The sequence below is a fragment of the Lolium perenne genome, chromosome 7, assembly GCF_019359855.2.
Source record: "Lolium perenne isolate Kyuss_39 chromosome 7, Kyuss_2.0, whole genome shotgun sequence".
Taxonomy (NCBI): Eukaryota; Viridiplantae; Streptophyta; class Magnoliopsida; order Poales; family Poaceae; genus Lolium; species Lolium perenne.
The window spans coordinates 320,505,727-320,647,795 of NC_067250.2; the positions used below are offsets into that span (position 1 = coordinate 320,505,727).

The window sequence follows — 142,069 nt, forward strand, 5'->3', positions numbered from 1 at the left end:
GCCTCGGACTAATCGGCCTAGCCCAAGCTGATTTCCCTTTTCGGGTTACGCCGAGCTGACCAGCTCTGTCACCAGGTAGGCCGACTAGGCATCACCCACTTTTCGGGTTTCCCTAGGCTGACGTGGGCCGGTAGGTTTCAGCCAGGCTGACTAGCTCCGTCGGTTGGCGGGGGCAGTCCGACCACTTTTCGGCTTTAACTAGGCCGATGATGGGAATGTCGGCTTCGCCCAACTCAACGCCGTATTATTTGTGTCATTTTTGAAAATGGGCATTATTTTTTGAATTAAAGAAAAATATATTTTGGAACATTTAGCACGTCGGAGATCTCATCCTCTTATTGAGAGGCTTCCATGGGGTGCAGAGTTTTTCTAGGATATATGATGTTTCCGAACGTACAAGATGTCCATATTCTGAATGATGATATTTGCTGCCATGAACCCTGGATGATACACTGCAAATTACTATTTCAATTATCATTAGGAGAACATGATTGGTAGCCCTCCCAGCAGCTGTACGCCTGTACATAAGCACATTGCCTGAACTAGAGTTCACATATTTTGTTTGACTTTACATCAGTTGCAGCGCTGTGTATATCTCCGTGTTTCAGCGCATCAGATGCAAAAACGAGGATTTCTTCAGCTTCAAATCACGCACGCCGCGCCCTTGCTGTATATGGTGCGGTGTATATGGTGCGGTAGATGTAGTTTACCATGCAGGGAGGCATGTATTTTGGTCTTGTCACACAGAAACTAAACCTCAAGGTTCATCTTTAACCGATAACTGCAGGAAGAAAGAGGTAGAAAGCAACTTTTTCTTTAGGTTAGGAAACCCAACGTGCTTGCTCTTGTGACCCAAACCTAATGCGACAAACTAATAAGAAACTGACAGAAGTTGTGCTCGGTTTTCTTTCTTTTATCACCAAGTGGCCATATACATAATATATAGTATTTATGGAGGTAAAATGAAGAAAATTTGAAAAAAGATACACCGCAAAATGATCTAGAAAAGGAAGATCCAGCTGCGCTGCACATAATGGAAATAAGTTAGTCAGTCAAATAAATTACTTTAGTCCTTACAGATCAATCGAGAAATCTGAAAACACACTGATTTGGTTCTTATAGGCATAACAACAAAGGCTCGTTGAGCACCAAAATCACAATCAGAGTACCTAAGATTTGTGAAGTTTTTGCGCCAATCTTTCAGAACCAGCAATGATGTCTTCCATCTACTGAACAATAGAGATTTTAAAACGTAGAAATTTATTGGTGAAGAGGAAATTGACTTGCAGCTTGAGGTTGTCTGGCCGAAGCGCGCGAGTTAGCAGCCCAGAAGGGTGAACTGTATGGCCGGACACGGGATGAAATAGCCGCACTTCACCTGTGTTGTCGTGTGGTCGACGGCGAGGTGACTTCAAGGCGATGAACGATAAAACTACACCCTGTTAAAAAAACTACACATAATTTTGATGACCATAGGTCAATAGGAGATTACCAAAACTACCTTAGGTAGTCATTAGTTGTCACATTGTCTGATGGCTACCTGAAGAAAATTCCAACTGGCCTTTGCCTCTCAACAATGAAGATTCGACCGTAAGCAACCGAAAAACATCTACACACTTTTTAACAAACCATGCTAATATTTGATTTGATATCGAGTTATTAAAATATTGCAGAATTTTGTTAGTTTATCACCATCTTCGTAAGTCTTGATATTTCATTCCTAGCAAAGTCTAGTTAGTAGCACTCTCCATATGCACAACTAAATAGTTCCCTTAACGACAACTAAAAAATATTCCCAGTGACATTGAAACTCAGTTTTAGATCAAGCAAGACCATTGTGATTAAAGAGAAGAGTTGCTGTACTCCCTTCAACAGTAGCAACACCTTGATTTCATTTGCATGAACTAAATTATAGATCCAAGTTCTTTTATACAAATTTCATATACTAAAACCATGTCCTGCTTGTCAAACATAAAACAATGGAAGTGGAAGGTTCTCAGATTAATTTTTCAACTCATTAAACATTTCTTGCATATGACAACATCAGCCAGTAAGAAACACATTGCCACTGTGTGGAGTAAAGAATGAATTTCTCAGAATTCAGAATAAGAAAATGGAGCGGTTATGTATCATTTATCTATGTCTATGACAACATTAGCCAGTAAGAAAAATATCACCATGGCGTGAAGTAAAAGAATGAATTTATCAGAAGTCAGAATAACGAATAGAGCAATTATTTATCCCTTATCTAAGAACAAAGAATACATAATGTGGAGTAGACCTGACTACATTTGTACTCCAGTTCATGCTCCCAAGCTAATATAACAAATTTCAGATATTGGAATAAAAAAATAACCACTCAATGGTGTTTTAACTTTCTTTCATCCGAAAAGAGGGGAAATATTTCCACCACTAACAGGTAATCGGAAAAATAGTCGCTTATCTAGCTAACTGAAGCAAACAAAAATGTCACTTCTTTGACTGAAGAAAGCAAGAAAAGATACAAATCACTTACCGGTTAAGTAGCTGATGAAGAAAATGGTGTGAAAGGAAAAAAATATTTGGCGATCCAAAATGTTTTGGAGCAATTTACATACATGTACTATTCACTGAAAACCTGACAGAACGGTAGTGTCCCCCTACGCGTGACTGCAGAGCATCAAATGAAATTGCTTTACATGCGAACAGAAGAAAGTTTTCGGGCTCAGGAATCGAATCATTAACCTCTGCTTTGGGTAATTTCAGTTCTACATGTATGATCTGTTGCCCTGTATTTGCTCCACACGGCGGCAACAATAAACGACTCGAACCTGTATATCAGACCTTCCTTTTCTTTATGTCTGAACTGGTCAATTCGATTGGCTGGGGTGCAGCCTTCCATTTTGTTGCCCTGAAACATCAGTTAATGTTTGATGTATTATCACCTAAAGAAATTAAATTTCGATACTAAATGATCATACAACAGATGAAAAAATAGTATCCCTTTACTATACTGCAGAAAGCCATTCACCTGAAATATAATGCCAGTAGGTGTATGTACAGGGCATGCTTGACGGAAAAAATACAAAAGTGTCTACTGACTCAAACATAGTGGCTGAATATTTAGAAGGTACCTCTTGGTCAATAACAATGAAGTCTAGCTCAAACAAATTTTGTCAGTTCGCTTAATCCCTATGTTTCCCGATTCAAGCGACACACACAATGACCTTCCATTGAAATCCTGGAGGTCACAGATCCTTCACCAAGGTTGTCTGCATGGCTGCTCCTCTAGTGTCCCTGTAAGAAAATGCATTCAGTAACGGTGGACATGAACAGTGGTACAAATCGCAGCTCCAATAATGCAAAAACTAAATGTAAATTGGCCAAGTAAAATGGATGCTAGCATAAGGGACAATCTAAGCCAACGAATAAAAAAAAACATTAACTGATGCCAAATGATTTTGAATATAAATACTATTATCCATGATTTTGAAAATCAGATAATTTGTGAGCAGACCTTGTGATTCAGAAAGACCAAAGTAATACGAACTAAAATATACAAATATGTCGTAATGTGTTTTTTCTCAGACATGTATTGCTCATTGGTATGCTTATGTATCATTAATGCAGAACACACTCGCATTGCTCGTCACTATATGCTTATGTCAAATACTGAATATCCAGCAATATACTATAAAAGCCAAATGAACCGAAGGGCAGTTGCACTAATTAGAGATTGGGTGGGGCTCATCGAGATGAGACACAAATTGAGAGCCAATTAATGCACCGGTGTTGAGAATCCTGGTGGCTTGGAAGAAAAAATCATGAATTCTTCTTTACATCTAACATAGAGCTAGCTTAATTATTCATCTAGAGCATGCTTGTCCTATTAAAGTGAAAACCATGCTTGTCCTATTAAAGTGAAAACCATGCACACATGAGCACATGACTAGGTTTTGCTGCCGCCCGCTACAGGAGAGAGGGGAAGAAGGCGGGCGTCAAGGGTGGAGGGGCACCGGCCAGCGGCGACGGTGTCGGGAGGGTTGACACCCACGCTAGCCAAATCGTCTTTCTCTTCTCACCCTTTCATGCATTTTTTTCTCGGATATGTTCGCTCGGTCGGTGTAGAAAGGTTTTAGTGGTGGGTTTGAAAGCCTAGCTAACCACACTAGGACAATTTGATCTTCAGTATTGGAACTCTTGTATATCTACCAGCCAAAATAGCCATGGAACGGATCGGACGACCGGAACTGCTTAGGTCTTTATAAGTCTATAAGTCTACTGTTTGGCTCGGATAGAATGTTCCTCATGTACACATGTTATAATGGCATATACAACTGATCCTTTTGGCCGTGCACTCACTTTCTTTTGTTCTTTTGTTACATTGCAGATGAGTAAATTTTTAGAAAGCCCATTGCCATTAAGTATAACAATGTTGTTGCTTTGCAGGATCCTTTTTTGCACTTGATTGGCCCATCCCGTGCAATTCTAGCTACGGACCGTGTTGACTTCGAAGTTAAACTCGAAATCAACACAGTAGACACATTGATCAGTTTTAGCAACCGTTACGATGGTGCAGATAATACTAGCTCTCTTTTGTTTCGCGGCCACTGTTGTACAGCAGAATTAAGCCTTGGGCGCCTTTCTACACCGCTCCAGGCCACTATCGTTGGTGTTCACATCGTCGAAGGACGTTGGCCCTTTAAAAATGGATGTCGAGTTGTTTGCTCCTCGTCCACTGCAGGAGAGATCATGCCTAGGGAAGTTGTGCTGCTTGATTATCGGGGTAAAAGAATGCGTGTAGGATGGGATGGTTACCTTCATCTATCGAGAAATGTTGTTTCGGTGGAATTACAAGGAACACTGACAGTTGTCATACAAGCCTACTCTGAATCAGTTGGTCATCGAGCTAAAGAGGGTCATGTTGTCTTCCATGCCCAACAATGCCAAACAACAAAGGGCCAGTGTTTTGTTGGCAGCACCAAGTTGGAGATCGTAGTCGCTTGGTCCCTCCTTGTAAAAGAGAAGCTAGATCTCTTGGTGGAGTGTCCAGCTATAGAGCGCTCTGCTGCTTAGGGGTGATATATGTTTTGTTATGTTCTTCATAAATGATAATATATTAATATCACAACAAAAGAATATGGTTTATAAATATGCTGAAGATTTTTGTTTGTATCGACCAGCTAAGATTTTGAAATGTCCCCTAATATCGACTACTTTGTTTTTTGCACCATGGTGCACAGAATACTGAACAAACTCCTGGTATTCCACGACTCCTCACTTTTTCAGAAAAAAGGTCAGGCTCCTAGCACAAACTAATGGCTTAACCAAGTTTTTCGGAAGTAGGGGGGAGGCTGGTAAGTGGAAGGCACCTGATGTGAAGCAATGTTAGACATTACAACAACCTGAAAGCATCGTGCAGGTTATTGGACTCCTTCGCGATCTCCGCTTCAACGACAGCTCTGATGGGGCTGCCTTGGTAGCACCAAGCATGTAAGAGTGTAGAAACCACGAGGAAAAGCCACAAGCGCCATTATGCCACAACACCACACCCGAAGGTTTCCACCGCAAGGTAACCGTGTTAGAAGCATCACTTTTCGTAGGTTGGGTGCCAACACGCAAGCACTTGAAAGGCAACTCCGTTTGCTGCGCCGGAAACAATGTTTCCCTTCGGCACAAACCAAATGAAACGAAGTCGCGTCTTCCTCCGATCTCGAAGGACTCAAATGTGTATCTTTGGTTTCAAGACGGTGAACTTCAGAGATGCTCTCGTCTGGCAAATGACGATGTTATATCACACTTAAGCATAACTTAACAAACGTTCTTGAGGACACATGGGAATTTATTCTAGTGCTTTCGCTTCATATAGTTGACTAATCTTCAATGTTTTGATAAGTGTTGTGTGGGTGAACCTATGCTAATGCACCGCCCTTCCTAGGACTAATACATACTTGTGATTAAACCCCTTGCAAGCATCCGCAAATACAAGAAAGTAATTAAGATAAATCTAACCACAGCCTTAAACTCTGAGATCCTGCTATCCCTCATGCATCGATATACCAACGGGGGTTTAGGTTGCTGTCACTCCGGCAACCCCATAATTAGCAAACGAATACAAGATGCATTCCCCTAGGCCCATAAAGGTGAAGTATCATGTAGTCGACGTTCACATGACACCACTAGAAGAATAACACCACAACTTAAGTATCAAACCATTAAATATGACTCAACATAGTTCACTACTAACATTTAGACTTCACCCATGTCCTCAAGAACTAAACGAACTACTCACAAGACATCATATGGAACATGATCAGAGGTGATATGATGATGGATAACAATCTGAACATAAATCTTGATTCAACAGTTTCACTCAATAGCATCAATAACAAGGAGTAATTAACACCGGGAGAGTTTCCCCTATGAAATACTCAAGATTCAACCCTAGATGTTACAGCGGAGACGAGGTGCAGCGGTGGAGATGACGGTGTCGGTGGTGGAGATGATGATGATGATGATCCCAATGAAGTCCAGCTCGATGACGGTGACGATGGCGACGATTCCCCCCCCCCCCCCCCCGGGAGGGAATTTCCCCGGCAGATTTCTGCCTGCCGGAGAGCTCTTTTCTCTCTGGTGTTTTCCGCCTCGAGGAGGCGGCGCCGACTATCCTCGATGTCCCCCAGCACCTTAGGGTTTCTGGGAGATGAAGCACGCGGAAGGGCGATGGCCGAGGGGGTCGTGGGCCCCCTCCCCACGTGGCGGCGCGCCGGCCTATGGGGAGGGCCCATGGCGGCCCTCCTCGGCCTCCCCTTTTGGCTGGCTCCGTCATTTGGAAAAATAGGAGCTTCGGTATATTTTCCGTCAATTGTTGGTCTTCAGAAATATTGTATCCTGACGGCGCTTTTTCCAGCAGAATCCTGACTCCGGTGAGTAATTCTCCAATAATCATGAAACATGCAAAATAGGTGAAATAACATAAGTATCATCTCTAAATATGAAATATATCAATGAATAACAGTAAATTATGATATAAAATAGTGATGCAAAATGGACGTATCAACTCCCCCCAAGCTTAGACCTCGCTTGTCCCCAAGCGAAACTGAACTCAGTAAACAAGACCACATGTTTATGGAGTGAAGAGTCGATAAATAAAATACGGACAAGAAGCATCACATTTATTAATTCACACAAGACATTCTAGTAAACAACTTCCTCATATAACTCAACTTGAAACAAGTAAAGGGAGATCACAAATAAAGTTGCATAGGAAATCATAATTGGTGATGGCAAACTTCGTTCTTGGTCAAAGAACAATTAACAGATTGTACTTATCTTTCGAGCAGTGTCTTTATATTAGAGCTTATATGGCAGAACTTGCATGCTCAATCATAACAATCTTCTCATAATCATTGATAACCTTCAAAATTATATTCATTCAGATAAAATTTGTACCAAACCGAGAGGCACTTATCGGCATGTCCAAGTTGAAGAGCCCTAATATCAGCGTGGCCCAAAGCAGCCTTCACACCACCGGCTTTGGCCACGCCAGTTCAGGCCTTTTGGCTTGGACCATGCCATATTATTTTTGCAAATTTCTGAAATCACGTTCTCTCTTCGATCCAGGGCGGAGCCAGGATGAGAATTAAGAGGGGGCAAGAATGTGCTTATTGAAGAAAAAATATTTTTTAAGTGGGGGCAAAGCTCTATTTAAGCTAGAATTTACAAAGAGATTACAAATTTAAGTGGGGGCAGCTGCCCCCCTTGCCAATAGGCTAGATCCGTCCATGCGTCGATCCATGAAAAGTATCAGGTTTTTACAAAGGTAATAATATAAATTTGAATTAAGACTCTCACACTTATTACGGATAGTAGGGAGTATTATTTCTAAAATTTAATACTAAGAATAACATTTTTTTTATTTTAAAAAAGCCATTTCCAGGCACTAGATTTTGGGTGATTTTACACCGCTTGCATCACATGCGGCATTATATGCAAAAAAAAAGAGGAGTTTTTCTCTTCAGATCTAGCGGGTACATCTGCTACTTGCAATAAAAAGAACAAATATGACATGACTGAACTTCAACTTGGAGATTCAACCCGGCCATGTTTCTTTCCATTTCATTCCTGTATGTACATACTGAAGCAAAGCGTCAGCTTAGCCTAACTTTGCATACCCAGTAGTTTGTTTTTCTTTCACACAATGCTAATTTCAGATTTTCAGTTCAGATCCTAAACATTGAAGCAAAATGCCACTCTGAGTGAGCAGATTGGTCACTGCATCCTGGCGACTCCGCCGGCGCGCTGCACCGCCGCGCGCATCACTCCCTCCACCACCTGCGGCATCGACAGATCAGCGCCGCACCCGACGCCCGCCATGTACCGGCGCACCTCGTCGCGGATCATCTCCTGCATCGCCGCCGCGAACGCGGGGCTGAAGTTGTAGGGCGACGTCGCCGGCGCGGCGGTTGGCGGCGGCGACGGGGAGGAAGAAGGAGGTTGGTGGAAGTGGCTGTAGGAGTTGTCATGGTGGAATCCGCCCTGGATGGCGGCGTCCATGCCGGGGAGGGAGAGGGAGAGCGACGTGAGTGGGTCCTCTGGTTCTTCGTCCTCCACCACCTCGTGCCGCCGGCTCATGGCGCAGTCGGCAGGCTCGAACCCGCCGGCACGCGCCACGGGGCGGTACACCTGCTGCCCGTGGAACACGCCGCCGTGGCTGAGGTCGCTGCGGTCCGACCCGGATCCCGACGGGCTGCTCTCCGGGGAGACGCTCGCCCGCTTGCAAGGCCGCTCATGCTCGGCGCTCGCGAGCCTGCGCTTGAGGGAGCAGTTCCAGTGGTTCTTGACGGCGTTGTCGGTGCGGCCGTGGAGGAGGCGCGCGATGGCGGCCCAGCGGTTGCCGATCCTGGCGTGCGCGGCGGCGATGGCGGCGTCCTCGTCGGGCGTGAAGGGGCGGCGCTCCACCTGCGGCGAGAGCTGGTTGCACCACCGGAGGCGGCACGACTTGCCCGACCGGCCGGGCACCCCGCGCCCGATCGCCGTCCAGTTGCGCGCGCCGTGGCGCTCCACGAGCCGACGCAGCGCCTCGTCCTCCTCCGGGCTCCACGGCCCCCTGATCCGGTCGCACTCGACGTCCGCTCCTGCTGCTCCCATCGCGCGTGCTCCGGCTGGGCTGCTGCGGCTGGAATGGGACGGTGATCGGTCTGCGCTGTGGCCTGTGGGTGGCGGCGAACGGCAGCGGTGGTCGAGGTGGAGTACGGAGGTAGGGGAGAGGAGGAGCTGATTTATAGGGCGGGGCGGCCGGTGATCTAACCGGCAACAACAGCTGGCGCACGACTCCCGAGCTCCACCGGAACGAACCCTCCTGTAGACACTTCCCAGGTTGCTTGTCGTTTTCTGGGTGAGGATGGCATGTGGGGTCAGGTAAGGTGGGACCCATGGAGCAGTCAGGTCGTGGGGGTGGTTTTTGCCTACGTCGGTTCGAAATTTAAACGGTGCCATTCCGTTTCGTTCCGTAAATTCGTTTGGGGCAACACCCAAACATTTTATTTAGAGGTCGTTTGGTATCCATCATTTGAGCCTGGAATCCTGGAATTCATTTTAAAATTCCAAAGGTGGGCTGTTTGGTTGCCACATAATTGGGCCATCATTTCATTTAAGAAATCCAGCAAAATGATGACATGTGTAATCACAATTCCAAGCTGAAACCTGTCATTCACAATTCCTATGGCAACCAAACAAATTCAATATTGAATTCTACTGTCATTTACAATTCCTGTGGCAACCAAACAAGTGTCCATTTCTGGAATTACAATGTAAATGAAATGAATACATGTATTCATTTCAAAATGCTACAAATGAAATGAAAACCTGGCTTCCAAACGACTTCTTAGTGGAAATGAAGAGGGAGTAATAATTTCTCCATTGTCCCAAAACAAAACCTCTCCATCATATCCTCACAAAAAACACTCCATCCACAAGATTAATGGAACATTGTACATCACACAAAAGTGGGTTTTAAGATGAATCTGGTGTTATCAATCTTATTTAACGTCCGATCGAGTCGGACTGGACTTCATGTACTATCACATTATATTTTGTCCATGGTGGCTTCGACGGCACGTGCTTGACATAATTGTTGTCGCATGGTGTATGTTGTGCTTTGGTGGCTTGCTATGTCGAAGCCAAAGTCGCGGGATGCAATTGCGATGACGATATGCGTATAACATAATTAAATTGTAAGTAAACATGCGTAATAGAATCCGTGCCATTTTTGAGTGAGCATATCAAATAATAAATTGTAAGTAAACATGCATAATAGAATCCACGCCCTTTTTGTTCTGTTGGTGATTATTATATGCAATGACATTTATATACCAATTAGAGAGCATCCACACAGATTATTAACTTACAACTAATCCATCCTAACATGTACGGCAAACTTGATATGAAAAAACTGGAAAATAATCATGTCAAGATTTAATTTATAGTCTAGAAGTTTCACTAAAATGGTTGCCTAGTCATACAGTAGAAACAACTAAAATATTAAATATTTGTTATGAGAACGGTACACTTTAGAGATCCATACCATAAATAAGTGCACAATATAATGTTTATGTAATTATTGTCTCAAAATAGTTTAAAGTAATTTATGTCAAAAATTAAGTAAAATTTAGATACCGCGGTTACAACTTTATAGCAAATAACACTACAGTTATCATTTAATAGCATTGCATTGCGAGACAGAAGCATCTAATTAATAGAAAATTATATTTGTAGAAGCATACCAAAGATAACTATAAAAAGGTATAAAAGTTCATTATAAAATGTAACTAGGAAGTTATGTGTGGGGTCACGCCGCGTCTGTGGCTAAAAATACTGCTAAAAATAGCTTGTATGGATTATTTGTTAATGCATATTTTTTAAGAATAAGGTGCTACTATTTTCCCTAGCTAAAACAGGTAGAGGGCAGTAGAGTATTTTATTTTCTCGGTGAAAATGAATATTATTTAGTATTTCCCTAGTTAAAAAGAGCAAAGAAATGATTTTTTAGGAACTTGAGCATGACGGTCGCGCCATTGGATGGTTGCGATGCGATCAAAAAAGAAGGTAGTAGTATTTTTGCTGAATAAAACTAGGTAGGATGCTAGAGAAATCAATGAAGAATAGACGTAGCTTATGGGGTGATCACCAAGCAACACATAGCATCAGCATCCTCACCGGCACCCTCTTCGTCCTCTTCGTCGCCGCCCTCTTCATCCTCGTCGTCCTCCACCCCCTCCCCCCTCCTCCTCCACCTCCTCCTCCTCCTCCTCAGCACCGGCGCCGTCGAATTCGAGCGGGCCCCTGCGGCCAGTCAACAGGGCGCCGTCCGGACCGGGTCCTGGCTCATATGTCGGGGAGTAGAAGAGGGCGTTTGGGTTGAAGCTGCCATGCGGCAGCGTATCCTGGTAGTGCGGCGACAAGTTTGGCGTCACGCACCCGGGAGTGGCGGAGGGGCCGTCGTTGTAGAACCCGGATGTCGATGGGGACACCACTCCCGGAATGTACGCCGGCACCGACGTACTCCATGGGCTTGCGTTGGTGGCAGCGATACACCCGGCCAACGCGTGCTGGTGTGCGCGGGCCGCCAACGCCTTCTTCTCCAGCTGCGCCTCCCTCCGTACTTTCCGCTCCGACGTCGACATCTTCCGGCGCAGACAGTCTTGATGCCACTGATCATCGGTCCAGCCTTCCGTCTTCTTCTTCGGAGCCGGCGCCTTTCGCGGCTTCGCGAAGGGCGCTTTCGCCCCTTTCGTCTCATTGCCCTGCGGCTTCTTAGCCGCTTTCTTGGCCATTTTTTTAGGGGTAGTCGACGGCACCATGGATGAGGAGAGGGTAGCGGCGGCGGGAGGAATAGCGTAGCGATGGCGGGAGGGAGAAATGAATCGGCGGGATAGGTCAAATGTGTTGAGATGGCAGAAATGCGCGGCGGGAGAGGCGTGATTTGGCGGGAGAGGGGGGCCGTGCATACAGCTCCTCCCGAGCCATGCCAAACACTGGTGCGGCCGTGCGGCGCAATTCTCCTTCAGCCCCTGGGAAAACAACGCCGGCCGGCACAGCTCCGCCTAAGCCTTCCGGCCACCGGGGCCGCAAGGCTCCCTGCGTCTGCCTCAGTGCCTCCTTCTGGGTCTCTTCTTCTCTCTACGTGGGGATCTTCTTTTCTCAGTGTGTCGCCTCGCGGCTATTTATATAGCAGTAACACTACATCTACGGACTCTTTTTTTACAAAAACTGGCTTACCGACAGACGTGGAATCACGTCAGGTATCTACACCCCTACATTCACAGGAGGGAAAGCAAATTAGGCCAACCAATTGTTTACACGTATGTCCGTAGGTTTAGTCCGTAGCAATTCTTCCGTCGGTCTAGCATTTTTGTTTATATAGGAAGAGGGTCTGGCCTTTAGGTGGTAAGTCGAGTATACATGGAAAGTACATACGTGACCACCTTTGACTCCTCCAATTTCCTTCGTGAGCTGCACGCGTTAGATTTCGCGAGAAGGCTCTAGAGTATTCCCGCGAAGCACGTAATCTGGCCGGGTATTGATCTGTTTCCAAAACTACCTTGTACAAAGTGTTCACCCCAATCACGTTCACATTCGTACATGTTGTATCCAAATCACCTAAATCTCTGGGCAGTTGATTAAATAAATACGGCCAGGCTTCATCAATTAAGCTCTAGCCCATAATAAAGATTATTTTATGCATTTATTTTGCACACGCGTGTATATACGTTGTATTTTGAATAATAATTTCGCGGGCGCTTGTCGCTCCGTTCGCGAATATTAGTACCAAATATGACGATGACATTTGCACAAAATATCATCAAACAATGTCCATATTCTGAATGATGAGATTTGCTGCCATGAACCCTGGATGATACACTGCAAATTACTATTTCAATTATCATTAGGAGAACATGATTGTTAGCCCTCCCAGCAGCTGTACGCCTGTACATAAGCACATTGCCTGAACTAGAGTTCACATATTTTGTTTGACTTTACATCAGTTGCAGCGCTCTGTATATCTCCGGTCGAGTTTCAGCGCATCAGATGCAAAAGCGAGGATTTCTTCAGCTTCAGATCACGCGCGTGCTTTGCTACTTGCAGGAAAATAAACAAACATGACATGACTGAAATGTGAACTTGGAATTTCGACACAAGTTACTTCTCATTGCATTGCATTCATGTATGTACAAAGACTGAAGCAAAGCCTCGGCTTAGCCTTGCTTTCTCCGGTTCTTCCTCTGTTTTTCAGTTCAGATCCTAAAGAATGAAGCAAAATGCCACTCGCGTGAGCAGATTGCGGCTGGTTACTGCATCCTGGCGACACCGCCAGCACGCATCACTCCCTCCACCACCTGTGGCATCGACAGCTCCGCGCTGCACCCTACGCCGGCCATGTACCGGCGCACCTCGTCGCGGATCATCTCCTGCATCGCAGCAGCGAACGCGGGGCTGAAGTTGTAGGGCGACGTCGCCGGCGCGGCGGTTGGTGGCGGAGGAGGCGACGGAGAGGAGGAAGGTGGTTGATGGAAGTGGCTGTGGGAGCAGTCGTGGCGGAACCCGCTGTGCACGGCGGCGTCCATGCCGGGGAGGGAGAGGGAGAGCGACGTGAGGGGGTCCTCTGGTTCTTCGTCCTCCGCCACCTCGTGCCGCCGGCTCATGGCGCAGTCCGCCGGCTCGAACCCGCCGGCACGCGCCACGGGGCGGTACACCTGCTGCCCGTGGAACACGCCATGGCTGAGGTCGCTTCGGTCCGACCCGGATCCGGACCCGGACGGGCTGCTCTCCGGCGAGATGCTCGCCCGCTTGCAGGGCCGGTCCAGCTCAACGGCGCCCGCGAGCCTGCGCTTGAGGGAGCAGTTCCAGTGGTTCTTGACGGCGTTGTCGGTGCGGCCGTGGAGGAGGCGCGCGATGGCGGCCCAGCGGTTGCCGATCCTGGCGTGCGCGGCGGCGATGGCGGCGTCCTCGTCGGCCGTGAAGGGGCGGCGCTCCACCTGCGGCGAGAGCTGGTTGCACCACCGGAGGCGGCACGACTTGCCCGACCGGCCGGGCACCCCGCGCCCGATCGCCGTCCAGTTGCGCGCGCCGTGGCGGTCGACGAGCCGCCGCAGCGCCTCGTCCTCCTCCGGGCTCCAGGGGCCCCTGATCCGGTCGCACTCGGCGTCCGCTCCCGCTGCTCCCATGTATGTTCTCAGGCTGGGATGCTGCGACGTGGAACTGGCGATTGGAACGGGATGAAGCTGGTCTGCGCTCTGTGGTCGAGGTTGAGTACGGAGGAAGGGGAGAGAAGGAGCGAATTTATAGTGCGGGGCGGCCGGTGATCTGAGCGGCAACAACAGCTGGCGCACAAGTACCGAGCTCAACCGGAACGAACCCTCCTTTAGACGCTACCCGGGCTGCTTGTCGTTTTCCTTCTGAGGCTGGCATGTAGGGTCAGGAGCAGGCGGGACCCATTGATCAGTCGAGAGTGGAGGTTGGTTTTGCCTACGTGGGTTTGAAATTTGAACGGTATCGTTTCCGTTTCGTTTCGTAGTACGTGCCACCCGATATCTGCTCCACACTTTGTTGGTCTGTTCGACAACTAACCGTTTTTTTTCTCGAAAAACATATGTTTCAAATTCTACCCAAAAATATAAATTGGTTTATAAATCCAACGGTAATTAATTACTTTCTTTGTTCGCAAATATAACGTTTTGGTAAGCTAATTTAAGTTGCCTATAAATGTCTAGCGTACTCTCTCTGATTCATATTACTTATCGCTAGTACAGATCTATTTAGAACTAAAATATGTCTAGCTACATCCATATTAGAGACAATTATTATGAATCCGAGAAAGTATTTTTTTTAGCAACACCCACACATCTTATAGATTCATATTACTTGACTCTAGTATGGATGTATCTAGAACTAAATATGTCTAGATCCATTCATATTAGAGTCAATTAATATAAATCGGAGAAAATAATCATGTCAAGATTTAATTTATAGTCTAGAAGTTTCACTAAAATGGTTGCCTAGTCATATAGTAGAAACCGCTAAAATATTAAATATTTGTTAGGATAACGGTACACTTTAGAGATCCATACCATAAATAAGTGTACAATATAACGTTTATGTAATTATTGTCTCAAAATAGTTTAAAGTAATTTATGTCAAAAATTAAATAAAATTTAGATACCGCGGTTACAACTTTATAGCAAATAACACTACAGTTATCATTTAATAGCATTGCAATGCGAGACGCGGAAGCATCTAAATAATAGAAAATTATATTTGTAGAAGCATACAAAAGATAACTATAAAAAGGTATAAAAGTTCATTATAAAATATGTAACTAGGAAGTTATGTGTGGGGGCACGCCGCGGCTGTGGCGGCTAAGAATACTGCTAAAAATAGCTTGTATGGATTATTTGTTGGAGTTGCACTTGATGTTGCTCGTAAAATAAGTTGGTAAATCTATTCTCGTCAATATTATGCCACTTGTAATATAATTATTTTTGTGAAAACTTACTATAGTTGTAGCAGTAATAGATGTCAATGATATTTTTCTAGGCCAAAATAGGCGGAGGGCAATGGAGTATTTTGTTTTTTAACGTTGAGTATTTCTCTTGGATAAATCCAATATACCTCTGACCAAAATCATGCATATTTTTTCTAGAATAAGGTGCTAGTATTTTCCCTAGCTAAAACAGGTAGAGGGCAGTAGATTATTTTATTTTCTCGGTGAAAATGAATATTATTTAGTATTTCCCTAGTTAAAAAGAGCAAAGAAATGATTTTTTAGGAATTTGAGCACGACGGTCGCACCATTGGATGATCGCGATGCGATAAAAAAAAAAGGTAGTAGTATTTTTGCTGAATAAAACTAGGTAGGATGCTAGAGAATATACGTTGCTTATGGGGTGATCACCAAGCAACACATAGCTTTCTTGAATATAAAATAGACGATGAATAACAAAGTTTTTTCCCAAAAATGACTGCAACAGAGGTAGCCTGTGGGGCGTTGAAGACTAATCAATATGCAGAATTGTTATTAAGAATTATTGTTCTTGCAGTATTACTTATTCCGAATAATACTGCTGTTATTGCACGATACTATCGGTGAAGAATTACTGCCCGGTAACTATAGGTGATATGTGCACCCTTTGAGATGGTATTCCGGTAGTACTCCTAGTTACAATCATGGCCATCGTTCAGGGTCATTGCGGTCAAGATGTCCTGATTCCATCTAGAAGGAATCGAGACCTCCTCGTCGTTGTCTTCTTCATCCTAATCATCGGAATCAAGATAACCCACAATCCATCCACAACCTCCTCTTCCATCAGGTTATGCATGTTCCCTTCTTCGTCATCCCCATCAACATCTTCTCCTGCTGCGTGACCACTCTGCCCTAATTCGTAACCAATCCCTCTAGTGTGTGACTGATGACCCACAAGTATAGGGGATCGCAACAGTCTTCGAGGGTAGTATAACCCAAATTTATTGATTCGACACAAGGGGAGGTAAAGAATACTGATAAGCCTTAACAACTGAGTTGTCAATTCAGCTGCACCTGGAAAAGCACTAGCAACAGGGGTGATGTGAAAGTAGCAGTAATATGAGAGCAATAGTAACAGTAACACGCCAGTAAAGAATAGCAATATGAGAGCAATGGCACCGGAAAATAGTTGATACTACTTCCAATGACATGTAGAACAAGTATATAATGATGAGAGATGGACCGGGGTTCCCAGCGATCTACACTAGTGGTAACTCTCCAATAAGTGGCAAGTGTTGGGTGAACAAATTACAGTTGGGCAATTGATAGGAATCAAAGCATTAAGATAGAACATCAGGCTTATTAATTATGTAGGCATGTTTTCCGTATATAGTCGTACGTGCTCGTAATGAGAAACTTGCACAACATCTTTTGTCCTACCAGCCGGTGGCAGCCGGGCCTCAAGGGAATCTACTGGATATTAAGGTACTCCTTTTAATAGAGCACCGGAGCAAAGCATTAACACTCCGTGAAAACATGTGTCCCTCACATCACCGCCATCCCCTCCGGTTGTCCCGATTCTTGTCACTTCGGGGCCTTTGGTTCCGGACAGCGACATGTGCATACAACTTGTAGATACAATCTAAACAATAATATAGAGCTTAAATCTAAGATCATGCCACTCGGGCCCTAGTGACAAGCATTAAGCATAACAAGATTGCAGCAACAATAACTTCACAAACTTTATAGATAGACTAATCATAATGTATCATCCATCGGATCCCAACAAACACAATACCGATTACATCAGATGAATCTCAATCATGTAAGGCAGCTCATGAGACCATTGTATTGAAGTACATGGGGGAGAGTATACCGACATAGCTACTGCTAGAACCCGTAGTCCATGGGGGAACTACTCACGGAGCATGGTGGAGGCGGTGGCGTTGATGGAGATGGCTTCCGGGGGCACTTCCCCGTCCCGGCAGGGTGCCGGAACAGAGAGTTCTGTCCCCCGAATTGGAGTTTCGCGACGGTGGCGGCGCCCCTGGAGTCTTTCTGGAGTTCCGTCAATTGGTACTGCGTTTTTAGGTCGAAAAGGATTTTATAGGCGAAGAGGCGGCGCAGGGGGGCACCTGGGGGCGCCACACCCTAGGACGGCGCGGCCAGGGTCTGGCCCGCGCCGCCATGTGGTGTGGTGGCCCCCTGGCCCCTCTCCGACTCTTCTTCGGTGTTCTGGAGCCTTCCGGGAAAAATAGGAGGTTTGGCGTTGATTTCGTCCAATTCCGAGAATATTGCCCGAACAGCCTTTCTGGAACCAAAAACAGCAGAAAACAGGAACTGGCACTGTGGCATCTCGTTAATAGGTTAGTTCCGGAAAATGCATGAAATCATCATAAAGTGCAAGCAAAACATGTAAGTATTGTCATAAAACAAGCATGGACCCACAGAAATTATGGATACGTCGGGGACAGATATTATTTAGTATTTCCCTAGTTAAAAAGAATAATTTCTGTAGTGACATGCTACTTACATAACCTTGATCATACTATTACAAAGCATATGAAATGAATGAAGTGACTCAAGGCAATGATCTATAGTTGCTAACAAGTAGATAACATATAGCAAAACTTTTCATAAAGAGTACTTTCAAGACAAGCATCAAAAGATTGCACAAGAGTTAACTCATAAAGCAATAGATTCAAAGTAAAGGCATCGAAGCAACACAAAGGAAGATATAAGTTTCAGCGGTTGCTTTCAACTTCCAACATGCATATCTCATGGATATTGTCAACATAAAGTAATATGATGAATGCAAATATGCAAGTATGTAAGAATCAATGCACAGTTGACACAAGTGTTTGCTTCTAAGGTGGGAGGAATTAGGTACGTAACTGACTCAACATAAAAGTAGAAGAATGGCCCTTCGCAGAGGGAAGCATTGATTGCTATATTTGTGCTAGAGCTTTGGTTTTGAAAACATAAAGAGAGCACAAAAGTAAAGTTTTGAGAGGTGTTTGTTGTTGTCAACGAATGGTAGTGGGCACTCTAACTACCTCGCCAACCGGACTTTCAAGAGCGGCTCCCATGAATTATTTGCATATTTATGTGGCACTCCTTCCAACCTTTCTTACACAAACCATGGCTAACCGAATCCTCGGGTGCCTGCCAACAATCTCATACCATGAAGGAGTGCCTTTTTATTTTAGTTTTATTATGATGATGACACTCCCCCCAACCTTTGCTTACACAAGCCATGGCTAACCGAATCCTTCGGGTGCCGTCCAACAATCACAAACCATGGAGGAGTGTCTATTTAGGTTAATTAATTTGGGACTGGGAATCCCGTTGCCAGCTCTTTTTGCAAAATTATTGGATAAGCGGATGTGCCACTAGTCCATATGAGATTCCGTCAAAAGTAAATGACAAGGTTGAAAGCTAAACACCACATACTTCCTCATGAGCTATAAAACATTGACACAAATTGAGAAGCATTTTGAATTGTTTAAAGGTAGCATTCAAGCAATTTACTTTGGAATGGCAGGAAATACCACATAGTAGGTAGGTATGGTGGACACAATTGGCATAGTGGTTGGCTCAAGGATTTTGGATGCATGAGAAGTATTCCCTCTCGATACAAGGCTTAGGCTAGCAAGGTTATTTGAAGCAAACACAAGTATGAACTGGTACAGCAAAACTTACATAAGAACATAACGCAAGCATTATAATACTCTACACTGTCTTCCTTGTTGCTCAAACACTTTACCAGAAAATATCTAGACCTTAAGAGAGATCAATTATGCAAACCAATTTCAACAAGCTTTACGGTAGTTCTCCACTAATAGGTTTAAACCACATGCAAAAACTTAATCATGATCTACTTGAGAGCTCAAAACAATTGCCAAGTGTCAAATTATCCAAGACATATGAGGCATTTTCTTTTCCCAACCAAATAATAATAAGTGCTATAGCTTCCAACTTTTATCATTGAACATTAAAAGTAAAACGAAGAACAAGTGTTCATATGAAAAAGCGGAGCGTGTCTCTCTCCCAAACAAGGATTGCTAGGATCCGAATTTATTCAAACACAAACAAAAATAAAAGCACACAGACGCTCCAAGTAAAGCACATATGATGTGACCGAATAAAAATATAGTTTCAGGGGAGGAACCTGATAAGTTGATGAAGAAAGGGATGCCTTGGGCATCCCCAAGCTTAGACGCTTGAGTCTTCTTGAAATATGCAGGGATGAACCACGGGGGCATCTCCAAGCTTAGACTTTTCACTCTTCTTGATCATATATCATCCTCCTCTCTTGACCCTTGAAAACTTCCTTCACACCAAACTTCTCATAAACTTCATTAGAGGGGTTAGTACTCAAAAAAATTGAATCCACCTTGGTCCTGTAGTGGCACATTGCAAGAACTCAATAAAACATCAGCTACAGCTCTCTACGTCTAGAAAACCTCGCTTAAAGTCCACAAGAGACAATGCAAAAAAACAGAGACAGAATCTGCCAAAACAGAACAGCCAGTAAAGACGAATTTTAATAAAATACTTCCGTTGCTCAAATCAGAAAACTCAAAACTAATAAAAGTTGCGTACATATCTGAGGAACACGCACGTAAATTGGCATAATTTTCTGAGTTCCTACAGAGAATTAGACCTAGATTCGTGACAGATAGAAATCTGTTTCTGCGCAGAAATCCAAATCTAGCATCAACCTTCGATTAGAGGCTTCACTTGGCACAACAAAACACAAAACTAAGATAAGGAGAGGTTGCTACAGTAGTAAACAACTTCCAAGACACAAATATAAAATAAAGTACTGTAGCAAAATAACACATGGGTTATCTCCCAAGAAGTTGCTTTCTTTATAGCCATTAAGATGGGCTCAGCAATTTTAATGATGCACTCGCAAGAAATAGTATTTGAAGAAAAAGAGAGCATCAAGAGGCAAATCCAAAACACATTTAAGTCTAACATGCTTCCTATGCAAAGGAATCTTGTAAATAAACAAGTTCATGAAAAGCAAAGTAACAAGCATAGGAAGATAAAACAAGTGTAATTTCAACAATTTCAGCATATAGAGAGGTGTATTAGTACCATGAAAATTTCTACTACCATATTTTCCTCTCTCATAATAATTTTCAGTAGCTTCATGAACAAACTCAACAATATAACTATCACATGCAGCATGCTTCTCATGATTTCCAAACATATAATTTTTATCAAGTTCAAGAATAGTGGAATTAAAACTTTCAAACTTACTTTTATTAATAATATAACAAGGTAGTTGATCAATCTCAAGAGATATGGGACACATAGATAAAGTCAATAACTCTCCAATCCCATTTTCATTAGTAGTACAATTAATAGTATCAAGTAACATAGGACCATCATCTAGAGCTTTATCATAAACATTTGCTAAGCAAAATTCTTTAGTACCATGCATTTCGACATCAGGCACAAACAAAGCATTATCATAAGATTTATCAAAGTAGCATGGATTATCATATATAACAGTAGCATAATTATTCTCACAAGTTTTACTCGTAGGTACTATTTCAAGAGAATCCACAGGAACATAACATTCAACCTCTTCCGGTAAGCATGGAGGACAATCAAATAGTGTAAGAGATAAAGAGTTACTCTCATTAGAAGGTTGGCATGGGTAGCTAATCCATTCGTCCTCCTTTTGTTCGTCGCTCTCCTCTTCTTTTTCATCCAATGAGCTTTCAGGTTCATCAATTTCCTCCTCTTTTTCATCCAATGAGCTTTCAGGTTCATCAGTTTCTTCTTCCACCGGTTCCTGCAAATTGTGAGTGCATTCTTGTGCATTAATGTGTCTCTCTTTATAATCAAGGATATAAGGATTCCTACTGTAGCATTCTATGCAAGAATTAAGGATAGTAGAGACATAATCTTTAAGGTCCTTACAAATAGCACAAGTTTCATAATTCTCAACCATGAAGGATTCTATCTCGGAGGCTCCCATAAATAAGATAAATTGTTCTACCTCTTCGAACCCATAATGAATATAGCAATTCCGATTATAGCTCTTAATAAAATATTCCTCACTAAAGCCACATTGAAATTTAAGATGTTTAGTATCCTGTTGAGAGCAACAGTTTATATCATGGCGTCTAAGCAAGATTCTAGCAATTGTATTTAATTTTTCTATCATAGCACTCATTATTTTACCAGTTCTTGATTCTCTATAACAATTATAACATTCCATAAGCTCCAAGTAGGTTGTTGGTTCTCCCATAACAGCAGTTTTTAATTTTTTGGTTTTTCAAATTTTTATGGATTTTTGGGTATATGAGAAAAATAAAACAAGACTGAAATAAACTAGACAAAAGTAAACTAAGCAAAGTAATACTAGACAGAAATAAACTAAGCACAAGTAAACTAGGAAAAAGTAAACTAAGCAAAACAAAATAAAACAAAATAAAAAACAGAGAGAGAGGTAGAGTGTACTCCCCAGGTGAACTTATGAGTAGAGCTATGCCTCCCCGGCAACGGCGCCAGAAAATAGTCTTGATGACCCACAAGTATAGGGGATCGCAACAGTCTTCGATGGTAGTATAACCCAAATTTATTGATTCGACACAAGGGGGGGGTAAAGAATACTGATAAGCCTTAACAAGAGTTGTCAATTCAGCTGCACCTGGAAAAGCACTAGCAACAGGGGTGATGTGAAAGTAGCAGTAATATGAGAGCAATAGTAACAGTAACACAGCAGTAGTAATAGCAATATGAGAGCAATGGCACCGGAAAATAGTTGATACTACTTCCAATGACATGTAGAACAAGTATATAATGATGAGAGATGGACCGGGGTTCCCAGCGATCTACACTAGTGGTAACTCTCCAATAAGTGACAAGTGTTGGGTGAACAAATTACAGTTGGGCAATTGATAGGAATCAAAGCATTAAGATAGAACATCAGGCTTATTAATTATGTAGGCATGTTTTCTGTATATAGTCGTACGTGCTCGTAATGAGAAACTTGCACAACATCTTTTGTCCTACCAGCCGGTGGCAGCCGGGCCTCAAGGGAATCTACTGGATATTAAGGTACTCCTTTTAATAGAGCACCGGAGCAAAGCATTAACACTCCGTGAAAACATGTGTCCCTCACATCACCGCCATCCCCTCCGGTTGTCCCGATTCTTGTCACTTCGGGGCCTTTGGTTCCGGACAGCGACATGTGCATACAACTTGTAGATACAATCTAAACAATAATATAGAGCTTAAATCTAAGATCATGCCACTCGGGCCCTAGTGACAAGTGATGTCTACGGGAGCTTCTATTCTTGTAGACAGTGTTGGGCCTCCAAGAGCAGAGGTTTGTAGAACAGCAGCAAGTTTTCCCTTAAGTGGATCACCCAAGGTTTATCGAACTCAGGGAGGAAGAGGTCAAAGATATCCCTCTCATGCAACCCTGCAACCACAAAGCAAGAAGTCTCTTGTGTCCCCAACACACCTAATAGGTGCACTAGTTCGGCGAAGAGATAGTGAAATACAGGTGGTATGAATATATAGGAGCAGTAGCAACGGTGCCAGAAAATAGCTTGCCGGCGTGTAGATGATGGTGGTAGTATTGCAGCAGTAGTAACACAGTAAAACAGTAAACAAGCAGTAGTAACTCAGCAGTATTTAGGAACAAGGCCTAGGGATTACACTTTCACTAGTGGACACTCTCAACATTGATCACATAACAGAATAGATAAATGCATACTCTACACTCTTGTTGGATGATGAACGCATTGCGTAGGATTACACGAACCCTCAATGCCGGAGTTAACAAGCTCCACAATTTGTTCATATTTAAGTAACCTTATAGTGCAAGATAGATCAACATAACCAAATAGATCACATCAATACCATCATAATGATAATTAACTCCACAATCTACAAGAGATCATGATCATAGCCTACGACAAGAACCACACGGTGCACACACTAGTCACCTTTACACACGTGCAGGAGGAATAGAACTACTTTAATAACATCACTAGAGTAGCACATAGATGAATTGTGATACAAAACTCATATGAATCTCAATCATGTAAAGCAGCTCATGAGATCATTGTATTGAAGTACATGGAGAGAGATTAACCACATAGCTACCGGTACAGCCCCGAGCCTCGATGGAGAACTACTCCCTCCTCATGGGAGCAAAGAGCGGTGATGAAGATGGCGGTGGAGATGGCAGCGGTGTCGATGGAGAAGCCTTCCGGGGCACTTCCCCGCTCCGGCGGGTGCCGGAACGAGAGACTCTGTCCCCCGGATCTTGGCCTCGCGACGGCGGCGGCTCTGGAAGGTTTCGGTGGTTGTCGCCGAACGCATCAGGGTTTTCGAGCCAGGGGCTTTAGATAGGCGAAGAGGCGGCGCAGAGGGGGCGACGGGGGCCGGGACTATAGGGCGGCGCGGCCCCCTACGGCCGCGCCAGCCTATAGTTTGGTGGGCTGTGGCCCCCTCGACCTCTCTGGTGTGTTCTGGATGCTTCCGGGGATTCTAAGATCTTTGGCGTTGATTTCGTCCGATTCCGAGAATATTTCGTTACTAGGATTTCTGAAACCAAAAACAGCAGAAAACGAGGCGGCACTTCGGCATCTTGTTAATAGGTTAGTTCCGAGAAAATGCACGAATATGACATAAAGTGTGCATAAAACATGTAGATAACATCAATAATGTGGCATGGAACATAAGAAATTATCGATACGTCGGAGACGTATCAGCATCCCCAAGCTTAGTTACGCTCGTCCCGAGCGAGGTAAAACGATAACACGAGATAATTTCGGAGTGACATGCCATCATAATCTTGATCATACTATTTGTAAAGCATATGTAGTGAATGCAGCGATCAAAACAATGTATATGACATGAGTAAACAACTGAATCATAAAGCAAAGACTTTTCATGAATAGCACTTCAAGACAAGCATCAATAAGTCTTGCATAAGAGTTAACTCATAAAGCAATAATTCAAAGTAAAGGTATTGAAGCAACACAAAAGAAGATTAAGTTTCAGCGGTTGCTTTCAACTTGTAACATGTATATCTCATGGATATTGTCAACATAGAGTAATATAATAAGTGCAATAAGCAAGTATGTAGGAATCAATGCATAGTTCACACAAGTGTTTGCTTCTTGAGGTGGAGAGAAATAGGTGAACTGACTCAACATTGAAAGTAAAAGAATGGTCCTCATAGAGGAAAAGCATCGATTGCTATATTTGTGCTAGAGTTTTGATTTTGAAAACATGAAACAATTTTGTCAACGGTAGTAATAAAGCATATGTATCATGTAAATTATATCTTACAAGTTGCAAGCCTCATGCATAGTATACTAATAGTGCCCGCACCTTGTCCTAATTAGCTTGGACTACCGGATCATCACAATGCATTGTTTTTACCAAGTGTCACAAAGGGGTACCTCTATGCCGCTTTGTACAAAGGTCTAAGGAGAAAGCTCGCATTGGATTTCTCGCTATTGATTATTCTTCAACTTAGACATCCATACCGGGACAACATAGACAACAGATAATGGACTCCTCTTTTATGCATAAGCATATAACAACAATTAATAATTTTCTCATTTGAGATTGAGGATATATGTCCAAAACTGAAACTTCCACCATGGATCATGGCTTTAGTTAGCGGCCCAATGTTCTTCTCTAACATATGCATGCTTAACCATAAGGTGGTAGATCGCTCTTACTTCAGACAAGACGAACATGCATAGCAACTCACATGATATTCAACAAAGAGTGGTTGATGGCGTCCCCAGTAAACATGGTTATCGCACAACAAGCAACTTAATAAGAGATAAAGTGCATAATTACATATTCAATACCACAATAGTTTTTAAGCTATTTGTCCCATGAGCTATATATTGCAAAGGTGAATGATGGAATTTTAAAGGTAGCACTCAAGCAATTTACTTTGGAATGGCGGAAAAATACCATGTAGTATAGGTAGGTATGGTGGACACAAATGGCATAGTGGTTGGCTCAAGTATTTTGGATGCATGAGAAGTATTCCCTCTCGATACAAGGTTTAGGCTAGCAAGGCTTATTTGAAACAAACACAAGGATGAACCGGTGCAGCAAAACTCACATAAAAGACATATTGAAAACATTATAAGACTCTACACCGTCTTCCTTGTTGTTCAAACTCAATACTAGAAATTATCTAGACCTTAGAGAAACCAAATATGCAAACCAAATTTTAGCATGCTCTATGTATTTCTTCATTAATGGGTGCAAAGCATATGATGCAAGAGCTTAATCATGAGCACAACAATTGCCAAGTATCACATTACCCAAGACATTAATAGCAATTACTACATGTATCATTTTCCAATTCCAACCATATAACAATTAACGAAGCAGTTTCAACCTTCGCCATGAAAATTAAAAGCTAAGAACACATGTGTTCATACGAACCAGCGGAGCGTGTCTCTCTCCCACACAAGAATTTATTCAACAAAAACAAAAACAAGAAACATACTGACGCTCCAAGAAAAGCACATAAGATGTGATGGAATAAAAATATAGTTTGGGGGAGGAACACGATAATGTTGTCGATGAAGAAGGGGATGCCTTGGGCATCCCCAAGCTTAGACAGCTTGAGTCTTCTTGATATATGCAGGGGTGAACCACCGGGTGCATCCCCAAGCTTAGAGCTTTCACTCTCCTTGATCATGTTGCATCATACTCCTCTCTTGATCCTTGAAAACTTTCTCCACACCAAACTCGAAACAACTCATTAGAGGGTTAGTGCACAATATAAATTGACATATTCAGAGGTGACACAATCATTCTTAACACTTCTGGACATTGCATAATGCTACTGGACATTAATGGATCAAAGAAATTTATCCAACATAGCGAAAGAGGCAATGCGAAATAAAAGGCAGAATCTGTCAAAACAGAACAGTTCGTATTGACGAATTTTAAAATGGCACCAGACTTGCTCAAATGAAAATGCTCAAATTGAATGAAAGTTGCGTACATATCTGAGGATCATGCACGTAAATTGGCTTAATTTTCTGAGCTACCTACAGGGAGGTGGACCCAGATTCGTGACAGCAAAGAAATCTGGAACTGTGCAGTAATCCAAATCTAGTACTTACTTTTCTATCAACGGCTTTACTTGGCACAACAAAACACAAAACTAAGATAAGGAGAGGTTGTTACAGTAGTAAACAACTTCTAAGACACAAATATAAAACAAATTACTGTAGCAAAATAACACATGGGTTATCTCCCAAGAAGTTCTTTCTTTTTAGCCATTAAGATGGGCTCAGCAGTTTTAATGACGCACTCGCAAGAAATAATATTTGAAGCAAAAGAGAGCATCAAGAGGCAAATTCAAAACACATTTAAGTCTAACATGCTTCCTATGCAAAGGAATCTTGTAAATAAACAAGTTCATGAAGAACAAAGTAACAAGCATAGGAAGATAAAACAAGTATAGCTTGAAAAATTTCAGCACATAGAGAGGCATTTTAGTAACATGAAAATTTCTACAACCATATTTTCCTCTCTCATAATAACTTTCAGTAGCAACATGAACAAACTCAACAATATAACTATCACATAAAGCATTCTTATCATGAGTCTCATGCATAAAATTATTACTACCCACATAAGCATAATCAATTTTATTAGTTGTAGTGGGAGCAAATTCAACAAAGTAGCTATCATTATTATTCTCATCAAGTGTAGGAGGCATAGTATAATCACAACAAAATTTACTCTCCATAGTAGGTGGCACCAAAAGACCACTATCATTATAATCATCATAAATAGGAGGCAAAGTATCATCAAAGAAAATTTTCTCCTCAATTCTTGGGGGACTAAAAATATCATGCTCATCAAAGCCAGCTTCCCCAAGCTTAGAATTTTCCATATCATTAGCAACAATGGTGTTCAAAGTATTCATGCTAACATGTTCCATGGTTTTTTTAATTTTCGCATTAAACCATTCATGTCTTGACTCAGGAAATAGTACAAAGAGCTCACAGATGTTTTCCATTATGCCTAACTAGTGTAAACAAGAAACAAAAAGTTGCAATTGCAGGATCTAAAGGAAATAGCTTCGAGCACAAACACAATGGCGCCAGAAAAGTACTTTACCTGGAACCGAAGTATGAGTGCCTTTTTACCTTTCCTCCCCGGCAACGGCGCCAGAAAAGTGCTTGATGTCTACGGGAGCTTCTATTCTTGTAGACAGTGTTGGGCCTCCAAGAGCAGAGGTTTGTAGAACAGCAGCAAGTTTTCCCTTAAGTGGATCACCCAAGGTTTATCGAACTCAGGGAGGAAGAGGTCAAAGATATCCCTCTCATGCAACCCTGCAACCACAAAGCAAGAAGTCTCTTGTGTCCCCAACACACCTAATAGGTGCACTAGTTCGGCGAAGAGATAGTGAAATACAGGTGGTATGAATATATAGGAGCAGTAGCAACGGTGCCAGAAAATAGCTTGCCGGCGTGTAGATGATGGTGGTAGTATTGCAGCAGTAGTAACACAGTAAAACAGTAAACAAGCAGTAGTAACTCAGCAGTATTTAGGAACAAGGCCTAGGGATTACACTTTCACTAGTGGACACTCTCAACATTGATCACATAACAGAATAGATAAATGCATACTCTACACTCTTGTTGGATGATGAACGCATTGCGTAGGATTACACGAACCCTCAATGCCGGAGTTAACAAGCTCCACAATTTGTTCATATTTAAGTAACCTTATAGTGCAAGATAGATCAACATAACCAAATAGATCACATCAATACCATCATAATGATAATTAACTCCACAATCTACAAGAGATCATGATCATAGCCTACGACAAGAACCACACGGTGCACACACTAGTCACCTTTACACACGTGCAGGAGGAATAGAACTACTTTAATAACATCACTAGAGTAGCACATAGATGAATTGTGATACAAAACTCATATGAATCTCAATCATGTAAAGCAGCTCATGAGATCATTGTATTGAAGTACATGGAGAGAGATTAACCACATAGCTACCGGTACAGCCCCGAGCCTCGATGGAGAACTACTCCCTCCTCATGGGAGCAGCAGCGGTGATGAAGATGGCGGTGGAGATGGCAGCGGTGTCGATGGAGAAGCCTTCCGGGGGCACTTCCCCGCTCCGGCAGGGTGCCGGAACGAGACTCTGTCCCCCGGATCTTGGCCTCGCGATGGCGGCGGCTACGGAAGGTTTCTGTGGTTTTCGTCGAACGCATCGGGGTTTTCGATCCAGGGGGCTTTATATAGGCGAAGAGGCGGCGCGGGAGGGCGACAGGGGGCCGGACTATAGGGCGGCGCGGCCCCCTCTGCCGCGCCGACCTATAGTTTGGTGGGCTGTGGCCCCCTCGACCTCTCTGGTGTGTTACGGATGCTTCCGGGATTCTAAGATCTTTGGCGTTGATTTCGTCCGATTCGAGAATATTTCGTTACTAGGATTTACGAAACCAAAAACAAGAAAACGAAGCGGCACTTCGGCATCTTGTTAATAGGTTAGTTCCAGAAAATGCACGAATATGACATAAAGTGTGCATAAAACATGTAGATAACATCAATAATGTGGCATGGAACATAAGAAATTATCGATACGTCGGAGACGTATCAACAAGCATTAAGCATAACAAGATTGCAGCAACAATAAATTCACAAACTTTATAGATAGACTAATCATAATGTATCATCCATCGGATCCCAACAAACACAATACCGATTACATCAGATGAATCTCAATCATGTAAGGCAGCTCATGAGACCATTGTATTGAAGTACATGGGGGAGAGTATACCGACATAGCTACTGCTAGAACCCGTAGTCCATGGGGGAACTACTCACGGAGCATGGTGGAGGCGGTGGCGTTGATGGAGATGGCTTCCGGGGGCACTTCCCCATCCCGGCAGGGTGCCGGAACAGAGAGTTCTGTCCCCCGAATTGGAGTTTCGCGACGGTGGCGGCGCCCCTGGAGTCTTTCTGGAGTTTCGTCAATTGGTACTGCGTTTTTAGGTCGAAAGGGATTTTATAGGCGAAGAGGCGGCGCGAGGGGGCACACAGGGCGCCACACCCTAGGCCGGCGCGGCCGGTGCAGCCGCGCCGCCATGTGGTGTGGTGGCCCCCTGGCCCCTCTCCGACTCTTCTTCGATGTTCTGGAGCCTTCCGGGAAAAATAGGAGGTTTGGCGTTGATTTCGTCCAATTCCGAGAATATTGCCCGAACAGCCTTTCTGGAACCAAAAACAGCAGAAAACAGGAACTGGCACTGTGGCATCTCGTTAATAGGTTAGTTCCGGAAAATGCATGAAATCATCATAAAGTGCAAGCAAAACATGTAAGTATTGTCATAAAACAAGCATGGAACGACAGAAATTATGGATACGTCGGGGACGTATCAGTGACATGGATTCTGACATGGATACATCCATCTCATTTGTTGGTTCATTGTTTTGGCGAGGATCGAACTCACCCTAGCTCGCCTTCATGAGAAGCAACCTACTTCACCCCGGGAAGCATTAACACGATGGGGTGAGTTTTCCTGCCTTTGCGCACTTATAACCAGGGTATAGTCTATTGGCTTCAAATGCCAGAAAAATATTTGAACTAGAGTTGGTCCACCGCGCACACACACTAGACACTACGGTGTACGTTTCACGATCAACCCAAATTTACTGTCAACCACCCTTTCAACTGACAAATGCGTCATGTTTGAAGACCCACAATTCCAACTCCACACACTAAAACTAACTAAGAGTAGCTCCCACCAAAGTTTTTTTTTTTTTTTTTTTTTTTGATGCCTCTCGATCAGTGGTACAGCTGTAGTATCTGAACTCGTGTACCAACTCACACCACACGCACACCACACACACGCACACCCCTAGTACACAAGCTAGACCTACAACTACACACACAGAGCACGTATATTTTGTGATTTGACAGTTGTGGCACGAATATACGTGGGAGGCGCTGAAGATTATTACGCAGGGTGAGACACCCGAAATTCGTCCCCAGAGGGGATCGAACCCGGGCGGGCTGGCAGGCCACTGCCGTGCCTAGCCACCGCGCTACGAGCGCGTTCTCAGCTCCCACCAAAGTTATTCAGACAATACCGGGATCATAGTAATCAACAAATTTCACTAAATTAGACATGTATCCTCACCTAAAAAAAGTTACTTTTTGTCAAATACAACACACCACGACATTATATTGTCTAATAATACAACCTAAATAATAAATATGACTACACCGATATTGGATATAGCATACCAACTAAACAAATATTATTGCAAGACCGAAATATAACTGAATTTTTTTGAATCCACTAGACCAATATTCGCACAGCTGAGTAACCATACCCGCTATCCCGTATACGCAATCCATGCTAAACTGTAATTAGCGGGGGATTAGAATTTACCGTTGAGCGTACAAAACCCCTCCGTCTAGCGGCCTTATGTCACCCCACCAACATCACCACCCTAACATCAAGCACCACCATTGCTCAAAGAGAAAAAAAACCACCACCAAAACGCCCTGCACGAGCTAATCCTCCCTTTGGTAGATCTGAGTTCCCTTTGTTTCCTAATTGGTCTAACAAGTGATTTTGATGGAAAGATGACACAAATTGGCTGAAAATCAAGTTTACGAAAAGAGAACAAAAGATACGAGGAGGAAGAAGGAGCCGCCGATACGATTTATCCTGGGACTAGGGGCATCTCCAGCGGGGCTACCCAAACAGTCAGTGACGGTCCATTTTGATCCACGCGGATCGCCGTGGTGCTTTTAAATCCTGTCCCTCAAATCTGAGTTGACGGTTCAGATGGGCCTGGAATCACGTAGCACGATATCTTGTATGTAGGAGAAGATATGTATCCGCGAGGTACGTGTGCCTACAACTGAGCTGAGATCAGTGGAAAGAAAAGCTTTCCTGGCCGTTAAAAGAAAAAAAGAAACCTTTCCTGGCTGACAGGTATGCAGCCACGGATCCATGCATCCACCGTTACGATGACGTCACCGTAACGCCCGGCGTCCTCGTGCCCCGTGCGGGCGGAATATCATAGTGCACGGCGGCGACTGGTGCGATCGATTTGGGCTGGCTGGCTGACCGACTGACATGCCAGCGCGATCGCGGCTGGCTGGATCAGCTTCAGTTGGCAAAGGATCCAATCAGCAGTTGGAGCAAAGATCTGGTACAGTACGTCGGGGTCTAAACAAAACAAATTGATGGTCCGAGGAAGCTGCCGCGAAGCTGCGTGCTCGCCGCGGATCCAGGGGCGGTTGGGGCACGTACGCGCGCGCCTGTCGGTGGGACCGGGGGCCGCCCCAACGCCCGCCCAGCCTGGCCTCGGTACTTGCGTCCGCGCCGCCGCCACCGGCCCGGCGACCTCGCCGGCGTGGGCTGGACATACACAGGTTTCTACGTACGTGGCGTGGCGCATCTGTGCCCGGGCCTACTTGCATCCATGCACGCACGAGGAAGGAACGTCGCGCGAAGCTGCCTGCGCGCGGCGCTCGTCCAGAGGCCCAGCCTGGCCGCGTGGACCGAGGACCTACCCAACTGCCACGCTCGTGCGCATGGGTAACGGACCCACCCGTCATGGGCACAAGGGAGGGCTTGTCGGCAGGGTCTGTTTGAGTGGATGCGACGGCGAGATTCGATTCGGGGGAGGACGTACCGGCTGTACGGTGGTGGTGGAGCTGGGGCTGGACGCTTGCGGTTAAACTGTGCACGATGGGGTGGGATGCGGTGGGGCTCAAGGTCAAGCTCGCGGTGGCTGGCACGGATGGATCGCACCACCGGCACTACCGAGCTCCGAGCTCGAGTCACCCCTCCCACGGTTGTCGGTTGATTTGTTATCGTCCACAGTTGCTCTACTCTATCGTCACCGCCCGTGTGTACTGCGCAAAACGACGATAACCGACGACCTAGCTGTTCATTCAATGTTTCATCCACGCCATGAGATAAATCCCAGCACAGTCTAGATTCAAATTATTAAGCCTCCGTTTTTGGCATCAAATTTGTTTTTGAAGTAATTCAAAAATACTTTAACGTGTCTAGATTCAACAATTAATGTGCTTATAAAAATGTTTTTTTTACTTATTGGAAAGTTGATTCCCCCCCCCCCCCCCCCAAACACACACAAATTTTTCCCTAAACTGAAACATTCTCCAAAAACAACAATATTTCTTGACTATGCACTAAACAAGTTTGTTTTTTTATAATACAATTTAGAAAAAAATGACAAGAGTTCCCAAACGGAGCATAAGCAACATCTGAATTAAATGAAGGAAAATTCCACAAAAGAGCCTAAGAACTATTAGTTTATTTGGAGATGAATAAATTTTCATATGTTAATTAGAGGATAATCTTAGAGCAAACACAACTCAAACTCATGCCAGCAAAGAACACCTTGGAGCCATTGCACATCGTCATCATCTCGCGGCTCTGGCTTTGCCATAGCAAGCCACTAAAGAACAACATGCACCACGCCACGACAACTGCGTCGAGCACAGTGATGTCGAAGCCACCACCGTGAATAAAGTATATTGTGACAACACAAGAAGTCCATTCCGACTCGATCGAACGTTACGCAAGATTGATACGATCGAATTCATCCTGATACCCACTTTTGTGTGATGTACCAATGTATCATTAATCTTGTAGATGGTGTCCTTCTTGGCGAGTATATTCTCGAGAGTTGTTATTCTAGAACAAGTTAGAAATTATTACTCCATCTGTTCATTACTGTAAAATGTTTTGGTAACCTAAATTAGCTCTAATACATTTGTGAATATAGGAAAAACTTTGTTGTGGTTAGGTTTATAAAACCCACTATTGTGAGCTCTGTAACAGACGAACAGGCGTGGAGGAGATATCGGGTGGCCATGGTTTCACTCCCAACGGTTCCCACTCCTCCCACGTACGAAACGGAAACGGAACGGTTCAAATTTCGAACCCACCTGGACAAAATCGAACCGCACGACCTGACTGCTCGACGGGTCCCACCTGCACCTGACCCCACATGCCGTGGCGGTCAGCGGCCGTGGTGGGACCCGCAAGTAGGAAGCTTGGCTCCGTCCCGGATGGCGCCGTGCTATGTAGCTTGGCTCCGCCCGCAATGGAGCCATGCCCGTTTGGCGGAAATAACCCTCGGGCCCTTGGCGCCGTCAGTCGCCGCATGGCGCCATCGGTTTCTGCTCGGGCTGGTGTGTTCCCGGCTGAAAAAAGTTCTAAGGACCTTGGCTCCATCTAGGGCGGAGCCATGCTGCTAAGATTGGCTCCACGACCCACGGCGCCATGCTATTGTGCATAGCTCCGTCTCCGACGGAGCCATGCGCTGTCCATGTATAAAATGTTACAGAACCTTGTTCAAACGATGATGTTGACAGGACAAATTTACAGAGCATAGCTAATCAAGTTTTACACATAGTTCGAGCACAAAGTTTACACGTAGGTTTCATGCATAAGTTTTACAACAAAGTTCAAAGCACAAAAGTTCACACAAATGATGGGGAGGAAGTCATAAGGTTCACAACATCATCGACACGAAGGCAAATGATAGATAGTCTACTGAGTACAACGCCCATATTTTCCCTTCCGCTTCTTCGCATCTTCTTCCGCTGCCTTCTCCTTTGCAAGCCTATCCATCTCTCGTTTTAATTCCCACTCTTTTGCCTTCTTGTCATCTTCTATCATTTTCTTTCTTTTCAAATGGTAATCATCCATCATCTTCTTGAAAACCTTGTGAGCCTCCTCCCTACTCCTTCTCTCGCGCTCCCTTTTCCACTCAGCCTTCTCCTCCTCGATCTTCCTTGTTGCTTCCGCATACCGCTTTCTGTACTGCAGTTGCTCCCACGATGGTATCTCCGGTACTTCCCACTTGTTCTTCGGCTTCTCTACAACTGGAGCTTTTTTCCCGTAGTTCCTCCAACCTCCGGATGCCATACCTGTAGAAGATTTACATTAGTACAAGAATGTAACAATGTTTAATCAATGATGACATAATTTTCATACCTATAATCTATGATCCCGGCGCGGGGCCTCTTAGGTAACCAAACATGCCCCTACCCCTACCACTACCACTACCACTACCACTAGCACAATGTCGCCCGCCACGTTGCCCACGACCATCACCACCATGCCCACGACCATCACCACCATGCCCATCACCATCACCACCATGCCCACCACCGTCCCCACCATGCCCACCACCATGCCCACCATCATCACCTTTATTATTGTGTTCCTTCGATCTCTTCCTTTGGCTACAACCTCTATTGTTATGTCCTTCCTTGTTACATTGTCCACAACGGGTCGTGTCACGAGGCTCCGCAAAATGTTGGTTGCCCCATTGCCTTCGGTACCCACCTGCCCAATCATCCATGTCGCCCCGGAAACGCTTTGTTTGAGTTCTACCCCGTTTGACAACCTTCAAAGCCGGATCGGGCCAAAGATCAAGTCCATGATACTCTGGCCATTGACTTTGGTCCAAATACGGTTGAAATCTCCCCGCCCAGGTAGCCTTCATCGCTTCAATTGAGTGCTCCTTCATCCGTACTGTATCCGGATGATTAAGACCCACCTTACGGACGCATGCCGCCGTTATCAAGTGCGAACAAGGGAGATGGTACAATGTAGGCCTCTGGCACGAGCATGTTCCTTTGCGCAGCCAAACCTCGAATGACAGTCCACCGTGTTGCACACCTCCTCTTGCGGGTTATTTCCGCCAAACGGGCATGGCTCCATTGCGGGCGGAGCCAAGCTACATAGCACGGCGCCATCCCGGACGGAGCCAAGCTTCCTACTTGCGGGTCCCACCACGGCCGCTGACCGCCACGTCAGCGTGGCCATAGCGCCACAGACCATGGCGTCGTGGTAGCACAACGCCGTCCCCGATGGCGTTATGGTATGGACCTTGGCTCCGTCTGGTGCGGAGCCAAGCAAAAGGGTCAATTCGTGACATCTTTTCTGGAACAGGTTATTTTGTGTGTTGTTACCAGAAATAGGTTAGTTTTGTCAAAATCGACACAGGAGGGTTCGTTCCGGTTGAGCTCGGGACTGGTGCGCCAGCTGTTGTTGCCGGTCAGATCACCGGCCGCCGCGTGCTATAAATTAGCTCTTCCTCTCCCCCTTCCTCCGTACTCCACCTCGACCACCGTTGCCGTTCGCCGCCACCCACAGCTCAGACCAACCACCATCCCATTCCACGCCGCAGCAGCCCAGCCGGAGCCCGGAGCACGCGCGATGGGAGGAGTCGTAGCGGAAGTCGAGTGCGACCGGATCAGGGGGCCCTGGAGCCCGGAGGAGGACGAGGCGCTGCGGCGGCTCGTGGACCGCCACGGCGCGCGAAACTGGACGGCGATCGGGCGCGGGGTGCCCGGCCGGTCGGGCAAGTCGTGCCGCCTGCGGTGGTGCAACCAGCTCTCGCCGCAGGTGGAGCGCCGCCCCTTCACGCCCGACGAGGACGCCGCCATCGCCGCCGCGCACGCCAGGCTCGGCAACCGCTGGGCCGCCATCGCGCGCCTGCTCCACGGACGCACCGACAACGCCGTCAAGAACCACTGGAACTGCTCACTCAAGCGCAGGCTCGCCGTCGCCGTTGAGCTGGACCGGCCCTGCAAGCGGGCGAGCGTCTCGCCGGAGAGCAGCCCGTCGGGATCCGGGTCCGACCGCAGCGACCTCAGCCATGGCGGCGGCGGCGTGTTCCACGGGCAGGTGTACCGCCCGGTGCCGCGTGCCGGCGGGTTCGAGCCGGCCGACTGCGCCATGAGCCGGCGGCACGAGGTGGTGGAGGAAGATGGGTCGGAGGACCCGCTCACGTCGCTCACTCTCTCCCTCCCCGGCACGGACGCCGTTCACCATGTGTTCCTCAACGACAGCTCAAACAGCAACTTCCACCAACCGCCTTCGCCCTCCCCGTCGCTGCCACCCGCTCCAGCGCCCTACCATTTCACCCCTGCGTTCGCGGCGGCGATGCAGGACATGATCCGCGACGAGGTGCGCCGGTACATGGCGGGTGTAGGGTGCGGCGCTGACCTGTCCATGCCGCAGGTGGTGGAGGGAGTGATGCGCGCGGCGGTGCAGCGCGCTGCCGGAGTAGGCAGGATGCAGTGATCAATCTAGGACAGCCGCAATCTGCTCAGTGTAGCATTTCGCTTCATTCTTTAGGATCTGAACTGAAATTAGCAATGGGAGAAACGAAAACAGAGTAAGAATCGGGCAAAGCTAGGCTAAGCCGAAGCTTTGCTTCAGTCTGTACATACATGAATGGAAAGAAAGATGTGCTGAAGTTCCAAGTTCAGATTTCAGCCATGCCATATTTGCTTATTTTACTGCAAGTAGCGAGGCACGCGCGTGATGTGAAGCGGAAAAACTCCTCGCTTTTGCATCTGAAGCGCTGAAACACGGAGATAAATACAGAGTGCTGCAAGTGGTGTAAAATCAAACAAAATATGTGAACTCTAGATCAGGGCTACCAATCATGTACTGAAATTAGCAATTGGAGAAAAAGAAAAGAAAACAGAGGAAGAACTGCGCGAAGCTAGGCTAAGCCGAGGCTTTGCTTCAGTCTGTACATACAGGAATCAAAAATGAAAGAAAACATATGTTGAATTTCCAAGTTCAGATTTCAGCAAAATGTCATACTTATTTACTTTCATGCAAGTAGCACATGTACCCGTGTGGATCTGAAGGTCCTCCCAGTGATAAGTGCTAATTTGCAGTGTGCCCTTCATGGTTCATGGCTGCAAGTATCATCGTTCAGAATATCCACATCATACACAGAAACCTCCTACTATCTTAGAAAAAGCTTCACAGGAGGCGTTGAGCTGTATCGATCGTCACAACCTCTATTGCAGGAGCATTCTCCGCAACATATGTATTCGACTTGGCCTCGTCCTGCTCTGAACCTTGAAACATACATGCTCTTCAGATGTTTATATTTGCACGGCGGAGCTTATTGTCTGAAAGATTCGCTGTTTGCAAACCAAACTCCAACCAAGTCTTCAAATGGCAAATGTATTATGAGCATAAATGTTACATACGATTCAGCCAAGCTGACATGTACACTGCTGGTGTTATAACTAGTACTACAAAGCTTTGAAAACTAAGGAGTAATAATCATGTATCCATGTCCCAAAGAGGTCAACGCCAACACTGGCGCATCCGGATAAACTCAAATTTAGTAGATTCCCCGAGAAACAAGGCTGGTATGAAACATCTACAATATACTCACTATGTTCCTAAATATAAGATATCTTCGGAACTCCCAAAACGTCTTATATTTAGGAACAGTTGTAGCTATCTATTCCCAAGGAGAAACTAAGAAGATAACTCACATGTACTTCGAGCTTTTCAATAACGCCTGTGCTCCGGTGTCCCCCCCCTCGTTCGAGAAATGGTGGTGTGAAACACATTGACGGTCCGGATTGCGCGATACCGGTTGGTTCAGATACGGTGGTAAGTTTGTACTTTGTATTATACGCATTGTACGGGATGGCGTGGCAAAGTAGAGGTGATGACGTGTGATCTTGCGTGTCCGTTCCGTGAGCCTCCGTGTCCCTTGCGTGTCCCCTCCCAGTATAGAAAGGTCCCCCGCCGCATCGCCTTCTCCGTCCCCTTCCATTTCCCCCCAACCGCCCCCAAATTTGGCAAAGAGCAGAGGAGAGGAGAGAGACAGAAAACCCTAGCCCCATTCGACCACATCCATCGCCGGCGATGGAGAGGAAGGGTAGCAAGGCGGCGATGGAGAAGGAGGGGAGCAAGGCGGCATCGGCGTCGTCGGCCGCGTTTGCGGTGCTGCATGCGGAGAATGCGGAAGCCGAGGCGTCGGCGACGGCCTCGGAGGCTGAGCTGCTGGTGAAGGAGCCAGAGGTGGAGGATCTGAAGGAGGGCGGCGCGCAGGGTTCGGTCGCGGCGGCAGATCTGAAGAAGCCCGAGGCGGAAGCGGCGGTTGTCGTGGAAGGAGGGGTGGGAGCGGCGGCGCCGGCTTGGGTAAGCGCATGTTCATACACTTTTAATTTCATTTGCATGCTAGTACGCAGGCGCCTGAACATCAGACTGAGTAAGCAAGTCCCCCAAATTGAGATGCGCGTTAGAGCCCAGCACAATTGCATGGACAGCAGGATTAATTGGCCGCTTATTTCTCTGCTCAAGCGCCTAGATATGCGTCCCGCGGTGTACATGCCCTTAGGGTTTTAGAAATTTGTAGATTGTTGGTTTCACTGCATCCGTGGAGCGAACGAGCAAGTATGTTGACAATGGTGATTTGCATTCGTTGATTTGTAGAGATATCTTGCTATGCCGGTTAATCTGCCTAGAAGCATGGTCTGTGAAATTGTTGATGTGTTAAATTTATGGTGTGGCAGAGATTGTTTCTGGATGATTTGAAAAACTGCTGGCTTTGGATCAAAGCATGACCACCATCACCTGTAAAAGAATCTTGCTTTTGAAGGTTGCTGATTAGAGAAGTTGAAAAAACCTTGTTGCTCTTACTATAATCTGCCATCACATGTAGCTTGCAATTTGCTTGGAATGATTTTTTGAGTAATCTGTAGCCTTTGCTTTGCTGACTTTACTGGAAATGTGTAGTCGGTGTAGATTATATGGTGTTCTGGTCAGTGCATTTGGTCTTTTGTCAAGTTTGCTATTTTGCCAGGAAATTGTATGCAATTGTCCTACCTAGGATGAGATATCTGAAACTTTTGTGCTATTGTGCGGCATGTTGTGTTTCCTGGAGTGTTGTTAGACCTATGTGGTCTGAATTAGGGTGTGTGTGTGTAGTATAGTCATATAATAACTTGTTAGTAAACGGATTCATAGTGCACCTGGTTAGCATGATTCGTATGGTTGTCTTGCGTTGTATTGTTGGGGAAGCTTCTAGCTCCTCTCTATGAGTTCAGAGTCTTTTTCTAGTTGTAGACCTCAAATATGCGTGGAGTTTGAATTGCATTGTTGGATATAGTGGTGGATGTTCTTGCTTCTGTCAAATAAGGGTGATCTTATGGCAGATTTCCTTGATGTCAAATGGGTTGGTCTTGTGTGACTTGCTCACTGTATTTGCTGCTGTGTTATGAATGTGGTTGTCCTAGAATTTAGAAGGTGTCCATGCTGATTATTTTTCATATCCTGATGTAGCTAATCCATTAGCTGAAGGCAACTATGTCTTTGTTGTCTGCTGTTACAAATTGTACAGCTTGTGGAAGCATGTATGCTCAGCTTGTTTGTCAGTATACATGCAGAGTATGGATTGCAGTTTGTTGGAAATGCGCAGACTTGGTCTGCTGTTGTTTGTTTCAGTTAGCCTAGGTCCCTAGCTGTTTGTTTTATATATGGTGTGCACCAGTTTGAAAGATGCTGTGTTGTTTCATTTGAGGTGAAGAAGAAGTGGATGAAGAATAAGAATAAGAATAAGAATTCACTTATACTTGGTAGTTTGGAGTATACATAAGATATAATTAAAGACTAATTAAGATGATCTGTTTGGTATGCATAGTATTTGGATGACATTTTCCTATTGTGGATTAATGTGGGGACTTATGTTATTTGTATGAAGGGTGGTGAAGGGTCCAGGAAGCGGAAGCGCAAGGAGGATGAGGCTGTGCTGCTCCGGCGAGTGCTGCTCCAGTGCTCTGCTCCCGTGCTCGCTCTGTGCTGCTCTGTGCTCCTGTGCCTGCTCCAGAAGTGCCTGCTCCAGCTTTCCCTGGTCAATATGAGCAGTTGGAGGATTCAGATGGCTCCCTGGAGGTGAGCTATACAATTTGTTCTGTAGCAATGCATGTATTTCAGTATGTTTGCTATGTATCTGTAATCTTAACTTGTACAATTTGTTGTTGTGCAGTATGACTCCCAGGATTCATGCGAGTCCGTGGACAGCAGGAACATTGCATCCTTCTGGACCAAGCTGCTGAAGAAGCTGGATGCTGGGGACCTCCCTTTCAAGAAGAGGGGGAGGTACTTCTGTCCATGGCACAAGGTGAAGCCCAGGGATGGCATGCTTGGTAGCCTCAGGCAGCACTGCGAGGAGCTAGCCCATACTGGCAGCTCCAAGCAGATAAGGGCAGAGCATCAAGGGCTTCTCATGGTGCTTGCTAATGAGGATGCATGATGCCTAGTTCCTGTGGATGGTGGTTGATCTGTACATTTGCTTTTGGTTTATGATGTTGGAACTACTGGTGTGAGTTGTGTTGAACAATGTTTGGTTTGCTTTTGAACTGAGTAGTCAGACCATCTATTATAGTGATGGTCTTAATTACTGAATCTGTGTGGATCTATGTTCTGTGTTGAATTATTATGTAGCTGATGATGCTTAGCTCTGTGTTTCATTTGGAATGATGGTGGTTTCATGTTTCATTAATTTGTCAATGAAAGCACAGCTCAAGTTTAGCAGAAGTTTGAAACATAAACAAAAAAATTGTAATCCATCATTGCAAACAAAAATGTGCATGTCTTTCATTAACATGATGAGGGCCTTTGCTGAATCCTACTGTAATAGTAGTGACAAATTTGCATATAGATGGTTAGGTAACATGGCTATGATTTTAATTATATGCTAGCACATTAGGACTAATGCAAATTTAAATATAAAGCAAGTTAAATATTAAAACAAAACATCGAAATATTAGAGCACATCAGCAACAAATCATGCAAATATTAGAGCAGATCAGCAACAGTCCTTGCCTGTAAATATACTAGAGCAAAGGGAAGTGTTTCGACGGAGGGGTTTTCGGATGAGAAGAGGGGGAATGTCGAAAAAATGACAAAACCACCATGGATTGGGCCAAGATTTGGCACAATTGTGAACCTTGTGATGTGAAACCTTGGTTGCTAAGTGTTTTCCCATTTTTGAGTTGGCACCATGGTGGGCCCATGGTGTAGATGTGTCGATAGAGGGGTTTTCGGAGGAAAAGAGGGGGTAATTAATGAAAAATGACCAAACCACCATGGAATTGGGCAAGATTTGGCACAATTGTGAACCTTGTGATGTGAAACCTTGGTTGCTAAGTGTTTTCCCATTTTGGAGTTGGCACCATGGTGGGCCCATGGTGTAGATGTGTCGAGACAGGGGTTTTCGGACGAGAAGAGGGTGAAATTCATGAAAAATGACCAAACCACCATGGATTGGGCCAAGATTTGGCACAATTGTGAAGCTTGTGATGTGAAACCTTGGTTGGTAAGTGTTTTCCCATTTTGGAGTTGGCAGCATGGTGGGCCCATGGTGTAGATGTGTCGATAGAGGGGTTTTCGGAGGAAAAGAGGGGGTAATTCATGAAAAATGACCAAACCACCATGGAATTGGGCAAGATTTGGCACAATTGTGAACCTTGTGATGTGAAACCTTGGTTGCTAAGTGTTTTCCCATTTTGGAGTTGGCACCATGGTGGGCCCATGGTGTAGATGTGTCGAGACAGGGGTTTTCGGACGAGAAGAGTGGGAAATTCATGAAAAATGACCAAACCACCATGGATTGGGCCAAGATTTGGCACAATTGTGAAGCTTGTGATGTGAAACCTTGGTTGGTAAGTGTTTTCCCATTTTGGAGTTGGCAGCATGGTGGCCCCATGGTGTAGATGTGTCGATAGAGGGGTTTTCGGAGGAAAAGAGGGGGTAATTCATGAAAAATGACCAAACCACCATGGAATTGGGCAAGATTTGGCACAATTGTGAACCTTGTGATGTGAAACCTTGGTTGCTAAGTGTTTTCCCATTTTGGAGTTGGCACCATGGTGGCCCCATGGTGTAGATGTGTCGAGACAGGGGGTTTTCGGAGGAAAACGGGGGAAATTCATGAAAAATGACCAAACCACCATGGATTTGGCCAAGATTTGGCACACTTGTGAAGCTTGTGATGTGAAACCTTGGTTGGTAAGTGTTTTCCCATTTTGGAGTTGGCAGCATGGTGGCCCCATGGTGTAGATGTGTCGATAGAGGGGTTTTCGGAGGAAAAGAGGGGGTAATTCATGAAAAATGACCAAACCACCATGGAATTGGGCAAGATTTGGCACAATTGTGAACCTTGTGATGTGAAACCTTGGTTGCTAAGTGTTTTCCCATTTTGGAGTTGGCACCATGGTGGCCCCATGGTGTAGATGTGTCGAGACAGGGGTTTTCGGAGGAAAAGAGGGGGAAATTCATGAAAAATGACCAAACCACCATGGATTTGGCCAAGATTTGGCACACTTGTGAAGCTTGTGATGTGAAACCTTGGTTGGTAAGTGTTTTCCCATTTTGGAGTTGGCACCATGGTGGCCCCATGGTGTAGATGTGTCGATAGAGGGGTTTTCGGAGGAAAAGAGGGGGTAATTCATGAAAAATGACCAAACCACCATGGAATTGGGCAAGATTTGGCACAATTGTGAACCTTGTGATGTGAAACCTTGGTTGCTAAGTGTTTTCCCATTTTGGAGTTGGCACCATGGTGGGCCCATGGTGTAGATGTGTCGAGACAGGGGTTTTCAGACGAGAAGAGGGGGAAATTCATGAAAAATGACCAAACCAGCATGGATTGGGCCAAGATTTGGCACAATTGTGAAGCTTGTGATGTGAAACCTTGGTTGGTAAGTGTTTTCCCATTTTGGAGTTGGCAGCATGGTGGCCCCATGGTGTAGATGTGTCGATAGAGGGGTTTTCGGAGGAAAAGAGGGGGTAATTCATGAAAAATGACCAAACCACCATGGAATTGGGCAAGATTTGGCACAATTGTGAACCTTGTGATGTGAAACCTTGGTTGCTAAGTGTTTTCCCATTTTGGAGTTGGCACCATGGTGGGCCCATGGTGTAGATGTGTCGAGACAGGGGTTTTCGGACGAGAAGAGGGGGAAATTCATGAAAAATGACCAAACCAGCATGGATTGGGCCAAGATTTGGCACAATTGTGAAGCTTGTGATGTGAAACCTTGGTTGGTAAGTGTTTTCCCATTTTGGAGTTGGCACCATGGTGGCCCCATGGTGTAGATGTGTCGATAGAGGGGTTTTCGGAGGAAAAGAGGGGGTAATTCATGAAAAATGACCAAACCACCATGGAATTGGGCAAGATTTGGCACAATTGTGAACCTTGTGATGTGAAACCTTGGTTGCTAAGTGTTTTCCCATTTTGGAGTTGGCACCATGGTGGCCCCATGGTGTAGATGTGTCGAGACAGGGGTTTTCGGAGGAAAACAGGGGGAAATTCATGAAAAATGACCAAACCACCATGGATTTGGCCAAGATTTGGCACACTTGTGAAGCTTGTGATGTGAAACCTTGGTTGGTAAGTGTTTTCCCATTTTGGAGTTGGCACCATGGTGGCCCCATGGTGTAGATGTGTCGAGACAGGGGTTTCCGGAGGAAAAGAGGGGGAAATTCATGAAAAATGACCAAACCACCATGGAATTGGGCAAGATTTGGCACAATTGTGAACCTTGTGATGTGAATCCTTGTGCTGTCAGAAATGACCAAACCACCATTTTGGAGTTGGCATCATTTAAGGCTGGGTAAAAAAAAAATCATAATATTTTTCATAATTTGTATGAAACAATAAAATTGTAACTTTATTCATATTTGATAGATCTTAGTTTACAGACATAGATGTAATGTGCATGAAGTAAAATTTGGAAATTATTATTTGTAAAAACCAGAATGCAATTTGAAACTTTGCATTGAAAATAATAATTACAAATATGGGACTTAAATTGCATTATTATGAGTTGGGACAACTTAATGGGCTTTCGGCCCATTTAATGATTAATGAATGCGTTAACTGGTACATTACGTGCGAGTAGTGCGGGGTGATTGGGTTGAAATAGTGCAGGTCGTGGACTCGTTGACCTAACCTCCATCTTCCCACGTCCGCCGCCGCCCCCCACCTGAACCACCGTCCGCCGCCCCCGAGCTGAACCACCGTCCCGCACCCCGCACATCACCGACCCTCGGACGCACATCTCTGTGGCGGCCACCGTCGTCTGTGCATCGACATCAAGATCTCTCCCGCGGCCACCGTGGGTGTCTGCTGCGGCCATCATCGTCTCTGCCGCGGACATCCTCGTATCTAGGGCGGCCACCGTCTCTGCCTCGACAAACGCAGGTATGCCGCGGCCACCATCATCTGTGACGCGACCATACTCTCTCTCACGGTCGCATCCTCCTCCCTCAACCCTAATTTCCTCACCACATGCGGTATAGATAGTCGTCATCACATGCAACACAAATGAACGATCCCCATAGTCATGTATCTCCACGAAATCATGCATGTTTGTCTATGTAACTGAGTCGTTAATTTATTTGTATTTAGCCAGCCTCAGGTACTTACGACTTGATTCATATTGCTAGCTTGCACTTCATATATGTTAGCACACGGAATACTTCATTGTTATCACATGAAGTTCATACATGTTAGCAGACGAAGTACAGATGTGTTTTCACAGGAAGTTCATATATGATATGACATGAAGTTCAAATCTGTTATCACGTGAAGTTCGAATCTGCTGTTGCATGATGTTGAAATCTGTTATGACGTAATTAAACCCGAGGGTATAGTGTATTAGTTTCATGTGATGCAGTTGTACAATTTTATTTCCTACCTCCTATTAATTTGATGTTGTTCAATTGGTCTGCAGGATGCAAGACCCGGATGGGGAGATTTTCTGTGACATAATTAGGTGGCAGAAAGTCGTAGCAGCAATGACAGACGAGCAACGAGACAAATTACGCACTTGTGCTGTTGGCCGATGCATGATGCAAATTCCATCCAGAAAGATACGGCCACTATTGGTCAAATACATGATGCAGGTTTATGACGAGGAAAAGGGTAGGTTCATCATTGAACCTAGGGTGGGTGAAATATCGGCAACAAATGAGGATGTGGAATGCTTGCTAGGATTACAGGATGAAGGCTTGTCGTCTGCTGATATTTTGGAAGAGGAAGGAGAAGAATGGAAAACAAACATACCTACTAGATTTCTTAGTAAAAAAACTGGCAATTTAGTCATGAAAGATATGATTGATGAAATCATTACATCAAAAGCCACAAATGACGACTTCCTTCGAAGAGCTGTCTTAATTCTTATAGGGCTTGTTCTAGCTCCTACTTCGACAGCTACGGTTTACAAGCCGTTCTATGCATTTGTGGAAACAATGTACAAGTTACACAACTTGAATTGGAACCAATTCACACTTGCATATGTCATGGACCAGATCAGCCCTTGTCGGAGAGGAATATATGTTAGGCAGTGGCCGAAAGGCAATGTTGCAATTTTAGAGGTACATGTCCTTTAATGTTTTTTTTTTTAATTATGTTGCAACATATACTAACTATCCTTTATATTTTTTTTACATGTAGTACTTGTATTGGGAGAAAGTGCAACCTCTTGATGAGATAGCACTATATGCTCGCATCTCTTCACGCCCACTTATGATCAAGCTGACGAAAAGCTGCTTGTAGCCTTGAGAGATAGCTATGATCAAGATAATGGCCGGGGCAAAGGTATCCTTAAGGTAAGCATACATATACCGGCCATTTCATTTATTATAGTTGTTTTGCATATAACTATGTACTGTCAAATATCGTACTGACATATTAAATTTGTTAATTTTAGATTGAAGATAACATCACAGAGGCATATAGGCGACAGTATGGGAAGAAAACAGATGGAAAAAACATGGGTGCAGAAATTAAAAAACCGGGTACTGGAAGGAGCAATGGAAAGGGCAATGGAAGGAGCACTGGGAAGGCTAGTAGCTCGAGAAAACCCGGCCCGTCGTGGGAAATAAAGATGGAAACCACCATGAAGAGGATGATGCAGGATTTTAAGAGGGATATGATGGAAGAACTACCAGAGAGATGCGCGAAGGTGATTAGGCCTAAATAATTATGAACAACAAAGTTCACCACGTATTTAATTATTATTGACATCCTAAAATTTGTTTCCTTGTTGCAGGATGTTGTCAAATTATTAAACAAATCAGGTGTTAGGTACAAGCCATCCGCGGAAACACTTTCAGATCAGTACTGTTATGACGAAGGCTGCGGATCTTACCTCAACGGAGTACTTGAACGGAAAGAATTTGTTTACGACAAAAAAAGTGACACCCGGAGTGTGTCATTACCTAAAGAAGATGTTCACAAGGTTAGTTTCACAACAAATAATGCAGATTAACATGCTTCCACTATTGTGAATAATGTAGATTAACATGCTTTCACCTGCGTCACGTGCTTGTATGTTTCCTTTCCGTAGGTGTCGAAAGAGGACAATAAAGAAGAGGATTACATAACACCTGCAAGGACCAAGTGTGACTTCATAGGGGATGGCACGCCAGACAATCCATGGCAAGTTGCTGAAGATTTTAAGGAGGCCTCTTCATCGGAGGTGCCATCAAATATTTTTGAACCTGCCCTCAAAAATATGAACAAAGAAGACGAACACAAAGAGGCTGCCTCAGAAGGATCAAAAAGCGTCAACAGTGCAACCGGCAAGAATGAAGATGTAAATGGAAAGAGGAAGCGAAAGCTCCCTCTTAAACTGCAGTATCCTTATATCATTGAGAATCGAACGAAACGACAACCTCGAAAAAAGCCAACTCCCGCAATAGGTACGCAACGGAAGATATGTACTTAAATATTTGATTAGTAATGTGATACTAAACACAATGCATTTTTTGTGTACAGCTACTCCGTCCACCAATGATGTTGAAATTCCGCAAGACTCTACTGCCTTAACAGCGGAACACATTGCAGCAGCAGAGCTTTTTGTTCAACTATGTTGCAAGAGTGAGGTAAATGGGAAAAAAATTATCTACAAAAATGATATTGGCGTCACGTTGACATCACAACGGCTTAAAGTGGTTCTAGACCATAAATGGTGTACAGATGATGTAAGTATATTGCTGACGCTTCAACTGTGCACATACTTTTAATGTATGAATTATGCACATGTATGTTTGTGTGTTAACTACACGAAACCTTTGTTTTTCAGGTTATCGATGCTTACATTGGAGATTTGTCTCATCGTGTTGGGGATGATCGGTACTTATGTGCAGCGTGGAGGTCATCATTCCTGCTAGAAGCACATCGCAAGGGCCACAAAACAAAAAATAATAATAAGAACAATGATCTCCTAGCTGTAAGAACTGGAACCATTCAACGAGTTATCGACGAATATTTTAGGCGGGAGAAGGTAAAGTATTCCATCAATATGACAAAATTTAGTAGTAATACTAATTTACATTGCATGTACTCACAATTTTTCCTATCACACAGGCATATTTTCCAGTTAACATATCGAACAATCACTGGACTACCGTGATCATGCACACACCCAAGCAAGAATTCCAAGTTCTTGACTCATTATTTCCATTAAGTGTGACCATAGACAACATCAGACTCAAATCTTGTTTCTTCTACTACATACTGTCTTCAAATTGCATGCGTATAGAAACATCTAATTATCTATATTTGTATAGAGACAACAAATTTCTGCTGACATCCAAGAGTACAACAAATCTACATCTGGATTTTTCCCTGATGTGATAGCTTGGGATATAAAATCATACGATATGCCGCAGCAAAAAGATGGGTCAGTACATGCAAACTACAACTAAATACATATTACGCTACTATTGCATGTACTAACTCAATGAACCGAATTAATTGTGCAGCAATTCATGTGGCTTATTTGTTCTTCAATGCATGGAACATTGGGATGGAGATAAATGGAATAAAGAAATATCACAGGTACTGATATTCTACATGGTGACCAAACACCTTTGTTCCGTGGTACATAAAATGAATAACCGATGCCTATTGTTTGCAGGAGATGATAAACGGATCAAGGAACCTCATTAACGCACAGATAGTTCTAGCAACTTCAAATCTGTTAGAGACGGTGAAAACGAAGGTTGTCCGGATCTCCAAGAGATTTACTAAGTAGATAAAGCTGCAGTGATCATATGTTGGGTTTTAGTCCCGTAGAAGGTTTCCCAGCTTGTGTCAATCTCGGCTTCTGTGAATCTATATGTATGACTTTTAAATACGGTTGGCAAGTACTGTGATTGTGTGATTTTAAGTATTCATCTATATATTAAGCTACTAGTGTGATTGATCTACTAGTGTGATTGATCTATATATTAAGCTAGTAGTGTGACAGAAAAATGTATGTTACCAAAATTTCAACAGCACTTATATGAACAACACTTAGTACTTGGTCCACACAGTACATCTCTCCACACAGTGATAGAACATACATAGTACTTGGTTCAGTTACACAAATATCAGACATAGAGCATCTACTACATTTATTACATCAACATAGTGAAATGCTTCACTCCCAACTTGCACAAATCTCTTGTATGGCCTTCACCTTCTTCAGGTTTCTATCTCTAATATTGAAGAGATCTGCAACGTAATACTCCAGCTTCTTCTTCTCCTCCTTTAGAGTGGCAATCTGCAGCTCTGCCTTCTCCTTCATAACCTTCTCAAGTTCAGCAGCAGATTTCGGAACCATTGCTTCTTGCTCACTACTCAGGTTACCAAGTTGTTTATGCAGTTCAAGGTTTTTCTTTTCCAACTCCCTCTTCTCAAGCACTAGCTGGTAATTGGCAGTAGCATACTCTACATTACCAGAGATTCTGGTTTCCTTTTCCTCCTCAAATGAATGCCACAACTGGAGCAATGCATGTTTCAGAGATTGTGGCCACTCCTGATCCACCCAAAATACCGTCTCACAAATATTTTCCTGAAAAGTATTTTTATTCCAAAATTTAGTACAAGTTTTCATAAACCAATGTAGCTCAAAAATATGGTGCTAAATATGACACAAGGTTTTCTTTTGCTACATTTTCTAAATGCACTAGAACTGTCACAACATTTTCTAAATGCACAAGGATTTCTAAATGCACAAGATATTGAAGAGATGTTCGTACCTTGCATCCACATCCCAAGAACCTCCGGCCCGTGTTCGTCCCCTCGAATGCCACATACTTGTGGCACGGCAAGTGATGGTGGCAGCGCTCCGGCCCAACATGAACACCAGCGTAATCCGGGTCATACATGCTCTCTGGGACCTAAATCACAAGATAAAATGCAACCAATTCGAATAGAACAGAGTAAATCAACTAATTCCCAAATTTTACCAAACCCTAACCCTAGCTCAACACGTACCCGAGACGTTGGGCTCAGATCGGCCTCATGTGCGAACTCAGAGAGCAGACTGTCTTGGCTGCTGCTCTCATCGTCGTTCCACGACGGCATGGCAGGGGCGGCGTTCCTGCGGCGGCGGACGTGCGATGGCGGCGGACGGGAGAAGGGGAGAAAAGAACAGAATGACCCCAACGCACGGGCCTGGCCGGGTCGTTTTGACCTGTCTCCGTTGCCACGTCAGCTTGACTATGGACCCCACCTGTCAGTTTGATGCTTAACCCGCTTAACCGAGCTCATTTCGCGAAGTGGTGGGTATCTGTCACGCTGTTAGATCAAACTGTTGGTTTTCTGTCAAAAATATGAAAGGCGGTGCTTTTTTTAAACCATAGCCGCAATTGTGGTGGGTTTTTGTAATTTCCTCAGCACATGCGGTATAGATAGTCGTCATCACATGCAACACAAATGAACGATCCCCATAGTCATGTATCTCCACGAAATCATGCATGTTTGTCTATGTAACTGAGTCGTTAATTTATTTGTATTTAGCCAGCCTCAGGTACTTACGACTTGATTCATGTTGCTAGCTTGCACTTCATATATGTTACCACACGGAATACTTCATTGTTATCACATGAAGTTCATACATGTTAGCAGACGAAGTACAGATGTGTTTTCACAGGAAGTTCATATATGATATGACATGAAGTTCAAATCTGTTATCACGTGAAGTTCGAATCTCCTGTCGCATGATGTTGAAAACTGTTATGACGTAATTAAACCCGAGGGTATAGTGACGTAATACAACACATAATGAGCAATGACTACAGCTTCATATAGCCAATGACTACATAAAACATATCGGCATGCCAACTCAAGCTTCATAATGTCGTGCCAAGTTCGTCCTTCAAAATAAGTCATTCATCATCCTGACCTCCTATAATATGCGCAACATGCCTGCAATTAACAAAACAGATGATAAAGTAAATAACTAAAGTTTAAAAGGATTCATAAATAATTGATCGCCAGGAAAAATTTATACTCTCACCTAGGATTCAGGTCACACTTCAAGCTACGTTTGGTGTGTCCAGCCTTTTTGCATCTGGTACATCGAATCCCCCTACCCCGCTCGTCATACGATAATGGCCTTCCATTCATTGTCACGGGTCCTTGTCCATCATCTCTACGCTTTCGTTTCTTAGGCGCACCTCGAGCAGCAACTTGAGCAGGGTCACCCAATTCATTTACATTAGTATTCACCGAGTTTGTGAGACGGTTGGGTACATTATCATACTCCATCTTGTTTGAAATAATGTCAGCATAAAATGCCTTGGTCCGCTCGAACAACAGTGGATCTTTGTATGCAACTTGCAATGCTTCAGCTTGTAACACATTCAACTCCGTAAATCTTTGTCGCTCCTCCGCTACGGGAAAACCCCAATCATGTAGATCGCTCGTGCGCCTCATTGTAAGCCACCCCTAGCTTGTTTAGAGAATCGCAGAAGAACTAAACAACCCGGTATTTCATCCAAATCCAGCACATCAAGTACATGCGAGAATATGCTTGCAAGGAAGTCCCCTCCGGATCATCCTTCGACAGCTGCACTCTACTAATTTATCCGAGTTGGCCGGTTTATAGTCAACATAAAACTTTGCATGCTTTCTCTTTTTCCAAGCAACAACAAACTGCATCTCACCTTCTGTTCCCTTATACTGATCTATAACCTCAATGCCTTCTATTTTGTATATCTCTTGCTGCAATATATAAAAGTTTGCCGGAGTGAATACCTTTGCGGCAGCTCTCTCAATTCTCCTCAAATTGGTTCTTGATGCAGGTGATGTCACGTGAACCGATGCGGTCATCTTTTGCCTCCGTCTCTCTAATGCGCACTATAGCATTCTCGTAGTGCAAAATCAAATCCACTAGTGTCATACCGTAGTCTAGGTGTAGGTGAAGACATGAGTTAAGACTTTCACTTCGCTGATTGCTTTTCATACCAAGCCGTAACCCTCGGATAGGTACGCCGCTGCCCATAATCTCCTCTTCTTGTACATTCTTTTCAGCCACGTCTGTTTTCTCCGTCTGCCATTTACGGATAAAGCGTGCCATCTTTCCTCGAATATATCCGGTGTGGTCGTGTAATACAACAGAGCCGAAACTCACTCAACGACTTGAAACTTAGGTGCCGAGCCATGTTCTTTTCAATGTGCCATGAACAAATACGGTGCGACTGCTCCGGAAACACACTTCGAACAGCTCTAATCATCGCACTATCGGCATCGGTGATTATTGACTTGGGTTTCTGCTGCAACATAGCTTTCAAAAAAGTCTTCAGTAACCATACATACGTGCTTTCCTTCTCATCTGATAAGATGGCACACGCAAAAACTGTCGTCCTCCGGTGATTGTTAATTCCAACAAACGGAACAAATGGCATACCATATCGGTTCATCTTATATGTACTATCAAACACAAGTACGTCTCCATAATCATTGTAATCCTGCCGGACTGAGCATCACACGAACAAGCTTTTCAAACGACCTTTACTATCAACGTCGTACTCAAAAAAAAATCAGCAAACTTCTTCCTCCGGTTCTCCATCATGGCAATGGCTGAGCTAGCATCACCACCTGCAAGTAACTTTCTCTTCTCCACTGCAGCACATGTTGTACAAGTCCTTCCTCGTAAACCCAACAGGTGGTGTACCGACCATACTTGCCGAGGAAGGTATCCATGATCACATGCTTCCTAACCCCAGTTTGCCAATGCTAATATCTCCGCTTCGGAAATCTTTTATCCTCCTATGTGACCATAAAAATGGGCTCTCGCTCGGATTCTGCACACTTATGACTGTGCTTGTAAACAAATTTTGCAACTCGCCAAACCCCGAACCTCTATCAAGCTTCACATCCAACTCCGCTTTACAATTGCAACGTGACAAAGGTCTCAACCTACGAGTGCGGTTGTCCATAGTCAGAAACTTGCTGTTACGTTTTCCTTCCCGAGAACACACAAACCGCCTTCTGCGAACTATTTTGTTAGCACCCTTAGTCTCTTTGAACTTGAACTTTCTTACACTGAATCCCTCTTGTCGAGCATATCCATTATAAAAAGTATAGGCAGCTGCCTCAGACACAAAGGTCTTCTCCATTACTTCCCAGTAAAACTTCCTCTTATCTTACGTATCACTCTCATCTTCATCCTACTGATCCATTCTTTTTCTTACCAACTGATTTCACCCGCATGCACAATTGGATAACATTTAAAACAATTTTTTTAACGCCATGGCCGCGAGTCATACAACGAATGAATTCATAAATCTTACATGTCTTCTTCTAACAGGTTCTTCTATAGTCTCCAAGTCTGAATCACCGTAATAGTCGTAAGAAGAATTATCGCCAACTAAGACCTGACCAAACAAGAAATATTAACGGCCATGTCACGACTATATAAAATGCATTGTTGACTTATTAAATATAAATTAAACATACATATCACCTAATAATATTTAAATGCATACCTCATCAACAAAACCACAGTCCAATCTCTCGTCATCAGTTGCCTCCTCCACAACATCACTCTGAATCTAATTCATTTTAAAACATGTCAACATCAATTCACATTATCACACATTCCATATTTTTATGCAATCACACAATTATTACTACAAAACTCACATTATCAGTGTCAACATCTTCTTCTTGCTCTACATTATCATCTTCTACATCAACACCATCTGCATCCATCTATTAGCAAAAATAAGCACAATCAGTATTTAACAACTTACATGGAACTACTAAATAAAACTAGTACTTCCGTTTCACTCACACTTTCGTCGACATCATCGTCTCCCCAACTTTGTTCATCTTCACGAGGTGCATTATAGTTGGCAGACGAAATATTGAATTCCTCTTCATCTGTATTTCCGCTTTCGTACTCCATTGAACTTGCACTCAAATCTGAAACGTCCATCGCCTGTTCAAAGTAACAACCAAAATAAGTACATCTCAAAAAAGGAGCTCCAAACCCAAACCCTAACATCTACCAAATCATGAACATGCAATTACTTTGTACAATCAATTACCTACCACGAACGAACAATGATCCGCCAAACCCTAACGCCGCCTCTAGCAGCAGGAACAACCCGCGTGCGATCCTTGCCCAGCCTCCTCGTCGCCGGATCCACCTCCCGCCTCCACGTCCGACCTTGCACAGCCTCCTCGTCGCAGGATCCGCTTCCCGCTCCACGTCCGACCTTGCCCCAGACTCCTCGTCGCCGGATCCGCCTCCCGCCTCCACGTCCGACCTTGCCCAGACTCCTCGTCGCCGTGCGCTACGCCTTGCCGCCCCAACGTCGTCCTCCCTGCCGTCTCCCTCCCGATGGACAGAACCTTCCAAACCCAAACGAGGACGAGCTATGGCGCACACGAAGGAAACCGCTACGCCTTGCCGTTCCCAACGTCGTCGTCCCTGCCGTCTCACTCCCGATACAACCTCTCAAACCCTAAGGAGAACCAGCAATGGCGCACACGCAAGGATTCGAATCTTTCCCCGTAACCACCGCCTATCGCCGGCATCAACTCCACCTGATCGACGTAATTATCGGGTCCAACTCCAATTCTAATGACGTGGGGCCGGCGGAAACCGTCTTCACCTAAGATACGTACAATATCTACGTGGCATCCGATCATCTATGTGGAAAATGACGTGGAGTATAATTATACGCGACTAATACGGCCCCACCGTCTCCAACGGGTATCCCACCTGAACGTCGTTCACCAGGGGGGGGACACCGGAGCACACCCCTTTCAATAACCGGAGTAACCCTCGGAAAAGAAAGAAAATATAGAACATCTACAACATACTCCCCCAATTCCTAGAACCTTGTCATTATCTTGACAAAATAATGTCACTAGTAACTGTACATGCCTGAGCCGATAAAACATGTGAGGGCTACCTAGCATCCACTGGATATGAAACATAAAAGAGCAAAGGTTGTCACAAAATCAAGCCACACAAAAAAAAAAACCGAGTCGCTCCTCTTGCGTCGCTCCTCCAGGCGACCGAGAGGCGCAAACCCTAGCCGCCGCCCCGTCCGTCCTCCCTCCCCTCTCCCCCTCCTCGTCGCCCGTAGAGGTGCTGCCGGCCGAAGACCGCGGCGCCGGTGAAAGGGCGGCGGGGATCTGGCCCTCGGCTGCGGCCCCTGACTCCTAGCACGGCCGCATGGTAGGAAGGCTGTTGTGCTGGGCTGGCCGGGGCAGAGGCCGCTGCCAGGCGGCGCTCTCCGTCCCCGACGCGACTCCCCTTGGTCGGTGACTCCGGCAGCCGTTCCTCCATCCGTGGTGGCGGGTGGCTCTCGGGATCTGGCGGCGGCAGCCTTCGGTGCTACGGGTGGTGTTCTCGGTGGCGGCCCTATACGCCGGAACGGCGGCTCCGGATGGTGGCAGCGGCATCGTCTTCTTCGCGGCGAGCGGTGGCCGTGAGTGCTAGCCCGCGGCCCTGGCCGTGTGGGCGGCAGGGTAGCGGCGAGTGTCGGTGCGGCGTGCGAGGTTCTTCGTCCACCCTGATCTAGGGAGATCTACATCGTTGACCGGTGAAACTCTTGTCCTCCGGCTTGATATGCGATCTCGCTGGCTGGATGGTGGTGGGGTTTTCAGAACCGGGGGAAACCCTTGGCCGGTGGTGGCCACGATGTCGTCGATGCCCTGGCTCCGGTTCCCTCCTTGCAGGCTTCATTGAGGTTCCCCTTCCCCCACCCACCCCCTGCCCTGGGTGAAAACCCCAACCCCTACGTGGGCGTTGGCGGCGGCTCGACGTCGTTCCCTTTCTTGAAGGCATCGCCTGGGGCTGCAGGGATGGTTGTCGAGTTTCTGGCTATTGGTGGTGGTGCTTGGCAATGCTTCTTGTGTGGCGACGACCCTGGTTTGGAGACTACAAGCTCCTGTCCGGTGGTAGTGGTTGTCTCTTGTATGCCGGTCTTCCTGTTGAGCCTGCGCTCTGCAGCTTGCGTGTTCTCGGAGACGATGCCTCGGGTTGGCAATGGCCGTGGCGAGGCAACAGGCCTTGGTCTCTTCTATGAACATTGGTTTGATTTTGCTCTGGAGTGTTCTTGGGGGAATCTTTCTGCCTGCCAACGGTGCGGCGCCCTTCGATCCGGGGCGAGAGGGAAAGGTCCTTCTTTAGAGTCAGAGACCGCGAGTGTGTCTCCATGTGTTCATTTGAAAGCGATGCAAGCCGTTCTTCCGCTGTTGATGCCTCCCTCTGTCCCTGCTCCTCTTGGTGGCGGAAGACGATGGTCTTGGCGCCTAAAGCGAAGCTTTCTTTTTTATCCTTTGTTTGCTTTTGTCGCTGTGTGGCCTATTAGCTGTGTATGCGTTGTAAGCACTCTGTATCAGCCGGTTTCGTGGCTTTATTAATTTAAAGCTGGGTTAAGGACTTCTGCTTTAAAAAAAATCAAGCCACGCAACGCAACGCAAACTAAGACGAAATTTGAAGCAAAGTTGTGGCGACATCATACATACCTTTCCTTGTTCAACTTCAAACTGCAATGTGAGGCGTCGCACCTCCGGGATCCCATTGAGAAGTACAGTAGTATCAGACTGCTGAAAACATGTACCGGACGGAGAACAGCACTTGTGCGTTCTCTAGTTTTGATGCATGGTGTAGAGCAATAGGTATGCACGGCCCTGTCGTACACAAAGCTGGAGAGCATTGCAGCATGGAGCTCTATCTTGGTTATGGTGCAGTCGGAGCGCGATCCGCAAGTACTACAGGTGAGATAGTGGCCGAACCAGTGTCAGTTCATCCTGGAGATAGCATCTGATCATGCTCAGCCACTCAAGGTTGCAGCAACTACATAACATATCCTGGAGATCCTTCCTGGTGGTGTTGAACACATAGAGTTCAAGCTCCCTCAGGTTTGAGAAACCTGAGAATTGGGAAGGAGGTTCCAAGCATACGAAACTAAGTTGAAGACACTGCAGACAAGATGCACTTTCCTTTTCGAAGAGTCAGAAGGCAATAGGTACAGATCATCAAATCCCATGAATTCTGACGGTGCCAAATCACTAGACTCTTTGTACGGGAGAACATAGCGAAACTGATCCAATTATTAAGGTGATCAATTAGCTTATTTTCGAATAGAGATTTAACCTCAAGCCCCACGACACCCTTGCCGCGGTGCTGTCGCAGAACTGCGTTAACACAGTGGATGAACATCTGGGTATCTTGTTTCCCGGCACCCGCACACATGGTGCGGCCATTGAAACTGAGTTTTGGGTAACCTGTCCACAAACATCTCCACTCGCTCGATAATAAAACACTAGTCCGAACAACCTCTTCCGCTGGTAATTTTGATAAAATCCCACATAGCACATCCTTCATAGACAAATTAAAAAAAAATTGTTCAGAAATCTATGCACCTTGAAAATTGACTGGAAAGAGAAATTTGGGCAATATCATAGGAAGGTCTTCAAGCTTAATTTTTCGCCTACCCTTTTCAACCCTGGGTTCCTTTTCCGTTCTAGTACTCGTCAGATAGTTCCCCATTTAAATGCTGAAATGAACATGGCAAAGTTCCTCACATTTTTTCCTAGGTAACATTGTGATGGTTCTTAAACCAGAGTAGCATAGCTTGACAGATCAAGAGCACTCAATATTTTTGCTCCCGATATCTTTCATAAAACATTACAATATCAATATGAAAAGGACTAGTGCATCGAGATTTGCAGCTTAGTCGACAAAACCATCATCGACCTCTGAAGACAACTTACGAAGCGTTATTATATTTGTCAAAAGTGACAAATACATTGCCTACGAACACAAAATCCGTTTTTACAAAAATTCTTCGGTAGCTCTAAGAGACGAATAAAATTTTCAGGCACAACATCCGAATATTCTGATGAAAGAGTAACTTGTTACAGAAGAAAGTAGCATTATTTAAGTGGAATTATATGCCTCTGAACTAATTTCTATCCTAGCAGCAATCATGGAGGTAGGATCCTTCACAAGAGGAATAAACTGGCCAATGTCACCATCGATTCTTGCAATCGCTTCTAAATCCAGCGAGGGATGCTTGGACAACACAAAAGCAAGTGCCGACTCGACTCCTGCGAGAAGTTGGCATCGAACCAACTTACGGACCTTTTTGGCATTGCTGAACTTTGACATCAAAGTTAGCAGCGTTGGAGGGAGTGGGTTCAAAGGAAACATTGTCTTTCATATCATCTTTAAGCTAGTATAGCATTTGGTAAAAAAATCGATGTATTTGATGCACCCGATCCTGAAACTTTGCAACAGCGATAGCCTTTCGCTTATCTGACCAGAAAACTTCTTCATATTTTGAGAAATTGGTTAAAGCAGTTACACGATCATGCACTCGGTTGTTTTCTTCAGATAGATTCAAAGCAATGACCGGTGAAAGACAAAGATGCAAAGCTCGGAAACAAGAGAGAGAATCTCTCAAAGCTCTTGAAAAGAATTTAAGAAGTGGTGAAATACTTACAATTCAAACTGTCAGTGGCTAAGGAAACATGACGCCCGATATTAGCTCCCGTCAGGCTGCGACTTCGGCAGGCGACAATACATTCAACAGGATATTTGCTAACTTAGTTTACAACTTTTACATCTATGATCAATAAAACATTATTGATTTGATGTTTATCCAAAATTATTGATATATGCGATTCTTGGTAGACCAAAGTGAAGTCTTTTAGTTTGCACTTTGCAGTGTGCCCAGGCTCCAAAAAAAACTCTAGGTCCGAGACCTAGCCCAGATTGATCGAGAGATCCCTAGCCCATCGACCAACTGTCTCCAGCTGGCTAACCGAATCGATCAAGTGCGTGTGCGTACACGTCACAACTTGCGGGAGCGGATGTGAGGCGAGCTCAAATCCTGTATGGCCTTGACTTGGCGAGCGATCGACCAACTGGCCCAGGCGCAAGCCAGCCCCTTCACGGCCCAAGCGAGCGACGCAACTGGCCTTCTTCTCTACAAGCTGGGCAAAGTCCGCACAACCTCTTTCGCTGGTAATTTTGATAAAATCCCACATAGCACATCTTTCAGAGACAAATTAAAAAAAAATGGTTCTTACCGAAGGACGTGGTGAGAAGTGGTTCGCTGCGATTTCCTAGAAAAGCAACCAACCCAAATCTAGACCCAACCAAATCAGGCCCCGACTAGTCCGTAGGTGTAGTCCATAAGTTCATCCCGTAGGTCTAGGATTATTGTTACCATAGTGTATGGGACTCCTCCCACTTGTTTCTGAAAAAAAAGTCGAATACAAAACTAACCATGCAAATCTAGTTTGCATCAATGTATCAAAAGTACTTTTTCACGGTTCACAAATCTTGCCCAATGACAACTGAGGCTTAATTCACCAAGAATTCGCACCCGCATGCTACATTTTTTGTAATAAATATAACTCGTCAAAAAATTTGATCATATTTTTGTGAAATTTATCACAAGTTTTTCTTTCGCTTCGGAAACCTTACAATAGAATGGCTTAGGTATCTTCTACAGGATATACGTTAGAGTCAAAGCCCTGCTGCATACCGGGCCGATGGCCAGCTTCCTCATCATGATGATCCTTGTACTTATGCGATTTAGATGAACTTTACCCTGATCATCCAAATATATGTTGCCATTTCAATCCATACCATTAAAAACAAACAAGGCATGCAGAAGAGGTTCAAAAGTTGGCACAAACCAGGCAATCGGAAAAAATAAACAAATTAATCATCATGATGTACTTGCACATGTTCATACCGGCCTAGAATTTGCACCTCATAAAAGGCACTGACAAGAATGGGTTTAGGCGTTTAGGGTTTTGAAGAATCTAATTAAAGATTCTTATCGCATCAAGCTAGAAAGGATCATCCACGTACACGGAATCAGAACATAGAACATAGCATTCCACGGAAGGATGCGCCTTGAAGATGTCTAGAATTTTAGCATCACTTGGTGCGACCTCATTCGACCACTTCACGGTCATTCTTCTAAGCACGGATGCACATCTGAATACCAGTCCAAGAAATCAAACTCATGGTCGTCTCCTAGGAAGCCGACGATGTCCACTTCTTCAAGTGTCATCAAGGAGATGGTTTGGCTCCTCCACTTGGTGGGCTCGCAATAACATTCTTCGTGGCATCCCTCTCGATCTTCCGTGAGAAATCAAACGTAAGTGAATTATTGCGAGCCCGGGCAGCTAAGAAAGTGTATCTATTGATGGAAAGAGATCCATAGCTACACTTTCTTTGCACAATTGATGGAAAACATTAGTTTATATGAATGAATATTCTATAGGTTATTCCTTTAGTCCATTTGTTGGATTGAAGTGTGAATGTCATGAAGATAAAGATATATATCTTAAACTCAAGATCATTGATTTCAAGAGAAAAATATTATATGATCAAGATATTGAGAGTTTGATTTAAAGAGAAGAAAACATTACTAGTTTATATGAAGGAATATTCCATACATTATTCGTTTAGTCTATTTGTTGGATTCAAGTGTTGATGTCATGAAGATAAAGATATATATGGTGTCTTTTTATATATAAATAGAAAATCTACACCGTAGGGGCTTCCCCTACGGTAAAGTTGTCAAAAAAAAGATAAAGATATATATCTTGGGTATTGAAATCAAGATCATTGATTTCGAGAGAAGGATATTATATGATCAAGATCTTGAGAGTTTGATTTAAAGAGAAGAATTCAATTCATGCCTCTAAGCCAGTGTCATGATAGTCTCATGAGTTGACGATGGTTGAGTACGGCTTGGAGTATGCAATCAAATGAAGAGTTCTCTATGTACCTCAAGATATTATGAAGAGCATGAAGTGATACAAGGTTGGCCAAGACAAAGAGAGAATATTAAATTCAAATAGGTCAATGTCACGCCCCGAAACCGGGCCTAGTCGTGAGAACGTCACATATTAATAACCTTGTGATTATAAACATGTAAGGCTCAAAATAAAATCTAATTACAAGCTAAAACAACACTTTATTCATTATCTTTTACAGTACACAATTCAACTGTGAATAAACTTATATTTATTTCCCAATCCCGCCGCACTACTCCTACGCTTCTCCATTAAGTCCAAACTTACTTCTGCAAAAAGAAGAAGATGGCAAGGGTGAGTATGACGTACAAAGAACAGATGATCAAAGGATTAGCCAGAGTCAAAGGAATATTAACAAAGTAATGTTCAAAGGGTAGCTCTCCATTGTAATTTTATATCTCAACAACACATTCTGTAGTGATTCACACATTTGGTTGCAGGAGAAATCCGCATATGCCAAAAATATTGTCCTTGAGCATACAAACTGGAGAACCTAAATTATCTCTTTGACGGCTCTTGAAGAAGTGGAAATCATTGGCCTCGAAGGAGAGGACCATGAGTTTGATTCCTTGAAACTGATTTTCCTCGAATGTGCGCCAATGTTAAAAACAGTAATTGTCAAGTTGTCACATGAGATCTCATCAAGAAAAGATCGATGCACAAAAGTGTGCACCATCTTTTGGACGTACTCTTTTGTTGAATGCTATGTTTTACCTTAGCTCTGGTGAGTATATGTTCAGTCCTTTAAAATAGCTATATGTTCAACACATTACACTATTGGCATGCTTCTAGATGCAACAATATAAATCAAGTTTTGTAAGTCTCATTGAAATCTTAAGTGAAGATGCCAATGATTTTCATCTTGCCCAAAATGTGTATGGTTGCTAATGTGTGTTTCGCTTACCCAATCATATACTTCCTCCATCAACTAACCTAAAACCTTTTAGATATTTTAAAACGTAAATTGCCTCCACGCGCGTCGAAGCAAGGATGGCGCCAATTGGGTGTGTGGGGGAGTTGTGGGGGGGGGGGGGGGGGGGGTGCAAAAGGATCACCGGAGTTGCCGTTTTTGGCAAGCGTAGACCACTTGTCATATACTTCCCCTCCTGTAACTTGTGTCCTGCCACTTTGTGTGGCGCGCAAGTGCCACCCAACCGTGTCCTTTCATATACCAGCCTATAAAATCAGTCGAGCAAACCATTATGAACACGCACCCTTTCCATGGTAACTAAGGATACATTACACTGTTTTCCATCACGCCATCATGTAGCACTGTCTACCATGACCACCACAATGCACATCGACATGGGTTGTTTTTCAGAATTGATCTCGGCTTCGAACCGTGAAACCTAGATATTCAGATTAGCACGTACCAAAACTCGTTGGGCGCGCGGGTCCGCACCAAATCAGGAAAGCCGCACCAGGCTACGGTTCACACCGACTTCCACCATTTCACGTGGATGTAATTGAGATCCACGCAATAAAAGTATCCATTGTTTTTACCCTTTTGCCCTTGTGAAGATCGGCGCGCGTGGTGCCTGCGCCGCGCTTTCCTTATTCAAGTAGCACCGAGAAAGGAAGGCAACCGAATTGGGCGTGCATGGCGCATGCACGGGAAAGGATATGTTACTACGTGGGTTGACAGAAAAGGGGGAGGGGGGGGGGGGGGGGGGGGGCCTTGGTGGGTTGGGGGAATTGAGGGAGCCAAATAATGTGGTTCAACTAAACGAGGGAATTGATCTGGTAGGGGGTCGGTGTAAGATAGGAAAATGCAGGTTCTTCTCATAAAAAGAGAAAATATAAGATAAAATGATATTTTTTAGACATGAAACACTCGTATTCCATTAAAACACTACTACGTATGTAGTATATCCTTTTAAACTAGAGGTACTCCAAAATAATCGTTAGCCTCGTATCCTCGGATTGGCGTAGACGTTTTGTCATCTAGGTGAAGTAGGGATGCCGTATGCGTGCGTAGCTCTTTCCCAATTCAGGCCGGACCCAGAGAAAGGAAGGAAATAGTACAGTACTACTATAACGAACCAAACAAACAACCACCACCGGCGCCGCCGCGACGCAATCCGTCCCCAGATCCGATCCCATCCAGACGAGACCTAGCCCAGATTGATTGATCCACAGATTCCAGCCGCGCGACGCCTACAACCTCCACCTGCCGTTGCCGGCTGCGCAAGCCAACCCGATTCCCCACCCAAACCCTAGAACTCCCCGGCCGCCGCGCCGCCCCGATTCCCCGGCCGACGAGCCTCCCGCCGTTTCCCCGGCGCTTCCTCCAGCCGTCGCCATGGATCCGGCCCCGCCGTACGACCACCGCCGCCACTACCCCGACCACCACCACCGCGGCCACTACCCCGACCACCACCACCACCAGCACTTCGCGGCGGGGGTCGCCCCCGTGCGGTCCAGGCACGACCAGTACGACCCCTACGACCACCCCCCGGCGCCCTACACCCACAACCACCTCCACAGCCACCACCACCACCAGCCCCCGCCGAGGGTGCACCACCAGCACCAGCAGCTGCCCCCGCCGCCGCCCCTGCCGCCGCCGCCGCCCCACCGCCCGACCTACGCCCCCCCTCCTCCCCCCGAGCCGTACGCCGCGCCGCCGCCACCTCCGCCGCCCTACCCCCACCCCCACTACCCCAACCACCAGCGCCACGGCGACGAGGAGATCCGCCGCGCCGCCGGGCACCACCACCAGCCGCAGTACCAGCATCAGCAGCCGCAGCACCACCAACACCAGCATCAGCAGCAGCATCTCCAGCACCATCACCACCCGCAGCAGCAGCCGCAGCCTGCTTGGAAGGAGGCTGAGCCCGAGGACAGGCACAGATACGCTCCTGCTCACCAGGAACCTGAGGTCGACAGGCGCAGATACGCTCCTCCTGCCCAGCAGGAGGCTGAGGTCGACAGGCGCAGATACACCCCCGCTCACCAGGAGCCTGAGGTCGACAGGCGCAGATACGCCCTGGTACACCAGGAGGCCGAGGAAGACAGGCGCAGATACGCCCCGGTACACCAGGAGGCCGAGGAAGACAGGCGCAGATACACCCCAGCTCACCAGGAGGCCGAGGAAGACAGGCGCAGCAGATACGCCCCAGCCCACCAGGAGGCTGAGGAGGACAGGCGCAGCAGATACGCCCCAGCCCACCAGGAGGCCGAGGAGGACAGGCGCAGCAGATACGCGCCCGTCCCTGAGCTCCGTCTCTCGCCGTCTGAACCGCGCAAGAGGCAGCGGTGCGCCTTACATGACGGTGGAGGCGATCTAGAGAGCACCTCCAGCTCTGGCCAGCCGCATTCCCGCCATCTGAGGCAGCAGCCCCATCCCAATTATTCTCCTGTCGACAGTTATGCAGATAGGGGCCCAGCCCATCCTGGCTACAGCCATGAGAGCTTCTCGACGCACAGCGACAGCAAGGGGGGCAGCAGGAAGGTGGAGATGCCTGCGCGGATGACACACTCTGGCTCGCCACGTGCCACAATTACTGCGCAGCCAAGGGGCACCCCGCCGCAGAAGCCTGCCGCCCCTAGGAGGCTCTCTGTGTGGCAGCGGATAGAGGAGAGCCCTGCTTCTGTGGGGCAGCTGCCAAAGATTTCCCCGTCCAAGTCGAGCAATGCCGGGTCTGCTTCCAAGGAACTGGCCAGCGTGATCTCCGTGGACTGTAAGGCCAAGAGCACCGGTAGTAATGATGGTGACAGCACTAAATCAGTAAAGAAGGATGCTGGAAAGAAGGTGTTGTCCTCGGTTCTTGTGAAGCCGTCACCGCCCGAGTCCAAGGAAAAAGAAAGGGGTGCGGAGAAGCTTCCCGGGAAGCAGGATAATAATGTTCAGAGGATCGCGTCAGTTTCCCCTAGTAAAAGTTTGGGCTTAACTGGTCGTCCTGTGGCTGGTGTGAAAAAGGTGAAGAAGATAGTTATCAAGAAGATTGTTAGGAAGATTGATGGCACAGTTGTCTCTGAGAAGAGGGATACTATTGATGCCAACGCAAATGCTTCTGAGAGAGAAGAGGGTGAGATCATAACGTCATCGTTGGAAAAGGATGTCGTATCTGAACATAATTTGGTTAGCACTAGTGGTACAGCTGGACCCAGTAATGGCGTGAATCTCCAGAAGGGCGAAAATAATAACTCAATAAACCTACGCAAAAGGAAAGCTACTTCAGCCATCGAGCCCAAGAAAATTCTCGATCCAGCAAGTCTTAGTGGGAGTAGTAAGCATCCTGGAAAGGGAAACAATAGAAGCACCAGGGATCCAGGTGATAATAAAGCTGCTTCAGCCGTTAAATCTAGGGAGGCGCTTGCTACAAGACACAGTGAGCGTCCTGGGAAAAAGGATAGGAACTCCATGGATTCAGGTGTTAGGAATGCAACTGCTGTGTTTACAAATGGTAATCATCAGAAGGAGGAGGGTGAAATCCTGTCTCTTTCAGGTGAACAGAATGCTGCAGTTGCAAGTAAACCTGTGAGAATTTCTGATAGGCGTGAAGATTCCAGCAGAGGGAGCAAAGTTCCTAAGGATGTGAATAAAGAAAATACTGTTTCCTTGAACGGAGTTACGGTAAATCATGATACGGCAGAAAATTTTGGAAGTGAGAATGCTAGGAGGGAAGACAATGACATCTTCACTGACACAAATCAAGAGGATGTTCGCCCTGTAAGAAATTCCATTGTAGTTCCTAGTACAACAGAAGTCACAATGTGCGAGAGAAAGGGTGCTCAGAAGAATGAGGGTATGATTCTGACTGGCTTAGGTGGTCAGGATACATGGGAGGAAGAGGGTAACATGCATCCAATGTCTACTAATCGTCGGGGAATTCTTAACACTATGGAAATTAGCGCCAATGAGGATATCCAGAATAAAGAAGGTAGAACGCCCATGGAGTCAAGCAAAGGTAATGTTTCTGTGACACACCATGTGAAGGCTTCTAATACAAGAGAACTTGATCTGAATCAGGATAACAGGAACAAAGAGAGCCAAATTCCCGTAGAATTTTGTCAAACTAACACTTCCAAAATAACACACCACTTGGAAACTCCTAATACATCAGAAGCTATTATGAGTAAGTTTGTTGGTAGAGATTTCTTTAATCTGCCATCTTCCAGAAATGTTGAAAGCAGGAATGTGGTGCCATTGGATAATGATCGTTTGGAGGATTCAGCAGGTGATGTTATTTCAAATAGTAGTGTAGCAAGGGGTGCTAAAGCTCAGGTAGCAGAACTGATAAATCTCCATAGAGGCCATCTGTCTCCTGAGATTGATTTTCCCTTGGTACTTTCCCGCGAATCTTTATCTGTATCTGGTAACAGCGAGCAGTCTGTTCCTACAGCTTTGACACTTGGCAGCAATTTCTATTTTAGTAACACAGAAAGTGAGGGACATCATGAGAAAAGCCTTGAGCTGCTGGAAGGACAGAAAGGATTGGATGATAGTCTTGTAAAAAGAAAATCTGTAACCGATGATGATTTAATCGGTGTAGGTGCTCAAAATTGGCTGACCTTACCACCGGCAGTCAACAGCATTTCTATGTCTGGGCAGTTTCTTACTAACGATGCTACTGTTAGGGAGGATAGGATAGGTTTGGATCACAGCATGGATAATGACGCTTCCATTAGTCAGGATCATGATATTGCACAAGATATGGACCAGTGTGGAAGTGTGGATGCTTTCTCTAGTCAGGTTAACAGCATTAATCTATCTGGTGGTGACATGCCTCGATCAGACCCGCCATCACCCAAAGAGACTAGTGGTGATGTCGAGAATAATGGTGGGATAGTTCTCTCAGGTTTGCAATCTGTTAGTTCAATAAATGTCGTCGATCAATATGCTCATCAAATGGTGGATATTCCTGCTGGTAACCCAAATGAACCTGCTATTCAAGCCGTAGAATCTACTGATGTGATGGATGCAGAGCTAGTTTCTCCTCAGGTATCTGTTGAGCCAGATGCAGAGCTAGTTTCTCCTCAGGTATCTGCTGAGCCAGGCGCAGAGCTAGTTTCTCCTCAGGTATCCGTTGAGCCAGATGCAGAGCTAGTTTCTCCTCAGGTGTCTGTTGTGCCTGGTGCAGAGCTAGTTTCTCCTCAGGTATCTGTTGAGCCAGATCATACATATGACAGTAATGCTGAAGGCCCTGTGGTTGACTCAAGCACAAAGCAGGATTTGCTGTCTTCTTGGATTGAATCCATTGTGTCAGAAGCTAAAAAGGAACATCAACCATGCAAATCTACTCTACCTTCTATTTTTTTGCCAGACAAGTTATTAGCACCAAAGGAGGATAGCAGGAGATCAGTATTGGACTCGGTTGGAAACCCTGTGGTAAAACCTCCCCTGATGAATTGTACAAGCTCTATGCCTTCCAAGGTTGCTCCTAAACAGGTGAATTTGCCCAGTTCATCCCGAGAGCCCCCCCGCGCAAGTTCAAATCCAAGGCACAAGACATGGCATCGTGGTGACATGGCACCTTCTACATCTTTGCCTGGTCCACAGCCTTCAGGATTACCCCCTAAACAACCACCGAGGAGGAATGACAAAACTTCGAACTCTTATATACGCAAGGGTAACGCCCTTATTAGAAATCCAGCAACGGGAAATCTTCCTCATTCGTCTTCTTCTTCTAGTCTGGATACTCAGAATAAGTTGAATAAGCCTGTGACGAGGAGAAGCATGAACTTTGTCAGGAAAGTTGATTCAAGTGGTTCTGTAGCACGTTCTAACTTTACAGTTGAAAGACCAAAGACTCCTCCTTTACCACTTCATGCCAAATCAATCAATTCAGCCACAAACCTTTCGGAGCAGTTATCTAAAACTTTGCCCAAGCAACTTGTTCCTGAAACTGAAAAGGAAGATCCCGTAGGGCAGTTAAACTCAGGTGCTGATATCCCAAGCACTCAAAGTGCACAAAAATCTGAAGCATCAGATGTTGGTAAAGTGGTTTATGTTAGACCGAAATCAAATCAACTGGTTGCTGCACAGAGGCAGCACCCTGATGACCCGATCAACAGTTCCATGGATAAGGTTCTATCACTGCAGCCACCCACAGCCTCTGATTTATATTTCAAGAAAAGGAAAAATCAGATTGTTTTGAGTTCCTCTTCCTCTGATGGTCAGAATCCAAAAGAGGTTACTCCTGCTGAGAACTTAAATTCAGGTGAGAATAAAGGTGTACAAATTGTATCCTCAAACAGTGCTATCAGTGTGTTAAAGGGCAGACCACATAAAGGTATTCTATTACACAACACTGCTGTTCCTTCCGTTTTTTCTCTATATATGTTCATTTTAATTTAGCAGTGCAACATATCCTAGTACACCGGAATGTGATGAGAATCCTAAACAGTAATGGGAATATACACCTCTCAGGAAGATATATGTGTCCTCGTCTTATATTTTTCTTAGGTATGACGAACCTGAACTTTGCCAGCTTAAGGAAAACTAATCTAAAGATTTAGACATGAGCACTATTCTCCTTAAGTTCATTAAATTATGACCTTGCATTTTGCTTATGATTTTCATTGTTGTTGTTTATTTTTGTATAGTCAACTTTTTTACTTAACGATTTTCTTGCATTCTTTCTTTTTTGCTTGGTGCCTTTCCCCTTTTGAGGCAAAGATAACTGCAAGCTCATGCTATAATAAGAAAGCAATGTTAATTCATTAAACTATCATTTGCTCAAACTTTTCTAAATGCAGCTTTTCAAACAACAAATAATGTGGGAACATTCTCTCACGTGTGGACACTCAGTGGGCAACAACCGCAGAGAAAAGGGCCTGTGGGAACTAGTTATATGAAGGTCTTCCCACGCATACTTCCATGGAAAAGAAAAGTATATTACAAGAATTTTACAAGCAGTCACACTCAGAATGTGAGCTCCTTACGAATAGTCAGGTAATTATCAGACTACCCTGGACTTGATCCCTTCTTTATTGAGCCATTTCGTTTGATCTGTTTATAGAAAGTCTTTGTTCTTTATTATGTAACAGGAAATTACTGCAAACAAAGAAGAGAGATACGACTTATACTGTCTCAACTAATGGGTTCTCTATACGGAAATCTGTCGTGTCCAGTGTTGGTGGATCAAGTTTGAAATGGTCACGATCCCTTGAGAAGCGTTCTCAAAAAGTTGACGGGGTAACTTCATTGATATTCTTTATTTATTTCTAATTTTTCATATTCAGTAATCCATAAGAGTCAGCTGGAGTTATTTTCACCGGACCATTATTTTCTGAGGGGAGTCCTGCAAGGAGTATTTCAGAGATGATTTGTTTCATGTTACTGGTTAAACTTTTGTTGTCTCTATAATTGTTGAGTTTGCACTCTCTTAAGAAGTTTTGAACTAGTTTGTCGGCTAATGTCTAACAAAAATGCTAGTTCTTGCCTATATTGTGCTAGACTATACTTGCTTGGGCTGCCAGGACAGTCATGAGAGCAGCCATGCAACATACTTTGGAAAATGTGATTTCACTAAATATCAAGACCACATTGTTGTGTATAGTGTGTGTATGGTGCATTGACCAAACAAAATAAAGTTATGGCCTGGATTGCAGGAAGCTTCATTGGCAGTTGCTGATGTTGAAAGAAAGAGAGGAGTTAAACGGAAGCGGCAATCTCTCCGTTATACACGAAAAATTGGTAATGTGCTAACCTTTTGCCATTACGAAAGAATGACGCAGCTGCTAAAATAATATATGTGTGCGATACATAAGTTTGGCTGGAAGTTTAGTAATAACATGCTCCACCATGTTGCAAGACTGCTTCTCAGTTGCATTTTTATTACACCATATTACAAGTCTAAATCTGAGTTGCTTACTGGGTGGACATTTGCTGCTGGTCTTAGTTTGTTATAAAGCATCACTTAGTAGTGATTCCATTTCGAAGTGTAGCGCATGAGACATGCTCTCTTATGCCATAATTTAAGAACCTTGATGCATTGGTTAGTAATTACAATATTGCATATATTAGTGCGTCCAATGTGTAACTTTCATGTTGAACATATTACCTTGAATTGTGTTTGTAAGAAAGCACTGATCATTCATTTAGTCATTATATATGTCTTGTTTTTATTTCATTCTGATCAAAACTTGCAGATCAATACTCTCCTTCTGTTGCTGGCAATCAATTAAGAAACAACAATCAAGGATCTTCAGATTTGACGAAGTCATCAAGTTGCAATGAGTATGTTTTAACCATGCTATTGCTTGCATGATGTCATCTTATAATAGAAGTTATTTGCATCTTAGATGATTATTCCCTGATTGTCTTATTTTGAAACAGGTATGTGCGTGTTAGCAAAGGTAACCAACTGGTGAGGAACCCGAAAAAGGTAATCCGCATGCTAGCAAATGAGAAAGTTCGATGGAGTTTGCACACTGTTAGATCACGCCTGGCAAAGAAACAACAGTATTGTCAATTCTTCACACGGTTTGGCGAGTGCAAGAAGCCCGGGGGAAAGTGTCGTTATATTCATGACCGTGCCAAAGTGACTATTTGCACTAAATTTCTTAAAGGCCTGTGTTCTGATACTAGCTGTAAACTCACTCACAAGGTAAGCCATTTCCTCTTGATTCTACTGCTTATCTTGTAGTTGACATTTCTTTCATTGTAAGAGTCTGTTCTGCAGGTCCTTCCGGAAAGGATGCAAGATTGTTCTTATTTTGTGAAAGGTGAGTCATTTCATTCACGGTGCCTGATTTTTTTTTTCTGAAAGCTTTTTCTTGATCAATTTTTCTTCCTACTCCGGCAGGCTTCTGTACCAACCCAGCTTGTCCCTATAGGCATGTGAAAGTGAACTCTAATGCTCCTGTCTGTGAAGACTTCCTAAAGGGATATTGTGCAGACGGTGATGAGGTACTTAATGATATTACTGGAGATGTATCAATCTTATTCAAGTATTACTATAGCTAATGTGGAATTCAGCATTGTCTTAGATAGTTGATAATGAACTGGTAAGAAAAAGAATCAGTCAACAGAAATGAACTATTATTGCCAAATATCCCCCCTTAAAGAACCATGCAAACTATAACAAGTCCAGTAGGATGTTCTCATGTTGTTCCTCCTGTCCATGCAAAATATAATAAGTCCAGTAGGTATAATATTACTACCTGAGACGTGTAGTGTTTTCCTGGGTTGTAGGACGTACATGCTCTTAGTCGTGTCCACGTGAATTATGCAGTGTGGCTTAGTGATGAACTCTTGGTAGGTAATCAAGATGTACATTTTGTTAGTAGGGTGTCCTTTTTGTTGGCACTTGTTTGTGCCAGATAAGATTGCAGTGCATCTGGTTGATAAGCATGGTTTTGCATTGCAACGGTCTTCAGCTTTTGAAGTTTTGGGGCTTCCGCAGTCTCTTTATATTCTGAACCAAGATTGCTAATCTTTTCATGGTCTTGAATTAATTTCTTTTACAAGCAGTGTCGTAAAAAGCACAGCTATGTATGCCCAGTCTTTGAGGCAACAGGGGAGTGCCCGCAGCAATCTACGTGCAAGCTTCATCACCCCAAGAAGACGATCAAATCTAATAAGAGAGGCAGACCAGACACCCCCCAGAACAGTAGCTGGGGACGTTATTTTGATACCAGCCTTGGACAAGGCAGCGAGACAAGCAAAGTTTCTTCAGATCAAGATGACAGACCGAAACAACAGCGTGTTTTCTCTGATGGGGACTTCATGGACTTCATCACACTCGACACTGACGGCGACGAAGTTGATGCATTGGACAGCTTACAGCTGATGGGATTGGGCTCGGGGGATCTGAGTGCAGAGGCACAGGCTGATAATCTTGATGCGCTGATCAAGCCTCTCCGGATCATGAGAACTGCAAGAGTGTGACAGAAGTTGATGGCAGAAGCTGATGGAATTGGAATGTCGGGAACTTCGAGATCATGATGCACAAGTGAAGCCGCTTCGGATAACAAGGATACAAGTTTGACAGCTGAGGGGAGTATGGTAAGGCGATCTCAAGTTTTGGGCATGCAGATTGATAACTAAGCACCATAATCAAGCTGCTGTGGGCGAGAAGAGCAAGAGTTTGACAAGTTCTTTGATCATCTTGGATGCTGCTGTTGATACATAGCTTTGCTGCACCTTTGTTTCAGAGCTATCTCGAGAAGATGAGGGCGCTGACTGGATTCTCTCTTTTGGTATACCTATACAGATAGGGAAGACGTGTCTTGTTTATCTTTTTTTCTTTCATTTTTAACAGCTCACTATTATCCATCTTGTATACAGGTTTCATTCTTTAAAGCAGAGAATGAGAGCAACTTGTTGACTGTTGTATTACCTATGTTAGTTGAATGTAGAAAAGACAAAATATGTGAAAGAAGAAATGAAACTTTATTTCGATATATTGCCTTGTGAATCTATTTATCCATGTTGTGTACTTGAGCAATAATCTAAGGTGGTGTTTGCAATCCATAGTTGTCGCACTGGTAGGCTGTGCCATCAGATTGTTATTGTTTCACAAGTTTTTCAGACGGCTCCCTTCCCAGTTTCATAAGTTTCAATCAATAGATAGAGAGGTTCAACGAATAAAATAAAAATTCATGTGTAAATAGTTGCACAGGAGCAAAATAAAAGTAACTGAACGTATGCTGATCATCAAATAAGATCCTGTAAGCCCAAAGAGGGAGAAAAGAACTGCTGTCAGAATACAGTGCAGAACCAAAACGGAACCTCTTCGGATCATGAGAACTGCAAGAGTGTGACAGGCTGAGGCAGCTGATGGAATTGGAATGTGGGGAACTTCGAGATCCTGATGCACGACAGCACGAGTGAAGCCGCTTCGGATAACGAGGAAGGCACATTTTTCTTTCTTTTTTAACAGCTCACTATTATTCATCTTATATACAGGTTTCATTCTTTCAACCAGAGTGAGAGCAACTTGTTGTACAGTATTACCTATGTTAGTTCAATGTAAAAAAGAGATGATATACCTGTGAAAGAAGAAATGAAACTTTATTTTGATCTTGCCTTGTGAATCTGTTTTCCTGTGTGTGCACTAGAGCCTGTTTGGCATGAGCTTTACAATCCATAATAGTAGCACTCGTATGCTGTGTCTTGTCAGATTGTTATCGTTTCACAGGTTCTTCACAAGTTTCAAGCAATAAACAGAGGCTCAACGAGACAATTTTTTCCTTCATAAAGTATATGTAAATAGTTGCACAGAAGAAAAATCAAAGGTAACTGGACATATTGATGCTTATCACCAAACATGATCTAAGCACAAAAAGAAAAAAACCGCTGCCAGAATACACTGCAGAACCAAAAAGAAAAGAAGAAAAGCTTGAGTCAGACACCCCGTTTGGACAAACTGTAGCCTAGCTCATGCAGGTCGAGGGGTGAGGCCAGCTCCTGCTGGAGAGATTGTCACAGACCGCAATAGTTCAAGCGAGCTCGATAGCCCAAGAAAATGTGAGAGGATGGTGTTGGCTGAAGCCTGTTCATAAGGAGAGACGACAGCAATTAAAATGCGAAATAAAACATGAAGTTCAAAAAGATGCTAACACCTTCTTAGGGTTTGAAGCGGAGAGTGATTAGTGGAAAATGTCATCCTATGACTGCCAATTTGATTAAAACAATCTACTGGTGAATGTTCCATTGTCCAGAGATTCCTGAACACAGGATGTTTTATTGCCGTTATTAAATTCGTAAAGTAGATGACCAATTGAAGCTATTTTTTACCACGAATGATGAAAGGGAAGGAGAAAAGAACAATGTCATACCTGGACAAGGAAAACATCTAAAGCAAGAACAGGGCTCTGGCCAGCGGATATGCCCTGGTAGTAGGGCACCGAAGAGGTTGTGAGAGCTTTAGCTACCAAAGCACCAACTGTTGCCTGCATCCCAAGAATTGCAGCACCCATTCCGATAACATTAAGTGCAATGCTGTTCCTCAGGTTTTTAACCACATCGGCACGGGGAGGAGCCTGTAGAAGGAGCCATTCGATTTATTTTTTGCTATGATGCGTCTTTTAAACAGAACCAAATATTAGTACCTAATTTCAAAAGAAATCAAATCAAAGGACACCATGTGAATATCTGATGCGTCGCTATACAATGCAGTATGTGTTCAGTTAGACAGGTAAGCAATGCCATGCCACATTGTAGGCAAAAACAGTGAGTTCATTCGAGCATCAATTTTTTGAACAAAGAAAACTATAGTGCAGTGGAACATGTTTCAGGCAACAAGATTACCTTTGCAGGCTCCGTTGATGTTCTCCCAAGCCTTTCAGAGAGACGGATGTACCCAAATGACCGGAATACCGAGAAAAAGGCTGCAACGATGCCAAGCGCAGTCAGATAGAACGTAAACGGAGATGTAGCATTCCCCGTGGCAACTGCGGAGAACGATAAAATCCCAGCCGAAACAGTCGTGCACACCAGCTGGGACCAAAATCCCAGTGTCCCCAGGCTCTTAAAATACCGTGCTGTTTTCTCTAGCCTTTTGCTAACCTGCAACCGATAAAAATTAACACGGAGGAAAGGTAATACACGAGGCGAGTAAATAGCATGCACAGAAGCAAGTGTTGGCATTGGACCACAAAAACCATATGGCGAAACAGGTGCCGAATCACTTGATTTACAGTGTTAACCGCTAGCCACAGATCGTAATAACTGTAGAATGCCTAGAAGAGCATATAGCCCAACAATTTGGAATTTACTATAAAGAAGTTGAAGATTCATGGATAAATGATACTCCCTCCATCCCATAATATAAGATATTATTACAACCACCATATATTATGTATGGTCACCTCATTAGTATGTTTCTTTTTTTGATAGAACAGAAAACGTGTGTGCTGCGTGCACCAAAGAGGGAAGTGTGTCTCTTCTTGGGTCCCCAATATAATGTTCAATCCGATTGTTCCGAATCAGAGAGGAACTACGAGGTGTACAACGCATCTGAAACATCAAATACATTCCTCATCGTACGAGCGACTACCCGAGTATACTATAGTTCCATTCCTCAAGTGCCATAGGCTTTCCTTTCAGGATGGGATGTGCTAAAGCAGAACAAGAACTGTCCATGTTAGTGTCTTCTAAATACCATCGATGAACACTCTATCTCTGGAACATTGGAATACACTGCGGTAATCGAGAGCTGACGCGGTTGTAAGATGTCCCCAATCATCCCCGGAGAAATTCCGAGGATCTTATCAAGAGCCGACACTGTTCTTGTGGCTGGGGGAGCAACAGAAATCCTACTAGCACGGCGGTACAGCGCTACCACAAGTGGGGGCTCTCAACAGATCAACAGGGTGAGGGAGGGAGGGAGCGGAGCGGCACCTGGGCGAGCTTGGCGCGCTCGGCCTCCTCCTCGGCGGACGGAGGCGCGGGTTCTGGCTCGGCTGGACCTGGTGCCGCGGCGGCGGCGAGGCGCGACGGGGCGCCTCGTCGCAGTGCGGCCGTGCGCAGGGGAGCGGAGATACACGCCGCGGGCGCGATTCGGCCAGAGGATAGAGGCCGCCGCAGCCTCAACGTCGGCAGGGACGGCGGCGGCGCCGCGGCGAGCAGGAGCGCCTGCATTTGCGGGTGGGTTTTGGGGAGCAGGGGCACGGGGTTTCTCGTCGGTTCCCACCGCTTCTCTGCTTGGGGACAGAGGAAAGCTTGGTACACATCAGCCCTCCCTCGTCAGTTTCAGAATTGGGTCCCTTCAGAATTTCAGTTCAACAGTAGCGAATTTATTTCATGACGAGTTTAACTCTTTTTTGGAATAAAATCCTGGCATTAAAAAAACATCGAACAACAAAGCACCACAATAAAAACGAAAATTACAAAGAAATTTTTAAGATGCTGTTCGTATTCAACCTCCAGACCATGTCGACGGCGTGCCACCGCTCCTCCTTGAGTTGGCCTGATGTTGTTAGTTGGGGAGGGAAAGTCGCCGAACGGGTCAAGAAGATCACGTCTATCCTAAATACGAACATATATACGAGAGTACATTGGACGAACCAGCTTCGTGTGTTCCTAAGAGTGACCAAAATGACCGGGTAGCCTAGCGTACTTTTTAGGTAGAATACGCATCGGTACAGTTCAGGGTTACATGAAATTCAAGCATTGCATAGTCGAGGATAAAAAAAAGAGGGACATGAATAAGGACTGATTTCTACTCCCTCTTCCATATTAGTTCGCTGATTTGAATATATGTAAGCATATTTTGGTCTTTTTTTTTGTCTCAATAAAGGATACTTCATTACTTACATGTGGCCTCTACATAGATGCACACAACCGTTCAAATCCAGTCGAAGAAAAGATAAAATAAAAAGATGTGCACCACAAGTAATCCTCATGGAAACTGTATATGCGCCTAAGGCGATGGAGGACCGATCCGAAGATTACACAGCCATTCATGTTGGATAAAAGTATACCTTGTCGTGTCCCCCAACCAAGTAGACATCTCCGTAAATAGGTCATAATTTTTGACACGCCGTAGAGACGACCGTGAATGGTGCACTGGTAGATAATATGCGTGAGAGAGAAATATTTATCATTTAAAACCTTGTTATTTCTATATAGCCATAGCGACCAAATACCGGCAAGCGCTCCCACCATAATAAGGATTTTAAACCTATGATCCACACCATTTAGCCAATTGCTGAATATACTATACTAGCACAATGCTACATGATAGGTATAAGGTAGAACCTACTTATATGACTAACCACATAAATCTAGCAAATGATTACTTCTCTATGAAGATACCATGCAAAAAACTTTAGTGTTCTTTTGTTATTAACAACTTGCATCTCCGGTTGGATTGTTGCTCTACACGTGGAGTCCACCAAGAATTTATCACACTAATGTATATTTCTTCACCATGCCCTGAGGCTTAATTGTACGGAAGGCAAACGCTGATGCAAGCATAATACCAACTAGAGCAGCGACGGATCCAAGATTTTCATCCAGCCTGCACGCACCGTAAGCCCGACCAAATTTTCATTAAAATATTTATCAAGTTTTCTTCAAAATAGGTTGCGCCGCCGGCCGAAAGCCTGAACGTGTGCCCATGGTTAGGGACGGTTAGGTCTGCCTATGAATTAGAGATACATACAATCAACTCAGTAACAAAATGAATGATGTATTACCGTGTGCGTGCTTGCTCAGTTCAACTGTTCAAGAAAGATCACAACATCGAAAAAAGACTCGGCCTGACCTAACTGCTAAGAAAAACAGTTGGCTTTTGTTTCAACAACAAATTAAATGCTTGACTTGGCTTGGCTCCCGGTTAGGAACCAGTCAGATGGCCGCGATCCACTACGTATATAAGTCATGTGATCGATGTCATTATCTGTTTCCATGCTAGTAATACTATTGCTTGACATAAAAAGACTTGACTTCGCTTTTGCTTCCGATGCAGGCGAGCGTTTACCTCGATTCTTCCTCGATCACACGCCACACGCGCTTTGTTCACGTGGAAGCCACGCTAGCCACGGAAAGCGGAGCCCAAACCGGATAGTCCATTCCGTTTATGAGCCTCCAACCGCGTCCATGTTGTCCTATCCAAAGGAAACCGTAAAAAAATATAAGGAAACCATAAACGCGTGGGCCCGGCCCAATAAAAAGTCTCCGCGTTCTCGTCGTCTCAAATACCCCGATCGCCCCTCACCTTTCTGCTCAATACCGCGCCCGCCTCGCCTCCGTCTCCCTCAAGTCGTCGTCGCCGCCGCCGATTCAACGCTCGTCCGCTCCTCCGTCCGCCCGTAAGCCTCGATGATGTCCTCCACGCCGTCGATCCAGGGCCAGATCCTCGAGCTCAGAGGTGCGTCCGTCTGTACTCTCTGCTTACCCGCGCGCCGGATGGATTGAGCTCTGCTTGCTGACTTGCTCGTAATTCGTGTTTGGGTTGGTAGTGACCGGGTGCAGGAAGCTGCGGGACACGGAGATCTTCTCGCGCCAGGACCCCTACGTCATCGTCGAGTACGCCAACACCAAGCTGCGCACCCGCACCTGCACCGGTCAGTCCTCCGTCCCCTCTTCTCCTTGACCGCCATTTTATTTCGTTGGCTTCAGCTTCCTGTGCCTGTTATGCGTCAGCAAACACCTCTTCATGCCAAGGCATCTCTCCACATGTGACAGCAAACTCTCCTAGCTGACCAAAACCAGTGGATCTTTGAACCGTCGGTACTGTTGGATTGCTCGAGCACTGTAGTATCGTCTAGAGATCTAATCTGGCGCCAACCTAGGTAGCCTGTTCAACGAGCATCTATCTGCGGCATGCTCAGCAAATTTTGTTTCTGCAATTGCGCCAGACGCTGGTGTTCACACCCACCGTGTGCTGGTGTTGGTTGGCACCGATTGCCTACCCTTCATTGTCAACCCACCTCACATGGGGAAATTAGGTGCCAGCGGACAGTCCTAGGGGGGACCAAAACTAGTGTGGTATTTGGTATTTGAAGCGAAATAGTAGATCCGCTCCAGCTTTGATGTAGTGTATATTGTAGTAAGACCCCGCACCGATGATTCAGCCTGTTCATTCGAGCAGCACCAACCGCCATCGTCCAAGAGGTGGGCGGGCGGTTGGGTGGGGATGACCAGGCTCAGCAATGCTTCTTCTTGGTTGTTCTGGGGGAGGGGGGCTAGCAGTCACCTGTACTCGGTTACAGTTCGGATCGGTGGTTGTTTCGTTGCTAGCTACGGCGTTTCTTTCTGATTATCCCCCCACTGGTTACTGCCTGATGCATGTTAGATACATACCCCCCAGTTTTATGAAGAACCCGTTTACTTGGGTTGATTCGAGAATATATTCTTCTACCTTGTTTGATGCGCTCCCTGTGAAATAAAGTTGTGTACTCATTACTTGTCCAGTTGTCCCCGCAGGAACTCTGTTTCTGTTGTACAATCTGGCATCTAGCCAGTCTGCCTATATGTTTCTGGTGACTCAACAGTTTGCAAGTTGAGGAATTCAAATGTTGGAAACCAATGTGCCATTGTGTTGCCATCTGTTCAATATCTTTTTTTTTTCCAAAATGCTTTGCCTCCGTAATCTCAACGAGGACTATTTTCTAAGAAACAAAACACATTTTCTAAAAATTCCAACGAGGTCTTAAATACAGCAAACTGGCATGGATACTTCCAAGTTATGTGAGTTGTAAAGAAATGTTCATTTCACTTCCATTTTTTATTCTGCTCTCTGTGGAGCCATGTACGGAACTGGTTTTCCTGTTATCTTACAATTCCTATGCCTAATCAAATACCCACTCTCATTCATCCTTGAGCTAACCTGATCAAATCTTCAATATTTCAAGATGTACTTAGATCTATCAGATGATCACCCAGTGGCTTTTGCTGAGGGATTTCAAGGACATGTCCAACATCAGCGAAATGTTTTATCTTGCTTATACTTTACCCACATAAAGCTTACCATCCATATTTTTGATACAATCAGATGGGGGAAGAAACCCGTCCTTTGACGAGAAGTTTCAGATACCACTTGTTGATGGGCTCCGTGAGCTGAATGTCCTTGTTTGGAACAGCAACACTATCAACAATGATGACTTCATTGGCAGCTGCAGGTTTGTGCACCGCAATGCCGCTCTTTTACTTATTACTGTTATCAAGTGACTGATCCTTATTGAAAAAAATCAAGTGACTGATAGCTGACCATTTCTGTAGGGTGCCGCTGCACAAGGTGCTAGCAAGTGGCTATGATGATGCCTCATGGCCCCTGCAAACACGCCGTATGAAGTAAGCGGTCATGTTTGTACCATTAAACCTTATGCCCACTGCCACTTGCAATTTTCCTGATATTAACGTCAATCTGCAGGTCTGCTGGGGAAGTGACGCTCATTATGCACTTTGATGTCGCAGGAATGGTTAGAGACTGATCTCTGATCTTTGTTTCCCTGTTTCTGCTGATTTGTCTTTCCCTCATTGATTGTCTTTCTTCTACCAGAAGAACAAGATGGGGGGTAAAACTGGTGCCCAGTATGCTCCTTCAATGCCAGCACCGTCGCCATACGCTGCCTCCTCAGCTTACCCAGCACCAGCAGGATATCCTGCAGCACCACCCCCACACCAAGCTTATCCTGCACCATATCCCGCTCCGTCTGCATACTCAACTCCGCCTCCCCAGCAACCATATGGGCAACCATGCCCACCGCAGCCATATGGGCAACCTTACCCACCACAGCCCTATGGGCAACCCTACCCGCCACAGCCATATGGGCAACCCTACCCGCCACCGTCAGCAGCACAATCACCATATCCACCTGGTAACTACTTGATGTTGCTGAGATAAATGCATCTATTTCTCATAAATTTAGTCTGGTGAACTAATCTGATGATCTCTCCTTATAAACACCCGCAGCACCTTACCCTGGAGCTTATCCACCACGGCCGTATTGATGTACCAGCTTCAGTGACCTGACGTGGAGGGCTGGAGGCATTGCAGAAAAATCGTACCAACAGTCGCTGAGCCTGCTTCTTATGGATCACAAGTCTACCGAAGAAACATTTATTTTCTCTAGTATGCACTATATAAGTAGCTTCCATAGCATCTAAACTAAGTCAAGTATGCACTATATAAATACTTTGGTTTGCCAAAGTGGTGATCCGCCTTTGCTTCTGTTTTGAAGTCCTGTAAAGGCTGTAAATATATGGAGCTAACTGCTTGGATGTAGCAAATGCGTGTTCAGCTGTGAATGATCTTTGTGGATGGTCGACCTGAAACCTGGAAGTGTTTTGTGATGCTCAATAAATTTGCTTTGCTTGATATATGCTACCTCCGTTTGGAAATAAGTGACCCAACTTTGTTTAGATGTGGATGTATGATGTATCTACACACTGAAATGCATCTAGATACATCCGAATCTAAACAAAGTTGAGTCACTTGTTTCCGAATGGAAGGAGTACATTTGTGCTGAATGAAATGTGATTTATCTGGGTTTGTCGACCACATGATCTTCGATTCAGATTTCTGAATTTGGCTCTGGTAATGTTGGAGTGGATCAGGCCTTGGCCAGTGTGAGTCCACTCCGCAGTTATGGATGAGCCTAGATATGTGAAAATGTGTTGCTGTGCAAAAATTGGGACCCTGCTACGTGGTGCTATAGCACCGGTTAGTCTACCGGAGTGCCCCACCCAAATTAGGAAAAACACTACTCCGACATCCGCCCATTCTAAAAATAGAAATCCCAATTCTATACGTCTCCTCTCGCCGCCCGGGTCTGCACACAAACTACAGAGAACGCCATTCTCTTCCTCGGCGCTGTCGCAACTTCTTGACGAGAAAAAAAAGAAGTGAGCGAGCTGGCCTGTAAAACAACACACACCACACGTCCAACTAGTTTTGTGATCTTATTTGTAGATGTAAAAATTGCAGCAATGGATGTAAAAAAAAGATGAAGTTACATCCAGGTGAACCAAACCTGGGATCACAAAAGCATAGTAGTGTTAATCTTAAATCCATTCAAATATCCTAGATGTAGAAAATAATAATAAAAATACATCCTGATGCTTAAAGTTTCATCTAAAATTCGAAAAAAATAACTAGAGAGTTTCATCAATCTAGATGTACAAAAAGGTAGGAAATACATCCAGTTACAAAAACAAGACTCAGAATTAAAAGAAAAATTACAATTTATACATCCAATTACAAAAAATTACTTACAGAATTGAGAAAAAAATTACAACCCGATAATAAGTACATCTAGGATGACATCTCCCATTCTAGCTCGAAAATCTGCACCCCAAATTACCTGCTCTACCCAAATCGAGCGGATCTGGAGGTACCTGAACTGGATAAGCTGCAGGAGATCAGAGGCCTTGAAGAAGGCGAGGCCTCCTAGCCTCTGATACGACCGTCGCGGTATAGATCAGCCGCAAGGTCGAACGCCGCCTCCATTGTGCGCGCGCCCGTCGGAGATCGTGCGTGCGGAGGCCGGGCCGGTGAGTCGCCGGGGGAGGTCAGCCGCATCGGGCCGCGCAGCTAAGTCGTAGGCGGAGGTCGTGCGCACCGGGGTTAGACGGCTGAGTCGCCAAAGGAGGTCGAGCGCGCTGGGGACGGGCGGCTGGGTCGCAGGCGATGCGCGCCGGGGCTAGTCGCCGAAGGAGGTCGAGCGCGCTGGGGACGGGCGGCTGGGTCGCAGGCGAATGCACGGTCGAGCGCGCTGGGGACGGGCGGCTGGGTCGCCGGCGGATGCGCACCACCACCGCTTCCGGTTCCTGGCGTTGGGGATCGACGGAAATTGCGAACGAAGACCACGCGAGACAAAAGATCAGAGGTGAATTTATTACGTTACATCCTGGCCACGTGCAGCGCGCAGCAGAGAGCATTGTGAACCGATTCAGATGAACCGTTTGATGGAGATCAGACGGATGCCAGCATGGAGCACTGTGTAAGACAACGTAGTGGCCTGGCAATAATTAGAATTCGGGCAAAAATTGCCCATGTTTTCATAGGAACTCAAAGTTCCAGGTAGTCTGGACAGCAGGTGAAAGTCCCCCAATAGCTTATCCTTCTTTGTAGATTGGATTCCTGAATAACAATGAAGCATAAAATGATAAATATTTTTTATTACTGTTTGTGGATACTAGCTGAGTGCTATAGACTTCTCTTACCACCAGTGCAAAGACACAGATTCTGCACAACTTACATGGGAAAAGGCAAATTAATAGTGTTTAGAATAAGTGCAGAGCACATTACTATATCTGTGTTAGTACCTGGAAGCATCTTGATATTTACACTGGAATGGGGAGTTAAACTTGCAAGGTTAACGATAATTGTTCCATGACTACGGAACTTTACTCCGACCTTTCTGATGCCAGCTTTTCTGTCCTCTTAACAACGTTACACTGAATGTATGTGTTGCTCACCCAAAAGTATAGTTGATTTGCCACGAAATTCATGGTCGACAAAGTAACACGTGTATGTTGGTCCATGACTCATAAGCATTAGATGCTTCCTGCCTTACCCATTAACCCATTATGTAACCATGCATCATAGAACTGTTTACCTTCCCTGGATTGATTTCTGCATCATTTTGTTTTGCTGGCGTTTGATGCTCGCTCCACTCACCCCAATCACCTGCTGAAAACCATACAAGCCTTGCTGTAGGGATATGATGAACCAACCTCATGTATCTACTACCTAGTGGGGGACACAAAGTACAGAAGGTGTATTTAGTTTTTTTAACAAGGTGTATTAGTTGACAGAAACAAAATGGACAAAAAAATGTCTCCTTTGAGTTAATCGTGCGAACAGCCTAGCAATTATCAGCTACATTTACTCTCTCTAGTGTGCACTATATAGCATCTGAACGCAGTCAGTTCTATACTTTGAGTTTACCAAAGTGGTTATCCGCCTTGCTACTGTTTTGAAGTCATCCATTGAAATGTTCTGTGCCTGGCAGCTCTGAAGCTTGCTGCAGCGTCTTGTGGACGGTCGACCGGAAACCTGAAAATGTTTTGTGATGCTCAATAAATTTGCTTCATTTGATATACTACTCTTGATGTGTGGTGGCTCTGGTATTGTTGGGGTGGATCAGGCCTCAGCCCACGGTGAGTCCACTCTACAGGCCTGGATGGGCCTAGATATTGTTTAGGAGATGTGTTCCTGTGCAAAAATTGCCCATGTTTTCGTAGCAACTCAAAGTTCCATGTATACTGGACGTAAGTGAAAGTCCCCCGATAGCTTATCCTTCTTTATCAATTGGAGTGCTGAATAACAATGTAGCATAAAGTGTGTTGATAAATATTTCCTTTTTACTGTTTGTCGGTTCGAGCTGAGTGCCATAGACTATTGTTACCACCAGTGTGAAGACACAGATTATGCACATCTTACATGGGCAAAGGCAAACCAATAGGAATTTTTACTGTTTGTTGATCCACCTTGCTTTTGTTTTGAAGTCATCACTGACTCTTCGACCTGTAAGGCTGTAAATATATGGAGTTGACTGCTTGGATGTAGCAAATGCATGTTCAGCTGTGAACGATCGATCTGAAACCTGGAAGTGTTTTGTGATGCTCAATAAATTTGCTTTGCTTGATATATACAACCTCCAAGAAATAAGTGATGCAATTTTGTTTAGATACGGATATATCTAGGTGAATTAAATGTGATTTATGTGGGTTTGTTGGTCACAGGATCTTCGGTTCTGATTGAATTTGGCTATGGTATTGTTGGAGTGGATCAGGCCTCGGCCCACGGTGAGTCCACTCTGCAGGCCTGGATTGAGCCTAGATATGCTCAGGAGATGTGTTGCTGTGAAAAAATTGGCCATATTTTTGTAGCAACTTAAAGATTTCCAGTAGACTAGACAGTAGATGAAAAATATGGGCATCTCCAGTAGACAAATTGGATTGCTGAATAACAGCGTAAGAGCATCTCCACCGGCGCTCCCAATAGCTCTATTGGGATCCTAGTGAGAGACAGCGCCCGCACCGGTGCTCCCCAAAAAGCGGCGGCATGTTCTGGAGCCCCATAAAAGCGCCGGCACTCCCGAAATGATCCCTATGCAAAGGGCTTCGATCGGGGGCGCTGGCACCAAATTTCTACTCAAAAGATGCTAACCGGCTGCCGTATGGGGGGCCCCGGTGTGGGAAAAGCATCCCCAAATAGAGGATGCTGTGCCGGCGCTCCCCATACGGCCCTGCCAGCGCCTATTTGGGGGCCACCGGTGGAGATGCTCTAACGTAAAATTTGTTGATAAACATGTTGCTTTTATCTGTTTGTGGATTCGAGCTGACTGTCTGTGGTAACCCTGCATACCACTGCATGTTGTAGTATGCCAGTCGTTGATATAACATTCACGAAGTACCATTCCGCAAATATTACATCCCTCAGAGTAGTACAACAGAACATAGCAGGTCCATAACTCATTCACATATTATTACAATTAACATACACATGTCGTCTCGGAGCTCCTCTTGGGTCCTAAGAGGAATACTCCTGGGTTCGAGGCGAACCCAACTTAACTTACAATATAAGTGGCACGCCCTTGCACCAGCATCGGACGTGCGTGCCGAGTCTTTGCGGGCCGTCGCTCGGAGGGACCAGGGCCAGCCGCAGTCCTGGGAGCCTCCCGGCTCTACTGTGTTGCCCGTCGCTGCTCGCCGGTGGGTTTCTGACCGCAACACATTCTGGCACGCCCGTTGGCAGCACCAGAAGTGCCGAATTCACCGGCATACGCCGTTAACATGGTGGAGTGCACTTACCCTGGAGGGTGCCAGCCAGGATTCTCGTTCAACATCAACATGGTAGGACCTGGACACCACTCTAGTAAGGACGGAGACGAGGGCAGCTGCTCTCATAGCAAGGACACAGAGGAAGCCGTTCCACGCGATCGGCTCCGTCACGATGGCAAGCGCTACATCACAGAGGGAGAAGTGAGGAATGTGAGATATCAAAGACCTCTCTCTGATCACCTCCTCAACAAGTATGTGAGTCAATATGACCAACGCCGACGGCCCAACGACGATGATGAAAGAAATCGTCTGGCTAGGGACGCCAGGAGACTTCGTCGGCATGATCGCAACGAGGAGAGATATGAGCGCCACGCCAAGGAAAGGTCAAGAGAGCAAGACGACGAGGATAGGCACTGGGACTGTCCCTTCTTCAGACACTGCTGGGATTCAGGAATGAGCCGATTGCCTACAATCGGCAAGCGCCGTAATGTAGACAGAAGAAGAAGGATACAGCTAACGTGTCCGTGTTCAAACGTCTAGGGCCTCTCCCGCCTCGGAACAAGCACGCTGAGTCCTCTCGGGTGGAAGATCTCGAGGAATTGGAAGACGATGATGAAGAAGAGGACAGGTACCACCGGCCAAGGTGGTGCCCTGATGGACTCAGCCGTTCCCAAAAGCGTAGGGTTCAGCGACTGCGTGGCTTGGAGGAAGCCGAAAGGTTGTACCTGCACACGCTAAGGAAGGCGCGGCCTGATCTGGCCGCGAAAATTCAACGAACCCTGGACGAAGAGGGTCGACCACAAAGGAAAGTATGGCGCCCCAAACAAAGGAAAGCCGATGATGAGACATCGGCTGGCACAAACGAGATGTAAGCCTCTTTTGAGCAATACAATCAAGATAGGGGCCGATTCCAGCGATCGACCCGTATTATCCTTGCCATACGTTTCGCCTGTGTTCAGCGTCGATCTAACAGGTGACGGAAAGCTAGGGTATGGGTTTACATCGGCTTGTGAGCTCGAGGAAATCGGCATTGGTCATGTCTGCAGAGCCGATGTTCAGGTATAGTTCTGTCGATAACTGCAGAGTCGATATCTGCAGTAACCTGACAGATTCGGCTCGGGGGGCACATAATCAGATAGACAGACGCTATGAACATGTGCGATACATGGGCAATAAAACATGAACATGGGCAATAAAATATTAGGGGCCGATGGGAAAATCGGCCAGTAAAAAAAAATGTAACAAGTACAGCCGATGCAGAGACATCGACTTCAGAAGGTCAAGTTCAGCAAAACATTTGACTCTAAAGGCTCTACTGAAGAAACGCGCTGAGGGCGTGAAGGGCGTCAGCACGGATGCGATCCACCTCGGCGATCTCAGCCTCGTCGTCCTCGTCTTTGCCCATCACCAGCTGACTGCTCAGGGTACGAATTTCAGCCAGATCGGTCTTCAGATCGGCTGTGAGGCCCTTTGCTTCCTCTTGAGAGCGGGCAATAAGGGCTTCCTTGTCTTGGATAAGCTGCTTGGTCACCCTGACCCTCTCTTCAAGGTTCTCCAGTTCCTTACGCAGGGTCTCGAGTTCGGCACTATTGGCAGAAGTGTCAGTTTTGGCGTCTAAAGCAGCCTTCTTCTCGTTGAGCCGTTGACACTTGTCTGCAATATCGGCTCTCAATGGAAGCTGGGTGTGGCGAAGATTAATCCTTTGGCGAGCTGATTGCACCCTTGACTTGAAGACCGACAGAGTCACAGCTGGCCAAAGCTTCACTTGCAGTGTCATAGGGAGATGGGGCTGGATATCTTCGAGGATGCCTTTGACTTCCTCGGAATTTTCAACCAGGGTCTCAATTGAGGAAGAGAGCAAATCCTTGAGACGCTGGAGTGGACCATGGACCGTGCTAGGACTGGGCTCTTCACTTGCCTTGGAAGTAGTTGGTTCGATGGATTCAGGATCGAACGTCAGCAAGCTTGAGAGATCACAACCCTGACAAGACGAACAAAGTGGTGTTAGTATACAACGAAGAAAGTGATAGAGCCAAGGAAGTGGGGTGTACCTCTCCCAAGGTAGGAGGAGCAGCCGATGTTGTGATAATCGGCTTTTCCGTGGACTTGGCTAGGTTAGCCACTTGGTCAGCCACGATCGTCGAGGTGGCTAGGTCTAGCGTGGCGGACGGCATCAATACCTCCTTGACGTCTCCGCTAGAGGTATCATTGGTCTGCAAAAGGAAGTAATTAGCCGATCCAAGTGGCAATGGGTTAGCATGAAATATAAACCAGGGAGATAAATACATTTGAGACCTCCTGGCTTGATGGAGAAGCTCGTGGGTCTTTGCGAGCCCTTTTGACGCATCGACGCTTCACGCGTGACCCTGATTTGGTCGGGGCCTGGGGAGCAGGAGGCTCGGGAATCGACCTTTTCTTAGAAGCCGGCGCTGGCGAGGCCGTCTGGCTCTGGGTGGTGGACCTCTCGGAGTTGCCCGAGCTCGAATCCCTCTGGCTGGATTCTGCGGCCCCGTTGGAGTTCTCTTCGGTGGAAGTCTGTAGAAAAGAGTACAAGCATGTTGCAAAAGACTGGGAAAGCAGATAAATGTGGACAGGGCACAAATCAACTTACGTGCAAGCTTTCTTGGGCAGGAGCTTTGCGCTTCAGGGTCTTTCTGGCAGCCACCTTCCTCACTGCCGTCCTCGCCTGAGTTGAGGCTCGGGGGGCAACTGGCCCCGAAGATGCTTTACTCTTGGGAGCCGATTTCGGTGAAATCGGCTGACTCTGCATTATGACTTTCTTCAGGGGTGGCGAGCTCTGGCAGAAGAGAACCACTGGGGTCGGAGGAAGGAATTCGAAGGGGGAGCCATCGGCTTGCGTGGGATCTGGGCCATCTTGTTGCTGCCAGGAGATGGAGTCAGGTTACAGACAATCACCATAAGCCATTGCAAGAAATTTATAAGTAATGGTACCTGGTCTGCAGGAACGTCATACTCGGCATCAAGTTGTCTCAGCAGCGGTCCTAGAGCCCTTCTGAAGGCATGGGTCTTCCACATGGACCACCAAGTCTCGAAACCATCGGTAGTGAAGGTGAAACGGAGGTTGTGGGGAATTGGAATGGCCAAAGCATCAAAGAAGGTATAGCACCTTTGGCCAGTGAGGATGTCAGGCAGTTCAGCTCTGCTTGCTGTCAGGTGGTGCAGGAAGAAGTGTGGAGGCACCTGCCCGAGACCAAGCTGTCGGGCTACTACTACCGGTTGGTAAGACTCATAACCAGGCTTGATGATCCGGTTTGAGGTACTCATGCCAACTGGGAGAAAGCAAGGACGAATCATGATGGAGTACAAATGCCGGGTGCTAGCGTCATCGGCAAAGTTATCCAATCGGAAGGAGACTGGGTTCTCAAAGTTCTCCGATTCAGTATAAGGAAAGAACAGGGGGTTGTCCAAACCTTGGAAGAAAATCTTGAACCACCCTGCTGCTTCCTTAGGGATCACCGTTCTGCCTGGGAGACCGTACAAAGCTTGGCCATAGCTGGTGCATCGGATCTCCTTTCCATTAGCATCTGGGAAGGTGCAGGTGGCCAAAGGTGGGAAGTCTGGGATCTGGTTCTGAAAGTACAGCTGAGCCCATAACTGAATAAACCACCAGGGGCCTCCAGTTTTAACTGTCTTTTGAGAGAACAGTTTGACAGACATCAGTTGAAGAGATCGATAGACCTCTCCAAGAAACAGTTTGCTGAGGCCAAGTTGGGTGCCTTTGGCAAGTTCATAGGCCAGGGAAAGGTAATTCTTGGTAGGGGCGAGTGATGGGCCACAGAATATGAAGTGCTCCAACCAGAAGTTCAGGAAGGCTGTGTGTTCTCTCTCTGTCACAGGGCCTTTGGTTTTCATATAACGATTGAGGTAGGCACCCCAGCTGGTACACTCTTTTTTAGAGGAAAGGGTGAAAGGAACTTTCGGCAGCTTGAATGCAGAAGGGCTTGGGGATGCAATGTCTAGGCCTGTGATCATGGCCACATCCAGCAGAGTTGGTGTCATAGGGCCATGGCCAAACATGAAGCTTGATTCGGTGCATCAGACCAGAAGTAGCCGATGGTTTTCAGGATATTTTCATTCTTTTCAAGGGGAGACAATGATAATGACAAGGCATCGGCTATCCCTATGGCTTCCCAGGTGGCATAGTGGGTTTTGGATACTCTATTGTACCATGCCACCCAACCCTCAGGAGGATTAGGCCAGGCTCGCAGGCAGTCGGCCCAAGAAGACAGATCTAAGTTCTGGTTCACGAAGGGGATTCTGTTAGCCTCGCATGAAATTAAGAGAGCGGAACTCTCGGAAGAACGGGGACCGAGGCACATAGAATTTGCGAGAGAAGGATGTGGCAGTAGGATGTCTGAAACCTAAAATTAATAACGGAACAGAACATTAATTCAGGTGTTTGCTATTAATCCTAATGTTGATTCGAATGGCGAGAGGAGGTTAAGGATTACCTTCAGACCGGAGACCATGGCGTTGATATTGGATGATTCCGCCATTGGATGCGCTGTAGAGTTGGGGCGGCGCGGTCGAGATCTGGGATGCGGGTGGCCGTGAGTTGGAACTGCTCAGGCGGCGATTTGGGGATCTGAGTTTGCTTTCTCAGACGGAGGTCGCAGGTTACCGTTTGGAGGGGCACCTGGGTCGGCCTTACTCGTGTTTTTATGGTAGAGACCGATGCGATGCCATCGGCTCTTTTGGGAGATCGTTTGACTTTGACTATCGGCAAAAAGTTGATTGGAAATACTTCTTCATTAATAAAAGGAGGGTTTCTTACAATGAAGAGCCGATTGCTCAAGAAAGGGGGAACAAAAGAAGAGCCGATTGCTTGAGTACTAGTGATCCTACTCTACTAATCCTCGCTGCCCTCGTCGTCGGCATCGTAGCTGCCGCCGGCGCTGCTTCCGGAGAACTCCTCGTCGCTGCTGCCCCAGCCCTCGGCCGGAGCTTCTTCCTCCTCGTCATCATCATCATCTTCACTGTCCGCCCAAGCGCGGAAGCGCTTCGCCGGTGGGTACCCAGCGGAGGAGGAGGAGTCGTCTTCCTCCTCTTCTTCCTGTTCCTCCTCTTCTTCCTCGTCTTCCTCTTCCTCCTCCTTATCGGAGGAAGTGGGGTTCCCCCAGGATTGGAGGTCATCCTCGCTCTCGCTCTCCAGTTCCCCTTCAATGAGGAACTGGAGGTCGCCCTCCCCATCAGTCAGGGGCAGGTCACCATCTGATCCGACGAGGGCTTCTGGTGGGCCATCTGGCACGAAGTCGAAGTCCCACTCTGGCTCTGACATCGGCTCGCTCGAGGAAGAAGATTGGAAAGAGAGGCCGGAGGAGACGGAGGAAGAAGAAGACATTGTTACAGGGAAAGAGGGGTTTTCGGTGCCGATAGCTAGAACAGAGGAGGGGGATGAAGAGGCGAATCGGTCGGCACAGTTAAATAAGGGGGAGCCTAGTGGAGATTTAATGCCATTGCAGTTTCCGAGGAAGTGATGCTAAAGCTATCAAATCTTGCAGAGAAGTTGAGAAGGCAAGGCATCATGATGAAGAATACTGCGACGGTTTTGCTCTGCCACAACATGACCCGACGAAGGAAAAGCAAAATGATTTTGGAATTGTCATTTCCAAAACCAGGGGGGCATGTGTTATCACCAGAATTTGACCGGATCAGAGGTGGGCCGCGATTAAAGATGGGCTTGAAGGATATACATGGAAGAAATACATGAATCGGCCTTATATGCAAAGTTTGGGCTAGTTTGCCCGTGTATCTGTAATATAGTAGGATACGTGTCGGTTAGATAGAGTTTGGCTCGTGCCCGGTTGGGATTATTCCCACGTTAGAAAGTCTACGGACTATAAATATGTATCTAGGGTTTATGAAATAAACAACAATCACGTTCACCACAAACCAATCTAGGCGCATCGCCAACTCCCTTGTCTCGAGGGTTTCTTCCGGGTAAGCATCATGCTGCCTAGATCGCATCTTGCGATCTAGGCAGTACAAGTTTATTCGCTGTTCATGCGTTGCTCGTACTGAAGCCTTTTTGATGGCGATCAACGTAGTTATCTTAGATGTGTTAGGGTTAGCATTGTTCATCGTATCATGTGCTGTCGTCGTGCAACCCTGAGACGTCTAGCCGCCCTTACACCTATCTTAGGTGTAAGGGCGGCACCCCGCTTGATCATTATTTAGTAGATCCGATCCGTTATGGTTGCTCCTTGTTCTCCAAGGATTAGTTTAATATCTGCATAGTTAGGCCTTACAAACGGGTTGAAGGATCCAGTGGCGCGTAGGGTGTAGTTTGCTAGCCCTAGACAGGATGTTCCGGGGATCAACCTCGTGTTGGTTTTTAGGCCTTGTCTAGGGTCGGTTTACGATCACCGTGCGTGGCCGCCAGGCTCAATCACGAGTAGGATGTTCCGATTATGTGGTGAAAACCCTAAATCGTAGTAGGTCGTTTTAGCTTTATTTTGATCAAGCAGGACTACCATATATTCGTACACCCCGTACGGATCATGGGTGGATCGGCTCTTCGAGCCGATTCACAGGACAACCTGAGAGCCGATCGAGGCTCGTATTTAATGTTTACGTGTATGCCATGCAGGAAACTAAGCGAGGCACATCCATCACCTTCCTGACCAGGTATAGGTCAGGTGGCACGCCCTTGCACCAGCATCGGACGTGCGTGCCGAGTCTTTGCGGGCCGTCGCTCGGAGGGACCAGGGCCAGCCGCAGTCCTGGGAGCCTCCCGGCTCTACTGTGTTGCCCGTCGCTGCTCGCCGGTGGGTTTCTGACCGCAACACACCTGCAACAAGGAACAATTTTTATCGTTAAAAATCTTGTCATTTCTACTTAGCCAAAGCGTCCAGATAACTGCTAGCGCCCCCACCCTAAGAAGCAACTTAAACCTTGAATCGATACCGTGAAGCCAATTGCCAAAGACATTGGACACACTAGTCGGGGGATACAGGGTAGACGCTACTTGGATGACTGACCATATAGATCTAGCAAAATGGCACTGGAAAAAAAGGTGTTTAATGATTTCATCATGATGACAGAAAACACACCTGGAACTTCCGTGCCAATTCCGCTTAACAAGATTATCTTTGGTAAGAATAACTCCTCGACGAAGGTACCATCCAAATATTTTAATTTTTAATGGTATCTTCATCTTCCAGATTTTCTTATTGTTATCAACTGGTATATCAGAATGTAGGATCGCATTGTATAAAGATTTGACTGAGAAAGTACCATCTACATGAAGATTCCATCTAAATTCATCCGGTTCAGGCGATAGGTGAATATCACCCAGACGGTGAATTAGAGCGTTCCATGTTTGTAGTCTTTGCCCTAGTAAAACCCGTCTGAACGTCACATTCGGGGGTGAGGTAGCCATTACGGTGGCAATGGTATCACCTTTGCGACGAACAATACTATACAAAGCAGGATACTGTTCACTTAAGGAAGCATTGTCTAACCAAACATCTTCCCAGAAACGTATATGTGCTCCATTCTTAATCGAGAAAGTATCATGGCGAAAGAAAACATTCTTTGTCGCCATGAGACCAGCCCAGAAGTGAGAATCACCAGGTTTCCATACCACTTGGTATAATGTCTTCGAGCCAATATACTTTCTCCGGAGAATAGTTTGCCAAATCCCATCCTCGGTAAGAAGCTTAAAAAGCCATTTACCCAGCAGAGCTGAATTCTTGACCTCCAGGTCATGAACTCCAAGCCCCCCTTGATCTTTGGGACTGCAAACTATACTCCATTTCACCAGTCAGTTTTTTTTTTCTCACTGTCCCCTTGCCAAAAGAATCTGGATCGATAATAATCGAGTTTATGCAGAATTCCTTTCGGTAACAGAAAGAATGATAACATATACAGTACCATATTTGTAAGTACTGAATTAATGAGTACCAATCTTCCTCCCAGGGACAGCAATTTACCTTTCCAACTACTAAGGCGTTTTTGCAATCTTTCTTCCACAATTTTCCATTCCGCAATTGTAAGTCTCCGATAATGAATCGGAATACCCAAATAGCGTATAGGAAATTGGCCTTGCCCACAACCAAACAACTCTGATATAGAGTCATATCGTTTTGGGCCTCACCGAAACAGAACAATTTACTTTTATGGAAATTGATTTTTAGTCCCGACAACTGCTCGAACGCCGCCAAAATTAATTTCAGGTTGCGAGCCTTTTCGAGATCATGATCCATAAAAATAATTGTATCATCGGCATATTGAAGGATAGATAAACCCCCATCAACCAGATGTGGGATCACACCTTCAATCTGACCATCAGACTTAGCCCGCTCTATGAGTATCACCAACATATCCGCTACAATGTTAAACAACATTGGTGATAACGGATCCCCTTGGCGTAACCCTTTTCGTGTTTGGAAATAGTGTCCGGTGTCATCATTAACCCGAATTGCCACACTACCTCCATACACAAAGTCATGAATTAGAGCACGCCACTCTGGAGAAAAACCTTTCATCCTGAGTGTCTGTTGTAAGAAAGACCATTTGACCTTATCGTATGCCTTTTCGAAATCTAATTTTAAAATAACCCCATTCAATTTCTTAGAATGCATTTCATGTACCGTTTCGTGCAAAACAGCCACTCCATCAAGGATGTTCCTTCCTTGCATGAAAGCGGTCTGTGATGGCTGAACGACATGATCCGCAACAGTATTCAGTCTAATGGTGGCCACTTTCGTGAAAATCTTGAAACTGACATTTAAGAGGCAAATAGGTCTATATTGTTGAATCCTTTCTGCCTCATTAACCTTCGGTAACAAGATTACTTCACCAAAATTTAGACGAAATAATTCTAGTTGTCCTGTGTGTAACACACTGAACAAATCTAGAAGGTCCGATTTAATAGTATTCCAGAAAGTTTGATAAAACTCCGCTGGAAAACCATCTGGACCCGGTGCTTTGTTGCACTCCATTTGGAAAATTGCCTTTTGAACCTCTTCCTCAGAATAAGGTGCGGTCAGTAGTCCATTTTCCTCTATAGAAACTTGGGGTATATCATCCGTTAGGTCCTCATTAAGAGAAAAGGAGCTCTCCTCCGGAGGACCAAACAGATCTTTATAATAATTAGTAATGTATGATTTAAGTTGCTCATGGCATTCAATAACCCCTTCATCTTGGATAAGTGAGTGAATACGTTTTTTCCGATGTCTTCCATTGGCCAAACCATGAAAATATTGCGTATTCGAATCACCTTCCAAAATAAATTGGGCTTTGGATCGTTGATACCATTTGAGTTCCTCTTCGCGGAGAAGACTCGCCATCTGCGCATTGGATTGATTCTTAAGATCAATCTCTTGCGTGGACAATGGTCTCACTTCCGCTACGGCCTCTAGATCATTGATCACTTTTGATAAGCGAGCCTTCTCTTTTTTAAGAATACCAGCCATATGGGCAGCCCATCCAGAGAGATGTTTGCGCATTGCCCGCATCTTATTATTCCATCTCAATATTGGAGTGGTACCACTTACTGGTCTTTCCCAAACCATCTTGACCATCGCATTGCCCGTCCTCTGGTGAATATGATGTCAGCTACATCTATAGAAGCAAGGGCGCTTTTGAAGGGCCTTGAATTTTTAGATGATATTGGTTGTGCTGCTACGTATATTGAATCTCATTCTCTGGAAGTTCTATATCATGGAGCCATATACGGCTATCCTAGCTGATTGTTTCCTTACGGCAAGCTCAATGGAGATGGTGATTTTTAATCATTGCAGAAGAGAAGCAAATATGGTGGCACATAATTTAGCAAGGCTAGTGTATGAGACGAAGAGTTGTTTTTACTGGAAGGATCATCCTCCATATTTTATTTTGCCTTTTGTAATTAAAGATATAACTATGCTCACAGCGTTGTAACCGTTACTTGTCTAATATATTTATGCTTTGAAAAAAACTCATATTTAACAGTAGTATAGATTTGGAATGAATACAACAGGTGATTATTCCAGTTGTCTTCTACCGCTGTTGATAGAGCCTTTGTTTCAGAGCTATCCATTATTATCTCGAGAAGCTGGGGTGCTGAGTTGGTTTACCTTTCAACGTACCTATACCGATAGGATTTGTTCATCTTTTTTCTTTCCTTTTTAACAGGTCATTTGCATTCATCTTGTATACTGGTTTCAAGCAGAGTGAGAGACACTCGTTGGATTACCTATGTTAGTTGAATGTAAAGAAGACATGATATTGTTAAAGAAGAAACGAAACTTTACTTTGATCTTGCCTTGTGAATCTGTTTTTCCTATGTGTGCAATAGAGCTTCTTCGCAATCCATGGTTGTAGCACTGGTATGCTGCGCCTTATCAGGGGCGTCTACAAGAGAAATACTCTCCCTTTCCAGTCTTCTTCGTAAGTTTCAAGCAATAAACAGAGGCTCAACGAACGAATTTTTTTTTTCTTCATCAAGTATATGTATATAGTTGCACAGAAGAAAAATCAAAGGTAACCGGACATATCGATGCTTATCACCAAACATGATCTAAGGACAAAAAGAAAAGAACTGCTGCCAGAATACACTGCAGAACCAAAAGGAAAAGAAAAAACTGGAGTAGACACCCCGTTTGGACAAACTGTAGCTCATGCAGGTCGAGGGGAGAGGCCAGCTCCTGCTGGAGAGATTGTCACGGACCGCAGTAGTTCCAGCGAGCTCGATAACCCAAGAAAATGTGACAGGATGGTGTTGGCTGAAGCCTGTTTCGTAAGGAGACAACAGCAATTAAAATGCGAAATAAAACGTGAAGTTCAAAAGGCCGATTTGATTAAAACAATCTACTGGTGAATGTTCAATTATCGAGATTCCTGAACATAGGATGTTTTACTGCCGTTATTAAATTCGTAAAGTAGATGACCAATTGAAGCTATTTCTTACCACGAATGATGAAAGGGAAGGACAAAAGAACAATGTCATACCTGGACAAGGAAAACATCTAAAGCGAGAACAGGGCTCTGGCCAGCGGATATACCCTGGTAGTAGGGCACCGAAGAGGTTGTGAGAGCTTTAGCTACCAAAGCACCAACTGTTGCCTGCATCCCAAGAAGTGCAGCACCCATTCCAATAACATTGAGTGCAATGCTGTTCCTCAGGTTTTTAACCACATCGGCACGGGGAGGAGCCTGTAGAAGGAGCCATTCGATTTATTGTTGGCTATGATGCGTCTTTTTAACAGAACCAAATATTACTACCTAAGTTCAAAAGAAATCAAATCAAAGGACACCATGTGAATCTGATGCGTCGCTATACAATGCGGTATGGTATTCAGTTGATTGTAGACAGGTAAGCAAGGTCATGCCACATTGTAAGCAAAAACAGTGATTTCATACAAGCAACAACTTTTCGAACAAAGAAAACTATAGTGCAGTGGAACATGTCTTAGGCAACGAGATTACCTTTGCAGGCTCCGTTGATGTTCTCCCGAGCCTTTCAGAGAGACGGATGTAACCAAATGACCGGAATACCGAGAAAAAGGCTGCAACGATGCCAAGTGCAGTCAGATAGAACGTAAATGGGGATGTTGCATTCCCCGTAGCAACTGCGGAGAACGATAAAATCCCAGCCGAAACAGTCGTGCACACCAGCTGGGACCAAAATCCCAGGGTCCCCAGGCTCTTAAAATACCGTGCTGTTTTCTCCAGTCTTTTGCTAACCTGCAACCGATGAAAAATTAACACGGAGGAAAGGTAATACACGAGGCGAGTAAATAGCATGTGCAGAACCAAGTGTGGCAGTGGACCATGAAAACAATATAGCGAAACAGGTGCCGGATCACTTGATTTACATTGTTGACCGCTAGCCACAGATCATAATAACTGTAGAATGCCTAGAAGACCGAACAATTTAAAAATTTACAACAAAGATGTTGAAGATTCATGGATAAATGATACTCCCTCCGTCCCATAATATATTATGAGACAGAGCAAGTACTATCTTATATTATGGGTCCCAATATAATGTTCAATGCGATTGCTCCAAATCAGAGAGCAACCAGGTGTACGAAGCATGTGAAATGTCAAATACGTTCCTCATCGTAGGAGTGACTACACGAGTATAGTATAGTTCCATTCCTCAAGTGCCACAGGCTTCCTTTCAGGTTGGGATTTGCTAAAGCAGACATGAACTGTCCATGTTCTTCTGAATACTATCGATGAACACACTATCTCTGGAATATTAGCATACACTGCGGTAATGAGAGCCAACGCTGTTGTAAGAGGTGTCCAATCATCTCCGGAGGGATCGGGCGAACGAGCATGCGCACAGGAGGCCCCGAGGATCTAATGAAGAGCCGACACTGTTCTTGTGGCTGCGGGGGCAACAGAAATCCTACTAGCACGGTGGTACCACACACACTACCACAAGTGGGACTCTCAGGTCTCAACAGATCGACAGGGTGAGGAAGGGAGCGAGGGAGCGGCACCTGGGCGAGCTTGGCGCGCTCGGCCTCCTCCTCGGCGGAAGGAGGCGCGGGTTCCGGCTCGGCGGGACCGGGCGCCGCGGTGGCGGCGAGGCGCGACGGAGAGCCTCGGAGGACGGCGGATGAGGCGCAGCGGAGGGCGGCCGAGCAGAGGGGGGCGGAGGCGCGCTGCGCGCTCGCGACCGCAGAGGACAGAGGCCGCCGCCGCCTCGGCGTGGGGAGGGGCGGCGCCGCCGGGGCGAGCAAAAGCGCCTGCATTTGCGGGTGGGTTTTGGGGAGCAGGAGATGGTCACGGAGTTTCTGGTCGTCGGTTACTCTGTCACCGCTTATTTTGCTTGGGAGAACCAACAGAGGAAAGCTCTGCAACACAAACGAGGCAACAAGGACACGTAGCAGCTCGTCAGTTTCAGTTCAGAAGTAGTCCAAACCCCAAAGTGGTACACTTTTATATTCAAAATCCAGAAGTTGCCTACAATTCAAAGTTTTTTGTAAACAGAGTTTTGAAACTTGTCATTGTTTCTAGACTAGAAGAATGGGTCCTTTATCATGTTCTATGGCGGTTTTCTTCGGGCGGCCCTAGCTGGCGCTCGGCCGCCAGGTTTTTATTGAGCGATCGGTTTCCGACAGCTTAAGTAGAAGGCATGCAAGGGATGGACCACCTTTTCTTCTCTCTCCTCACGTCACGTGCATTCCTAATTAACGTGGCTAATCACCGCATGCAAATTTAGGGTCACCCATCGAATATATGTAGCAGAAACCATTGTTTAAAATGATTTATCTTTCAAACGACAACTCCAAATTAAGATTCGCTTTCACCAATAAATCCGTCTCGACGAGATCTTTAAAACTAGCACCCATTTTAATATGTTTCGACAAACTTTTTTTCTGGCTAAAAGTTATCAAGCCTCTCTATTCGAATAATCAACCCCTCCGTACTTGAGTGATCAACGGTAAATGTATAAAATTATCAACCTGGTGCAGGGTATTGAGGGAAAGTTCTGCATGCAAGCACAAATAGACGAATCTGCTGATGTCAGCGGAATCTTTTCCAAATTTCAAACTTCAAAACGTTTTAACTTTCAAACGACAACTCCAAATTAAGATCCGCTTTCACCAATAAATCCATCTCGACGAGATCTTCAAAACTAGCACCCATGTTAATATGTTTCGAGAAACTTTTTTTCTGGCTAAAAGTTATCAAGCCTCTCTATTTGAATAATCAACCCCTCCGTACTTGAGTGATCAACAGTAAATGTATAAAATTATCAACCTGTGCAGGGTATTGAGGGAAAGTTCTGCATGCAAGCACAAATAGACGAATCTGCTGATGTCAGCGGAATCTTTTCCAAATTTCAAAATTCAAAATGTTTTAACTTTCAAACGACAACTCCAAATTAAGATCCGCTTTCACCAATAAATCCGTCTCGACGAGATCTTCAAAACTAGCACCCATGTTAATATGTTTCGAGAAACTTTTTTCCTGGCTAAAAGTTATCAAGCCTCTCTATTTAAATAATTAACCCCTCCGTACTAGAGTGATCAACGGTAAATGTATAAAATTATCAACCTGGTGCAGGGTATTGAGCGAAAGTTCCGCATGCATGCACAAAAAGACGAATCTGCTGATGTCAGCGGAATCTTTTCCAAATTTGAAAATTCAAAACGTTTTAACTTTCAAATGACAACTTCAAATTAAGATTCGCTTTCACCAATAAATCCGTCTCGACGAGATCTTCAAAACTAGCACCCATGTTGATATGTTTCGAGAAACTTTTTTTCGGGCTAAAAGTTATCAAGCCTCTCTGTTTTGAATAATCAACCCCTCCGTACTTGAGTGATCAACGATAAATGTATAAAATTATCAACCCTAAAGTTAATTTTATTTTAAACATTATAGCAAATATTTTTTAGTTTAGAAGGTATCAACCCGATGTCCTGTTATTTATCAACAGTAAAAATAATAACTACCAACCCTAAAAATCTAACTTCATTTCGAATATCTTGGAGACTCTTTTTAGTTTATAAGTTATCAACCCGGTGCTCCGTTATTTATCAATGGTAATTATAAAAAAATACCAACCCTAAAAAGTATTTCATTTAGAATATTTTAGCGAACATTTTTTTATTTTACAAGCTATCAACCTGGTGCCTCGTTATTTATCAACTGTAAAAATAAATAAATAAATAATAACCCTAAAAAGTATTTCATTTAGAATATTTTAGCGACTCTCTTTTAATTTATAAGCAATCAACCCGGTGACCCGCTATTTATCAATGGTAAATATAAATAAATATCAACCCTAAAAATTTTATTTAACTTAAAATTTGTAGCGACTCTTTTTTTTGTTTACAAGTTATCAACGCGGTGCCCCGTTATTTATGAACGGTAAATATAAATACCTAGCAACCCTAAAAAGTAAATTTCATTTAGAAATTTTAGCAACTTTTGTTAGCTTACAACTTAAAAACAGTACTTAATTTGAGTAGCAAGTGGTAGTTCATTTGAGTTGCAAGTGGATCTTTCCACCCGTAATTTCCCCCCTTAAAAACCACTGGCCCGAAAAAGGGAATTAAAAAAATTAATCCAAAAAAACATGAATTACCGTACGAAATAACAACATAAAGGGAATTCCAAAAAAAGAGAATTGTCAAAAGGGAATTGCAAATAAAGAGAATTGAAAGTATGCGTCGTGCTGAAAAAAAAAAGAACGAGATGCTCTGTGCATGCATGCAGCAACTTGTGAGAGCTAGCCTCATGCTGAAAAGTTGGCTCATTAAATGCAAACCTATAAAATATTTTATGCATGCATGCTGTGTGAACGCTCTGGGTTGTATGCAACTTGCAAGTGGGAACGTGAGCTGTTAGTGTGAACACAAAGCTACATATGAACGTAATTAAACACTACAAGACAAAAAGGGAATTGATTTCGCGCATGGCGCGAGCGCTGCCGCGCCAAGGAAAGTGATCGCTCCAGCGATCGATTGCCAGGGAGGGGATTTGATTTTCTTCGCCGGTACGTTTTTAGGACGGTTCACATAAATAGTTGAAGAAGGTAAGTCGTGGTAAAAAAATATATATAACTCAAAGCTCACAGCACTGGAGGACCAACACGAAGAGCATCTCCACTCATTTGGCCTCCCCACGCCGAAATCCGGGGTAAATTTCCTCCGGATTGGACGTAAAATTGGCGTGGGAAGGACGAATTTTCCAGCCGTGATCTCAGGCGAAGATGCTGATCTAAATTTGAAAAACGAAAGCTTGACGAAATACGGCTAAAAACGATTGAATTTAGACTAAATTTAATGATATTTACTATATAGAGGACGAAGTTCATACATAGAGGCCGAATTCGAATATATTTTGAATTCGGCCGGGGGAATACAAATTTAAATATTAAAACACGGCGCTCTACATGCCAAAATGGCGGTAGAACACCGTGTAGTCCTCGTCGCCGTCGCCGCCATCATCGAAACGCGGAGGCGCCGTCGGCGCCTGGCTGCTGGTGCCCTGGCCGGGGTCTCCCCACCGGTTATCGTTGCGCGGCGGGGACGGCGAGGGCTTGTACCAGTCATCGTCGGACTCCGTCTCGAGGTCGATGACGGGGACGGGGGCACCAAATGGAGCAGTCGCAGGCCAGCGGTACCGAGCGGCCTGCTCGAGGAGCCGAGCCTGCCACTCCGCTTCCTCCTTCTCCCACTGCTCCCTCGACCAGGCGCATGCCTGGTCGAGGGGCATGGCGTTGTCGGCGGGGACGAGGTCCTGGAGGGACCTCGCCATGACGGCCTCGAGGATTGCGGCGTCCTCGGCGTCGTGGACCTCCTCCACCTTCACCGGCTTGCGCTTCCGCTCGCCGGAGGTGCCTGGTTCGCGCTTGGGGCGGAGGCGGCCGCGTGGCGTCGAGGGCTCGCGGATGACGATCCCGCCGCCGCTGCGCGCACGGTTGCTCGACGGGGAAAGCGGCTCCTGTTTCACCGGCGCCCATGATGGCGCCGACCTGGAGATCGGCGTCGACCTCGACGCCGAACCGAACGACGAGGAGCTGACAGCCATGCGCCGTGGCTGCCAGCTGCTGCTTCCCCGGCGGCGGCTGGCCGATGCCCTCGACGGCGGGGGCATCGTCAGAACGGGCGCGTTGTCGCCCTCGATGTGCTCGATGACGGCGTCGAGCGTCCGGCCCGGCACGCTCCACCAACGCTTGCGTCCCGCGGAGTTGTTGCGCGGAGGCGGAGGCGGCGGGCCGTCGTAGGAGGCGAGCTCCTGCTCCCACCGCCGCAGGAAATAGGAGTTCCACGCCGTGTAGTTGTCGGGGTGGTGGCGTGGCTCGGCGCGCTCCTGGTCCGACATTGTCAGGAGGACCTCCTCGATGGCGGCGTCGAGGGCGTGTCCCTGGGGCGGCGGCGGGATTGGCACGCCGCCCGCACTTAGCCGCCACCCGCCGCCGGGAGGCCTCGTGTCCGGCGGGCAGGGGTACCCCGCCTGGTAGAGGAGGTGTCCCTCCCACACGTGGAGCGACTGGCGGGGAAAGCCGTTGTTGGCCGCGCCGTCTTGCTCGTTGAACGCCATGGATCTCGTCGAGGGAAGAGTGGCGGCTAGGCAGTGGCGGAGGCGTGACCCAAAATAAAGGGAGGGCCAATTGCCTTTAATGCCAAAGAAATTGCATGCAATTCTTATAAACAAAGAAACATCCTCCCACAGTTGCAAATGCATCATCTTTTTTTGTAAATCCATATATTTGTCTTGAAGACTTGAACCAAAGTGGATTACCTAATGGATTTACACACAAAAATAGTACGGAGTAGATTTTTTTTAGAAAAACAGGGCTCCAAAACCCCGGCTCCATTTTATTGAAGCCTTAGACCCAAAACAACATCCAGAGTTATACTTTACAAACCGCTAACACTCACCCAAGACACACAGACCAGGTTTAAGATACAGCCAAATTACTAGGAGTTTTACTGATAAAGCGACAAAGGGCTTAATGAAAACAGCATCTAAAACCAACAGCACCAAACCCCCAGGCAACTTGTTCAAGGATGATCCAGGACTTGGTCAGTTTTAAGAAAATAAAAAAACATCTAAATAGGATCCAAATCTCACAATCGGTATGTGCATTCCAACCACGCACTGAATCCAATAAAGTTGGGTGATTTTCTTGTTTCAGATCAACATATAGAAATAGGATTAAACAATCAATGACTATATTTCTTGCATACCTTGCTCAATTTTATGCTTCACTAGTCCACGGCGGTGGACGACACCATGGGCTATGGCCAGTTGACCAAGTCCACCACGATTTGAGATTGGAGTTGCATCTTGCATCAGTTTGAGCTTACCAGGAGCATGATTGAGAGCTAGCCAGCTACTCCATGATGATTGAAGGGAAGAACCAAAGATTTACAAAAGGGGATTTTAGGGAACGGAAGAGCTGGAGCGGAGCCAGAAGTACGTACGAGGACGGAGACTCCCTTAATCGGTGGTAGTCCTGGCCGAACAGGGAATGGGCTTGGGCCATAGGCACTATTTTTTTTTACATTTTTGGAAGACTGGGCCGGCGCCCAGTATGGCCTCCACGAGGCTCCGCCAGTGCGGCTAGGGTTTCGTCGTGGTGCTACGCGTCGCGGAGAGCGGGGATTATTTAGGCGAGGTTGGACCCGGCGATTTAATACCGCGTGGATGCTACGCGTCCGCGGCGAGCTGACCGGCGGAAGCCTCTACTGCGCGCGGAAGACGACGCGTGTGCCGCTGACCGGCCGGGTCCACCTCTGCGGTGAAGCCGAAGCGAAAGCGTGGGAGAGATTTCTCGGCGTTTCGCGCGCTTTCGCTTCGTCCGGACTCCCCGAGCGCGCTCCGGTAGGCCGGGGTTGGCGTGGGCTCGCCGGATGGATGAAGGCCCAAATCCGGGAAAAAACGAGGAACCGGGGGCGCGGCTGGGCCATTTTTCACCGTCCGGATGGAAAAATAGCCAGCCGGGGGCCCATTCGGGGAGACGAGTGGAGATGCTCTCAGACACGCCGGAGGAGAGGCGACTAACAAGGTTTTGCCGCGAACCATCACACGAGCCGACTAACAAGGTCTTACCGCCGCGATCAAACCATCACACTTCAATGCCGTTTGTTGTCATGATAGTATGATTATTGTTTGAACCACATCATATAGGTGTTTATAGCTTTACATCTACAAACTTGATGTTGACAGCGCATACTCATCTAACAACACGCAAGAACTATCGCCAAAAGTCGCTCAAATTTTCATTCAACATACCCATATAATGTCATATAGTAACTCAGACAATTGCGCCGCATTATTACGTCTGCCTGAAAGCGCCCGGTGGTGCCGTTGGCATTGGAAAGAAAAAATCTGGCAGCCCGTCACTCCCTTCCTTATTAGAGCGGAAGAAACCGGAGTTCGTGTACTCCAACATAAGGGCAACGACGGTGGTGATCTCGCCGCCGTTGCTCAGCTGTCTGACATGAGAATCTGGTCTGCATCGATAGGCCGCGTAATAAAGCATCTCCACCCACACTTGGTTGATCAGCTCCAGCATGTTGGCATCGGGTGTTTCCTGGTCTTTGCTGATGAGCTTGGCGCCAAGCTGACATGCTCTGTCAAATGTCAAATTCCTTTCAAATCTATCAGCAGGTTTATATGGCTGAGGTGGTTCTCTAAAACTGAGCGTGGTATCTCCTTGGACTCCAGCAGGCTGAGGTGGTTCTCTAAAACTGAGCGTGGTATCTCCTTGGACTCGTATTAACGTGAGTAAATCCGCTTCCGAGCCATATTCGAGCTCATGGATCACCTTGTTGCATAGTTCGATGTACCATTGGCGACTAGCATTATCAGGGAGCATGTAGGGGCGTGCCGCGAGCAGAAAAATCATGTAGTTGGAGAGCTCTTGGGTGACTTGTGCAAGACTGTGCGGCCGGCGTGAATGTTTCGCCTCATACCAGCTGAGGTAGACATGGGTGGCGATGTGCCACACGAGGATGGTCTGATCCGGCTCGGTGTCCACGCTCCAGCCCAGCTCCTCGTACAATCCTGGCCTCCTCTTCAGCGCCGCCCGGCCTCGTGAGTTTCGGATGTGATCGGGACTCTCATTGTCGACGTCCTTACTTTCCAATACTTTCTTGAGCACCTCAATGATGTCTGGTGAGACGGCGATGGAGGACGTGTAAACCAGCATGTTCCACCAGTCCTCCCGTCCGATCCATCTCGCAATTTTGCTGCCTAGGCTGTTCTTACAGTGGCTGCACATGTTGATAAAGTTGTGTTGTCCCATGGAACCAGACCAGTACCTTGCAGTACCTGTACCTCTGCACATTGCATATCTTGCGAGCTCATGAGACCAAGAAGCCAGACGAGCTAATGGACGAGCGACACCATCACGGCTTGCCCTGATGTACTTGCCGTATGTCCAGGTGGAGAACATGGCCCTCACCGCTGCTATGATCTCCAGGACGACAGCTCCAACTAGCAAAACGTAGGTGGCGGCCACATCGGCTCTTCTGTAACCATCTTTCTCATTGAATCGACGGAACAAGAGGAGTGCAGCGACAGTGGCCGGCAGCGAGAAGACACGAATGCAGTACCCGTGCCAAGTGTGGATCAGCTCAGCCTTGCTGTAGAAGACGTCGTGCATCAGCGAGATCTGCATCTCGGCCACTCCATACATGTCCTGCCATTCGATACCTATACGGCCGTAAACTGAAGCAACAGGCAACGGCCCCTTCAGCAGGTGCTTGGCATAATCCAGCAGTAAGTGAGCTCGAAATGTCTGCGAGTATTTCCCTGCGCCTTGGGCTACCTTTTGGATGTTTCCACCGTCACCGCCACCACCACCAGAATCATTCTTAACCTTCTTGACAAAATTCTGGTAGTTCTTCCCGGACAGGTTATTGTCGCTGCAGGCAAGCTTGAGCGCACACACTCTCTCCCCGTATTTGACAACACCAATCACAAACATGAGGATGGCTGCCGGACGGAGCAATGTCTGGCGAGCCACGATGGAAGACTGATAGAGGACATAGGCGGCGGCGAGGACCTGGACGAAGAAGTTCTGCAGGTGGCGCAGCCACAGCCGATTGTCCTCGATGGAGTAGGCGGTGATGTTGTCCTGTCCGCCAAGATGCAGCAGTAGGAACGGTGCCCAGAATGCCATCAGTTGGTGCTCATGCGAGGTCGGGCTGGTGACCGACATGTGGCCGAGAGCGTATATCGCCGTCGTGTCGGCCAACAGGTACGTACGCCGACCACACGACCACCTTCAGCACACCGGAGTCCTTGCGCCGGCGGATCTCTGCGGTGATAAGGAGGATCACTTGCAGTGAGAGACTAATCAGTACCAGCACTAAGATCCCCCACTCTTTCCAAAACGCCACTAGCGGCTCTAGCAGTCCAACTGCAATCGTTGTCGCGGTCCCTGTCGCTGCCATGATCGAGCACCTGCAGCACTACAAAAAAGGAAAAAAGACAAGATATAACTACACTTGCAACTCTTGTCGCAGAAAAAGCTACTCCGTAATACTTTGTAGTTCCGCTTCGCAAGTACATGTAATTCAAGATTTCCAAGTCTATTATCAAACATCTACGAATGTATTAATTTATATCGGGCCTGGGATCAAAATATACACTGGAATGCTACTGCATCTGGTACAAGGTAAAAAAATATCACTTACATGGCTTAATTAGCTGGAGAAGCGATATGGATCGATGCGATGATCCACCGGCTCAATCGGGTAAGAGAGAAGACCAGCAAAACAGATCGAGGTGGATAAGAAAACAGATCCATCGCTTGCGTTGAGGCTAGATTAGTCCTCCAACAGCCGGCGCCGGCCAGCTGAACTCTCACAATACTGTACCAGTACAGACTGACATATAGTAAAATTAATCCACTTGGTCTCGAAAAGGAAAAATTACAGACCCCGAGCTAGTCTTGTCCTGCATAAAGTATACCGACCTCACCTTTATTTTGAATTGCATCCCGGTTGTTGGGCTGGGCCGGGCTTTAGGACAGGCCAAGAAATGCCCAGCTCAAAAAATCTAGGCCAGACCTGGCCCAGCCAAAAAGGCCGGAAGCCCTCTGGGCCACGGGTTAGTCCGCTTCCTTATATTGCATCTTCAGGTTACATAGGTCTGGCCTGGCCGCCGAGCCAACTTTTCTAGGCACATGCTCGAGAATTTTGGGTCGGGCTTCAGGCCAGGCCTAGGACAGGGTGCATGGCTAGGCATATTCCTGGCATTCCACATGGGAAAAAGAAAAAAAAAATTGTAAGAACGATTCCACTGCTATGACATATTTTGAGACTATTAAAGTCTTCTTATATTCATAGGATTTGTATAGAAATTATATAGAATTAGATCTTATGAGAAAAAATTCTACTACGTTCTTTGATTAATAAGAATCTATTAACTAATCCTATATAAATCTTGTAGTGCAAATCCTATAAAAAACATTATATCATATCTTCTAGAAAATTTGGTTGCTACAATCAAACATATTTCATCTTCCCCTATGATCCAAGTAGGCATACCATTCCAATTATACGTTTTTCTTTTTTTGACAAAGGGAATATAATAATATTGCGAAGATACCGATTACACCTAGTCTCTGCAACGACGCCATACCCTAATGGTAGCAGTGGCGAACCTACAGGGTATGCCCGGTATGCCGTGGCATACCCTGTGGCCCAGTCATCCTTAATCAGCTGCTTTATTTAATCAAGATGAGCGCCTGTGCTATGCATGCAGCTGCGAGCCTGCGACAATGCATGTCTTGTTTAGGAATAGGCTTGTGGCTGCATAGGCATCAGGCAGTAATCTCGCGTGGCCAGCAGTCTCTAGGCATGAGTCGCTAAAGGAATTTCGCTGATGGAGCCTTTCGAAACTTGACAGTCCGGCCTGTTATAAAAGCGACAAGCAAATAACGAAGAACGATAAAGGAAAACGCAGCGGAGACACAAGATTTAACGTGGAAAACCCCTTCCAACACAGAAGGGGAAAAAACCACGGGCGCCAGCCAGCAAAACTTCACTATATCGGGGAGTGTTTACAAACGCCGTGGGTTATCTTATAATCTGATAAAACCTACCCGGCGGCTTACAAGATGTATATATAGGCGTTGCCAACGATCTGTACCGTACCGCGGGGGCTGCCGCCCCCCGCACCCCCTTCGTAGGCGTTCCTGCAGGCCACGACGTATGAGCTAACTTCTGACTCCGCTACGCTTCGCCCCAAGCTTCCAGCGACGGGCCTCGCTCCGCTCGTCACTTCTGACTCCGCTACGCTTCGGCCCAAGCCTCCGGCGACGGGCCTCGCTCCGCTCGTCAGAAGTTAGCCTCCCTTCAGTATATGAATTTGGATCACAATATAACACGGCCGGTGGACAAGCATTCAGTAGATCTTCATCTTGACGCGAGAGAGACTCTAGGACCAGCACTTTTATTCTTTGATGTATATAACTTGTCGCCAATTTTGGTATTTAGCATCTAAATCAGTGACAAGTAATATGAGACGGAGCCACGGAGGGAGTATTTGTTAAGCTTCTATATATTGGCATTCCGCGTGCTTGAACAGTTCGAGTAAGTTACTGAATTTCGCGCGACAAGATCAGAAAAAAGAAAAGAGTCGGCCTGATCTGACTTGTGCGCCTACCAGTTCCTTTGGCTCCTGTTTCCACCAACAAAAATAATGCTTGACTTGACTTGTCTCCCTGTTAGGAACCAGTCAGATGGCCGCGACCCACTACCTATATAAGTCATGTGCTCGATGTCATTATCAGTTTCCATGCTAGTATGTACTGTGTTCTCAAAAAAAAAAAAAAGTTTCCATGCTAGTAATATTATCGCTTGACATAAAAAGACTTGACTTGGCTTTTGCTTCCGATGCACGCGAGCGTTTACCTCGATTCTTCCTTGATCACACGCCACACGCGGTTTGTTCACGTGGAAGCCACGCTACGCTAGCCCACGGAAAGCGGAGCCCAAGTAGGATAGTCCATTCCGTTTATGAGACTCCAACCGCGTCCATATGTTTATATCTAAGGAAGCCGTAAAGCGCGTGGCGGGCCCGGCCCAAGCAAAAAGTCTCCGCGTCCTCCTCCTCGTCGTCTCAAATACCCCGATCGCCCCTCCGCTTTCTGCTCAATTCCGCGCCTCACCCCCGTCGTCTTCCTCTAGTCGTCGCCGCCGCCGATTCAACGCTTGTCCGCTCCTCCGTCCGCCTCGATGTTGTCTTCGACGCCGTCGATCCAGGGCCAGATCCTCGAGCTCAGAGGTGCGCGCTCGTCCGTCAGTCTCTACTTAGCCCCGCCGGATTGAGCTCTGCTTGCTGACTTCTTGTTCGTGTTTGGTTTGGCAGTGACCGGGTGCAGGAAGCTGCGGGACACGGAGATCTTCTCGCGCCAGGACCCCTACGTCATCGTCGAGTACGCCAACACCAAGCTGCGCACCCGCACCTGCACCGGTCAGTCCTCCCCCCCTCTTCTCCTTGAGGACCGCCATTTTATTTCGTTGGCTTCAGCTTCCTGTGCCTGTTATGCGTCAGTAAACACCTCTTCATGCCAAGGCATCTCTCCACACGTGACAGCAAACTCTCCTAGATGACCCAAACCAGCGGATGTTTGAACTGTGGGTAGTGTTGGATTGCTCGAGCACTGTAGTATCGTCTAGAGATCTAATCTGGTGCCAACCTAGGTAGCCTGTTCAACGAGCATCTATCTACGGCGTGCTCAGCAAAGTTTGTTTCTGCAATTGCGCCAGACGCTGGTGTTCACACCCACCGTGTGCTGGTGTTGGTTGGCACCGATTGCCTACCCTTCATTGCCAACCCACCTCACATGGGGAAATTAGGTGCCAGCGGACAGTCCTAGGGGGGACCAAAACTAGTGTGGTATTTGGTATTTGAAGTGAATACTGGATCTGCTGGAGCTTTGATGTAGTGTATATTGTAGTAAAACCCTACACCGATTTCCAGGCTGTACGTTCATTGAGCAGCACCTACCGCCGTCGTCCGCAAGGTGGGCGGGCGGTTGGGTGGGGGTGACCAGGTTCAGCAATGCTTCCTGGTTGTTCTCGGGGAGGGGGCTAGCAGTCCCTTGTTCTTGGTTACAGTTTGGATCGGCGACGAAGCTTGTTTTGTTGCTAGCTAGGGCGTTTCTTTCTGATTTCCCCCACACTGGTTACTGCATGATGCAGGTTAGATAGATATATGCCTCCGGATAGTTTTGTGGAAATAATGCGGTGTCTCCTCATATCATTACTTTTGCCTCTTCCGCATCTCCTGGTAGGTAGTTGTTTGGTAGAAGAATCATGCCACCCTACAATGGGGCATAACTCAGATTGATTCGAGTATATTCTTCTGCATTTGTTTGATGCCTCCCCGATGAATACGTTTGTACAAGCTGGCTAGTTGTACCCGTTACTTTTCCTAGTTTTATGAAGAAGCTGTGTCTTGTGACGAGCTTGTTTTTGTTTCTTGCACATTCACTGTTGGAAATCATGCCATTCTAGATTGGTATGAGATATTCGGGTTGATTTGAGAATATATTCTTCTACATTTGTTTGATGCGCTCCCTGTGAATAAAGTTGTGTACTCATTACTTGTCCAGTTGTCCTGTTTTCTATTGTACAATCTGGCATCTAGCCAGTCTACCTATATGTTTCTAGTGACGCAACCAGGGCCCTCGAACTGATTTTCCAAGTTGAGCAATTCAAATGTTGGAAACGAATGTGCCATTGTGTTGCCATCTGTTCAATATCTTTTTTTCGAAAGTTGCTGCTTTGCCTCCGTAATCTCAACAAGGACTATTTTCTAAAACAAAACACATCTTCTGAAAATCCCAACGAAGTCTTAAATACAGCAAACTGGCATGGATAGTTTTCCAAGTTATGTGAGTTATAGAGAAATGTTCATTTCACTTCCAATTTTTAAGCTGCTCTCTGTGGTTCCCTGTAGGGAACTTGTTTTTTCTGTTATCTTACAATTGTTATGCCTAATCAAATACCCACTCCCATTCATCCTTGAGCTAACCTGACTAAATCCTCGATATTTCAAGATGTGCTTAGATCTAGTATTAGATTATGACCCAGTGGCTTTTGCTGAGGGATTTCAAGGACATGTCCAATATCAGTGAAATGTTTATTTTGCTTATACTTTACCCACATAATGCTTATCATCCATTTTTTTTAATACAATCAGATGGGGGAAGAAATCCGTCCTTCGACGAGAAGTTTCAGATACCACTCGTTGATGGGCTCCGTGAGCTGAATGTTCTCGTTTGGAACAGCAACACTATCAACAATGATGACTTCATCGGCAGCTGCAGGTTTGTGCATCGTAGTGCCGCTCTTTTACTTATTACTGTTATCAAGTGACTGATCCTTATTAAAAAAAATCAAGTGACTGATAGCTGACCATTTCTGTAGGGTGCCGCTGCACAAGGTGCTAGCAAGTGGCTATGATGACGCCTCATGGCCCCTGCAAACACGCCGTATGAAGTAAGCGGTCATGTTTGTACCATTAAACCTTATGCCCACTGCCACTTGCACTTTTCCTGATATTAACGTCTCTGCAGGTCTGCCGGGGAAGTGACGCTCATTATGCACTTTGATGTTGCAGCAATGGTTAGAGACTGATCACTTATCTTTGTTTCCTTGTTTCTGCTGATGTGTCTTTCCCTCATTGATTGTCTTATGTCTACCAGAAGAACAAGATGGGGGGTAAAACTGGTGCCCAGTATGCTCCTTCAATGCCAGCACCGTCGCCATACGCTGCCTCCTCAGCTTACCCAGCACCAGCAGGATATCCTGCAGCAACCCCACACCAAGCTTATCCCGCACCATATCCCGCTCCGTCTGCATACTCAACTCCGCCTCCCCAGCAACCATATGGGCAAGCATGCCCGCCGCAGCCATATGGGCAACCTTACCCACCACAACCCTATGGGCAACCCTACCCGCCACAGCCATATGGGCAACCCTACCCGCCACCGTCAGCAGCACAATCACCATATCCACCTGGTAAGTACTTGATGTTGCTGAGATAAATCCATCCATTTCTCATAAATTTAGTCAGGCGAACTAATCTGTTGATCTATCCTTACAAACACCTGCAGCACCTTACCCCGGAGCTTATCCACCACGACCATATTGATGTACCAGCTTCAGTGACCTGATGTGGAGGGATGGAGGCATCGTAACCAAGAAACATTGATCAATTCCGGTGCTACATGATCTGCAGAAAAATCCTACCAACCGTCTCTGAGCCTGCTTCTTATGGAACATTTACTTTCTTTAGTATGCACTATATAAGTAGCTTCCATAGCATCTGAACTAAGTCAGTCTATACTTTGGGTTTGTCAAAGTTGTGATCCGCCTTTGCTTCTGTTTTTAAGTCATCGTTGACTCATCAACCTGTAAGGCTGTAAATATATGGAGCTGACTGCTTGGATGTAGCAAATACATGTTCAGCTGTGAATGGTCTTTGTGGATGGTCGACCTGAAACCTGGAAGTGTTTTGTGATGCTCAATAAATTTGCTTTGCTTGATATATACAACCTCTGTTTGGAAATAAGCGACTCAACTTTGTTTAGATGTGGATGTATCTACACACTGAAATGCATCTAGATACATCCGAATCTAAACAAAGTTGAGTCACTTATTTCTGAATGGAAGGAGTAGATTCGCGCTGAATGAAATGTGACTTATCTGGGTTTGTCGACCACATGATCTTTGATTCAGATTTCTGAATTTGGCTCTGGTAATGTTGGAGTGGATCAGGCCTTGGCCAGCGTGAGTCCTCTCCGCAGTTATGGATGAGCCTAGATATGTGAAGATGTGCTTGCTGTGCAAAAATTGCCCATGTTTTCTTAGCAACTCAAAGTTCCAGGTAGGCTGGACAGGAGGTGAAAATCCCCCAATAGCTTATCCTTCTTTGTAGATTGGATTGTTGAATAACAATGAAGCATAAAATGTGTTGATAAATATTTTCTTATTACTGTTTGTGGATACTAGCTGAGTGCTATAGACTTCTCTTACCACCAGTGTGAAGACATAGATTCTGCACATCTTACATGGGAAAAGGCAAATTAATACTAGTGTTTAGAATAAGCGCAGAGCACATTATATCGTTGTTAGTACCTGGCAGCATCTTGATCTTTACACTGGAATGGGGAGTTAAACTTGCAAGGTTAATGATAATTGTTCCATGACTACGGAACTTTACTCGATAATTGTTCCATGACTACGGAACTTTACTCCGACCTTTCTGATGCCAGCTTTTCTGCCCTCTTAACAAAGTTGCACTGAATGTATGTGTTGGTCACCCAAAAGTATAGTTGGTTTGCCACGAAATTCATGGTTGGCAAAGTAATATGTGTATGTTGGTCCATGACTCATAAGCATTAGATGCTTCGTGCCTTACCCATTAATCCATTATGTGACCATGCATCATTAGAACTATTTACCTTCCCTGGACTGCATTTCTGCATCATTTTGTTTTGTTGGCGTTTGATACTTGCTCCACTCACCCCAATCACCTGCTGAAAACCATACAAGCCTTGCTGTAGGGATATGATGAACCTCATGTATCTACTACCTAGTGGGGGACACCAAGTATAGAAGGTGTATTTAGTTTTTTTAACAATGTGTATTAGTTGACAGAAACAAAATGGACAAAAAAATGTCTCCTTTGAGTTAATCGTGCGAACAGCCTAGCAATCATCAGCTACATTTACTCTCTCTAGTGTGCACTATATAGCATCTGAACGCAGTCAGTTCTATACTTTGAGTTTACCAAAGTGGTTATCCGCCTTGCTACTGTTTTGAAGTCATCCATTGAAATGTTCTGTGCCTGGCAGCTCTGAAGCTTGCTGCAGCGTCTTGTGGACGGTCGACCGGAAACCTGAAAATGTTTTGTGATGCTCAATAAATTTGCTTCATTTGATATACTACTCTTGATGTGTGGTGGCTCTGGTATTGTTGGGGTGGATCAGGCCTCAGCCCACGGTGAGTCCACTCTACAGGCCTGGATGAGCCTAGATATTGTTTAGGAGATGTGTTCCTGTGCAAAAATTGCCCATGTTTTCGTGGCAACTCAAAGTTCCATGTATACTGGACAGTAAGTGAAAGTCCCCCGATAGCTTATCCTTCTTTATCAATTGGAGTGCTGAATAACAATGTAGCATAAAGTGTGTTGATAAATATTTCCTTTTTACTGTTTGTCGGTTCGAGCTGAGTGCCATAGACTATTGTTACCACCAGTGTGAAGACACAGATTCTGCACATCTTACATGGGCAAAGGCAAACCAATAGGAGTTTTTACTGTTTGTTGATCCACCTTGCTTTTGTTTTGAAGTCATCATTGACTCTTCGACCTGTAAGGCTGTAAATATATGGAGTTGACTGCTTGGATGTAGCAAATGCATGTTCAGCTGTGAACGGTCGATCTGAAACCTGGAAGTGTTTTGTGATGCTCAATAAATTTGCTTTGCTTGATATATACAACCTCCAAGAAATAAGTGATGCAATTTTGTTTAGATGCGGATATATCTAGGTGAATTATTATGTGGGTTTGTTGATCACAGGATCTTCGGTTCTGATTGAATTTGGCTCTGGTATTGTTGGAGTGGATCAGGCCTCGGCCCACGGTGAGTCCACTCTGCAGGCCTGGATTGAGCCTAGATATGCTCAGGAGATGTGTTGTTGTGAAAAAATTGCCCTTATTTTTGTAGCAACTTAAAGATTTCCAGTAGACTAGACAGTAGATGAAAAATACTCCAATATTTAAATTCTTCTTGACAAATCGGATTGCTGAATAACAGCGAGTAAGAGCATCTCCACCGGCGCTCCCAATAGCTCTATTGGGATCCTAGTGAGAGAAAGCGCCCGCACCGACGCTCCCCAAAAAGCGCCGGCATGTTCTGGAGCCCCATAAAAGCGCCGGCACTCCCGAAAGGATCCCTATGCAAAGGGCTTCGATCGGGGGCGCTGGCACCAAATTTCTACTCAAAAAATGCTAACCGGCTGCCGTATGGGGGTGCCTGTGTGGGAACAGCATCCCCAAATAGAGGATGCTCCCCATACGGCCCTGCTGGCGCCTATTTGGGGGCCACCGGTGGAGATGCTCTAACGTAAAATTTGTTGATAAACATGTTGCTTTTATCTGTTGGTGGATTCGAGCTGACTGTCATAGATTATTATTAGCACCAGTTCCAAGACACAGATTCTGCACATCTTACATTGGCAAAGGCAAATCAATAGCTCATCATTCGTATGTATGTTGGCATGCAGAACTTTGTTTAGGATAAGCGCAGAGCACATTATATCTTTGTTAGTGCCTGGGAGCATCTTGATCTTTACACTGGTAAGGGAAGTTAAACTTACAAGATTAATGATAATTATTCCATGACTATGGACTTTACTATGACCTTTCTGATGCCAACTTTCCTGTCGCCCAGTGCTAACCAGTACTATATATATGGACTGGATGTATGTGTCGGTGCCCAAAGCATAGTTGATTTGCCACGAAACTTACGGCCGGCAAAGTAATATGTGTATGTTGCTCCATGACTCATAAGCAATTAAGCATTAGATGCTTCCTGCCTCACCCATCATGTGACTATGCATCATAGAACTATTTACCTTCCACTGGATTGCATTTTTCTACACCATATTTTTTTGTCGGCGCTTGATACTTGCTCCACTCACTCAAATCATCCACTGAACCATATGTATCTACTACCCAGTGGGGGACACAAATGTGACTCCCAACAGTTCAGATCTTGCAGGTATCAGTGTGGAACTACTGACTACCCGGCCTTTAAATCATGACACAGGCCAGCTTTTTGTCAATGGTGCACACTCACACCTTTTCCTGCAGCTGCTAGTGCTCTCTGAATCTGATCTGGGATTGTAGCAGCTGCACGCGTGCTCTGTGCTCACACACGGAGGAGGATGTTAAGAATCTGCAATCAGAGTTCAGTAGCAACAAGAGAGCAGTGCCAATATTTGATGGTGGCCAAATGTCAAGCCAGCTTTGACATGAAACACTTTACAGCCTTGTCCTGTGCGTAGATGAACTGGTGAAGAAGACAGTAGGCCTAACCTAAACATGCTAATGACATGCACAGGTTAGTAATCTGAGTGCCATCATTTGGGTCGTGCCTTTAATTATTGGTTAATGGTGTGGTTGATGCTATACCTGTCTAGTTCATACATCTATGCATTTTTTTCCATCATAGCAGAGCTGATAGCTAGCTTTTTAGGGGGGCTAGCAAATCTGGCTAGATTTCATTGGTGGTGCTGAGTTATTACATGTGACAAAATCTGTCTAATCTGGGTGTCTGAATCTGTCTACAGAATTATGGCGAAATCTGTCAGTCTGGACGTCTGAATCCGGCCACGTCGGCCATGGAGTACTGCTTTTACATAAGGAAATGGAATAGTACGCTAATCTGATTGATCACTAGCCTTTTCTTGTTTTGGAGTCAGACTTGAACTAGTATTTTGATTGTTTGCCCAGCATAGACCAATCTTCTTTTCAAACTGCAAATATCATGCCAAACTGGAGCAGTAATACTGCCGCCCTTCAGATAGGAATCATAGTACAATCGTATCCTCGAAGTTCGATGGCATGCACGCGATCCATTAATTAACTCATGCATTTTTCTTACTGATTTCAGTGCTGTGTTCAGAAAAAACATGAAGTCGGCATGTGAAGAATCTGCAATCAGGGCTCAATAGTAACAAGAGAGCAATGCCATGACGGCGAGCCTTGTCTCGTCCTGTGTGTAGATGAACTGCTGCAATCATGGTTCAGTAGCACTAGGCCTAGCCTAAACCTTGGACACAGGTTAGTGATTTCAGTCCAATCATTGTGGCCGAGTGTGTTTAATTATTGCAGCAAAGATTGATTAATGATGAGGTTGATGCTATGCCTGTCTAGTTCATATATATTTATGCATTCTTATTTACCTTTTCCATAATAGCTAAGCTGATAGCAAGCTTGTACTCCAGGGGCTTGCAAATCTGGCTAGATTTCATTGATGGTGGTGAGTTATTAAAAAAATCTGCCTAATCTGGGTGTCTGAATCCGACTAGCGAATTATGCAAACTCTGTCTAATCTGGATGTCTGAATCTGGCCAGGTCGCCATGGAGTACTTTGTTCCTTTTTCTCGCTTGTTCCTACTGAAATGGAATAGTATGGTGGTAATATGATTGCTCACTAGCTTTTTTTTTTTTGGTTTGGAGTCACACTTGAACCAATGGTCACTATTTTCCCTTGCTTAACTCCAGCATTTTTGGAATACACATACCATACCTAAGTGGAGCAGGAGCAGTACTGCCCCCCTTCAAATAAAAGACAAATAGTAGTATATTTGTCTTGCTGCACGGCTTAGTTGCACCCTTTTTTTTCAGATGAACAACACCCCAGTACTCCAATAATCAACTGATCTGTTTTCTTGCTGTTCTGCAGTGCCATGTAGAGCAAGACATTCCTGAACCCAGATCTATGTCCTGCAATTTGACACACACAAAAATATATTTCCTGTACCACAGATCGAGCTGTGCTCTGCAACTTATGCATGGCAAAATATATCCTGAACCCCAGATCGATCTGCATTGCGCAATTTGTCAGCAGCAGAACATTTCCTGAGGCCAGATCTGTGTTCTACAGTTTATGCATAAACATTTCATGAGCCCCAGATCTGGGTTCTGCGAATTATGCACAGGGAAAAGCATCTCCTAAACCTCAGATCTGTGTTGTGCGATTTTATGCAGAGAAAAACATTTTCCGAACCCCAGATCTGTGCTGTGCAATTTCTGCACAACGGAACATTTCGTGAACAGCAAAACATTTCCTGAACTCCAGATCTGAGCACTGGAATATATTGTTGGAAATAACCAACAACTTGGGTCTTGGGAGCATTAAACTAGACTAAACCACATGTGCAGCTGGAATGTGGATCAGCAGCAAGTCCTAGGAAGGAAGGAACCTTTACCACCACCATCAGTCCACCATCATCATTCATGTTTAAAGTAAACAAAATAATAAACCAAACGAAATTGACTTGACATTGCATGGCATGCAAGCCATTGGTCCAGACGTGTTTGTGCTAGTTGGAGGGTATCTATCTATCTAACTATCACCATCCACTTGGCAGGGAGACACACATAACATAATTTGACACTCATTGACAGTAGTGTCAGTTGACCTTAAGCATTGGCTTTGCAGGTTCCATGCACACACATGACCAATGTGTAAAGGCCGAAGGGGTTGGAGCAAAAGGCAGGGCTGCTTTGCTGCGTTTTTGTTCCGTGGCGCTTGGATGGATCATCGCCATGTGGAAGAAAAGGTGATGTTTTTATTTGCATGCATGTGTCCGATGAGATGAGATGCCGCGTGAAGGAAAAGGTACTAGGTACGCACGCAGCACATGTTATTCTGCGTTATCTGCAGTACAGTTTGTGCTAGCTAATTGTGTTCTATGGTTGGTACGTGGTCGTGGTCTGGCTCAGGTCAGCCAAGTGCAAAGATGCCGGTCAGACCCAGAGAAACACATGTACATGTCATAAATGGTAAAAAGAAAGTACTGTACAACACTATTTTTTAAACTTTGTTTTCTGTGCTAAGTGTTTTTAAGATATCTCCAAGGACCTAACGTAAATGTGTCTATTTTGGTCCGTCTGAGTTGGACCGTGGACACTAAAATAGCCGTCCGGGCACGTGTGTCCGTTTCGGTGGTGGGTAGCCACAACGGCCCGTCGCATATTGGTCCAACATGTCAATTTTAGATTATTTCTCACCATATTTTCAACCCAAATAACACATATGTACAGAAAATAACAATGTTATAATAAAATAATGTTAAGTTCCTTATTACACCCAAATAAACAAATAAACGATAAAATTCACATGCAATGTTCCTTATTACATCATAATTAAACAAATAAAAATATATGAATAACTAATCCTCATTCTTACCATGCCCTGCCAATGCAAGTGATCCTCAATAATAGCCTCTCACGAGTAGATATGTGGGTATCACGGAGCTTAAACGTTGCTGCCTCTGCATGCGGCTCAACCAACTCACCCTGAAATTGCCATCTATGATCATCGAGGCTGTCATAACGCTCTTGCTCAATGGTCGTCTTGTGCACGATCACACAAGCAGTTATCACCTCATGCATGATCTGAACATTACATGTTCTAGCAAGATGATGACCAATAGCCTACCGAGCTTGGAGCATACCAAATTTCCGCTCCACATCTTTCCTCCAAAGCCTTTTACCTCTGGGCAAACCTCTTCGTTTTCTCAATTGGAGGATTACAAATTGTCTTCAGAAGTGTGGCTCAGTTCAAATAGATGTCATCAATAAGATAATATGGCTTTTCATATGCATTGCCATTGATCTTTTAGCTGACCACAGGAGCATTGCCTGCTACAAGTCTAGATAATACCAAATAGCATTGGAGCTCGTTGACGTCATTGTGGAAACCGGCCAAGCCAAAGAAAGTGTGTAAAATTCACATATGATGTGATGCCACCACCTCATGAATGATAGTGTAGCCCTCGGCATGCCCGCTATACTTCCTCTGCCATGCAAATGGACAATTCTTCCACTCCTAGTGCATGCAATCTATGCTTCCGATCATCCCACGGAAGCCTCTTGGCTTGTTGATCGACAATAGCCAGGGAGTGTTGACAACAGTTGGCTCTCTCAAGTAAAGATCGCCGAACACCGCAATCACATCTCAGCAACACTTGTACATCGACTCAAGGCATGTGGTCTTTCTCATTCGCAAGTGCTCATCAAAGAGATCACCCAACCACTCCATATGTAAGCAGACGAATAGTTGTGGAACACTTCAGATAAGAGGTGAAGCCTAGCTTACCAGTACCATCGGGCCTACATCTGCAATAGGGGTTGTACTCTCTCACACGTTGTAGAATAATCGACAAGTATCTTGACATCTGATAGCGGCGCCAGAAATGCGCCTCCATGAAGACCGGCTTGGTGGGGTGGAAGTACTCACGATCAGTAGTGGCCACCCTCTCATTGGCGCTTCAAGTTGCCCTGTGAGGCTCGTCAAGCCCCTGTGCACATGCCTCTGCCTCTCAGTGTACTCATGGATGAGGGAGGCCGCAACAACCATGAGCTCCAAAGAGCCATCCGATTCCTCTTCTGATGAGTTGTTGAGGACTTGATGAAGAACTCGATCGACCTCCCGAGGTCCATCCATGGGGAAACAATAATGGATCAATGACTTGCCTACATGACTCAAAATGTCCGAAAATGGTCCAGGGCTTTGTACCGAGCAATTGGCCGAACAAGTCCTAGGCGTCGATGATGGTGGGCGTTTCTGAGAGGTAGGGCAGCAAGGCAGAGGCTGCAAACGAGGCCAGCAAGGGCACTCCATAACACTGGCACCAATAGTGTCCTCCGATGAGCTACAGGTGTGCGGGTCGAACAAAAGGTGCCGGAACAAAAATGTTACATCCGATTTCAACATCCTATGACCGTTTACCAAATTTTTTGATTCATCAAACCTAAAAAAGGGAAATTGGAGTTTTTTAGGTTTTAGAAAAAAAATCGTAAGGGGGAAAAGCTAGCAGTGGTGCGCCACTGCTAACTTTTCCCTCCTTGAACAGCCGGCCACCTACTCCCACTCTTGTTATCCACCTTACTCCTCCGCACATTCTCTCCCCATCCTCCTCTCCTCCATCCTCTCCATCCTTTCCTCCTTATGCTCATCCTCTCTTCCATCATCTACCCCATCCTCTCCATCATCTTATCTTTTCTCCTCTCTGGCGACCTCCTATCCTTGCTCCCTCCTTCTCTTCGGCTGTTGGCCTTCCCTCATCTCTGGTCGCATGTGAAGCTCCATGGCACATAGAACGTAATAAGATACGGAACAGAACGAAATTCGAAAAAACGCAAAAATTGGTGCCAAATCTAGATTTCAAAATTTTACGAGTGACACACCCCGAGGAAATAGCAGTGGTGCACCATGTGATGCGTCACTAGTATGTGGATTACGAGTGGCACATCTCAAGGTGCACCACTACTAGCACTTAGCGGTGGCGCGCTAGCAGTGGCGCACCTAGTAGCAAAATCTGGTGCGCCACTGCTAGCCTTTTTTCTAGTAGTGCCCCCTCTCCGCTGCTACCGTTGGCAGTGTCCCCGTCTACGCTCTGGGTTGTCGTTGCCGTGGCCACTTCCCACCTGACCTAGCAATGGTATCAATGTGCCCCAACGCTCACCGTTATTTGCTAGGCATGTAGAAGGCAATGCTCCTCGGATTACTTATGTGATCAATGATAATCCTTATGACGAGTTATTATCTAGCTGATGGCATCTTTGAATTGCGCCCGGACATCATCTATGACCAAGGATAGAAAATTTTAAAGGTGACTTGGTTGAGCTACAACCCGAGTCAACGTCATGCGACGTGATCCAAACAGTTGAATGCACTGATCCGATAGACTGGACCGTGAGTCCGTGAGCCCATTTCTATCCATCTAAATGGACAAATCAAACGATTTTAGTCGCAGTTATGGATCACGCCCGTGGAGATTACGTGCCCTTCGTGTGCTTCAATGGGCGGTACGGGGTGGTGCCCAAAAGGGCAGACATGCGTGCCAGGCCCAGGACTACTCGATCCTATGCGCCATAAACTCGCATGTACGTACGAGCGCTGATGAATGCTGCGAGCTGGAGGCCGCTACTAGTGTACACCTACTACCAGGATGGATGCTACTGTACAGATCCATCATGGCATGGCATGATGGCAGGTGAAGTGAGTCCACGTACTCACCGACAAATCCTCCATGCCAAAACCAGCCCACGGGGTCATGTTCCATGTTACTGCCACGTACTCGCTCATACGTGCATGACGATGCCGCCTCGAGGAGAAAATAACATGCGGACAGTGAATAAGCGAAAATTATATTGTACTATATATGTATACTGCTATACCTTGATTTGTTTCTCGATCGTAAAGCGAGCCCACATGATCGAAATTACTGGACCCATTTAATTTATAGGATTGATATAAGAATTATGTTGGATTTAGATTCTATGGTAAAATTTTCTATACAAGTCATTTAATTCATATGAACGTATCTTATAGGAACTAATTCTATAAAAATTCTTGTAGTGCAAATCCTATAGGAAAAAAAGCATTAGCTCATATCTCATGGAAAATTTCTTTATCATAATTAAAGACACACCATATTTCTGTAGGATTTGCTGGAATTTGGGGCATTTGGCCTTTGGCCAATGGCCCATTATCAAATTCCGAAACTCACATGGCCCATTTCAAAAATCAGTGGCAGAACTAGTGGAGGCTAAAGTCCCACATTTCTAGTTGGGAGAGTGTTGGAGTGGTATATAAGGTGGGCTGTTCTAGTCCTAGTAAGTGAGTGAGAAGAGAGAGAGCCCTCGCGCACTCCTCCTCCTCCGTCGCCCGCCTCGCCACGCCTCGTCACGATGCGCCGCGGGTTGCGGGAATCTCGCCGTATAAGGTGGGCTGTTCTAGTCCTAGTAAGTGAGTGAGAAGAGAGAGCCCTCGCGCACTCCTCCTCCTCCGCCGCCCGCCTTGCCACGCCTCGCCTTATCACGACGCGCCGCGGGTTGCGGGAATCTCGCCGAGCCGGGAATCTCCTCCGCCGCCCGCCTCGCCACGCCTCGCCTCGTCACGACGCGCCACGGGTTGCGGGAATCTCGCCGAGCCGAGCTTATCTTTTTGCTGTTTGAGAAATTAATTGTGTAATCAATTTTGAGTCATTACGGACGCGTTACTCAGCCATTTTGCCTTCCGGTTACGCGACTACCTGTTTCCAGTTCATTGCGCCGCCGCCTTCGTCTTCTTCATCCCATCCGTCGGCGTGCACCGACTGCCGGGACAGTAGGCTTCCGGAACCCTGCCTCTCGTGAACCTGTACGGGTGAGGGGCAATCAGGTTTTTGGGGAGCGCTCCGGCACGACTACTGGCATCACGATGTCATCATCGGACGACGAGTTTCTCCACACCGACAACTTCTTCCCGGACCCCAGCGACTTCTTCGGCAACCTCAACATGGGCGACAACAACGCTGCCGTGAAGTATGTGATCTTGTCGTTTCTCTTTCAGTTTCTGTTAGAGTTTCTTCTTCTAGTTTCTGTGGTAGATGCGATCGGTTTATCTTGTTTAGATGTGATCTGTTCATCTACCTTACTAGTCTTCACGATTAGTTTATTTCTTATTTGCGTAGTCATGATTTATCACAAAAAAAAATCGAAATGGGGAGTGAAACCCCGGCTTCTGCATCATGATGATGCACACGGCCTTTTATTAAACAAAATCGGTGAGTACAAAGTTTAATACATCTCAGGCATATCCTCGAGAATCTTGGCTGGCTTCTCGATGTAAGTCAAATCTGGTTGTAACTCGAGCTCAGAATGTGATACTGGCTCATCTGGGGTCTTTAAGCATTTCCTGAGTTGTGACACATGGAATACATTGTGAACTTGAGCTAGCCTTCCCGGTAGATCCAATTCAAAGGCTAAACCTCGGTTCTGACTCAGTATTTTGAAAGGTCCTATGTATCTAGGACTGAGCTTTCCTTTTACTCCAAACCTCCGGAGTCCTTTCATCGGGCTTACCTTAAGATATACCATGTCTCCAACTCGTGGCTCCCATGTTCTCCTCTTCTGATCGGCATAACTCTTTTGCCGACTTTGGGCTATCTTGAGCCTATCTCTGATAATGTCAATGATTTGTTGTTTTTCCTTGACATAATCAGGATTAAACTCCTTGCTTGCTCCAGCTTCATACCAACATATCGGTGATCTACACTTCCTTCCATACAGAGCTTCAAATGGTGCCATCTTGATGCTGCTTTGGTAACTATTGTTATATAAAAACTCTGCTAGTGGTAAGTGCTCCTCCCATGATCCTCCGAAGTCTAGGGCACAAGCCCTAAGCATATCCTCTAAGATCTGGTTGGTTCTCTCGGTTTGTCCACCTGTCTGGGGATGGTAAGCGGTACTATAGTCCAACTTGGATCCTAAAGCTTCGTGTAGTTGCTTCCAGAAGGCTGATGTGAACACGGATCCTCGATCCGACACTATCTTCTTAGGCACTCCATGCTTACTCACGATCTCTTTGATGTAAAGATCGATGAGTTTCTCTCCTTTGTCCTGCTGATTTACCGCTAGGAAATGTGCACTCTTCGTCAACCGGTCCACGATTACCCATATCATGTCCTTCTTTTTATTAGTCATGGGTAGTCCGGTGATGAAATCCATCCCTATTTCCTCCCATTTCCACTCTGGAATAGGTAAAGGTTGTAACTTTCCCTGGGACTCTGGTGTTCAGCCTTCACTCTCTGGCAGGTATGGCATTCCGCCACATATTGTGCTATCTCTCTCTTCATGTTATTCCACCAGAATAGTTCCTTTAGATCCATGTACATCTTTGTACTTCCCGGATGTATGGAATATGGTGTTTGATGGGCTTCCCGGAGTATTACTTCCTTAATTTCAGCAATATCCGGAACGCAAATTCTCTTCTGGAACCATAATGATCCAGATTCTCCGCGGTGAAATTCTGATGGTCTTCCTTCATCTATTCTTCTCATCTCCTCAACGATAAATGGATCGTCCAGGTGACGCATCATTATCTCGTTCTTCAGGTTAACATTCAACTCATCGGCTACTTGCAACGCCGATAATCCTTCATGGGCTTCCTTCTCCCAAAGTTGTATTTGGGCTTGACTTATTTCCTTCCTCAACTCCGGTGAGATTTCTTGTTCCACTCCGCCGGTACTCTTCCTGCTCAAGGCATCTGCTACAACATTGGCCTTCCCTGGAGTGTAATTGATTGTCAGATCATAATCCTTGATTAGTTCAAGCCATCTTTTCTGCCTCATGTTGAGTTCCTTCTGGGTGAAGAAATATTTGAGACTCTTATGATCGGTATAGAGCTCACACTTGGCTCCATAAAGAAAATGTCTCCAAGTTTTGAGTGCAAATACAACTGCTGCTAGTTCCAAGTCATGTGTTGGATAATTCACTTCATGAGGTCTGAGTTGCCTCGATCCATAAGATATCACTTTCCGATCTTGCATGAGTACGCAACCCAATCCATGTTTGGATGCGTCACAGTACACGGTGTAATCCTTGCCAACTTCCGGAACTGCTAACACCGGTGCCGTAGTGAGTTTCTCCTTCAGTGTTTGAAAACTCTTCTCACACTCCTCTGACCACACGAATGGTGTGTTCTTTCTTAACAGTTTCGTCATAGGTCCTGCTATCTTGTAAAATCCTTCTATGAATCTTCGATAATATCCTGCCATTCCTAGGAATCCTCGGATCTCCTTGACAGTCTTGGGTGCTTCCCATTCTAGAACTGCTGCTACCTTACTCGGGTTAACAGCTATTCCATCTTTACTAATAACATGACCAAGGAATTCCACTTGATCTAGCCAAAATTCACACTTGCTAAATTTGGCATAGAGTTGATGTTCCCTTAGTGTTTGCAACACTAACCTCAAATGTTCAGCATGTTCGGCCTTGTTCTTGGAATATATCAAGATATCATCGATGAATACGATGACAAACTTGTCCAGATATGGCATGAAAATCTTATTCATGAGATTCATGAATATTGCTGGGGCATTGGTTAATCCAAAAGGCACTACAAGGCATTCATGATGTCCATACCTTGAGACAAAGGCAGTTTTCGGAACGTCTTCCTTCTTGATCTTTATCTGGTGATAACCGGATCTTAGATCAATCTTGGAAAAGACTCCCGCGCCTCTAACTTGATCAAATAGATCTTGTATTCTTGGAAGTGGATACTTGTTCTTGATGGTCACATTGTTCAAATTCCTATAGTCTCCGCACATCCTTCTTCCTCCATCTCTTTTATCCACGAAGATCACAGGTGATCCCCATGGTGAAACACTTTCTTGTATAAATCCTTTCTGTTCCAAGTCATCCAATTGCTCCTTAAGTTCTTTCAACTCCTTAGGCCCCATCTTATATGGTGCTTTAGCAATCGGAGCTGTTCCTGGGATTAGGTCGATAGTGAATTCTATCTCCCTATCTGGTGGCATTCCAGGTAATTCCGCAGGAAATGCATCCTGGAATTCATTCACTACAGGTATATCCTCTAACTTCACCTCCTTCATGCTGTTCAGCTGTAGCTCAACTTCAATTTGTGTATGTTTGTCGCCTTGGTAAATCATTCTACTTCCATCGGGGCTTTTCAAAGACACCGTCTTGTTCACACAGTCGATCAATGCTCCATTAGCTTCTAACCAGTTCATACCAAGAATGACATCAATGTCCTTCATCGGTAAAATGAACAGGTCCGCGTCAAACGCGCACTTATTGATCATGATGACTTGTTTTTGTTTGGTGTGGGTTACTACTATCGTTCCCCCCGCAGAAAGTATGGTTATGGGTGTATCTAACTTAGTGCAACTAATCCCATGTTTGGTGATGAATTGTTGAGAAATGAATGATGTAGTTGCACCAGTATCAAAAAGTACTTTGCCAGGATGAGTGAGTATCTGGAGCGTACCTATCACCGCCTGATCGGAGTTGACCACCTCCTCCAGACTGGTACAATTCAGCTTGCCGAAGGGCTTCTTATTCTTCCAGTTCCCTCCGGTGTTTCCTCCTCGACTTCCTCCTCCTCCGGATTGACCTCCTCCAGTGTTTCTCTTGGGGCAGTCCTTCAGCATGTGCCCCTCCTGGCGACAACCAAAGCATATAATCTTTGGCTTCTTACAGTCCTTGGCAAAATGCCCTGTGAATCCACAGCTTCTGCAAACTATTTGATTTGCAGAATGGAATGCTTGGTTCTTCCTACTACCGTAGTAGTTGCTGTTGTTGTTGTTGTTGTTGTTGTTGTTGCTGTATCTGGGCTTGAAACTCAAGCTGGTATTAGGCTTGTTACTAACAAACCTCTTAGGCTCAAACTTGGCCTTTTTCCTCTTCTCCTCCTGCAGTTATTTAAAATCATCTTCCAGAGTGATGGCCGCATCCACCAACTCTTGAAACTCCGTCGCTCTCATCATACGGAGCTGAACCTTGAACTGGGGACTTAACCCCCTCAGAAACCTTTTCTTCTTCTTGTCCTCGGTGTTGACTTCTTCAACAGCGTACCGGGACAGCTTTGAGAATTCCCTGACATAAGTCAGGATTGCCTTGTCCTTCTGCTCGAGACTTTCAAATTCTCGACGCTTCAGCTCCACAATACTTTCAGGGACATTGGATTCCCTGAACTTCCTCGTGAACTCCTCCCAGGTAAATACCTTTCCAGCCGGATAAACGGCTACGATATTATCCCACCATGATGCGGCAGGTCCACACAGCAGATGGGTAGCATAACGAACCTTCTCTTGGTCGTTACATCCAACAGTGTTGAGCTTTCGCTCAGTATCCATAAGACAATCTTCCACGTCCATTGGCTCGGGCGCGTATGCGAAAGATATAGGCTTGGTGTTTTGGAAGTCTGCTAAGGTGACTCCCGGATTCTCAGGTCTTTCCACCCTGTTCTGCTGCAGCAATTCTTGGAAGAATTTGTTCTGCTGCTCCAGTGTTACACGCTGTCTCTCCTCTACCAGCTGCATGTACTGGATGAAATTCTGCTGCGTCATGGGTGGTGGTGGTGGAAACTGATCTCTGGCTACTCCCTCAGCCTCTTCCTTTTGTTTTGCTTCGCGCTCCATGCGCTGCGCTTCGGTCTCCTCTCCTAACGCTCCCGACATAACCCCCTAGTTCCGCAACACAAGATGATACTCATAATTACTCCATGCGCAAGTTTTCTGAGCTCAACTTTGTGCACAGAACTAGTCACGCAATGGAAATCAAGAAGCAAATCCAAATCATACAAAACATATACCATGTATATACATACTTAAGTGGTCTTATTACAATACTCAAGTCGATGTGAGTATGCAAACTCACTTATTAAAGTATATGTACAAATTTATACAAATATTACATACTATAATACACATGGTACTTGTGTATTATAGCCTCGCCTCCCTTGGTGGACTCTAGTCGATCTTCACTCCCGGTACATCCCAGGCTTCCATCCGGTCGAACGTGTCGTCCTCCTGATAGACCCTGGAACATAAGGTCTCCCCGTTGGTGGTAATCCGAATCGATGATGATCCTAGGGAGAAATCGGTGTTCACAAACCGATCGTTAAGTGCATCATAGTCCACCCATCGGGTGTACTCCCCGTAGCTCCACCATATGTGTTACCAACACTCATACCCGACTCAACCTCGTGTCGGATACCCTCCATCAACTCCTTCATTACCGGGATAACTCGGTTCTGGGGTTGTGGCGTCATCATTCATCTCCCCATCATAATACACGAAGTACTATGAGTTCCAAAGATCGGATCCCCAACGCCAACCCGTGGAATTTTCTATAGGAGTCTCGAACGCTGATTGTTTCCGGATTCGTCTCCGCCTCGTATCCCCATAGGAACTACCCAGATAGTTCCTGTGTGTAACAGTGTGTAGTTTCACGCTCAAGAGGATCAATACTAATGTAGTCACCAGCTGAGTAAACTGGTGTGTGCACCACATTCTCCATAGGTTCTTTCCCCCTAATCTCCTCCTTGGGTTCAGTAAACTCCTCTAGCATCGTATCAATTGCTCCTATCAGATGATGGTTCAACTGAAAGAGTAATGATATGAAGTTGCGGCTATTATCCATGTATTTTGCAGCTGCTATGGGTTTGCGTTTTGCATATTTGTAGTGGTTAAGCATGGGATCTTCTTCCTCCTGATTATGAGGAATATGGGAGAATTCGGAACCCATAAGCTCTTTCGTCTTATGTTCTCGAATGTCGGTTATAGCTCTCATAACAGCTATATGGTAGGCTGTGTTGATAGTCCTGGCTTCCCCTGCTGGCATGACTACGCTCATTCCCAGAGATTCGGGAAGTCGCAGTCCTACCCTACACTTGGCCAATACAGTACCATCATAGTACATGTATTTCTTTACTTGGATCTGGGGATCACACCCAAATTCAAGTAACATGGCTCGTAGAATATCTGCAAGTCCTCCTTGGTATTCACTCAATGTGGAATCCATCACTTTCACGTTTCGTCCTGGACGTGAACTTGCCATGCTGGCTGTAGAAATAGAAAGATTATAAGATTAGTAATAATGCATCATAATAGAGATAATAAAGAATTGTCGCACTAAAAGATATGATTGTTGTATTCTCAATTGAATATACACCATATTTTTAGAGAATTCTTTACTAGTCCTATTTGACTCCTAACGTTTGGTCCCATTTACTAGGTTCCAACCTAAGGTCAAAGCTTTTGCTCTGATACCAACTGTGGTGACCCTGCATACCACTGCATGTTGTAGTATGCCAGTCGTTGATATAACATTCACGAAGTACCATTCCGCAAATATTACATCCCTCAGAGTAGTACAACAGAACATAGCAGGTCCATAACTCATTCATTTATTATTACAACTATCATACATATGTCATCCCGGAGCTCCTCTTGGGTCCTAAGAGGAATACTCCTGGGTTCGAGGCGAACCCAACATAGCTTACAATATAAGAGTCTCATTAAGTTATACATTTATTTCCTCGAGCAGCTAAATACTAAGAGTTCGGGCTGCTCGGTTACTACTACTACTGGATATCTTTAGGCTTGATCTCCTCCGGAAGCCTCCCCGGATCCGTAGACGATGAGGTAGTCTACGCCTTCTATACCTCCAGAGAGGTTCACGGTTCTTCATAGCCGATGATCTCGCTCCTTCATTGTTGTCACAGTCCTCCTCCGCACGATCTGCATAATCTAAGCATGGGATTTAAGAGTGGTATGAGTACGAGCGTACTCAACAAGTTCATTATAGATAAGAGGTGTTTAATGCTCTAGCTACAATATTAGACCAGAAAGTCTAATACCAATGCAAGTTTTGATAAACGTTTCTTCAAGAGATTGCTTTTATTCCAAAGAGCTATGTCCGTCAGCCTTCACCGGTTTACTAGAACTTCATGGAGCTCCTTTCCGGCCGCGTTCGCAGTTCCACATCCCGGAACAGGGAGTGACAGATCACAGTTCTTTACACTCTGCAGAGGTGTGTTGCTTTACCCATAAGAGATCTTAACCTTGGTGCCAACCGGGCAGCTTTCCCGTCCACACTTCCTTCGGTGTGAGGCCCGGTATAAGGTCTAGCCAATCATGTTCCTCCGCTACCTCGAACACCCACCCTTTGTTGCATGCCCCGACCCTGGGTCCACGCCGGTCCCATTATTCCTGTAGATTTCAAGGTGGACCCCGACCACGACAACAGTGCTGGGCTCTACCATACACTCCTACGCCGGTAGCTGCAACCCATCATAGACCGCATTACCGTGGGGAATTAGAATGGGATCCCCACCCTCCGGTTGTTCCGCAAGACACAACTGCTACGGCAAGCAATGCTTTACCGTGGGGAATTAGAATGGGATCCCCACCCTCCGGTTGTTCCGCCAGATACAACTGCTATGGTAAGCGCATCCGTTGATGAACGAGAGGTGGAAACACTTTTGACTACTCCGTCCCACTCCGGATCTTATGGTTAACACGGGTATTACGGCACAAGAATCACTGGCGACATTTGTTGTTAAATCCTAGATGGATATAAACCCTTGCAATGGAACCTCCACCATATCAACACAATCCATGGTTCCATTGCCCACCACTTAGTCATATTCATAGTTATGAAAATAGTGGTTTTGGTTTTTATGCAATAGTGATAATCATAGTACTTTGCAAGTAATTTGATAAAAGTACTCAAATGACATGAGCAAGTGATGAACTTGCCTGAACACTGCAAAGTTTTGCAGTTGGATGGTGTGGACTGACCCTTGTCCTCTGTCTCTGAAAAATAGCATCATTGTCCGATAAGGGCAATGGTTAAAGAAGCAATTATGCATGCTTTCCATTTTTAGGGTTTGTTTCCCCCCTTTCCGATGTCTTATCATTTTATGTGAGAGGTATTTACTAAGAATAATTTGGAGGTTCTCTATTTAGGGTAAATACAACCTTGAAATATTGTCAAGGTGTTTTTTATAGTCCAATTACATTAATGGACTTATTTTCTTTATTGAAAATAATATGTGTGATTTAAATCATTATTTAATTCACCAAATTAAGGCTTATTCTTAATTATCTTTAAAAAATCTCTTTGATATTTTATTTGGATAGAGAATTTTATGCTGATGGATTTTCATATTTTTAATTATTTTTTAGAGCTATTATATATTTATTGTGCTTTTCCAAAGTTTATGTATTTTAATTGAATTGTGAAATGGCAAAAATGCCCCTGGGCCCACCTGTCGGTGCAACCCAGTGGGTTAGGTCGAACCGACCGACCCGGTCCGGCTCGACCAGCCCCATTCCCCTCTCTTCCTCTCTCGCGCGACCAAACCCTATCCCTCTCCCGTCGCTCTGGCGATCCGTGGTCGCCGCCGCCGTCGCCGAATTAATCCGGCCAACTCCGGCGGTCGCCGCCGGCGAGATCAAGTGGATCTGATCCGCCTTTCGACGGCGGACACGGTGGTCCGTGTCGATCTGACGCTGGCGTCCTTGTTCGCTCGCCCTCGTCGCCTCTGCTCGCCTGCTGTGGGGATCCATGGCGATCTCCTCGCCACCGATGCTCCTGGTGCTGTGGCGGTGCTGGTGCCGTGGCGCCGCCATGGCTTGGCCTGGCCTGGCGCTGCTGCGCCCTCGGCGTGTGCCGCCGTGGCCGCCATGGCCGTGCCCTGCGCTTCACTTCACCGGTGAGTATCCATCGCCTCCTACTCTCCCTGTCTGCTCTGCTCACTTCTCTCCTCATCCTCTTCGTCTTGCTCAGCCACTGGCCTGCATCTCCATGTTGAGATGCTTGCCGTGACTATGCGCTGTTGCTGTGCCTTACTAGTCTATTCATGTGCTACTGTGCTTGTGTTGCTATGCTTACTGTGCTGCTGCTGTAAATCTGCTGGCCTGCTACTGCCATGGTTACTACTGTTGTGCTATCCTGCCATGTTATACATGATTCTGTGCAAGATTCCTAGGCTCTGTGCTTGCTTATGTTTGCAATTCTTGCTTATTTGCAAGTGCCAGTGCCTCTGGGCTGGTTCATTGTGTTCTAATTCATGAGAATGCTCAACTGAGCATGATGGTTGGCTAGATAGTTTTCCCCTCTTGAATAATGTGTTACTGGATACAGTTACAGATTTGTTTAGATGATTATCTGTGGTGCAACTATTTCTTAATTGTGGCTATTTCATTGATATAGTTCATGAATTGATGCCAGACTTGTCTCTGACAAGCACTTGCATAATTTGGCAGGCTCTGATGATCCAGTGATCATCAGGTGCATGTTGATTGCTTACCATCCTACTGCCTGTGCCTTTCTGATGCTTATCCTTGTGTCTGTGTGACGCACATACATGTGTTGGTGTGTGTTGATGCTTGCTCAAGCATCAACTGATGCTTGCAGTGATCCATTGGGTCACTGGCAAGATGTTGGTGCTTTGATTATTTGTCTGTTTCATTTATCTGTATTTCCCTGCTTTATTAGATGGATGATGTGAACTATGATTCAGTGATGATCATTTCAATGAATTTGTTAGGGCTAGCTGGATGCCAACCACTGGTTGGGTACCCTAGCCCACTACTGAACCTTTCTGGTGATGATGTGGTGGTTCTAAGTGTTGGCTGTGGGTTGAGGTGGCCCTGACAGCCCTTTGGTGCTGTCATGGTAGCTCCCCTTTCTCTGTGGCTTGCTGTGGTGAATAGTGGCTCACTGGCTTGACCATGTTTGGTTGCCAGATGCTTTTGATGTTGACAAACATGAATAGACACTTGATAGTCTATCTGTCTGATGGTGTAGTGGCTATAGGTGCTAAGTGAATCTGGCTAGCTAGATAGGATCATCCCTTGTTGGATTTCTTTGATTATGCCACTGGTTTGGCATAGCCAATGTTCCCAGGGTGCCTTCCTATTGGTTTTCCTCTTGTTTACTTGCACCAATTTGGCTAGTAGCCATATGATGACTCACATATAGGGTTTCTACCCTTGTGGTGTGCTTGAGATCATGCCTGTGCAATTAATGAACAAAACCATTTGGTCTGTTCATGATTATATGTATACCTCACTCCAACTCCTAGAAATAGTGTGTTGGTGTAGAGGTTTTGCTTCTGGTGGTTTGCTTGACTTGCCCTGCTCCTCCTTGTGGCTTGTGATTCTTGGTTTGGTTCAGTGGTGAGTTTGGACAGGTTGAACAAAGACCGGGCTGTTCTTCTTGTTCTAGCTGTTCTTGGTGTTCTTGGTGACTTACCCTGTTGCTTGTCGATGGATGAAACAAATGGCTAGGGTTTTGGCTGTGAAAAGCTTATATATGGCTGGCCCTTGCTTCTCTGGTCGACAGCTTAGCCTGGCACCAATTTGGTGACTCACTAGCTGTGTGTGTGTGGTGTGCTCCATGCACAGTGCCTGGTGAGCAGGTAGTGTGTGTGTGTAAAAAGGTGCTGTGCACTTGGACCTGGAACTTGACTGTGGCATGGATCAGCTCGGCCACTTTGGTCCTATCTGCTTATTTCATATTTTCCTTTGATTTCATAACTTTTATTTGTTGTGATTATGTGCAGGGATCAACAATTGATCAAGATGAATATGGAGGTCATCAAATCCAAGATCAAGTGAAGATGATCTTGTAGTATTTAGGATAGGATCCATCCTTGTACTTTTCTTTTTATTTTCTTTTATTTTTCTATTTCTCCAATTCTTGTAATGTGTTGTAAGTTTATATTTCAATTCTGGATATTGTAATTGACATTGTATTTTGTGTGAATATCAATAAAGCTCAAAGTTTTCTCTAATGAGCTATACTTTATTTTAATTGTTCATATTGTTTATTATTTATAATTTACTTAATGAATTTCCTCACAATTGAATTTATGAGATATTTATTTGATGTTTGAATTTGAATTTCAAATTCAAATTTGGATTGAATTCAATCATACAACTTAATTTAGAATTCAATCATGCAACTTAAGTTGTGATGCAAACTCTCCCCTCTCTTCTCAAAACCCTAGTTTAGTTAGATGAGAAACAAGTTTGTCGCACTCTCGAAACCCTAACCCTGTAAGGTGTCGAGAGAGAAACTTGTCCCCCTCCGATGCAGTTTTTGTTTAAAAGCGCGAAATTTCCCTAGAATTTACCATGCAATGCACATCCCTTTCTAAAATCTACCCCTCGATCGTCTCTAAACCTGGGACATTACAGCCTTTCCCCCTTAAAGAAAACTTCGTCCCGAAGTTGTGGTTGTAATACCTGAACAGCTCGGGGTATGTTTTCCTCAGTGTCTTCTTCTTTTTCCCAGGTGGCTTCCCTCTCGGGGTGATGCTTCCATTGTATCTTGCAGTACTTGATAGCTTTATTTCTGAGTTGTTTCCAGCTCTCCTCGAGAATCTTGGCTGGCTTCTCGATGTAAGTCAAATCTAGTTGTAACTCGAGCTCAGCATGTGATACTGGCTCATCTGGGGTCTTTAAGCATTTCCTGAGTTGTGACACATGGAATACATTGTGAACTTGAGCTAGCCTTCCCGGTAGATCCAATTCAAAGGCTAAACCTCGGTTCTGACTCAGTATCTTGAAAGGTCCTATGTATCTAGGACTGCGCTTTCCTTTTACTCCAAACCTCTGGAGTCCTTTCATCGGGCTTACCTTAAGATATACCATGTCTCCAACTCGTGGCTCCCATGTTCTCCTCTTCTGATCGGCATAACTCTTTTGCCGACTTTGGGCTATCTTGAGCCTATCTCTGATAATGTCAATGATTTGTTGTTTTTCCTTGACATAATCAGGATTAAACTCCTTGCTTGCTCCAGCTTCATACCAACATATCGGTGATCTACACTTCCTTCCATACAGAGCTTCAAATGGTGCCATCTTGATGCTGCTTTGGTAACTATTGTTATATGAAAACTCTGCTAGTGGTAAGTGCTCCTCCCATGATCCTCCGAAGTCTAGGGCACAAGCCCTAAGCATATCCTCTAAGATCTGGTTGGTTCTCTCGGTTTGTCCACCTGTCTGGGGATGGTAAGCGGTACTATAGTCCAACTTGGATCCTAAAGCTTCGTGTAGTTGCTTCCAGAAGGCTGATGTGAACACGGATCCTCGATCCGACACTATCTTCTTAGGCACTCCATGCTTACTCACGATCTCTTTGATGTAAAGATCGATGAGTTTCTCTCCTTTGTCCTGCTGATTTACCGCTAGGAAATGTGCACTCTTCGTCAACCGGTCCACGATTACCCATATCATGTCCTTCTTTTTATTAGTCATGGGTAGTCCGGTGATGAAATCCATCCCTATTTCCTCCCATTTCCACTCTGGAATAGGTAAAGGTTGTAACTTTCCTGCCGGACTCGGTGTTCAGCCTTCACTCTCTCGGCAGGTATGGCATTCCGCCACATATTGTGCTATCTCTCTCTTCATGTTATTCCACCAGAATAGTTCCTTTAGATCCATGTACATCTTTGTACTTCCTGATGTATGGAATATGGTGTTTGATGGGCTTCCCGGAGTATTACTTCCTTAATTTCAGCAATATCCGGAACGCAAATTCTCTTCTGGAACCATAATGATCCAGATTCTCCGCGGTGAAATTCTGATGGTCTTCCTTCATCTATTCTTCTCATCTCCTCAACGATAAATGGATCGTCCAGGTGTCCCATCATTATCTCGTTCTTCAGGTTAACATTCAACTCATCGGCTACTTGCAACGCCGATAATCCTTCATGGGCTTCCTTCTCCCAAAGTTGTATTTGGGCTTGACTTATTTCCTTCCTCAACTCCGGTGAGATTTCTTGTTCCACTCCGCCGTACTCTTCCCGCTCAAGGCATCTCGCTACAACATTGGCCTTCCCTGGAGTGTAATTGATTGTCAGATCATAATCCTTGATTAGTTCAATCCATCTTTTCTGCCTCATGTTGAGTTCCTTCTGGGTGAAGAAATATTTGAGACTCTTATGATCGGTATAGAGCTCACACTTGGCTCCATAAAGAAAATGTCTCCAAGTTTTGAGTGCAAATACAACTGCTGCTAGTTCCAAGTCATGTGTTGGATAATTCACTTCATGAGGTCTGAGTTGCCTCGATCCATAAGATATCACTTTCCGATCTTGCATGAGTACGCAACCCAATCCATGTTTGGATGCGTCACAGTACACGGTGTAATCCTTGCCAACTTCCGGAACTGCTAACACCGGTGCCGTAGTGAGTTTCTCCTTCAGAGTTTGAAAACTCTTCTCACACTCCTCTGACCACACGAATGGTGTGTTCTTTCTTAACAGTTTCGTCATAGGTCCTGCTATCTTGGAAAATCCTTCTATGAATCTTCGATAATATCCTGCCATTCCTAGGAATCCTCGGATCTCCTTGACAAGCCTTGGGTGCTTCCCATTCTAGAACCGCCGCTACCTTACTTCAAGTTAACAGCTATTCCATCTTTACTAATAACATGACCAAGGAATTCCACTTGATCTAGCCAAAATTCACACTTGCTAAATTTGGCATAGAGTTGATGTTCCCTTAGTGTTTGCAACACTAACCTCAAATGTTCAGCATGTTCGGCCTTGTTCTTGGAATATATCAAGATATCATCGATGAATACGATGACAAACTTGTCCAGATATGGCATGAAAATCTTATTCATGAGATTCATGAATATTGCTGGGGCATTGGTTAATCCAAAAGGCACTACAAGGCATTCATGATGTCCATACCTTGAGACAAAGGCAGTTTTCGGAACATCTTCCTTCTTGATCTTTATCTGGTGATAACCGGATCTTAGATCAATCTTGGAAAAGACTCCCGCGCCTCTAACTTGATCAAATAGATCTTGTATTCTTGGAAGTGGATACTTGTTCTTGATGGTCACATTGTTCAAATTCCTGTAGTCTCCGCACATCCTTCTTCCTCCATCTCTTTTATCCACGAAGATCACAGGTGATCCCCATGGTGAAACACTTTCTTGTATAAATCCTTTCTGTTCCAAGTCATCCAATTGCTCCTTAAGTTCTTTCAACTCCTTAGGCCCCATCTTATATGGTGCTTTAGCAATCGGAGCTGTTCCTGGGATTAGGTCGATAGTGAATTCTATCTCCCTATCTGGTGGCATTCCAGGTAATTCCGCAGGAAATACATCCTGGAATTCATTCACTACAGGTATATCCTCTAACTTCACCTCCTTCATGCTGTTCAGCTGTAGCTCAACTTCAATTTGTGTATGTTTGTCGCCTTGGTAAATCATTCTACTTCCATCGGGGCTTTTCAAAGACACCGTCTTGTTCACACAGTCGATCAATGCTCCATTAGCTTCTAACCAGTTCATACCAAGAATGACATCAATGTCCTTCATCGGTAAAATGAACAGGTCCGCGTCAAACGCGCACTTATTGATCATGATGACTTGTTTTTGTTTGGTGTGGGTTACTACTATCGTTCCCCCCGCAGAAAGTATGGTTATGGGTGTATCTAACTTAGTGCAACTAATCCCATGTTTGGTGATGAATTGTTGAGAAATGAATGATGTAGTTGCACCAAAGATCAAAAAGTACTTTGCCAGGATGAGTGAGTATCCGGAGCGTACCTATCACCGCCGATCGGAGTTGACCACCTCCTCCAGACTGGTACAATTCAGCTTGCCGAAGGGCTTCTTATTCTTCCAGTTCCCTCCGGTGTTTCCTCCTCGACTTCCTCCTCCTCCGGATTGACCTCCTCCAGTGTTTCTCTTGGGGCAGTCCTTCAACATGTGCCCCTCCCGGCGACAACCAAAGCATATAATCTTTGGCTTCTTACAGTCCTTGGCAAAATGCCCTGTGAATCCACAGCTTCTGCAAACTATTTGATTTGCAGAATGGAATGCTTGGTTCTTCCTACTACCGTAGTAGTTGCTGTTGTTGTTGTTGTTGTTGTTGTTGTTGTTGTTGTTGCTGTATCTGGGCTTGAAACTCAAGCTGGTATTAGGCTTGTTACTAACAAACCTCTTAGGCTCAAACTTGGCCTTTTTCCTCTTCTCCTCCTGCAGTTGTTTAAAATCATCTTCCAGAGTGATGGCCGCATCCACCAACTCTTGAAACTCCGTCGCTCTCATCATACGGAGCTGAACCTTGAACTGGGGACTTAACCCCCTCAGAAACCTTTTCTTCTTCTTGTCCTCGGTGTTGACTTCTTCAACAAATGCAGGGACAGCTTTGAGAATTCCCTGACATAAGTCAGGATTGCCTTGTCCTTCTGCTCGAGACTTTCAAATTCTCGACGCTTCAGCTCCACAATACTTTCAGGGACATTGGATTCCCTGAACTTCCTCGTGAACTCCTCCCAGGTAAATACCTTTCCAGCCGGATAAACGGCTACGATATTATCCCACCATGATGCGGCAGGTCCACACAGCAGATGGGTAGCATAACGAACCTTCTCTTGGTCGTTACATCCAACAGTGTTGAGCTTTCGCTCAGTATCCATAAGCCAATCTTCCGCGTCCATTGGCTCGGGCGCGTATGCGAAAGATATAGGCTTGGTGTTTTGGAAGTCTGCTAAGGTGACTCCCGGATTCTCAGGTCTTTCCACCTGTTCGCTGCAGCAATTCTTGGAAGAATTTGTTCTCATGCTCCAAAGTGTTACACGCTGTCTCTCCTCTACCACCGCATGTACCGGATGAAATTCTGCTGCGTCATGGGTGGTGGTGGTGGTGGAAATCGATCTCTGGCTGCTCCCTCAGCCTCTTCCTTTTGTTTTGCTTCGCGCTCCATGCGCTGCGCTTCGGTCTCCTCTCCTAACGCTCCCGACATAACCCCTAGTTCTCGCAACACAAGATGATACTCATAATTACTCCATGCGCAAGTTTTCTCGAGCTCAACTTTGTGCACGTAACTAGTCACGCAATGGAAATCAAGAAGCAAATCCAAATCATACAAAACATATACCATGTATATACATACTTAAGTGGTCTTATTACAATACTCAAGTCGATGTGAGTATGCAAACTCACTTATTAAAGTATATGTACAAATTTATACAAATATTACATACTATAATACACGTGGTACTTGTGTATTATAGCCTCGCCTCCCTTGGTGGACTCTAGTCGATCTTCACTCCCGGTACATCCCAGGCTTCCATCCGGTCGAACGTGTCGTCCTCCTGATAGACCCTGGAACATAAGGTCTCCCCGTTGGCTGGTAATCCGAATCAGATGATGATCCTAGGGAGAAATCAGTGTTCACAAACTGATCGTTAAGTGCATCATAGTCCACCCATCGGGTGTACTCCCCTGTAGCTCCACCATATGTGTTACCAACACTCATACCCGACTCAACCTGTGTCGGATACCCTCCATCAACTCCTTCATTACTGGGATAACTCTGGTTCTGGGTTGTGGCGTCATCATTCATCTCCCCATCATAATACACAAGTACTATGAGTTCCAAAGATCGTATCCCCAACGCCAACCCGTGGAATTTTCTATAGGAGTCTCGGAACGCTGATTGTTTCCGGATTCCTCTCCGCCCTCGTATCCCCCATAGGAACTACCCAGATAGTTCCCAGGTGTAACAGGTGTAGTTTCACGCTCAAGAGGATCAATACTAATGTAGTCACCAGCTGAGTAAACTGGTGTGTGCACCACATTCTCCATAGGTTCTTTCCCCCTAATCTCCTCCTTGGGTTCAGTAAACTCCTCTAGCATTGTATCAATTGCTCCTATCAGATGATGGTTCAACTGAAAGAGTAATGATATGAAGTTGCGGCTATTATCCATGTATTTTGCAGCTGCTATGGGTTTGCGTTTTGCATATTTGTAGTGGTTAAGCATGGGATCTTCTTCCTCCTGATTATGAGGAATATGGGAGAATTCGGAACCCATAAGCTCTTTCGTCTTATGTTCTCGAATGTCGGTTATAGCTCTCATAACAGCTATATGGTAGGCTGTGTTGATAGTCCTGGCTTCCCCTGCTGGCATGACTACGCTCATTCCCAGAGATTCGGGAAGTCGCAGTCCTACCCTACACTTGGCCAATACAGTACCATCATAGTACATGTATTTCTTTACTTGGATCTGGGGATCACACCCAAATTCAAGTAACATGGCTCGTAGAATATCTGCAAGTCCTCCTTGGTATTCACTCAATGTGGAATCCATCACTTTCACGTTTCGTCCTGGACGTGAACTTGCCATGTTGGCTGTAGAAATAGAAAGATTATAAGATTAGTAATAATGCATCATAATAGAGATAATAAAGAATTGTCGCACTAAAAGATATGATTGTTGTATTCTCAATTGAATATACACCATATTTTTAGAGAATTCTTTACTAGTCCTATTTGACTCCTAACGTTTGGTCCCATTTACTAGGTTCCAACCTAAGGTCAAAGCTTTTGCTCTGATACCAACTGTGGTGACCCTGCATACCACTGCATGTTGTAGTATGCCAGTCGTTGATATAACATTCACGAAGTACCATTCCGCAAATATTACATCCCTCAGAGTAGTACAACAGAACATAGCAGGTCCATAACTCATTCATTTATTATTACAACTATCATACATATGTCATCCCGGAGCTCCTCTTGGGTCCTAAGAGGAATACTCCTGGGTTCGAGGCGAACCCAACATAGCTTACAATATAAGAGTCTCATTAAGTTATACATTTATTTCCTCGAGCAGCTAAATACTAAGAGTTCGGGCTGCTCGGTTACTACTACTACTGGATATCTTTAGGCTTGATCTCCTCCGGAAGCCTCCCCGGATCCGTAGACGATGAGGTAGTCTACGCCTTCTATACCTCCAGAGAGGTCTGGTTCTTCATAGCCGATGATCTCGGCTCCTTCATTGTTGTCGCAGTCCTCCTCCAGACGATTCAGACAATCTAAGCATGCTATTTAAGAGTGGTATGAGTACGAGCGTACTCAACAAGTTCATTATAGATAAGAGGTGTTTAATGCTCTAGCTACAATATTAGACCAGAAAGTCTAATACCAATGCAAGTTTTGATAAACGTTTCTTCAAGAGATTGCTTTTATTCCAAAGAGCTATGTCCATCAGCCTTCACCGGTTTACTAGAACTTCATGGAGCTCCTTTCCGGCCGCATTCGCAGTTCCTCATCCCGGAACAGGGAGTGACAGGTCACAGTTCTTTACACTCTGCAGAGGTGTGTTGCTTTACCCATAAGAGATCTTAACCTTGGTGCCAACCGGGCAGCTTTCCCGTCCACACTTCCTTCGGTGTGAGGCCCGGTATAAGGTCTAGCCAATCATGTTCCTCCGCTACCTCGAACACCCACCCTTTGTTGCATGCCCCGACCCTAGGTCCACGCCGGTCCCATTATTCCTGTAGATTTCAAGGTGGACCCCGACCACGACGACAATGCTGGGCTCTACCATACACTCCTACGCCGGTAGCTGCAACCCATCATAGACCGCATTACCGTGGGGAATTAGAATGGGATCCCCACCCTCCGGTTGTTCCGCAAGACACAACTGCTACGGCAAGCAATGCTTTACCGTGGGGAATTAGAATGGGATCCCCACCCTCCGGTTGTTCCGCCAGATACAACTGCTACGGTAAGCGCATCCGTTGATGAACGAGAGGTGGAAACACTTTTGACTACTCCGTCCCACTCCGGATCTTATGGTTAACACGGGTATTACGGCACAAGAATCACTGGCGACATTTGTTGTTAAATCCTAGATGGATATAAACCCTTGCAATGGAACCTCCACCATATCAACACAATCCATGGTTCCATTGCCCACCACTTAGTCATATTCATAGTTATGAAAATAGTGGTTTTGGTTTTTATGCAATAGTGATAATCATAGTACTTTGCAAGTAATTTGATAAAAGTACTCAAATGACATGAGCAAGTGATGAACTTGCCTGAACACTGCAAAGTTTTGCAGTTGGATGGTGTGGACTGACCCTTGTCCTCTGTCTCTGAAAAATAGCATCATTGTCCGATAAGGGCAATGGTTAAAGAAGCAATTATGCATGCTTTCCATTTTTAGGGTTTGTTTCCCCCCTTTCCGATGTCTTATCATTTTATGTGAGAGGTATTTACTAAGAATAATTTGGAGGTTCTCTATTTAGGGTAAATACAACCTTGAAATATTGTCAAGGTGTTTTTTATAGTCCAATTACATTAATGGACTTATTTTCTTTATTGAAAATAATATGTGTGATTTAAATCATTATTTAATTCACCAAATTAAGGCTTATTCTTAATTATCTTTAAAAATTCTCTTTGATATTTTATTTGGATAGAGAATTTTATGCTGATGGATTTTCATATTTTTAATTATTTTTTTAGAGCTATTATATATTTATTGTGCTTTTCCAAAGTTTATGTATTTTAATTGAATTGTGAAATGGCAAAAATGCCCCTGGGCCCACCTGTCGGTGCAACCCAGTGGGTTAGGTCGAACCGACCGACCCGGTCCGGCTCGACCAGCCCCATTCCCCTCTCTTCCTCTCTCGCGCGACCAAACCCTATCCCTCTCCCATCGCTCTGGCGATCCGTGGTCGCCGCCGCCGTCGCCGAATTAATCCGGCCAACTCCAGCGGTCGCCGCCGGCGAGATCAAGTGGATCTGATCCGCCTTTCGACGGCGGACACGGTGGTCCGCGTCGATCTGACGCTGGCGTCCTTGTTCGCTCGCCCTCGTCGCCTCTCTCGTCGCTCGTCGTGGGGATCCATGTCGATCTCTCGCCGCCGATGCTCCCGGTGTCGTAGCGGTCTTTGGTGCCGTGGCGCCGCCATGGCTTGGCCTGGCTCGCGCCGCTGCGCCTCGGCGTGTGCCGCCGTGGCCGCCATGGCCGTGCCCTGCGCTTCACTTCACCGGTGAGTATCCATCGCCTCCTACTCTCCCTGTCTGCTCTGCTCACTTCTCTCCTCATCCTCTTCGTCTTGCTCAGCCACTGGCCTGCA

At 45.4% G+C, this 142,069-nt stretch overlaps 11 protein-coding genes across 11 annotated transcripts; 5 read left to right on the forward strand and 6 right to left on the reverse strand.

Annotated features, from left to right (window-relative positions):
• Positions 1-8,052: 8,052 nt before the first annotated feature.
• Positions 8,053-9,277, reverse strand: LOC127316747 (transcription factor MYB44-like). Its single transcript, XM_051347215.2, has one exon. It carries the CDS (start codon positions 9,127-9,129, stop codon positions 8,251-8,253), a length of 879 nt encoding a protein of 292 aa, XP_051203175.1. The 5' UTR covers positions 9,130-9,277; the 3' UTR covers positions 8,053-8,250.
• A 3,842-nt stretch (positions 9,278-13,119) lies between these two features.
• LOC127316748 (transcription factor MYB44-like) lies at positions 13,120-14,244 on the reverse strand. Its single transcript, XM_051347216.2, has one exon. The coding sequence runs from the start codon at positions 14,202-14,204 to the stop codon at positions 13,329-13,331; it is 876 nt and encodes a 291-aa protein (XP_051203176.1). The 5' UTR covers positions 14,205-14,244; the 3' UTR covers positions 13,120-13,328.
• A 21,365-nt stretch (positions 14,245-35,609) lies between these two features.
• Positions 35,610-36,834, forward strand: LOC127316741 (transcription factor MYB77). The gene has a single exon (XM_051347208.2). It carries the CDS (start codon positions 35,783-35,785, stop codon positions 36,650-36,652), a length of 870 nt encoding a protein of 289 aa, XP_051203168.1. The 5' UTR covers positions 35,610-35,782; the 3' UTR covers positions 36,653-36,834.
• Positions 36,835-45,980: 9,146 nt separating this feature from the next.
• On the forward strand, positions 45,981-48,438 carry LOC127314966 (uncharacterized). Its single transcript, XM_071824434.1, has 9 exons — positions 45,981-45,995; positions 46,108-46,362; positions 46,450-46,638; positions 46,747-47,101; positions 47,178-47,284; positions 47,485-47,631; positions 47,972-48,084; positions 48,167-48,242; positions 48,322-48,438. Exons 1-9 carry the CDS (start codon positions 45,981-45,983, stop codon positions 48,436-48,438), a joined length of 1,374 nt encoding a protein of 457 aa, XP_071680535.1.
• A 4,501-nt stretch (positions 48,439-52,939) lies between these two features.
• LOC127314964 (uncharacterized) lies at positions 52,940-53,886 on the reverse strand. Its single transcript, XM_071824435.1, has 4 exons — positions 53,473-53,886; positions 53,322-53,390; positions 53,165-53,230; positions 52,940-53,053 (listed from the first exon to the last, which is right to left on the reverse strand). The coding sequence occupies exons 1-4, from the start codon at positions 53,683-53,685 to the stop codon at positions 52,940-52,942; spliced, it is 462 nt and encodes a 153-aa protein (XP_071680536.1). The 5' UTR covers positions 53,686-53,886.
• An 8,592-nt stretch (positions 53,887-62,478) lies between these two features.
• Positions 62,479-71,837, forward strand: LOC127316728 (uncharacterized). Its single transcript, XM_051347190.2, has 9 exons — positions 62,479-67,720; positions 68,187-68,382; positions 68,478-68,625; positions 69,042-69,126; positions 69,582-69,669; positions 69,769-70,039; positions 70,115-70,157; positions 70,238-70,341; positions 70,906-71,837. Exons 1-9 carry the CDS (start codon positions 62,788-62,790, stop codon positions 71,320-71,322), a joined length of 6,285 nt encoding a protein of 2,094 aa, XP_051203150.1. The 5' UTR covers positions 62,479-62,787; the 3' UTR covers positions 71,323-71,837.
• A 770-nt stretch (positions 71,838-72,607) lies between these two features.
• LOC127316725 (protein TIC 21, chloroplastic) lies at positions 72,608-75,094 on the reverse strand. Its single transcript, XM_051347187.2, has 4 exons — positions 74,779-75,094; positions 73,687-73,944; positions 73,215-73,418; positions 72,608-72,928 (listed from the first exon to the last, which is right to left on the reverse strand). Exons 1-4 carry the CDS (start codon positions 75,016-75,018, stop codon positions 72,815-72,817), a joined length of 816 nt encoding a protein of 271 aa, XP_051203147.1. The 5' UTR covers positions 75,019-75,094; the 3' UTR covers positions 72,608-72,814.
• Positions 75,095-77,092: 1,998 nt separating this feature from the next.
• On the forward strand, positions 77,093-80,205 carry LOC127316726 (C2 and GRAM domain-containing protein At1g03370-like). Its single transcript, XM_051347188.2, has 7 exons — positions 77,093-77,251; positions 77,343-77,447; positions 78,878-79,004; positions 79,105-79,176; positions 79,256-79,304; positions 79,385-79,703; positions 79,799-80,205. The coding sequence occupies exons 1-7, from the start codon at positions 77,203-77,205 to the stop codon at positions 79,834-79,836; spliced, it is 759 nt and encodes a 252-aa protein (XP_051203148.1). The 5' UTR covers positions 77,093-77,202; the 3' UTR covers positions 79,837-80,205.
• Positions 80,206-95,036: 14,831 nt separating this feature from the next.
• On the reverse strand, positions 95,037-97,402 carry LOC139829799 (protein TIC 21, chloroplastic-like). Its single transcript, XM_051347185.2, has 4 exons — positions 97,074-97,402; positions 96,049-96,306; positions 95,572-95,775; positions 95,037-95,352 (listed from the first exon to the last, which is right to left on the reverse strand). The coding sequence occupies exons 1-4, from the start codon at positions 97,326-97,328 to the stop codon at positions 95,239-95,241; spliced, it is 831 nt and encodes a 276-aa protein (XP_051203145.1). The 5' UTR covers positions 97,329-97,402; the 3' UTR covers positions 95,037-95,238.
• Positions 97,403-103,314: 5,912 nt separating this feature from the next.
• LOC127316724 (uncharacterized) lies at positions 103,315-105,847 on the reverse strand. Its single transcript, XM_051347183.2, has 2 exons — positions 105,744-105,847; positions 103,315-105,518 (listed from the first exon to the last, which is right to left on the reverse strand). The coding sequence occupies exon 2, from the start codon at positions 105,263-105,265 to the stop codon at positions 103,376-103,378; it is 1,890 nt and encodes a 629-aa protein (XP_051203143.1). The 5' UTR covers positions 105,266-105,518; positions 105,744-105,847; the 3' UTR covers positions 103,315-103,375.
• A 2,336-nt stretch (positions 105,848-108,183) lies between these two features.
• On the forward strand, positions 108,184-111,636 carry LOC127316727 (protein SRC2). Its single transcript, XM_051347189.2, has 7 exons — positions 108,184-108,339; positions 108,424-108,528; positions 110,263-110,389; positions 110,490-110,561; positions 110,639-110,687; positions 110,768-111,083; positions 111,179-111,636. Exons 1-7 carry the CDS (start codon positions 108,291-108,293, stop codon positions 111,214-111,216), a joined length of 756 nt encoding a protein of 251 aa, XP_051203149.1. The 5' UTR covers positions 108,184-108,290; the 3' UTR covers positions 111,217-111,636.
• Positions 111,637-142,069: the final 30,433 nt, after the last annotated feature.

What these genes read in the sequence shown, in the direction of transcription:
- LOC127316747 (XM_051347215.2), bottom strand. Translation starts at nt 9,129, where the DNA reads ATGGGAGCAGCAGGAGCGGACGTCGAGTGCGACCGGATCAGGGGGCCG.
- LOC127316726 (XM_051347188.2), top strand. Translation starts at nt 77,203, where the DNA reads ATGATGTCCTCCACGCCGTCGATCCAGGGCCAGATCCTCGAGCTCAGA. An exon ending in GACTTCATTGGCAGCTGCAG is followed by an intron (nt 79,005 to 79,104) that starts GTTTGTGCACCG and finishes CCATTTCTGTAG; the next exon opens with GGTGCCGCTGCACAAGGTGC. An exon ending in ACAATCACCATATCCACCTG is followed by an intron (nt 79,704 to 79,798) that starts GTAACTACTTGA and finishes AAACACCCGCAG; the next exon opens with CACCTTACCCTGGAGCTTAT.
- LOC127316727 (XM_051347189.2), top strand. Translation starts at nt 108,291, where the DNA reads ATGTTGTCTTCGACGCCGTCGATCCAGGGCCAGATCCTCGAGCTCAGA. An exon ending in CTGCAAACACGCCGTATGAA is followed by an intron (nt 110,562 to 110,638) that starts GTAAGCGGTCAT and finishes ACGTCTCTGCAG; the next exon opens with GTCTGCCGGGGAAGTGACGC. An exon ending in ACAATCACCATATCCACCTG is followed by an intron (nt 111,084 to 111,178) that starts GTAAGTACTTGA and finishes AAACACCTGCAG; the next exon opens with CACCTTACCCCGGAGCTTAT.
- LOC127316748 (XM_051347216.2), bottom strand. Translation starts at nt 14,204, where the DNA reads ATGGGAGCAGCGGGAGCGGACGCCGAGTGCGACCGGATCAGGGGCCCC.
- LOC127316724 (XM_051347183.2), bottom strand. Translation starts at nt 105,265, where the DNA reads ATGTCGGTCACCAGCCCGACCTCGCATGAGCACCAACTGATGGCATTC.
- LOC127316728 (XM_051347190.2), top strand. Translation starts at nt 62,788, where the DNA reads ATGGATCCGGCCCCGCCGTACGACCACCGCCGCCACTACCCCGACCAC. An exon ending in GTTCTCAAAAAGTTGACGGG is followed by an intron (nt 68,626 to 69,041) that starts GTAACTTCATTG and finishes CCTGGATTGCAG; the next exon opens with GAAGCTTCATTGGCAGTTGC. An exon ending in TTGTTCTTATTTTGTGAAAG is followed by an intron (nt 70,158 to 70,237) that starts GTGAGTCATTTC and finishes CTACTCCGGCAG; the next exon opens with GCTTCTGTACCAACCCAGCT.
- LOC127316741 (XM_051347208.2), top strand. Translation starts at nt 35,783, where the DNA reads ATGGGAGGAGTCGTAGCGGAAGTCGAGTGCGACCGGATCAGGGGGCCC.
- LOC127316725 (XM_051347187.2), bottom strand. Translation starts at nt 75,018, where the DNA reads ATGCAGGCGCTCCTGCTCGCCGCGGCGCCGCCGCCGTCCCTGCCGACG. An exon ending in AGCGCGCCAAGCTCGCCCAG is followed by an intron (nt 73,945 to 74,778) that starts GTGCCGCTCCGC and finishes TATCGGTTGCAG; the next exon opens with GTTAGCAAAAGGCTAGAGAA. An exon ending in TAGATGTTTTCCTTGTCCAG is followed by an intron (nt 72,929 to 73,214) that starts GTATGACATTGT and finishes CCTTATGAACAG; the next exon opens with GCTTCAGCCAACACCATCCT.
- LOC127314966 (XM_071824434.1), top strand. An exon ending in AGAACAATGATCTCCTAGCT is followed by an intron (nt 47,632 to 47,971) that starts GTAAGAACTGGA and finishes ATATTTGTATAG; the next exon opens with AGACAACAAATTTCTGCTGA. An exon ending in GGAATAAAGAAATATCACAG is followed by an intron (nt 48,243 to 48,321) that starts GTACTGATATTC and finishes TATTGTTTGCAG; the next exon opens with GAGATGATAAACGGATCAAG.
- LOC127314964 (XM_071824435.1), bottom strand. Translation starts at nt 53,685, where the DNA reads ATGTTAGGGTTTGGGTTTGGAGCTCCTTTTTTGAGATGTACTTATTTT. An exon ending in ACGATGATGTCGACGAAAGT is followed by an intron (nt 53,391 to 53,472) that starts GTGAGTGAAACG and finishes TTTTGCTAATAG; the next exon opens with ATGGATGCAGATGGTGTTGA. An exon ending in AAGATGTTGACACTGATAAT is followed by an intron (nt 53,231 to 53,321) that starts GTGAGTTTTGTA and finishes AAAATGAATTAG; the next exon opens with ATTCAGAGTGATGTTGTGGA.
- LOC139829799 (XM_051347185.2), bottom strand. Translation starts at nt 97,328, where the DNA reads ATGCAGGCGCTTTTGCTCGCCCCGGCGGCGCCGCCCCTCCCCACGCCG. An exon ending in CATCAACGGAGCCTGCAAAG is followed by an intron (nt 95,776 to 96,048) that starts GTAATCTCGTTG and finishes CTCCTTCTACAG; the next exon opens with GCTCCTCCCCGTGCCGATGT. An exon ending in TAGATGTTTTCCTTGTCCAG is followed by an intron (nt 95,353 to 95,571) that starts GTATGACATTGT and finishes CTTACGAAACAG; the next exon opens with GCTTCAGCCAACACCATCCT.